The sequence below is a fragment of the Rana temporaria genome, chromosome 1, assembly GCF_905171775.1.
Source record: "Rana temporaria chromosome 1, aRanTem1.1, whole genome shotgun sequence".
Taxonomy (NCBI): Eukaryota; Metazoa; Chordata; class Amphibia; order Anura; family Ranidae; genus Rana; species Rana temporaria.
The window spans coordinates 254,429,865-254,574,043 of NC_053489.1; the positions used below are offsets into that span (position 1 = coordinate 254,429,865).

Sequence of the window (144,179 nt, forward strand, 5' to 3'; positions counted from 1 at the left end):
GTGGACATTACAGTGGGGGAGATGTGGACATTACAGTGGGGAAGATGTGGATATTACAATGGGGGAGATGTGGATGTGGATATTACAATGGCTGAGATGTGGACATTGCAGTGGGGGAGATGTGGACATTACAGTGGGGGAGATGTGGACATTACAGTGGGGAAGATGTGGATATTACAATGGGGGAGATGTGGATGTGGATATTACAATGGCTGAGATGTGGATATTGCAGTGGGGGAGATGTGGACATTACAGTGGGGGAGATGTGGACATTACAGTGGGGAAGATGTGGATATTACAATGGGGGAGATGTGGATGTGGATATTACAATGGCTGAGATGTGGATATTGCAGTGGGGGAGATGTGGACATTACAGTGGGGGAGATGTGGACATTACAGTGGGGAAGATGTGGATATTACAATGGGGGAGATGTGGATGTGGATATTACAATGGCTGAGATGTGGATATTGCAGTGGGGGAGATGTGGACATTACAGTGGGGGAGATGTGGACATTACAGTGGGGGAGATGTGGATATTACAGTGGGGGTTATGACGTGGATATTACAGTGGGGGTTATGACGTGGATATTACAGTGGGGGTTATGACGTGGATATCACAGTGGGGGTTATGACATGGACATTACAGTGGAGGAGTTGTGGATATTACAGTGGTGGAGCCACTCTTCAAAGCTGTCCTCCCCTGTAGGCACTGGTTGTCTTCCAGAGAAAACCTTGAGCTTCCGATACCTAGTTGCCAAGTATGTTGGAGGGTCTCTCTGACATTTTGAAACAAAGTCTCCCAGGGCATCAAAGAGTTTTGGTTAAATCGTGGCCAGAGGTGACGGGGAGGGAACTTCTTCATTTGATTCAGCTTGACTGGAGAAGGTAGGGCCCTATTCTGGAACCTTCAGATGGATTACACAAAGCTCTGTCTCGTTAGCCAATTGTGCACTGGCACCTTTGAAGTTTTTAGGGATTCCTTGTTTCAACTCTAGTAGTGCATAGTTGTGGGAGGTCCTACGGTCTGTTTTGACAGCAATCACCCATGCCTTACTGTCTGGGGATAGTGTCTTCACAGCTTGGCTGATTTTTTCCTCAGCCCAGGCCTTCCCTGGAAACTCAATCACAACGCTTGATTCCGAGTGGGCGCCTTCCTCCTCACACCACTGGACAGCAGCGGCAGGGTCCACCCTGGCACTTGTAGGTGAGTTGATTGCAGAGCATGTGTAGCAAACCCCAGAGGGAGCTGCTATTGTTTGTTCAGTCCATTACTCTGCCTTTCAACCCCAATGAACTGTCCCAGCCCCTCTGGCACACCTAGCAATGTGATTAATGGAATAACTCAGCAGGAATACACAACACAGTTCTTATTGTAGTTTACTTGAAGAAAAATAAAATTCAGGTTAACATTAGTCAGCCAGGACCTGTGTAAGTACCCAGGACTTGGTTGAAACAGTTTAAAGAAAACAGTCAGGAACACTATGCAAACAACGAAAGCAATAGGTAACAATATGTACAGATTAAATAGACTCCCCAATAACTTTTGGTGTGTGTGGGATGCTTTGGCTAAATGGGAATCCCAGGCTGGCCTACGATACCTCTAGTACACACCCAGTGAAATTATATCAATACCTGTGGTGTGTCCCCTTTAAGAGCAACCGCGGTAATGTCCTGAAGGCAAAGCTTTGCGTTTTATTATCTGAATGAATGAATGAATGAAAACTTATAAAGCGCAACACATGCCAACTTAATCGCCTCTGGGCGCTTCACTGGCAATGTAGGAGCTCTGTGGACAATATTTGGATGTGGTATTCTATGAAAAGCATTAAAGGCTCCTGGGCAAAGCCCCCTCACCAAATCCTGTACACAGTCAGCGGTCCTCCCCTGAGCGATCGATCTTAGATGCAGGTGTGTCGCAGTGGCATTCAGTCCTTGAGCTGTTGCAGGGTGTCCTTTAGCATGGACAGTCTGTTCCTCTGGGCTGGAGCTGCATGAACAATCTGTTCCTCTGGGCTGGAGTTGCAGGCTGTGTGTCCCTTGGTAGGCCACGATTCCACACACACACATAGACTGCAGATGCTCTCCTGATGGAGTGCAGGCAAAAAGAGGATCTGGCCTAGTTCCTCTGGCTTTTTATCTCCTCCCCCACAGTCCTTTGCTGCTGTCTCATGATTGGCTCAGGCTCTTCCAGTAGGGAGTTTACAGACAACCTCCAATAGGGAGTTTACAAACAAGCAGTTCTGAGTGTCTGTGTGAAGAGAGAAGGGGGGGGGTGTGAGCAGACAGCTGTCCCCTAATACAGCTCTCAAAATTTCCCTTGCCTACTCGCATTTTGCGAGTGCAAAATTGTTTCTGGCGAGGAGCTGGGAGTGGGGGGGGGGGGGGGGTAGCGCGGATACCGCCGGCATGCGGGGATTGATTGGTAACCGTTCTCCCATCAATCACCCCGGGGAAGAGAAAAGCCGTGGGATTACATAGCTGATAACCCGTTGTTACAGCTGACTTTACATTGCAGCTACCTCCGCTCCGCTCGCGGTTACACACAGCCCCGCCACCTGACCCCGCGCCTGTATCATATAGACAAAACACGTCCCAGCATTGGACTGGCATTCTGTCAATCTGATACAGGCACGGGGTCAGGAGGCAGGGCTGTGTGTAACCGCGAACGGAGCGGAGGGAGCTGCAATGTAAAGGCAGCTGTAACAGCGGGTTATCAGCTATGTAATCCTGCGGCTTTTCTCTTCCCTGGGGTGATCGATGGGAGAACGACTCCCAATCAATCCCTGCATGCTGGCAGTACCCACGCTCCCCCCCCCCCACTCCCAGCTACTCTTCCCCTGGGGCTATCCTCTGCACAGGTGAGCAGAGGCTACAATCGTGGGCACAGTGAGTAAAGGCTGAAATGGTGGGCACAGTGCGTAAAGGCTGCAATGGTGGGCACAGTGCGTAAAGGCTGCAATGGTGGGCACAGTGCGTAAAGGCTGCAATGGTGGACACAGTGGGCAGAGGCTGCAATGGTGGGCACAGTGGGCAGAGGCTGCAATGGTGGGCAGAGGCTGCTATGGTGGGCACAGTGGGCAGAGGCTACAATGGTGGGCACAGTGGGCAGAGGCTGCAATGGTGGGCACAGTGGGCAGAGGCTGCAATGGTGGGCACAGGCTTTGTCTACACTGGAATCGGATCGCATGGGCGTTCAGACCAACACTGTGTTCTGTGAACCGATCTGGGGATGTCATTAACTTTAAATTGACACCTGCAGCAGTTTGCAAAGAGCAGTGTGAACATCCTGCGGGTTCAGATGCAATCCGAGAACCCGCACAGGAATCGCTGTGGTTCCTGCATCGCACCAGTGTGAGCCCAACCTTAGCCTTGGCAGAAAAAAAGAATTCTACTTAACCACTTGACAACCGAGGACGTCATATGACGTCCTCGATTTTGTGCGGTGATATCTGAATGATGCCTGCAGCTATAGGCATCATTCAGATATCACCGTCTTCTGCCAGCGATTCTGTGCACGATAAGAAAGATCAAAGCGTCAGTTCCACTGCTTGATCGTTCTTATAGGCAGCGGGAGGGGACGTCCCCCTCCCGCCGCCATCCGGTGCTTCTCCGGGCTCTCCCGTGCCACCGGGGGCCCGGAGAGCGAAACGGCCGGCGCCGGCTCACAACAATAGAGATGACTGTTGACCAGACGGTCACCAGTCATCTCTATAACTGTCGGAGGCCCGAGCGCGTCGTTGTGACATCACGCCCGGGTACCTGGAAGTAAACAAAGCATCAATCGCACCTGTCGGCATGAGATCGTGGATTTTTTTTCACGATTTCATGCTTGTAAGCCTGGAGGAGAGATGTGGGGTCTTATTGACCCCGCATCTCTCCATAAAGAGGACCTGTCACACTGATTCCTATTACAAGGGATGTTCACATTCCTTGTAATAGGAATGAAAGTGATCAAAAAAAAATTGTAAAAAAAGTGTAAAAATAAAAAATATGTAAGTAAGTAAAATAAAAATAAAATAATTTTTTATTTTTATTTTTAAACGCCCCTGTCCCCAGTAGCTCGCGATCCGAAGCGAACATGCATGTAAGTCCCGCCCACATATGTAAACGCCCTTCAAAACCCATATGTGAGGTATCGTCGCGTGCGTTAGAGCGTGTGCAACAATTCTACCACTAGACCTCCTCTGTAACTTGGAAATAGTAACCTGTAAAAAAAATTAAAGCGTCGCCTATGGAGATTTTTAAGTACCGAAGTTTGGCGCCATTCCATGACTGTATGCAATTTTAAAGTGTGACATGTTAGGTATCTATTTACTCGGCGCAACATCATCTTTCACATTATACAAAATAATTGGGCTAACTTTACTGTTTTGTTATTTTTTAATTCATGAAACCGTTTTATTTCCCAAAAAAAGGCGTTTGAAAAACTATTGCGCAAATGCCGTGCGAGAAAAAAAGTTGCAATGACCGCCATTTTATTCCCTAGGGTGTCTTCGAAAAAAAAATATATAATGTTTGGGGCTTCTGATTAATTTTCTAGCAAATAGCAAAAAAATTGTGATTTTTACATGAAGGAGAGAAGTGGCAAAAAAGGACCGGTGGGCAAAGTCTTTAAAACGTTTTGGGACAGCAGTAAAAAAATTACACCTCTGAATCCCTGAAAAAACATCATTTTCGAGCCAGCCAGGAGTCGAACCTAGAATCTTCTGATCCGTAGTCAGACGCGTTATCCATTGCGCCACTGGCCCATTGACGAAAGCATTTCCCCTAATATGCCTACCAAAGAAGACCTCCTCTGATTCCGATTGGTGCGCTTTCATGTTGCTATGGTTGCTTCAAAGGCGTGGTCCCATGCACACTAAAGCCCTGTTTCTAAAAACGTATACGCCCCTCATTGACTTTCCCTTCATCTAATTGGTTGGCGCCGCTAGCCTCATGCACCGTCGACCAGCGGCAGAGCCGGGTGACGTGATTGGATTTTTCCTTCTGACGCCCATATACGCTTCCTATTGGCCGGCGGTGACAGTTGTCACAAGGAGGGGGCGTGACCCGTGTAACGCGCGTGGAGTGAGTGAAGATGGCGGCTGGCAGTGCTGGAGGCCGGGTGTCTAGCGGACGGGACCTGAGCTGTGTGTCGGAGGTGCCGGACACATTGGGAGCTGTAGCCAAACAAGGGTGAGCATGTGGAGTGCGCTGCAGCGGCGGCGGCCATGTTTGCTGTGATAAGGTGTTGAAGGAGAGACAACGTGGAGAGGAGACATGTGCCGGTGTGAGCAGAGCCTTGTATACACGGGGAGGGATGTGTGTACCGGACTCCCCAGCACTCTATATAGAACATTCATACTGTGGGCTCTGTTCTACGGCGGCCCTGACATCACACAGGGAGAACACGTGTTCTGTATGAGGAGATCTACCACAGCCTTTCATTTTATACCTGCTGATCACATGACTAGCACTGCCCACGGAATACACTACATGCATCAACACTAGGGGCTCTCATACCTGCGCCCCATACTGTCCATGGATGATCATCCCATATCTTCCATTGTATACCTGCTGATTACATCACTAGCACCGCCCATGACCCACACTGCATGCCTCAACACTAGGGGGCTCTCATACCTGCGCCCCATACTGTCCATGGATGATCATCCCATATCTTCCATTGTATACCTGCTGATTACATCACTAGCACTGCCCATGACCCACACTGCATGCCTCAACACTAGGGGGCTCTCATACCTGCGCCCCATACTGTCCATGGATGATCATCCCATATCTTCCATTGTATACCTGCTGATTACATCACTAGCACCGCCCATGACCCACACTGCATGCATCAACACTAGGGGGCTCTCATACCTGCGCCCCATACTGTCCATGGATGATCATCCCATATCTTCCATTGTATACCTGCTGATTACATCACTAGCACTGCCCATGACCCACACTGCATGCCTCAACACTGGGGGGCTCTCATACCTGCGCCCCATACTGTCCATGGATGATCATCCCATATCTTCCATTGTATACCTGCTGATTACATCACTAGCACTGCCCATGACCCACACTGCATGCCTCAACACTAGGGGGCTCTCATACCTGCGCCCCATACTGTCCATGGATGATCATCCCATATCTTCCATTGTATACCTGCTGATTACATCACTAGCACCGCCCATGACCCACACTGCATGCATCAACACTAGGGGGCTCTCATACCTGCGCCCCATACTGTCCATGGATGATCATCCCATATCTTCCATTGTATACCTGCTGATTACATCACTAGCACCGCCCATGACCCACACTGCATGCCTCAACACTGGGGGGCTCTCATACCTGCGCCCCATACTGTCCACGAATCAATGTTTCCCTATGAGAGCCGTCTTAAATGGTCCGACACAAGTCGGTCCGACTTTGCAAACGCTCCATGTACTACTTTGGTCCGACTTCAGCCCATCGAATATCAAAGGTAGGATCCTTGTCTTAACCATTCGACTTGTGACATCCCACATGGTGATTACTGCAGCAGTAAAAGGAATTTGTCACACTGGGATTGTTTTGATGGAAGTAGGACCGATTGATGATGCAGGGCAAAGTAGGATAAGTTGCGTCGTACAGTCTAGGCGGGAAGTGGTTAAAATATTTTATGTTGCGCTGTATTTGCGCAGCGGTCTTTCAAATGTAATATTTTTTTGGAAAAAATACACTTTAATGCATTGGGGTAAAAAAAAACGTAACAGTAAAGTTAGCAATTTCTTTGTATAATGTGAACGATGATTTTATGCCATGAGAATCGTGATCTTTATTCTAAGCATAACAGCTAAATCTTGATTCTTATTTTAGCCAGAATCGTGCAGCTCTAGTGTATTGGTCCAAGCTGGACCAAAGTTGAGCCTGCTATACATTGATATTTGGGCGGTTCAGCCGACACCGGTTGAATTTCAATCCATCTATGGCCGTTCCCATTTAGAAGCAGTCAAGCTAAGGACTTGCTATTCTTGAATGGGCTTGTTAGAAAGCTTTTGCTCGTTCAGCGCTGCTTCCGGAAGTATTCGCAGCGCTTTACTTTTCCATATTTTATGTTGCAGCCTTATTCCAAAATGGAATAAATTATTTTCTTCAAAATTCTACAAACGAAAACCCATAAGAGAGAAAGAGGCTCCTTGCCGTGAGTTTCCACTGATTATGCTTGAGATTTTTTTACAAGTTGGAGTCCACCTGTGGTGCACCAATTTGATTGGACATGATTTGGAAAGGCGCACACACCTGTCTATACAAAGTTACACACGATTAGATTATCGGATGTTTTTTTTTGCATGCTATGCTCAGATTGAATCCGAGTTTACTAAAGTCACAAAGATTTGCGTATGACAGAATTTTTTTTTTGGAAGTGATGTCATGTGTTGTAATGCATTTGTATTGCATTTTCAAATGACAGCTGTACCAATTAAAGAAAATCGACCACTGGCATCGTACGGAAAAAAAAATGTGTGCATGTCCGATCAAATAATCGGACGAACTGTTCTGATTACATCTCGAAAGCTCTGTACCAACGATCAGATTTTCATACAATCGCTCTAAAATCCTGTGGGTTTTTTTTTTTTTTATACGACTTTCTGATCATGTGTAATGGCCATTAACCACTTCCCGACCGCCTCATGTAGATATATGTCGGCAGAATGGCACATCAACGTACCTGTACGTGCCTGCCTTTCCGTGGGTCGGGGGTCCGATCGGGACCCCCCCCCGCTACATGCGGCGGTCGGATCCCCTCGGGAAAATGACAATGGTCCCAAAAATGTGTCAAAAATTAATAAAAATGCAATAAAACTATCCCCTATTTTGTAAACGCTATAAATTTTGCGCAAACCAACCGATAAACGCATATTGCGATTTTTTTTTTTTTTTTTTTTTTTTTTTTTTTTTACCAAAAATAGGTAGAAGAATACGTATCGCCTTAAACTGAGGAGAATTTTTTTTTTTTTTTATATATATGTTTTTGGGGGATATTTATTATAGCAAAAAGTAAAAAATATTGCATTTTTTTTCAAAATTGTCGCTCTATTTTTGTTTATAGCGCAAAAAATAAAAACCGCAGAGGTGATCAAATACCACCAAAAGAAAGCTCTATTTGTGGGGAAAAAAGGACGCCAATTTTGTTTGGGAGCCACGTCGCACGACCGCGCAATTGTCTGTTAAAGCGACGCAGTGCCGAATTGTAAAAACCCCTTGGGTCATGTAGCAGCATATTGGTCCGGTCCTTAAGTGGTTAAAGAGGTTGTAAATCTTGAAGGGGGGAAAAAAAACCTGCAAGACAAAGGTATAATGAGCTAGTATGCAATTCATACTAGCTCATTATGAAATGTATGCCTTGGAAGGATGCCCTGCATCGGCTCTCAGAGTACAGCGTGGACATCTACCACCAGAGTTACTTTCAGGTTCGAGGCTCCTGGTTCGGGCTCCAGGTTCGGGGCAAAAAAAAATTAAATATTATTATTATTATTATTTTTTTTTTGTGAGCTGGCACCATCTGGTGGTGAGCCGTTGGTATTACAAGTTACCACCAGATGTTTAAGCTGGCGCCATCTGGTGGTGGCCGTTGGTATTACAAGTTAAGCATTACAAGTTAAACAGCAATTCTAATGTAATTTTTCACTGCCATCTTCTTCCCTCTAATTAGAACCCCCAAACATTATGTGTGTGTGTGTGTGTGTGTGTGTGTGTGTGTGTGTGTGTGTGTGTGTGTGTGTGTGTGTGTGTGTGTGTGTGTGTGTGTGTGTGTGTGTGTGTGTGTTTAAAAAAAAAAAAAAAAAAAATTATATAACACCCTAGAGCAGGGTTTGACAAATTTGCTTGGAATCTAGGAGCCAGGTAAAAAAGTTAGGAGCCAGAAAACGCGCCCCGTCCCGACGAGCTTGCGCGCAGAAGCGAACACATACGTGAGCAGCGCCCGCATATGTAAACGGTGTTCAAACCACACGTGAGGTATCGCTGCGATTGGTAGAGCGAGAGCAATAATTCTAGCCATAGACCTCCTCTGTAACCCAAAACATGCAACCTGTAGATTTTTTTTTAAACGTCGCCTATGGAGATTTTAAAGGGTAAAAGTTTGTCGGCATTCCACGAGTGGACGCAATTTTGAAGCGTGACATGTTGGGTATGAATTTACTCGGCGTAATATTATCTTTCATAATATAAAAAAAAATGGAGATAACTTTACTGGTGTCTTATTTTTTAATGAAAAAAAGTGTCATTTTTTTCACAAAAAAAGTGCGCTTGTAAGACCGCTGCACAAATACGGCGTGACAGAAAGTATTGCAACGATCGCCATTTTATTCTCTAGGGTGTTAGGATAAAAAATATATATAATGTTTGGGGGTTCTAATTAGAGGGAAGAAGATGGCAGTGAAAATAGTGAAAAACAACATTAGAATTGCTGTTTAACTTGTAATGCTTAACTTGTAATACCAACGGCCACCACCAGATGGCGCCAGCTCACATCTGGTGGTAATAACTTGTAATACCAACGGCTCACCACCAGATGGCCCCAGCTCAAAAAAAAAAAAAAAAAATTTTTTTTTGCCTCCTTCCAATTCAAGTCGCCAGGACCCTATTTCTAGTCGCCATGGCGACCTGGCGCCCGGGATTTGTCGAGCCCTGCCCTAGAGAATAAAATGGCGATCGTTGCAATACTTTCTGTCACGCCGTATTTGCACAGTGGTCTTGCAAGCGCACTTTTTTGGGGAAAAAATTACACTTTTTTTAAATTAAAAAATAAGACAACAATAAAGTTATCCCCATTTTTTTTTTTAATATTATGAAAGATAATGTTACGCCGAGTAAATTGATACACAACATGTCACGCTTCAAAATTACGTCCGCTCGTGGAATGGCGTCAAACTTTTACCCTTTAAAATCTCCATAGACGACGTTTAAAAAACTCTACAGGTTGCATGTTTTTGAGTTAGAGGAGGTCTAGGGCTAGAATTATTGCTCTCGCTCTACCAATCGCGGCGATACCTCACATGTGTGGTTTGAACACCGTTTACATATGCGGTCGCTGCTCACGTATGTGTTCGCTTCTGCGCGCAAGCTCGTCGGGACGGGGCGCGTTTTCTGGCTCCTAACTTTTTTAGCTGGCTCCTAGATTCCAAGCAAATTTGTCAAACCCTGACGTACCTATACTACTTAGGCTGCATTCACACCTGAGCGTTTTGTCGCCTGAAGCTCAAACTCTAGAGGGGGGAAAAAATACATTATTCCCAATGGAGATGGTTCACATCTCCACTCCAAAACGCCTGAAGCTCAAACAAGTTCCGGACCCATTTTTGTCGCGCAAATTGGGCGAATTTGGGCATTTTAGAACATTTGTATTCCCATAGAAAGTAATGGAAACGCTCGATTCAAGCGTCTAGCGCGTCAACAAGCGTTTCTACGGGCGTTTTGTCGCTTTTATCTGTTCTGTGAAATGGAACATTTCACCCAGGCAGAAGATAAAAAAATCTACAAACATAGCAACAAGTGATGAAAGAGATGATAATTTTTCCTATTGGCTAAAATAAAAAAAACTTAAGTTCAAAAACGTCGGACAACGCTGTAGGCAAACGCGTGATAACGACCAAAAACTCTACGCTCAGGTGTGAATGCAGCCTTAGAATCTAGTAATGCTCTCTCACCCTGCTCCACACATGCTCAGTTGCTCTTTTTAGGCAGTGCTGAGTTTGTAGAGGCCGATCTGCTGAAACGTTGCCCATAACAACTTGGTAAAAAAAAATGTTCTTTAGCAAGGAACATAAATTCCACAATAATAATTATGCTATCAAAATTCATGCGTGCTGTAAATTGCCTCCAGCATTGCCTGTTTCTTCTTGCTAGAAACCACCATTTAGCTGAAGCCCAGAGCCCCTGAACAGAAGAAAATCAAATCAATTCTCCAAAAAATCTGTCAAATTATCAAATAGCTGGAGTCATAACTGATCACATCAGTTGCAGATCAAAGAGAAGCAGCTTCCTTGACTGAAGGATAGGAGGGTTTTATTCCGCTTTAATTCTGTCAGCAGATCGACATTGCTTAAAAATATAGTACAAATTAGAGCAGGGCGAGATTTTAAGCAGTATAGGCACTTATTTTTATTGTTTTACAATGCTATACCTGCAAAAGGGGCCAGACTGAAGTGATTGAGCAGTGCTTTTTTTTCCCCTGATTAAAGTTCCTCTTTAACTACTATAAGACCGAGCCTATTTTTCAGGCTTGTTGTTTACAAGTTAAAATCGGTTATTTATTTTGCTAGAAAAAGAACCACCAAACATTACATACAGAGAATAAAGTTGCGGTCGTTGCAATGCTTTTTGTCACACAGTATTTGCACAGCGGTCTTGCAAGCACCCTTTTTTTTCCCCAAAAAAGAATTTTTTGAATTTAAAAAAAAAAAAAGCCCATTTTTTTTTTTTTTTTAATATTGTGAAAGATAATGTTACGCCAAGTAAATTGATACCCAACATGTCACGTTTCAAATTTGTGCCCGCTCGTGGAATGGCGACAACTTTTATTCCTAAAAATCTCCATATGCGATGTTTAAAAAAAAATTCTACAGGTTGCACGTTTTGAGTTGCAGAGGAGATCTAGGGCTATAATTGCTTGTGCTCTAACGATCGCGGCGATATCTCACGTGTGGTTTGAACACTGTTTTCGTATGCGTTTGGTTCTGCACGCAAGCTCGGTGGGACGGGATACATACATACATACATATTGTAGATATAATTATTATACATGTTATACTTGCCTCCACTGTGCAGCTCGTTTTGCAGAGTGGTCCCGAACCTGGTCTTCTGGGGTCCCTCAGCGGCTGTCTCGGCTCATCCCCGCAAGAACTAACCCCCTTCATGGGTGCTCTCTCCCATGGTGGTTGGTTCTTGCGGGCGCGCTCCCATGATAAAGCCAGTGGCTATAGCTGCTCACTGTATCACTTGGGCCCCCCCCCCCTGGCGCGCAGCATCATTAGATGTGATTGACAGCAGCGCGAGCAAAAGGCTGCGCTGCTATCAATCCAGCCACTCTAGCCAATCAACTGCCAGACTGAGCAGAGAAGAGGACATTGGGGGGTGAGCGCAGCAGGTAAACCGGCTCAGGTAAGTAAAACTGGGGGGGGCCGTAACTGTCAGTAGTTTTTTCACTTTAATGCAAGGATGCATTAAGGTGCAAATGCATGAACATTTACAACCCCTTTAAGTGATCTAGCAGGACTTAATTTCTGACTATAGTATAGTCATGGAGTTTAGCTTTAAAGCACAACTAAATAACAACAGCGTGCAGGCTGCTCTTTAGTGCAGAAGAGACATGCAGTGTCGTAGCTCCCTTTACATGCCGGCATGTGTGCTGGGATGACTAGTGCGCATGCACAGTAGTGACATCATCCCACGCCAACCAGTGAAGGCAGCCAAAGCTCAGCACCAGGAAGAAGCCAGATAGAAGTTGCTGGCTCTGGAAAGGGATGTTGGACCATTGAAAGACAAGTAAGTGTCAGAGTTCAGCTTCACTTCTATGTCAATTTGTCCACTAGACATTTAGATGCGCATACCAAATCAAAAATATATGCTTTTGGTGACTTTTTATTAGTCTTGTAGAATTAAAGGATGTAAATTCACCTAATCTTGCTGTAAAGCACAAACCACTAAACACAAATGATTAGAGAAGGATAAAATATGGGAGTGCCAGGGCGAATACCGACAAGTCCTCAAGTGGCTCCTTCAATACACAGACATGGTGGCATCAGGAAAATGCGATGGCGCTATCATTGGAGTGCACATAGTCAGAAAGTGGCCTGCAAAGAGTCTGCTGGAGATCAGCAACACTGAGATGCAGTAAAGACAGGTAAAACAAGTAATTGATCCTCAGTTCTTTGGCAAGCTGTCATTGTTAGGGCATGCATCTATTTTAGATGGCACTCATTTCTAATGCTAGCCATACACATTTTCTTCCATTCGGCCTGTGGATTGAGCAAAAAATAAAATAAAAATAATTCCTTCATCCACACTACATGGCAATGTGGATAAATGTCCCACTGCAGTTATTGTATTCTGATTGGATGCTGGTGCTGAACACACACAAATGCTTGAGTTGAGCGTTTTTGGTCCTATAGATCTCCTATGAGTATGCCTAAAAACTCTCAAATCTGCCTCAAATGTAACTCGTGTATAGTTTCTACAGCATCAGGTATTGAGCTATAGGTGTCCGAGTGCTGATTTGTGAACAGCCACCATTCAAACACATGGGAGTTAGGTTGAGAGTTTTGGAGCTTTGAACTATGAAGCACTCAGGTGTGAAAGGGGTTGTAATGCAAAAAAAAGAGCCTGTTCCCTTATAGCAGGTTAAACGGCACAGTGCTTTTGCTGTAAAATACCTGGTTGATCCAGCCCGTTCTGTGTCCCCCTATGTACGCCGGCCACAATAATCATTGCTGCTGATCCACGATTACCGTGCTCGGGTTACGTGCCTCCGTCGTCCTGCTGCTCTCCTCCCCCCCGCCTGTCGGCTTCTGTGTGTGTGTGCACGCACGCACCGTCTCCTCCGCCCCCCCTCCTGCTGCTATTAGTAGCGGGCACTAAAGTTTAAATAAAGATTACTGCCAGCCCCTCTGTTTTACTAAGCCACCAAAGACCGTGTGCATGGTTTTTATAACATTGTCCCTGTAAATACCTTTTATTTCTGATCGGTTCCGGCCTGTCATGTGACCTCCGGTCATTCTCCGATCTAAGGGCTACAATGGGAAGGGCTAAGCAGAGAGCACAGAGGTCACGTGACCTCCCGGCTGACATCAGAGGGGATCTCGGCTCCTCCCGCTATTGCTCTTGGAACTGGGGAGGAGAGCGGCCGGAGGTTATGTGATTAGCCGGGACTGTTCTCAAAGGTATTTACAGAGGCAATTTTATATAAACATGTACACAGGGAAGGTTTGCTTAGTATAACGGGCTGGCAGTAATGGTCATGACTTTACAACCACTTTAAAGTGATTGTAAGGTTTGTAGGGGCCAGGGGTGTTTGTTTAAAATAAAACCTGTTATACTTGCCTGCTCTGTGCAGGGGTTTTGCAGCCCCAATGCTTCTCTTCTGCGGTGTCTCCTGGCAGTGCTCCTGGTCCCTCAACGGGTACCCCCACGGAGATCCGCTTTCCATGGGGGCACCCATGCGGGAGTGCTCATGACTGGCTGCTGCGTCCATTGACAGAACGCAGGACTCTGCATGCAGATTGTAATTTAGTTGGTCCCTGGGGAACTGGCTGAATTTCCGTTTGTACCCAGAATTAACTCTTAGGACCGGCTTACACCAGAATCTCAGACGGCATTCCTGTGTCTCCCCCCCCCCCCCCCCCCCCTGCAGTGCGATTCAGCAGCCCATTGAATGGGCTGCAGATTGCACAAACAGTAGTGCATGTGTGGAAAAACATGCCACACCAAATCGCATCTGTATTTTGCATTTGGGGTGCGATTTGAAAATAGTGTGGAAAACGGGCACACCTTTCCCGCACAGTGTTCTGCTGCGGACCAGTACTCTTAAAATGTATGGATCGCAAAGACCACAGTAGTGTTGCTTGCACAAGTATAAACAAATAGTCAGGATTTTAGAATTTTCACTGTTTAAACATTTCTTAAAGAAAACTAAGCCAAGCCTTCAAAGGAAAGGTCTAACACCTCTTCGTTAATGTTTTTTTTTTGTACTTCTCTGCAGGTTTGATTTTCTGTGCATGCCAATCTTCCATCCACGATTTAAAAGAGAATTTTACCGAGAACCTGCCAAGTCTCGATGTGGGCCCCAGACTCGCTCAGACCTCCTACTTTCTGGACGAGGTATGGATGTTTTGGGGGGGCAGGGAACATTTCCAGATCCTCTATTGCTAGGCTAGTGTTCTCCTTATAGAGATCAATCCCAGCACCATGGCAATTGTCCAAGGAAATGTATTTAACATGGGACTAAAGTTATAAAATTGCTAGAAGGTAGACTTATTCTAGAAGAGCGTTTCTTCAATTAGTTATTTTCTACTTGTTAGAAGTTTTTCTGATTGCGCATTCTCCGCGTGTCTTGGGTACTGTGATGAAGTGACTGATGTGCTCATGCTTGGGAGTTCAGACCTCCTAGGCTGGCCAGTCAATATAGCTGAAGGTGCAGAGCATGGAGGAAGGCGGGGCAAAGATGACGGGACAGTGAGGGAAAGCACAGATGATGCATCACTGGAGGACAGTACTTTGGGAGGCAAATATGCTGTGCATACAAGCACATTATGGCAAAATTGCCACCCATGAAAGACAAAAACACAGAACTAGAAGCTCCAAAATGCCTGAAGCGTAAATAAGTTCTGGAACTTTTTTTTAAAGGCAGATTTTTTTACATTGGTGACCTTTTTGACCTGTGCAAAAATGTCTTAAATCGTGGGAAAATTATGCAACTTTCTGCCTGAGCACACTATGCTTGGGTGTGAATGGAGCCTTGATCACCACCCAGCCAGTAAACTCAAGTTCTCCTTTAGGATTTATTGCCCAATTAGCCCAGGGGGTGTCCAGTCATTTTCAAGCAGCAAGACCAAGTGACAGTCATCTAATGCCTATGTTCACAAATCTTCACCATAGGAGTATATAATCTTTCATCGGTATCTTCTATGTGGGAGTGGGGTTTTTTTTGTTTAGGCAATAGGAAAGATATTGCTTTGTATACATTCATTCCTAGGCACCAATAAAGAGCTGGAGAACTGTACAGTAACATTCTTTACTTGCTGATAACTTATTATATATTACAGTATTGTCTCAATTGTTGAATTGTATGTAACCTTTTCCCCACAGATTGGAATACACTTATTGTAGGGAAGCTGTCTGAATGGATAAAAGTGGATGCAGAAGTTCCAGAAATCCGCAAAACTTCGGAAGCTGTAAGAACAAGAAAGTTGTGGGGGTTCAGTTTACTTCTGTACCTTGAACATGATATAATACTGGTAACATAACTTAGAAGTATCAGGGGAGGGACAGGCTTCCGTGATATAAATAATGTGTAGGCGGCCGCAATGTCCACCGGGCACCCGCGATTGCCCGCAATCACGGCAGGACCATGGATCTGTGTGTAAAAACACACAGATCCATGTCCTGTCAGAGTTGAGGAGACCGCTATGTGTGTTGCCAGTACAGAGGAACACAGATCGGTCTCCTCCCCTTGTGAGTTCCCTCCCCCCTACAGTTAAAAATCACTCACTAGGGAACATATTTAACCCCTTCATCGCCCCCTAGTGTTAACCACTTCCCTGACAGTCACATTTACACATTTATCGGTGGAGTTTTTATAGCACTAATTGCTGTATAAATGTGAATGGTCCCAAAAACGTGTCAAGTGTCTGGTCTGTCACAATGTCACGGTCACAATAAAAATCGCAGCTCGCCGCCATTACTTTTAAAAAATTAAAAAAGCCATAAATCTATCCCTTATTTTGTAGATGCTATAACTTTTGTGCAAACAAATCAATGAAAGATAGATTTTTTTTTTTTAAACTAAGGGGAAAAAATTGGTTGAATACTAAAAATTGGTCTGGCCAGGAAGGGGGTGAAAACGCCCTGTATTGAAGTGGTTAAAGATGGCAGTTTGTTTTGCGGTTTATTAAGAATAGAACTGTGATCATATAAGCCACACTGCTGCATCCAAACCCACAAATAAAATTTATCTATTTGTGAACTTTTTTTTATTTGGTCTAAAACGCAACATAAATCGGTGGTCAAGAAGAAAACAAAAATGAAGTCAAACTCAACATTTTTGCATGCAAAATGTGGGTGTGTCTATTGCCAAGCATCTATGAAATCATCATAAACTAAAACCACATTTGTAAAACAAATTTTATATTGCTCTTTTGTTTTTATAGGCTTTGCTACAAGAGTTAAATTTTTCAGCATACCTAGGACTTCCTGCATTTCTTATACCTCTTACAAACGAGGATAACAGCAACATGGCTCGCCTTCTAACAAATCACATTCACACTGGTCATCATTCCACAATGGTAAGACTATACTGTCTTTCTTTTTATACAGTGCTTGCTCTTCTTTTTTACAATGGCTTAGACCCTCATTGTCTGCTTACTAGTTCTGGCTGCGAGTACCATTAATGACACCAGATGATCTGCGAGAAGACCTCATAGACAATGAACCATTACCTCAGTCTGAAGGGGAGGATAATGATGGGGAAGAAAGGACTTGGCTTTGGTAAGATGGCATAAATGGCAATGTGGTGACACATTTCAGATAATTGGTGTTTATAAATGTATCATATCTCCTAGGTGGCATCATTTCCGGACCCTATGTGATTACAATAAAAGAGTTGCTTTAGGTGAGATATCCATGCTACATTTTGTATCCAAGTACATTTTGTTGTATATGCATCGTAAAAGGAACCTATAAGGTTAGAAATATGGAGCGTGATCTTGTTGACTTGCTACTTGCTAAGATGTTAAATTGGAATGAGTGTGCAGGTCAGGAGTTTCGACTTTACCTGTTTTTGGCAAGCTGTGAGTTAAAGTATATAGGCAGTGTATCCTTGAACGCAGAGATCTAGGGGCCCTATACCCATTTACATGGAAACCGAAGGCAATGAAGTATCTAGGGATATTCCTGTCAAACACAGAAGGGGATCTATATGAAGACAATTATATCCCCCACTAAATAAAATTAGAATTGAAGGGGTACCCGGCCAGAAAACCAAAAGCTTTGTATATTTGCCAAAAGCTTTGTATATTTTCCAAAAAACGCTCCAGATAAAAATTCCAGATATATATATTTTAACCACTTCTATACAGGGCTCTTATACTACCTCCCGCCCAGACCAATTTTTAGCTTTCAGCACTGTTGCACTTAGAATGACAATTGCGCGGTCATGCTACACTGTACCCAAACTACATTTTTATCATTTTTGTTCACACAAATGGAGCTTTATTTTGATGGTATTTGATCACCTCTGGGATTTTTGTGCTGATAATCGATCAGCACAACCCCCCTGTCAGAGAAGCAGCCGATCGGCTCTCCTCTACTCGGTCTGAAAGAAGCCTTTAGAATATGGGAAAGGGTGTGTAAAATAAAGTGGCATAAATAGTCCGTTTTTCCCCTCACAGGTACGGATTACTTCCTGCCAAGAAGGGGGGGGGGGGGGGTGTTGGTTTATGTACCTGAGGTGGACAACTTCGGACATACTAAAATTAAAAGACGTACTAAAAGGGAACGCTTTGGGCCAGATTCTCAGCAGAGTTACGACGGTGTATCTCAGGAAACACCGTCGTATCTCTGTTTTTGGCCCCGGGTATCTATGCAAGTGATTCCTAGAATCATTTTCGCATAGATACGGCCAAGATCCGACAGGTGTAAGTGACTTACACTGTCGGATCTTAAATGTAATTCGCCGCCGGCAGCTAGGTGGCGTTTACGTTCAGGTCTCATTTGTTTATGCAAATGAGCCTGATACGCTGATTCCCGAACGAATTTGCGTCGCTTACGTAGTTTGCGTAAGGTTACCCCTGCTATATGAGGGGTAACCTTACGCCAGTCCGCCGTATGCCATGTTAAGTATGGTGTCGGGTCCGCGTTGTCTTTTCACGTCGGATACGTCGTTTTCCTAAGTCGTTCTTGAATACGACTTTACGTCAATGACGCACATGTCGGCGTCATTGACGTTTTCCGTCGAACTGGAGCATGCGCAATGGGCTATTTTAAGCCCGGCGCATGCGCAGTTCGATCGGCACGGGGGCGCGCTTAATTTAAATTCAAGCCGCCCCCTTTGAATTTCGCGGGGATACGCGGGGCCTTTTGCACTACGCCGCCGCAAACTACAGAGCAAGTGCTTGAGGAATACGGCACTTGCTCCAGTAAGTTGCGGCGGCGTAGTGTAAATGGCTTGCGCTACGCCCGCCGCAAAAGTACGAGAATCTGGCCCTTTGTGTTCAATCCTAGAATTGCGAGAAAGATATGGATCCACACCTTGGGATATATGGAGGTATAGGCAACTCCAACATTTTGTAAGCACTTTACTGAAATCCCTACAATCTGAGTGAGTTGAACCCATTGGGAAAACAATATTGGTATTGACATCTACAAGGGAATCTGAGTCACCAAAAATACTAGGAAGTTGGGGAAATAGAATTAAAGCAGACTATAACTGAGGAAAAGAAGAGGCGTCTTTGACTATGTCCACTCTACATCAATAGATGTAAAAGAGATGAACTATAAGCTCCTAACTAAATGGTATTATGTTCCAATGAAACTTTATAGCATAAACAAAGACATCACCCTTATGTTGGAGAGAATGTGGGATGGAGGGAACACATGGCCACATATGGTGGCACTGTCCCCTGATACAGGTATACTGGAGGGAGATATTAACCACTTCAGCCCCTGACCATATTGCTGGTCAATGACCGGGCCACTTTTTGCGATTCGGCACTGCATCGCTTTAATTGACAATTGCGCGGTCGTGCGACGTGGCTCCCAAACAAAATTGGCTTTTTATTTTCACAAATGGAGCTTTCTTTTGGTGGTATTTGATCACCTCTGTTTTTATTTTTTATTTTTTTGCGCTTTTCTGCCTAATGTCAGGAGAGGACATGGCCTTCTGGAGTCCCCGAAGGCCATTTTTTTTTTTTTTCGCTTTTATTTGTTTTGTTCCTGCATTTTTGAATCCTGAGATTCTTCCATCAACTGCCGACTGGGTGACAGGCTGGGTCTTGACTCTTGTAGTTTTCCCCCTCCATGTTTGGCCATCGAGTGTGTGCCGGCCCTCAACTCAGCTCTGGGTCATCCACAACAGGCCCCATTGCTCCAGGGGTGGCCGGGGAACTACATGTTCCAGGGCACACATGACCGGTCTCTATGGCCTTGTCACAGTGTGTCTGGCCGACAGCCATGCCATTTAGCGGATGTTGGTTCTGTCCGGGATGCCTCCAGCCGGTGGTCGCAGGACTGTGTGTGCTGGCTGTGTGTTGTCACTGGATTTTTTAAACTGCGTTTGGCCGCCATTTTGCAGCGGACGCGGTTTACATGGTCGGCAGCCATTTTCCTTTAGTCCGCATGGGGCTTTTTACCTCAGACGGCGGCCATCTTGGGAAAAGTCTTGCCCTCTAGTGCCTAAAATAGCGCTGCTAAAGCCCGCGAATCATCCCTGAGGGACAAACGCAGCGCAGCCAGCACTCCTCAGCGTTTTCAGCTCACACTGCAACCGGGTGGGGTGGGGAGTTCCCTGGGGGCCCCTGCCTTCTGTTTTTGCAGCCGGGAGGTGACTGGTGGGTTGTTTCTGCTTTGCAGTACTAGGGTGGCACAGCGGTGGGACATCATGGAGCCTGAACCAGGAGCTTCTGCCCCAGCAATGCTTGAGTTAACCCTTAATGCCCCTGCCGCATCTGAGGCAATGACGGCTGTCCTTGAGACGTTTCTCGCCAGGATTGAAGCGACACGTGGCCGGAAGGGGGGTAAAAAGCGCCCCCTCCCTGAGCCTGCTTCTGGGGATGTCTCTGACACAGAATCATACCCTGCTATTGCTTCTGGCTCTGGTTTTGTCATGTCAGATGATGCAGGCTTAACCTACGCGGACAGTGAGGATGACTCTGCTTCAGGGTCGGTGAATGATAAGGAATTTGGAGCTCTTATTTCTGCGGTGCGTGATACTCAAACTTGAGGATTTGGCGGAGGCATCGGATGTGCCGGTCCCTTTTGGGTTCCGCAAGCCGCACCGCACAAGTGTTTCCTTGTATTCCATATTTGGACAAATTGTTATACAAGGAATGGGATACGCCGCTGAAAGTTTTTGCTGTTCCAAAATACTTTGCGACCCGTTATCCCTTTTTGAGGAGGACTTTTTAGAAATGTGGGTCTCTCCTCCGTCAGTGGACCCTCCCGTGTCCAGATTGAGCAAAGCCACCACATTGCCGGTGAAAGGGGCTCCCGCCTTTAAGGACCCCGCAGACAGGAAAGTGGAGGCTGTGGCCCGCTCCATGTTCACAGTAGTGGATTCGGCAGCAAGACCGGTTTTGGCCAGAGCTTCTGCTGCAGGGGCTGGAGGAACGGGATGCTTCCGAGACCTGTAAGGACCTGGCTGAACAATTGGTTCAGGGTCTGAAGTTCGTCTGTGAGTCGGTCCTGGATACGCTCCCCTTGCTTTCCAGGGCTTCTGCTTATGCGGTTGTATTGCGCTGCCTTGTGTGGTTGAAATGCTGGTCTGCGGACCAGTCCTCAAAAAAGGCCTTGGTGGATTTGCCCTTTAAGGGTGAGCGGCTTTTTGTTTTTTTCATCCTCCAAGCGCTGCGGGAAAAGGTCCGCAAGGTGCTAAGGCCCCTGCTGCGGGCCAGAAGCGCACCTGGTAGCGCAAGCCTGCTTTCCGCATGAAGGTCTGCCCGGGTCTCGGGTGGGTTGGCAGCTCGGTGGAGGTCTCTTCTTTCCGAACGTTGAGTTTGCAAAGTAGTTGCCTCAGGGTACAAGATAGTGTGTGTGTGTGTGTGTGTCCTCTCATCTCTCATCTCTCATCTCTCATCTCTCTCCAAACTTTCCTTCCAACCTCCGGATCGCCGGCAGGGGCTGTCCAGGATCTATTGGGCAGGGGAGTGATTGTGCCAGTTCCCTCGCAGGAGCGGTTTCAGGGGTTTTACTCCAATCTGTTCGTGGTCCCCAAGGAGGACGGGGTCTGCCCAATCCTGGACCTCGAGGCCCTCAACTGTTTTTTGTCAAGGTGCAAAAATTCAGGATGGAGTCGATTCGCTCGGTGATGGCGGCACTCCATCAGGGGGACTTTCTGGCGTCCTTGGATATCATGGACGCGTACCTACATGTCCCCATATGCTCAAAGCACCAGAGATTTCTGCGCTTTGCGATCGGGGAGGACCACTTTCAATTTGTGGCCCTCCCGTTCGGCTTGGCCTCGGCACCGCAGGTTTTCACCAAGGTGCTCGCCCCGATACTAGCCCTGCTGAGACAGCGAGGGATCGCTATCGTGGGATATCTGGACGACCTTCTCCTGCGAGCTTCCTCAGGCTCAGAATTAGGAGGACGTGTCCATCACGTGTCAAACTCTCCAAGAGTTCGGCGGGCTTCTGAATATCCAGAAGTCGGTGTTGGTTCCGTCCCAGGGACTGGAATACCTGGGACTAGTCCTGGATTCCGTGGAAGCGAGGGTTTTTCTCCCGACGGGAAAACTGAAGACCCTGCTATCTGCAGTGAAGCAGTTGTCGACCCAGAAGTGGTCGTCCCTTAGTTTCTGCATGAGAGTTCTGGGTCTGATGGTGGCCTCCTTTGAGGCGGTCCCATATGCCCAATTCCATACCAGGGAGCTACAGAAGGAAGTTCGGTCTCGTTGGGACAAGCTCCCGTCTTCTCTGGATTACCAGATTCAGTTGAGCCATCTGGTCAAGTCTTCCCTGGTGTGGTGGCTGACGTCTCGGTGCTTCGGACCGGGAAGTCTTTTTTTTCTACCGTGCCTCTGGACAGTGGTCACGACGGATGCCAGCCTCTCCGGTTGGGGGGGCATTTGGGGCACCCAGTCAGCCCAAGGGCGTTGGACTCAGGAGTCCCGCCTACCGATCAATATTCTGGAGCTCTGAGCAATCGAGCTGTGCCTTGCCGGATGGTCCCTGGATCTGCAGGGCCGACCGGTCAGGATCCAGTCCGACAACGCCATGGCGTACGTCAATCATCAGGGAGGCACAGGGAGCTCAGCTGCAGCGACGGACGTCGCACACATCCTTCGGTGGGCCCAAAAGGTTTGTACAGAATTGGCAAGCCGACTTTCTAAGTCGCACAACTCTGGATCAAGGGGAGTGGTCTCTCCACCCGGAGGTGTTTCAGGGTCTGTGCCAAAGATGGGGCACTCCAGACGTGGACCTCCTATTGGAAGGTGCCACGGTTCATGGCCAGGTCAAGGGACCAGTGGGCGGACACGTTGGTGACAGCCTTGGGGTCGCTATCGCCTGATTTACGCCTTCCCTCCTCTGAAGCTTCTTCCTCATCCGCTGCGCAGAGTGGAAGCCGAGGGGATTCCAACAATCCTGATCGCCCCAGACTGGCCGCGCCGTTCCTGGTACACGGACCTGGTGCGTCTGGTGGCAGACGCCCCTTGGCGTCTACCCCTGAGACAAGATTTTCTGTCGCAAGGTCCGATCTACCACCCTGCTTTACAGTCACTGGCTTTAACGGCATGGCTGTTGAGAGCCAGCTACTGAAGGACCGAGGCCTATCAGGCTCGGTGGTTTCTACCATGCTGCATGCACAGAAGTCTACCTCACGTAGGATTTACCATCATACGTGGAAGGCCTACATCTCTGTGTGAGGAGATGAAGTGACACCCCCGTACATACGTGGTGTCCCGGATTCTGCTGTTTCTACAGCAGGGAGTGGAACAGGCTCTCGCCTTGAGTACGGTCAAGAGTCAGATTTCTGCTCTGGCTGTTTACTTTTAGAGACCCTTGGCTGCGCACTCCTTGATACGCACATTTGTGCAGGGGGTCCGGCATGTGGCCCCTCCGGTGCACCCTCCACTGCCCCCATGGGACTTGAATTTGGTCCTCTCGGTGCTTCAACAAGCTCCCTTTTGAGGACATTCGGAAGATCCCCTTGTTGACTGTCACAGAAGGTGGTTGTTCTGGTTGCGATTACCTCGATCAGACGTGTATCTGAACTGGCGGCCTTGTCCTGCAAGGCCCCCTACTTGGTCATCCATAAGGATAAGGTGGTGCTGTGTCCGCAGCCTTCTTTTCTCCTGAAGGTTGTTTCGGCTTTTCACATTAATGAGGACATTGTTCTTCCATCCTTATGTCCTCAGCCGAAGAACCCGATGGAGGCCACTTTACATTCCCTGGATGTGGTTCGGGCCCTCCGAGTGTACTTATCGGCAACGGCTCCGTTCCGGAAGTCGGACTCACTGTTCGTGTCGGTGACTGGTCCTAGAAAGGGCCTGGCAGTCTCGTCGGCCACCATTTCTAGGTGGATCCGACAGGTTGTGCTTCAGGCCTATGCCCTGAAGGGGCGGGCGCCTCCTTTTCGGGTCACAGCGCATTCGACAAGGGCGATCGGTGCCTCTTGGGCTTTCCGACATCAAGCCTCTGTGTTGCAGGTGTGTAAGGCAGCGACCTGGTCGTCGGTCCACACGTTTTCAAAGTTTTACAAGGTGGATGTGAGTGCATCTTCTGATGCCTCCTTCGGCCGCAGGGTGTTACAGGCGGCAGTTTAAGGTTGGAGTTCCTCCGTTGAGTAACTCCAGTTTTGTTTGGGGTGAAGTTTTGTTTGCTGTGTTTTCCCACCCCTCGAAATTTTTAGGAGCTACGTCGCACAACCGCTCAATTGTCGGTTAAAGCGGCGCAGTGCCGAATCACAAAAAGTGGCCAAGTCATTGACCAGCAAAATGGTCCGGGGCTGAAGTGATTAATGTAGGCACTTTGGGTGTGGATCCATCTTTCTGGATTTTTACACGGTTTTAAAACTAGGTTTAGGAATATGAAGTTCCAGTGAACCGGTACACTTATACTGTCTTAATAGACATTGCTCACAATGCACCTTCACTTTGGAGGGCATTAATATTAGAATATGTGTACACCTATACACAATACATGAGGGGGAGAGTATGACCATGGTCAGCAGGGTGAATCTGCCTAGTGGGGGAACAGACGGCAATAAAAACCTAATGGGTGTTCTAATTTATTTCTACGCTGTCTAAAAGTGAAAATTTCTTTTAATAGTGAGGATGACATCTTCAAACTATCCATCTTCCAAAACTTGCCAACAGTGACCACGTTAAATATTTTTATATGGACAAGTTTCTTATAATTGTTTAACTGTACGTACATTTTAGTTTTAAACCTTGTCTGACCAGATCTATTATTTCGTTATACCCTTAGCTATTGAAATGGGTGCTGACCTGCCTAGTAGCAGTATTATCGACCGTTGGTTAGGAGAACCCATCAAGGCAGCCATTCTCCCTACCTGCATTTTTCTAACCAACAAGAAAGGATTTCCTGTTCTATCCAAAGTGCACCAGCGCCTTATCTTTCGATTATTTAAGGTAAGACAGTGTACACTTTCGGGAGAGCATGAGTATTAAGCTAGCCATACATTCAGATTCTTTGGTTCAGGCCAGAGGTTGAAACAAGCAAAATCTACACTAGATTCCTCCAATGTTTACCAGCACAGTTGGAGAAATCTCCACTGATGACAATTGTATTTGGACAGCCGGCACTCGCATCTGTCTAAATACCCGAATAATGACTGCATCCTATTGGCCGACAGTGCCAACAGGGCCACCCAAGGCTTGACTTTTGTCTGATTGCCTGAATCGGCCAAATTGTGTGCCATGTATGGTAGGTTTAACTGTTTGCTGCTTATACTGATCCTTTTGTTTCTCTGCTTTACAGCTGGAGGTGCAGTTTGTGATTTCCGGCTCACATCATCACTCGGAGAAAGATTTTTGTTCATATTTACAGTATCTAGAGTATTTAAGTCAAAACCGACCTCCTCCAAATGCTTATGAGATGTTTGCCAAAGGATATGAGGATTATTTGCAGTCCCCGCTACAGGTAATCATTTTATTCAATAAAAGATTGCTGACCTCTCCTAGAAATTCTAGTTAGCAGCGTGTCATGCTAATGTGTTTGGCTGGGGAGCTTGCATTTTCAGAAGCAGGCCAGTAATGGCAGCCTATATATATATATAAACTGTTGTCATTTAATGAAATGTCATTTGACGAATACATTTTATTTTTTAGCCTTTGATGGATAATTTGGAATCTCAGACATATGAAGTATTTGAGAAGGATCCAGTGAAATACTCTCAGTACCAACAGGTACAGTTGCATGTTGCCATAGACATTTTGTTTTGAGTATATTATTAGATATGCTGTTTTTACCATGTATTTCCTAGATAAAATGTTACACTCCACTGAGGCTACAAAATGAGTTTAGGGAACGTGTCCTGCTTGCCAGGGACTTTTTTCATTTAGGCATATCTGCAGTGCACCAGGTAAACCAATAACTTGCATACACTTGCTATGTTGCCTTTATTGTGGTGTTTTTTTCTTCTGTTTAGTAATTCCCATCCCCACGTTTGTAGTTATTGGAGAGGTTGGAAATCGTGTTACATGGATGTTATCGCCTCATCACACAACCTCCTTCCTCAACCAGATTAAAGCCTAGTACAAACGGCCAAATGTCAGGCGCAATTCTATTGAACCAGCCAAAATTTGGCTCATGTGTACGGCAGCCAGGCCAGCTTCTGTCGAGGGTTCATGACCGAAAAAGGTCTGCTGCCAAGCAACCGAACATCACTCTCAGCCAATGTGGCTTGGAGAGCTGACCCGAGTGTTCTGGCTATTACAGCAGGGGAGATTGCTGTACCAACATTGGATTGCTAGTACAGCGGCTCTTATCTGAGCTTTTTTTTTTTTCCAGCTTGCTGGGTTAAACGGGGGGGAAATAAAGTGTGTGTGTGTGTGTGTGAAGCTTTAGTTGCAGCATGACCCTGCTAGAGAGGTTTTCTTGTATTCTAAAAGCAACATCAGGTATCCATCATTTTGTTAACTTTTACCTCCAAGTAAGCCTACAATAAGGCTTATCTGTAGGTTAGGGGAGCTCAACGTTTTGAAGAGCGAGGGCCACTTAGTAACCGGTCACTGGCCACAATAAGCAGAGCGGGTGGATGGGAGGAACGGACATGGACACAGCCCACTATACTCTATATTTTTTTTTTTGCAGATAGGATCAGAGTTAAAAAGAATAAAAAACAAGGCGGTTTGTGTCTGCCACTTCTTAGAGGTGCATGGAGTGTCGAATTGGGTCAGACTGTGAAAGAGGCCCAAGGCTGCTTCCACACATGTGCTGCAGTTTTTTCTGCACAGTGGGTGCAACAGTTTTCCTTTTTGGCTTTCCTGCACTTTGCAATAGACTTCTATTATATTCTGCAAGTTGGTGAGCTTTCTAAAAGTGCACCAAAACTCGCAGGTAGCAGAAGTCTATGGCTCAGTGCAGGTAACCTGCAGATCAGTTTGAAAGAAGCCCTGTAACCACTGTAGAAGTAATATGCCCATATATATACACTGTGATTTTAGTAGTAAAATGACCTTTAATAACCGTATTCTATTCCAGAGCAGGAGGTCGCGGGCCACATTAGAGGGCTCCGTGGACCACATGTGGCCACTGGTTGGGCACCCCTGCTGTAGGAAAAAAAACTCCTTTTACGGTTTAGGAGATATTCCTCTTGCAATGAGCCGCTGAATGCAGCGGCGCAAAGGGGATTCTCGGCTGAAGGCATGACCGACACCGGACCTTGCTGGAAAGAAGTCTCCCGTGCATGCAATGACATTGCGGCTCCAGCCCCTCACAGCGCTGGAGCCGCGATACCCGGAAGACATGCCGAGGCAACATGTCAGCTACCGCTGCGTGGCCCGGGTGAGTTACCGACGCCTCGTTCTAAGGTAAGTATTTTATAATGAGCTAGCTCATTATGCCTTACAGGTTTCATAAAAAAAAAAGTTCAGTGGCTATACAACCGCTTTAGAGATCTCTTCTACTCCTCCTCCTATGTCAATGGGTTCAGTGGCATTTGTGCAACCATGAGCCTTTAATTTTGTGTATAGCGCCATCAATTTAACACGGCGCTATATATAATAGAGATAACATGCAAACTCCAGGCAGGTAGTGCTATGGTTGGGATTTGAACAGACAACCCTAGTGCTGCTAGGCGGAAGTACTAACCACTTGGTAACTAGTGAGCTGTTGGTATGAGGGCGCATCCAAAGTATATACCAATAGGAACCCAATTGAGCATTGAGTTCTCCGGAAAGTGTCACAACCAGCCAACATGCTTTTTTAAATGAGCAATTGCAGCCTATGTATTGTAATAGATTTTCTTTAAAGCCCCACCCTGGGATTAGGAGGGAGAGTACTTATGTGAGTAAATTTGACTTCTAAATGAAACGGCAAAAAATGCATAATATAATGGGTTGGAGGAGGAAAGGAAGAGTAAAAAGAAAATGTTTTAGCCAGAAGTGAAGCTTTAATATGGAAAGTCTGACAGTTTGTTTCCTATTCAGGCTGTATATAAGTGTCTGCTGGACAGAGTCCCAGAGGAAGAAAAGGATACCAACATACAGTAAGTGTGCTTTTGATTGGTATGTATTTATCTGATAATTGTACTGCCTTTGCAATCGGGTCAGTCTTTATATTGTATTTTTGGTGGTAGTGTCGTGGGTTTTGTTTTTTCCTCTGTTTTTAATGTCGGTGTGTTTTTTAAAGTAGTCTTCTTTCCTATACTGACTGTAACGGTCACCACCGTTTACGACCTTCCATCCCATCCAAGACAGCTTATCGACACTCCAATCAACAGGAACCGATCCATAAGAATTCCCCCCCAGACACGAGACGCACAGCTCTGTGCTTCTGGTTTCAAATGTAATGATACTTTAATGGTTTCTTCTCAGTCTTATATACAGTACAACCATGTGACAGTATTCAAAGGGACAATGAGATCTCCACCCCCCTAATCACACACTAAGGCTAATTACTTAACATTCCTTAATCAACAACAAAACACCTTCACCCACTCCGTCTCCTAGGCAGACATTTCGTCTCCGCATACAGCTTGACACCTCTGAGCATCACTAGGCTGTAGACAGTGTTATCACACATAAACAGTTTTTAGCATGCATAATTATAGGTCTGGGAGCAGACCTGGGATTAACACCTGTCCATTACAACACCTTTACACAAGGACAATGGAATGTCTTCCAAGCCCTGATTCAATTAGCGTGTCACTAGAAATGAGTCATAGAATATTCTTTGCAGGCATTTAAGGAATATACTGTAAATCACTATCCACGCCAAAACAATCCAACATCTTGCAGTATCTCAAAATCCTGCAATACGAACTATCTGTGATGTCAAATCTCATGTAATTAGTGGGAATGCTTTAATAAGCATTCCCAGTATTGATATTCGTTTTTTATTCTTAATTTTAATTTTATTATTCCGTACGTTTTTTGGCTCTGCGTAACTTCTGCATACTTTCAGCTATTGAGACCATTCAACTTTTAAAATGTTCATCTCGTTCAGCTAACGATGGGACTTCAAGTTTTTTTGTACTATTTATACTTTTTAAAATATTAAGCTTTTAGACACTTTTTTTTAACATTGAAGTCAATGAGAACATCCTTTTTCCTGCTTCAAAACACACGTTCTGCCAAAAGTTTCAGCTCCTTCATACTTTCACTTACAGACACCAAACAAACTTTAAAGCGGTCACAAAATATTCAGCTATCCAAACATGACTTTTTAGATTGATATCTTATACGGTTTTTGTGAAAACGCAATTTACGTTTAGTGATTTTTTTATCGGTTATAATGTAATCCTATGGAGCAGGTTTAGAGTGTCATGTGACCTTTAGAGTGGAGATCTTTGAAAACAAAAATTATCTTTAAAAAAAGGGCGAACAAATTGCTCTCACGCCCACAAGATCTACTTGTCATACACAATTTATATATCAAAACGTAGGTATGCTTGTCTGGTTTCAGGCAATGTGATCAGTTTTGCGATAGGCATTTGACTTTTAGTTCCAGGAGCTTCTAAAGGACAAGTGCCTCAAACGCCCTCCCATTGACCGTCATGTTAAAAAGTAAAAAAAAAATTCCTGCAAAACACACAAAGACGCTCTTTTCTAAATCGCTGACATGGCCACATTTTTAAGTTTATCAACATAAATTTCATATTGATGCGTTCACAAAAGCCTTGTGTTTCAAATGGTGTAGTCGCTGTATCGATCGCATGTACGGTTGTGGATTTATCACATTTTGTTTGAAGGCTTCGATAACTGATTTTGCGTGTGGATGAAAGCGTTTCTAATGGTATTTTGATTCCCTAAATAGCTTTCCTTACCTCAGTGCAGTCCTCCTCCCCCACCTCATGTGGAGAAAGCCTCTTGAGGGGGGAGGGGCGACCAGGCAAGTCAGGACACTCTCTATATTGCAGATAGAGAAAGGAGCTGTGTGATATTAGGCTTTATAAGTACTGAAGGAACACTGCTTGTATGTCCTAATGATAGTGTAGTGGTTATGGTGAATGGCTTTGGTGCGGGCTCAGCAATTCAGCATTCCCACTCGCATTTTCCTCAGGAAATGCATTGTCTAGTTCATGAATTATGATTCACTTGCCACTCCATGCCCAAAGGGCACAGAGTGGACTCAGACCCAAGAGTTATCAGTGACGATGACACAGGAGTATCCCCCATCCTCACAAAGTCTTTGGGTGTCACGGGTCATTCCGTTACACTGACCCTTGCAAAAAAAAGATGTATATACTTATTTATTCTCAGCCCGTTCCAGTCATGTGCTAGCCAGTGATGGCTGCAGGGGGGAGAGGGCTCTCAACAGCAGCTGGGAATGCCTGGGAGTTCCCAGCATAGTTGGAGAACTGATCAGTGTGTTCTGTTTAGTGTGGTCAGTTATTAACCACTTGAAAACCAGGCTTTTTCTGGCACTTTGTGTACAAGTTTAAATCAGTATTTTTCTCAAATCGCCTTTCAGGACAACCTTGGAGAGAGCGCAGCTCCGCCTCTTCTGTAGGAAACACCCACAGGCTTTAAATCCCTCCTCTTCCACCATGGCTTCAGTTATTGTGTTTCCTCCGCCATGGTGGAAGCATCAGGTTGGAGCCAGGGAGCTGCGTTCTCTCCAAGGCTGGAGACAGGCTTTTCCCTCATTGTTTTCCTTTTTGTACCTTTTAAGGGGGGATGCTCCGGAGTCCTCTGGTCTCGCCTGCTCACGGGAGCTTTGGGATCCATAGGGGATGCGGCGTCTGGTGCCCGGAGTCCGCAGGTTTTGGCCCCGGTGGTCGGGCAGGTACCGTTTCTTTCAAAGAAACATGTCCTGCATGTCGGTTCCGGGTCCTGGTCTGGCGGGTGACGTCACGCCGGCGACGCAGCGTTTCCTGTGGAGGCGTGGCGCTTGTGGCTCCTGGAACGCAGGGACTAGAGGGCGGGTTCTCTGACCGGCGCTTCCGGCTCCTATTGATGACGCGGAGCCCGGGAAACTCAAAAACCCAGCGTTTTCCTCTACAGCTGTCTCTCTGCAATGGAGGAAAGAGTTACAGCGATGGCGGATGCAGGCGCCGTCAGCACCGGTCAGGCCCAGGTAAGAGGGGTACAATGGTGCCTTTATTCTGATCCTTATGGGCTTACTATTGTTGTCTTTGTTGTTTCCTCCCTATGGGAGCCTGCTCTGCTCTGATGGAAGCTTGTGCTGGGCCATCTAGCAGAATCTCTGGTGGTTGCTATGTTTTATCTTTCTTCTTAAAGGGGACATTTTTCACTCTGGTGGTGGTATTAGCACGGTGGTGGTTTCCCTTGCTTAGCTAATAGAGCTTTGATTTAAATCAGTTTAATTTCTTGTTTCAGGAGAAAACTGCTAGTAAAACTAAACCAGCAAATCCACCAAGCCAAAGGAAATGTCCTTCCTGTAAAAACCCTCTGAGAGACTCTTGGCAGAAAGCCATGTGTAGATCGTGTATTAAAGAACTAGTTGAAGAGGAATCTTCTCAACAAATTAAAGAATTATTTTCATCAGTCAGGGAACTTTCGGACTCGCTTAGTTCAGTTAAATCCATGCTAGTACAGAGTTCGGTCCATACTGAGCCCCAGCAACCACCAGCAAGCCCACGAGCTTCCACCTCCAGGCCAGTAGTGGTGGACTCTGGGGATGAAGGGACAAGTACTCTTCCCTCACTTATAGATTCTGAGGAAGAGGAAGAAGAGGATGCTAGCAGAACCTCTAAATATAAATTATCCCTGGAGGATGTGGATGAACTTTTAGGTGCAATCTACACTACCCTTGATATTCAGGAGGAAAGAGTACAACTATCAGTCCATGATAAAATGTACCAGGGTATGGATGACTCCAAACATAGAGTCTTTCCTGTTCATAAAGTGTTATCTGACACAGTTAAGAAAGAATGGAAAGATCCGGAAAAAGGTCCCTTCCTACCTAAATCTCTTAAGAGAAGATTTCCCTTTGAAAATAAAGAAACTGAGGTTTGGAATAAGAAACCCAGAGTGGATGCTGCCTTTTCACAGGTTTCTAGAAGGACAGATCTGGCCTTTCAAGACATGGGGGTCTTGAAAGATGCGATGGACAAAAGAGCAGATGCTCTCCTTAAAAAAGCTTGGGACTCCGCATCCGCCAGCCTTAAACCAGCCATGGCTTCCACGGTGGTAGCAAGAAACCTGGAATGCTGGGTAGAGAAACTGAAGGGCCACATTGAAGCAGGCACCCATAGGAAAGACCTTTTAGACTCCTTTCCTCTAATCCTTAATGCAATTAAGTACATGGCTGATGCATCAGCCGAATCAATTAAAATGGCAGCCAGATCCTCTGCACTTGTCAATTCAGCTAGGCGTGCAGTCTGGCTAAAAACATGGTCAGGGGATACAGCCTCAAAGATTAAACTTTGTGGCATCCCTTTTTCAGGGGATTTTCTTTTTGGGCCAGACCTGGAAACAGTCTTAGATAGAACGGCCGATAAAAAGAAGGCTTTCCCAGCCAAGAAGAAACAGACGTTTTAAAAAGAATTTTCGTGCTGTTCAACAACCCTACAAAAATAGAGAAGATGTCAACAAAAAACGTTGGATTCCTCAAAAGGGTAGGGGAAGAGGTGGGGTTCTCTTCAGATCTCCTCCAGATCAAACCCCTAAAGACAAATGACAAAACTACTCCAGTAGGGGGAAGATTGTCATCCTTTCTCCCTCAGTGGAGTCAAATATCCACAAGCCCTTTCGTAAAGAACATCATTTCACAGGGTTACAAACTGGAATTCTCGGAGTGTCCGCCAAGCAGGTTTTACATTACAGCCCTTCCAAGAGACCAGGAAAAGGCTTCGGCCATGATGAACCTTTTACAGGATCTGATTCAACAAGAAGTCATTGTCCAGGTCCCGAAACAGCAGGAGGGTCGGTTTTATTCCCATATATTTCTTGTAAAAAAACCTTCAGGCAAATACCGGTTGATTCTGAATCTAAAGATCCTGAACAGATCAATTCGGTACAAACACTTCCGTATGGACACAATTTACTCCATCACAAAACTGCTGTCTCCAGGCTGCTTCATGGCATCCCTGGACCTAAGGGATGCCTATTTGCATGTGCCAATAGCACCAGCTTCCCAAAAATTCCTTCGCCTGGCCATCAATCTGGGAACATCAGTATGGCATCTCCAATTCAGGGCCCTACCATTTGGCCTGTCATCTTCCCCCAGAGTTTTCACAAAGATTATGGCGGAAGCCCTGGAGCCTCTAAAACTGAGAGGGATCTCGGTCGTGCCATACCTGGACGACCTATTATTTTTCGCAGATTCCAGGGATCAGCTTGTGACGAACCTCCAAACGTCACAGACTCATCTCAAAAATCTAGGTTGGATTTTGAATTTAGAAAAATCGCATCTAGATCCCTCTCGGGAGATGAGGTTTCTGGGCTACACCCTAAACTCAGTAGTGCAAAAAGTGTTCCTGCCTCAGGAAAAGATAGACAAAATCTTTTCAGCAGTGGGTCAGATCCAGACGAACCTTTCAGTACCAGTCAGAACAGTTATGTCAGTTCTGGGCCTTCTTACAGCTACAATTCCAGCAGTCCAGTGGGCAAGACTGCACTCCAGACCACTCCAGAAAAACATCTTGCAGGTCTGGTCACACCAGGTGCCGTTCGAAAAACGTTTCAAACTATCTGCGAAAGTGAAACGAGCACTATGGTGGTGGAGGGACCCTTCCAATCTAACGAAAGGTCTCCCATGGTTTTTTCCCCTGGACAAGCGTCTAACAACCGATGCAAGCTCCTGGGGTTGGGGAGCCCATCTGGAGGGTCAAACCGCTCAAGGCACGTGGTCAAAAATAGAGGCAAAAAAATCGTCAAATTGGCGAGAATTGAAAGCCATTCATTTGGGTCTGATAGCTTTTCAACAGGAGGTCAAAGGACATCATGTACAGATTCTGTCAGACAATACGACGGCAGTGATCTATGTTAAAGCAAGGGGGAACCAGGAGCAAAGGGCTCATGGACTTAGCCAATCAACTTCTGTCATGGGCGGAAATAAATGTGGCCTCCCTATCGGCAGTCCATCTGAAGGGATCACAAAATCTCCTAGCAGATCTGCTAAGCAGAAAAAGAGTGGTGGAAGCAGAATGGAGTCTGAACCAGGAAGTGTTCGATATGATATCGGAGGAATGGGGACATCCCCAAGTGGACCTGTTTTCAAGTCAACAAAATACGAAGGTCCAGGAATTCTTTTCTATTCACAGAATGGATCAGGCAGTGGGGATAGACGCCCTAGCACACCCATGGAATTACCGGCTGTGTTACGCCTTTCCCCCTTTTCCACTAATTCCTCTGGTCCTAAGGAAATTCAGGGAGGAAAACACCAACTTGCTCCTGATCGCTCCTTTTTGGCCAAAAAGGCCTTGGTTTGCAACTCTTTTGAACCTGGCCTCAAAACCTCCCTGGAAATTACCATACAGGAAGGATCTATTGACACAGGGCTCTGTGTGCCATCCGGAAGCAAGCAGGCTACATCTAAGTGCTTGGTTTCTGAAGAAGACCTTCTAAAATCTAAAGGACTTTCTGATAAAGTAGTTAAAACTCTACTATCAAGTAGAAAAGAGGTAACTAGGTCCATCTACCTCAAAGTATGGAAGAAATGTAACTCTTGGTGTTCTTCCAAAAATTTCGAAATCAAGAGTACTATTTCAGTTCTGGAATTTCTCCATGAAGGAATGGAGAAAGGTCTAGCCGCCAGCACCCTGAAAACACAGGTAGCGGCTCTCTCAGTTTATCTTGAAAGATCTTTATCCAAAGAAACTTTATTTTCTAGATTTTTTAGGGCTCTGGCTCGAAATAGACCGATAGCCCTCAAAGTTTTCCCTTGTTGGGACTTATCTATTGTTTTGCAAGGTCTCACGGGAGCTCCGTTTGAACCTCTACAGAGTGCATCGTTAAAAAATTTAGTTCTCAAAACAATTTTTTTAGTTGCCATTACATCAGCAAGGAGAATCAGTGAGCTCCAAGCTCTAGCAATTAAGGAACCCTTCCTTAGAGTTTTGCCAGACCGAGTGGTCCTTCAAACGGATCCAGCCTTCCTACCGAAAGTAGCCTCAACCTTCCATCGGTCGCAAGAAATAATTCTACCAACATTTTCCTCAGTTCCGGCTAATGCAGGAGAAGAAGCTTTCCATACACTGGATGTAAGGAGATGTCTGTTACAGTTCCTTTCCGTCACCAAGGAGTTCAGGAAATCAAACGCTCTTTTTGTGGTATTCTCCGGTTCCCGAAAAGGGGAAAAAGCTTCTAAGAGTACGCTCGGTAGGTGGCTTAGACAAGCAATTTCTGAAGCCTATCAAGCAAAAGGAGAAGTTCCTCCTTCTGGGATCGCTGCTCACTCTACAAGGTCAACCGCAGTTTCCTGGGCCGAAAGGGCCGGTGCTACGCCTGATCAGATCTGTAAGGCTGCTACTTGGTCCAGTTTTTCAACTTTTATTCGGCACTACAGGTTGGACTTGCTGTCGGCCGCAGATCAAGCCTTCGGCAGGAAGGTACTGCAGGCAGTAGTCCCACCCTAGGGTAAGTTACTTGGTTATCCTCTCCAAGGTTGTCCTGAAAGGCGATTTGAGAAAGGCCTAGTTAGACTTACCGGTGACGGTATTTCTAAGAGCCTTTCAGGACAACCGCTATTTCCCTCCCTAAAATGTATATAAAAAAGTAAAGTATGTATCTATCATGGTGTTGTGGTTCTCTGTGCTTTGTTTTCCAGTGCCGGAGGCCACACAATAACTGAAGCCATGGTGGAAGAGGAGGGATTTAAAGCCTGTGGGTGTTTCCTACAGAAGAGGCGGAGCTGCGCTCTCTCCAAGGTTGTCCTGAAAGGCTCTTAGAAATACCGTCACCGATAAGTCTAACTAGGCCTTTTTGCTAGCAAATTACTTCTAACCCCCAAACATATCATCTATCTTTTTTTTTTTTTTTTTTTCAGAGACCCTAGGAAATAAAAATTGCAGCGATCACCATTTTATGTCGCACTATTTGCACAAATTTTTCAAATGCTATTTTTTTTTTATTTTCCACACACAAAAAAAAAAACCTTCCTACCCAGGCCAATTTTCAGCTTTTAGTGCTAACACAAATGTAGCCTTTTGGTGGTATTTAATCACCATTTATTTTTTTCTTTGCTACACAAATAAAAAAATAAAACTTAATAAAAAAAAATTGCGAATTTTCTCCTTCACTGATGTGCGCTGATTATCTATGTACATTCCCCTGTGACCAGGGCCGCCATCAGGGGGGTACAGGCATTACACCTGTAAGGGGCCCGGAGGTCCCCAGGGGCCCGGATGGCAACCCCCTTTAAAAAAAAAAAATTTTTTTTTTTTTTTTTTTTTTTTTTTTTAGAGGTCCGTAGGTCCCCAGGGGCCCGGAGGCCCCCGGATGGTAACCCCCCCTTTTTTATTTATTTTTTATAAAAAAAATATTTTATTTATATTTTTTTTATTTTTTAATAAAGGGCCATTTTTTTTTTTTAGAGGTCCGGAGGTCCCCATATATATATAATACTATTATTATTATTATTATCAAAGGGCTCAGAGGTCCCCAGGGCCCCATGTGTGGCAAATCCCCCCCTTTTTTTTTTATAAATGTTTATTTTTTTATTTTTGTTTATATATATATATATATATATAATTATTAAAGGGCCCTGAGGTCCCCAGATGGCAACCCCCCTTTTTTTTCCATAAATGTTTATTTTAATTTAAATATATATATATATATATATATATATATATATAATTTTTTTTTATTATTAAAGGGCCCAGAGGTTTCTTTTTTTCATTTTTATTAAAGGGCCCAGAGGTCCCGGATGTCAACCCCCCTTTTTTGTAATTTCTATATATATATATATATATATATATATATATATATATATATATATATTACACATACACGCACACACACACAATCATTTATATATATTATTAAAGGGCCCAGAGGTCCCCAGATGGCTACCCCCTTTTTTTTATATATATATATATATATATATATATATATATATATATATTTTTCTTTCTTCTTTTTTGTGTAAAGGGCCCCCCCGCTTCTCAATCCGCGGCAGCCCCCGCTTCTCAATTTCAGGCGGCAGCACCCCCCCCCCCCCCCGGTTCTCTGCTCCAGGGGGCCCATGCCTGAAGCTGTGTAAGGGGCCCCATAATTCCTGATGGCGGCCCTGCCTGTGACACTTAATTTCCTCATGCTGTGACAGCGCGTGAGATAGGAATTTCCTATAACCGGCAAGTCTGTTTTACATTGTGATCAGCTGTGATGCGATACAGCTGATTACATGGTAAAAGGCCCACTGTGATTGGCCCCTTTACCCTGATCTGTGTCCACAAAGCGCACTAGATGCATGTCCCGGGGGGGCGTGCAGTGTGGCATGGTTCCTGGAGGACATAAGTGAACGCCTTCGTGAAACAGATCTGCAAAGCGATTAAAGGAATTTGAAAACGACAGCGGGATCAGGTTAAAAATTGGGTTACAGGGGTCTTGGAAATCTTAAAGACTGCTTTATGAATGCTAGTGTTTGGACTGCATCATAAATGGAAAATTAGGTCTGGCGAGGAGCTGGGCTGCCTGGGAGTGGGGTGGCAGGCGGGGTTGATCGGGAGCTGTTCTCCCAGCGATCGCCCTGATGGCAGAGAGCACGGAGGAAGAGTCACGGGATCGCAGAGCGGTATAGCCCGCTGTTGGAACTTTCATTTGATATTTCCCTGTTCGTCTTTCAGGACAGGTACTGTAGAGAGACACAGGCTCCTCCCCTCACAGGAAACACCGCCTTCCAATTAGGAATTTAAGCCTCATCCTCCCTCAGCTCCTCAGTTTATGGTGTTTCCTCCGGAGGGGAGACACCGCTTGGGGCCAAGGGCCAGACAGCTGGGGAAGCTGAGGCCAGTATTCCTGAGAGAGGGGACCTGTTCTCCCTGGGCTCAGGGCAATTTTTTTAAGCATGGCGTCCTGGTTGGCTGGGGAAGTCACTTACCCAGGACATCGCCGTGTAGCGTCCCGCGGACATTCCTGGGGTGGATTCAACCGCGGAGGTCTATTTGCTGATCGCACAGGGGTGGCGCTGCAGGCGGGGTGCACGCTCCCTGTGAGAAATCAGTCGGCCAGGAAGCTGGGCCGGACCGGATGACGAGTGACGTCAGTTCCGGGGGGGGCGGGCACTTCCGCCGGATACGCGTCACTGGTCCCAGACGCTGCAGTGTGAAAAGGTCTGACGATGGGCTGGTGCGGCCTCTCTCTTCTCAGCCGTAGGGTCGGCGTTTTTGCAGGCAGTCGCGACCACATTCCTCAGCGAGATGTCGGAAGCAGAGGCTTCCCGTGCACCTCCAGATGACGACAGCACCAGCCACTCTAAGGTAAGGAGAACCCTGGGGTGGTGTTCCCTTATCATGTTGCACAGCTTCACTGGTGATTTTTTTTGTTTTCTTCTCCTGGTGGTCGGGGAGTTTGTTTGTGTAGTGTGTCTGGAACCCTGGTGGTGGTTGGTCCTAGAACACTCCTTGTGGTTACCTGTGTCAAGCGCTGGGCTCTCTCTCATTTAGCCTCCACTTTCTTCTGTGTTTTTCAGAAATCCACAGAAAAATCAGCCCACAGCAAGAAGAAATGCCCTTCCTGCAGATCTTCCCTTAGTGAGAGTTGGAACAAAGCACTTTGCAGGAGATGTATTGAGGGGCTGGTTAAGGAAAGGGAGGCAGAGCAGGCATCTGAATTAGCAGCTTCTATGAAAGAGCTTTCTGGCACCTTTCAATCGTTTAAAGATATTTTTGCTAATTTTCAGTTGCCCCAAAGCAGCCCTTCTGTAGCGCAACAGGTAATTACACCCAATCCTGAGGTTCTTCCCTCTGGGAGTAGAGAGAAACCTGCGGATATCAGAGAGGATGCTGAGGAGGAGCAAGACAGTGCCGCTTCTAGCTCCCAAGAGGAGTCAGATGGTGAGAAGACAGAGGCAGGGCCCTCAAAGGTCTCTCGCTACAAGCTTTCCCTTGAAGAGGTGGAAGAATTATTGGAAACTATCCACACTACTTTAGGGATAGTTGAGGAGAAAAAGACACTGTCACTCCATGACCAAATGTACAGTGGTTTGGGAGAACAAAGGAAAAAGGTTTTTCCAGTCCATGAAGTCCTGGTCAATGCCATCAAAAAAGAGTGGCAGGACCCAGAAAGGAAACCTTTCTTCTCAAACTCTTTGAAGAGAAGGTTTCCTTTTTCTGAAGAGGAGGCTTTAGTGTGGAACAAATCCCCCAAACTAGATGCTGCCTTTTCGCAGGTATCCCGACATACGGACTTGGCGTTTGAGGACATGGGGGTCCTTTCAGACCCCATGGACAGGCGGATGGACTCGCTATTAAAGTCCTGGGAGGCTTCCCAGGGGAACCTTAAGCCAGCTATGGCAGCAACAGTGGTGGCCCGTAATCTAGAGCATTGGCTCTTACAGATCAGGGCACATATTGAGGCCGGAACGCCTAAAGAGACTATACTTTCCTCTTTTCCAACTTTACTGAGTGGCGTGCGATATTTAGCGGACGCCTCAGCAGAGTCAATCCGCATGTCTGCCAGGTCTGCAGCTCTATCTAATTCTGCAAGAAGAGCTCTCTGGCTCAAGACATGGCAGGGGGATAGCGCCTCAAAGGTTAAATTGTGCGGGATCCCCCTTACAGGAGATTTATTATTTGGGCCAGGCTTGGAGGCTGTCTTAGATCGTACAGCCGACAAGAAGAAGGCTTTCCCCTTAAAGAAAAAATTTGGGGGACAGGCAAAGAAAAAATTCTGGACCCAAAAGAAGGTGGAAGTCCCAAAACCTGAGGGAAAGAAAGTTTTGGGGACCAAAAGGGAAAGGCCGTGCCGGGGCGCTTTTTCGTGCTCCTGAACAGCCCCAAAAACCTCAATGACGGAGTCAAGGTGGGAGGAAGGTTGGGGGCCTTTCTCCCACAGTGGGAGATGATCACCAGCAACCAATTTGTGCTGGGGATCATAAGGAGAGGGTACAGACTAGAGTTCTCAAGTCCCCCCCCATCCAGACTCTTAGTCACCAATTTGCCGCAGTGCAAAGAAAAATCTGTGGCTCTGCTCTCCTCTCTTCAGGAGTTGGAGGATCAGGAGGTGGTAGTTCGGGTTCCATCGGAGGAGATAGGAAAGGGCTTCTACTCCCACATATTTGTGGTCCGCAAGCCTTCAGGGAAATTCAGGCTTATACTGAATTTAAAGCCTCTAAACGCCTCGGTCACGTACAAACGGTTTCGGATGGATTCTATCTATTCCGTGAGGACGCTCCTCCTTCCGAACTGCTTCATGGCATCCATAGATCTAAAGGATGCCTACCTACACATCCCAATAGCAGAATGCCATCAGAGATTTCTCAGACTGGCCGTGAGGTCCAGAGAGGGGACGTTTCACCTACAGTTCAAAGCACTCCCCTTCGGGCTCTCCTCTTCCCCCCCGCATATTCACCAAAGTGATGGTGGAGGTACTAGCCTTTCTACGTCTCAAGGGCATCCTGGTGGTGGCATACCTGGACGATCTGCTATTTTTTGCAGACTCCCTGACACGGTTGTCCCAGGACCTCCAGGTAGCAAAGGAGATTCTGGAAAACTTAGGTTGGCTACTCAATCTGGAAAAATCTAGTTTGACGCCCTCCCAAAGAGTCACTTTTCTGGGATATGTACTGGACTCAACCAGACAGATGACTTTTCTCCCAACAGAAAAAGTTCAGAAGGTGGACAATGTAATATCACTTCTTCAGAGAAGCGGCCAGCTTACGATAAGGAAGGTCATGTCAGCTCTGGGGTTATTAACATCTTCTCTTCCTGCAGTGCAGTGGGCAGGTCTGCATTACCGACCCCTGCAACTGTTCATACTGAACATTTGGGATCACAAACCGGACTCCTTGGATTCCCTGATATCCATACCGGTTCACATCAAGAGGTCCCTTTGGTGGTGGAGGAAGGGGGCGAACCTTTTACAGGGCCTGGATTGGATCTCCCCGATCTCCAGAACAGTGACAACAGATGCCAGTGGCTCCGGTTGGGGAGCACACCTGGACTCCCTTCTGACACAGGGTCGCTGGGCAAAAGAGGACTCGCAAAAATCTTCGAATTGGAGAGAACTAAAAGCGATAGAGTTAGCCCTCAAAGCCTTTCAGAAGGAGCTGCAGGGACAGCATGTTCGAGTCAGGACAGACAACTCCTCCGCAGTAGCTTATGTCAACAAGCAGGGGGGCACCAGGAGCAAGTCCTTATGGGATCTGACAAAGTCTATTCTCATATGGGCGGAGGCCAATATCTTGTCCCTCTCAGCCATACATCTGAAGGGAGAATTAAATCAGGTCGCAGACTTCCTCAGCAGGAAGAAACTGAGGGAGAGCGATTGGGTTCTGAATCAAGAAGTCTTCAGAGCGATCACTCAAAGATGGGGTCTCCCGGAGGTGGATTTATTCGCCTCAAGAGAAAATGCCAAGACTCTGCTCTTTTTTTCCCTAAACAGGTGGGATGGAGCTCTGGCGGTGGACGCTCTGGCCCAAACCTGGCAGTTCTCCAGGTGTTATGCTTTCCCCCCTCCGGTTCTAATACCAGCAGTCCTAAGGAAACTGCAGGGGGAGAACACAACACTGATTCTCATCGCACCTCATTGGCCCAGGAGACCATGGTTCTCTATCCTGAAAGGTTTATCGATAGAACCTCCTTGGATTCTACCAATCCGGGAGGATCTCCTTTTACAGGGTCCAGTCTGCTGCCCGCAGGTAGAGAGGTGGAATTTGGCAGCTTGGCTTCTGAGCAAGAGCTGCTGAGGGGCAAAGGGTTTTCAGAACGCCTGGTTGAAACACTCTTAAGCTGTAGAAAGGAGACACAAGCCATTTACCAAAAAGTGTGGAAACGGTTTAACATCTGGTGCGCAGAAAGCTCCTTCAGTGTCAACAGCTCTGTGGCTGTTTTAGAATTTCTACACGCTGGGGCTGATAAAGGGCTGGCAACTAGCACGCTGAAGGGTCAAGTGTCAGCTCTAAGTGTATTTTTTGAAAAACAACTAGCATTTGACCCTTGGGTCTCTAGATTTTTTAAGGCTTTGAGTAGACGGAGACCTGTAAAAACCTCCAACTTCCCAGTTTGGGATCTCTCATTGGTTCTTCAGGCCTTTACAGTAGAACCATTTGAGCCTTTAGACAATTGTAGTTTAAAAGTGATCACTCTCAAAACAGTATTTTTAGTAGCGATCACTACTGCCAGGAGAGTGAGCGAACTCGAGGCCCTATCTATTAGGGCCCCCTTTTTTCAAGTTTTTCCGGATCGCATCATTTTTAAGACGGATCCGGCTTTTCTACCAAAGGTAGCTTCTAAGTTCCACAGAAGTCAAGAAATAACATTGCCTTCTTTTTGTTCAAATCCTGTGAGGGAACAGGAACACAAGTTTCACAACCTAGACGTTAGGAGGTGTGTCCTACAATACACAAATCAGTTCAGGAAAGCTGATTCACTATTTGTTTTGTTTTCTGGGTCCAGGAAAGGGTCTAGGGCTTCTAGACGCACGATAGCCAGGTGGTTAAGGGCAGCCATTGTTCTAGCTTATTCTTCTAGGGGAGTAGAGCCTCCACAGGGTATCAAGGCTCATTCCACCAGGGCAGTAGCAACTTCCCAAGCAGAGTGTGCTGGTGCTTCCCCGGAGCAAATCTGCAAGGCTGCAACATGGTCTAGTTTTTCAACGTTTGTAAAACATTACAGACTGAACCTACTTTCAACCAAAGACCAAGCTTTTGGACGCAAAGTACTGCAAGCAGTTGTCCCACCCTAGGGTAAGGTGCTCGCTTATCCTCTCTACAGTACCTGTCCTGAAAGACGAACAGGGAAAAACGGGGTTACTTACCGGTAACATCCCTTTTCCAGGAGTCTTTCAGGACAGCACTGGTACCCACCCTCTTTGTTGTAGGGGATATTATGGAAACTCATCAGACGAGGCCGTCAGGTAAGATGTAATTTTATACTTTTATGACGTGTTCTTGTGTCTCCCCAGCTGGCCGGAGGTACTCTGGAAAAAACTGAGGAGCTGAGGGAGGATGAGGCTTAAATTCCTAATTGGAAGGCGGTGTTTCCTGTGAGGGGAGGAGCCTGTGTCTCTCTACAGTACCTGTCCTGAAAGACTCCTGGAAAAGGGATGTTACCGGTAAGTAACCCCGTTTTTCCTCCACTCTGCTCGCTCACACAGCCCCGCCGCCTCCTCCTGACCCCGCGTCTGTAGTAGACAGAATGCGTGTCCAATGCTGGAATGTGTTCTCTCAGGCGCGGGGTCAGGAGGAAGTGAGGCTGTGTGAGCGAGCAGAGCGAAGGAAATGTCAATGTAAGTTCTAACAGCGGGCTATATTGCTCTGCGATCTGACTGCTCTCCTCTTCATCCTGTCATGATCTGGCTGCCATTGGGGGCACGGTGAGGCTGTATTGATGGGCACAGTTGAGGCTGTGCTGAGGGGAACTAATAAAGTTGTTAAATGTTTTATGCAGAAGTTACAAAAATATTAAGTGTCATTTCATGAGAGAATTTATGAGGGCGTGATTGGCGGCAGAATTGGGGGTAGGGCGGGGGCAACTGGTGGCGAGTAACCCTTGAGGCCTGGCTAGTGACTTAAGACTTGAAATTTTGAGCCCTGATATGCCATTTATGATTTTGCCTTTGGTACCACTTTAAATATTAAATTTTTGATCATAGGATTTTGATGGTTCTTGGAGCAGGCCGGGGACCTCTGGTAAATGCATCCCTGAGAGCTGCCAAGCAAGCAGAGCGCAAGATTAAAGTATATGCTGTGGAGAAGAATCCTAATGCAGTAATCACGTGAGTTTGAGAAACAGAATTCTACTGATTACTAACATCATGACACCCTCCTATTACTATTTCTGATCTGTTTTGCAGGTTGGAAGGATGGCGCTATGAAGAATGGGGTAGTCAAGTAACTGTTGTGTCCACTGACATGCGAGAGTGGAATCCTCCAGAGAAAGCCGATATCATTGTCAGTGAACTCTTGGGGTCATTTGGAGACAACGAACTGTCCCCTGAGTGTCTGGATGGGGCCCAGCATTTCCTTAAAGGTTTTTTTGACTTTCACTTTTGTTTAGGGCCTGTTCACTTTTATCCATCTATGGCAGGTAGCAAAATCAATGGAAACACACCTCAGTATACATTAATATGTCTAGCCACACATTTTAACAGGCTTTCATATTGCATTAGTGTGCACACTGATTTTTATAGTGTGTGGTGACTTTGTTTTGAGGTTTTCTAATCATTTCAATAGAAAATGCATGTAGCAAAGATGGAAAAGTGACAGTTTTTAGGGTCTTGTATATCAGACGTTCTATGACAGCCATATTTTTTCACGACCCATTCCTGTTGCTTCACTCAGACTTTTCTTGTTTTAACAGAGGGTGGCGTTAGTATTCCTGGAGAATACACTTCTTACCTGGCTCCAATCTCTTCCTCTAAACTTTACAATGAAGTCAGAGCGTGCAGAGAAAAAGACAGAGACCCAGAGGTGAGTGAGAAACAAGTAATTGTCGAAGCTCCTTCTCAGACTGTGATGGCAAAAATTTTTTTTTTTTTTTATTGTATAGAGAAAAAGGTGTCAATTGTTTGTCGACCCTTGTGTTGCTTTCTCGCAAATCTGAGATACACTGGGTAGTGGTGACAATATAAACCTGACTGGTTGATTTTTGTGGTGCCCCTCAATGGACTCCAAGAAAGATTTTAGGGTGGTAGGGCAAGTACAAAAAGCAGGCCAAAGATGTTGCTATTTTTATTGTCTTCCTCCATGGGTTTAGGAACAAAAATAGTTTAGTTTTATTCCCCCATGAACACATTTGCTGAGCTGTTTTCTCCCAAGGAGGGGGAGCCAGGAGCTGTCCCTGCTAGGTGAACACAGTGATTATTGCTAGCAGCTATAGCCACTGGCAATAATTGCGTGCTGCCAATCCAACATGCTGGTTGTACCCAAGTCAATTGAATCTGCCCATATGTGGTTTGACTCTCAGCTGGCCCCTGCTGAACCTGCCAGGATTTAAACTATGGTCGGAATATTTTACCAAGTGAGTGCCTTTTGGGTGCCATTACGATTAATGGCATGTGTGCATTTCCTGTGTTTTTTTTTTTTTTTTTTTTTTTTGTATATTTTTTTTGTGAGGTTAGCTGCGAGAACGGGTGTGAACCGGCAGCAGCAACCACCCACAACCGTGTGAACCAGGCCTAAGGTGTTGTCAAGGGATTGCTGTGATCCATGTGACAATTTTATACTTGTGTTTAGCTGGTCATACTTGGATTGAAACTTAGTTGGTTCAGCAGGGACCAGCCAAGATTTAATCCATCCATGGGCAGGCTGATTGTACCCAACTTCCAGTGATCAACTTGGGTACAACCAGTCCATCCTCTTCTTCTTTTTTTTTTTTTTTTTTTTAACATGCGAATACTTCTGGTATCTATAGCCAATAGCAGTAATCATTGTGTTCTGCTGGCAGGGAAGGTTGCCTGCAATCGCCCCACCCTGGCAGAACACAATAACGTTGCGCGAGCCATTCCCCCCATTAAAGGGGTTGTAAAAGTAAAAAAATGTTTTCCCTAAATAGCTTCCTTTACCTTGGTGAAGTCCTCCTTCACTTAACTCACAGGAGTGTCAGGACGCCCACTAACACGCAGCTCCTTTATCTGCAAAGTAGAGTGTCCTGACTTGCCTGCTCGCCCCCCCCCCCCCCCCCTCAAGAGGCTTTCTGCACACCAGGGAGAAAGCCTCGCATTACTGTGTGGAGTTACACACAGAACAGGATGTGAGGGTTTCTCAGAGGAAATAAGGACATTTAAAAGCAAAATGGAAGGATGAGGTAAGTGAAGGAGGACTGCACTACGGTAAAGGAAGCTATTTAGAGACACTTTTTTTTTTTTTTTTTTTTTTTTTTTTTTTTTTTTTACAACCCCTTTAATACTGAAGGAAGAAAATAAAATGTAATCATCTATTGGGTGTTTTACACGTTGCTTTGCATGCATGTACTGAACATGAAGACAGTTTATCTGATGCTTGGTAATGCACATTTATTGCCTAATCCTGATATATTAGATACACTTTCTTTTCATTGCTGTAAAACTTTCAGTGACCGCTCCGTTTTGTTCGCCCATATAAAATGGGAGTCCTCTTTGGGGAACATTTAACAAGAACAGGTGCTGGAGTGTTGGTGTCAAGCAGCAGGCATCATCCATTTAAGTGCAAAGAAAATGCTTCACTACATGCTTGTACACATGAAATATTTTGAGTTAATATATTATTTAGATCTTACTGAGAACATGTTCTTGGGGGGGGGGGGGGGGGGGCCTAGTGATGGTGTGTGTGTGTGTATATGGAACCTAAGCCATCAATATTTTATCTTGTTTTCTATCTTTCTTCTGTGTAAGCTTAGCTAGCTAGCTACCTAGATACTCACTAGATGCTTTAAAAATATATAATTTGCTAATAGCAGTTATAATATACACTGCTCAAAAAAAAATTAAAGGAACACTTTGAAAACAAATCGGATCTCAACGGCAAAAATCTCATGCTGGATATCCATGCTGATATGGACTGGGTAATGTGTCAGGAATGAAAGGATGGAAGTGAAAAAATTATGCAGCAAGCTAGTCAATTTTGCTGAAATTTCATTGCAACAACTCAAAATGGTCCTCAGTAGTTTGTATGGCCCCCAAGTGCTTGTATGCATGCCTGACAACATCAGGGCATGCTCCTAATGAGACAACGGATGGTGTCCTGGGGTATTTCCTCCCAGATCTGGACCAGAGCATCACTGAGCTCCTGAACGGACTGGGGTGCAACCTGGCGGCACCGGATGCACCAAAACAATGTCCCAGAGGTGTTCTTTTGTATTGAGGTCAGGTGAGTGTGGGGGCCATTCAATGATATCAATTTCTTTATCCTCTACCTGCATGCTCTCGCCACATGAGGCCGGGCATTGTCGTGCACCAGAAGGAACCGAGGACCCACGGCACCAGTGTAGGGTCTGACAATGGGTCCAAGGATTTCATCACGATACCTAATGGCAGTCGGGGTGCCATTGTGTAGTCTGTAGAGGTCTGTGCGTCCCATGGATATGCCTCCTCAGACCATCACTGACCCACCACCAAACTGGTCATGCTGAACGATGTTACAGGCAGCATAAAGTTCTCCGGCATCTCCAGACCCTTTCCGTCTGTCACATATGCTCAGGGTGGACCTGCTCTCATCTGTGAAAAGCATGGGGCAACAGTGGCAGACCTGCCAATTCTGGCGTTCAATGGAAGATGCCAATCAAGCTCCACAGTGAGCACAGAGCACACTAGAGAATGTTGGGCCCTCAGGCCACCCTCATGAAGTCTGTTTCTGAATGTTTGGTCAGACATTCGCACCAGTGGCCTGCTGGAGGTCATTTTGTAGGGCTCTGGCAGTGCTAATCTTGTTCCTCCTTGCACTAATGAGCAGATACCGGTCCTGCTGATGGGTTAAGGACCTTTTACGGCTCTGTCCAGCTCTCCTAGAGTAACTGCCTGTCTCCTGGAATCTCTTCCATGCTCTTGAGACTGTGCTGGGAGACACGGCAAACCTTCTGGCAATGACACGTATTGATGTGGAAGATGGAAGAGTTAGACTGTCTGTGCAACCTTTTATAGAGTCCAAGTATCGCCTCGTGCAACCAGTAGTGACACTAACCCTAGCCAAATGCAAAACTAGTGAAAAACAGTCAAAAGATGATTAGGGAAAAAAAAATTCAGACACCTCCACCTGAAAAAACATTCCTGTTTTGGAGGTCGTCTCATTGTTGCCCATCTAGTGCACCCGTTCCGTTGTTCATCAGTTTTAGCTGCTTTGCTGTTGAAGTTAACAACCCCCTGTATACACTCCTCCCCCCTCTGCTACTTAACTGACCAGATCACTATCCCAGGAGTTCTGATTCAAAAGTGTTCCTTTAATTTTTTTGAGCAGTGTAGATATAGTGGGGTGTGTGGTTTTTGTGGTTTTTATATTTTTTTTTATGCTTTTTCTGCCATCTGAGTTAATCACCTTGTCTCCCTTTTTTATATTGCAGGCCCAGTTTGAGATGCCCTATGTTGTTCGACTGCACAACTTCCACCAGCTTGCAGAACCATTACAGTGTTTCACATTCAAGCATCCAAATACAGGTGAGGGGAAATAAGGTCTACTATACATAGAGTAGCAGATTTAGGTTTCTTGTAATGCATTCAAAATGTGTTTTGATGTATTTAATATCTTTAATGTTTTTATTAAAGTATAAAATGCAATGAAAAGACAAATGAAAAAAACCCCAGGCCATACGAAAAGGAATACAAAATCGTAGAGCAATAACCATAATCTTACACGGTTACAGTTCTAGAACATAATAAGAACCTCTTCCAAAAAGACTCCCTGCCACCTAAACTGTTTTTTTCTGCCACAGAAACATGGTTTGCCTTTCAGTGTATGAAGGACTGCAATTCTGTACTCTGGAGGAAAAAGGGGGGGGGGGAGATAAGGAGGACTTGATGGGGGAGTTATTTTATTTATTTTTTCTTCCCTAGGGAATTTGTTTTATTTTGTACTGGAGTTTTCTTGGTTCAGCTCCAGACAGAGCTGGTTGGCTAGTCAACAAAACACTTCAAGTGATTTTTTTATGAAATCAAAGAAAATATTTGAGCTTTGGAAAATGGACTTGTGTGTTTTGTCATAGTTTCCAGCGTATCTTTTATTAGTATGTAGTATAACTAGTGATGAAGGGTGTGATCATTGGGCACCTCATCCCCAAAGTGGAATCCTATTCTGTCCCTTAGGCTACTTTCACACTGGGACAGGGGTTCGTTAACGGCAAAGCGCCGCTAGTTTAAGCAAGGTTTTACAGTGTTTTTTTTCCGTCTAGCGAGACGCTTTTTAACCCCACTAGCAGTCAAAGAAAGGGGTTAAAAGCACCTGTGTTGTGGCACTGCCAAAGCCCTTTGCAGGTGCTTCAGCAACACTGCCCATTCATATCAATGGGCAGGGCATTTTGGGAGCAGTGTAGAACACCGCTCCTGCACTGCCCCAAAGATGCCGCTCGCAGGACTATTTTTTTTTTTTTTCTTCTTCTTCCCCTGTCCTGCAAGTGCACTGCCCCACTGTCAAAGCACTCATGCTTTCACACTGGGAAGGCATGAGAGGCGCTTTACTGGCACTGTTTTTAGCGCTAAAACTCCTAAAAAGTGCCCCAGTGTGAAAGGGGTCTAAAACGGGGATGAGACTTTATAGGTGAGAATAGGAGCAATCAAAGTCTGTTTAAAATACAATTGTTCTCTTCATTACAACATGAAGTGCATATAAAGATGGTTTTGGGATCATCCTCGTATCAACCATACTGTTGGCGCTTGCTTGCCCCCACCTCCTTTGTTGACCTGCCGAGCTGTGTGCTCGGATAGGGCTCTGTTATTAAAAAAAAAAAAAAAAAAACGCATGGGTTCCCTTTAACAATTCATACCTGACCGAAGGGCCTGGTATGCTCTTGGATGGGGAACCCATGTGTTTGTCTTGGTTTTTTATTTCTTTTTCATTTGTTTTTTTTTCATGTGGAGTTCCACCCTAAAGATTCATAACAGACACAGTGCCTGGTATTGTTGGATCTAAGTCTGATTCCTGTTCGTTGAAATCAGACTTCAAGTTACAGGGCAAAGTCAGATCCAGACTGTCTTGTCGTACCAGTGTAAACCCGGCCTTGGGGCTCATTTACACTTGCTTCGGCTTTAACACACATTAGGGCCTCTTTACACTTGCTTCAAAACATGGCTTCGGACACTTTGTTAAAGCTCTCCCCTGTCGCTAAATAAAATTATTACCTTGCAGTCCTGTTAGCCCTAAGTTTGTGTGTGTGTGTTTTATTTAGGGAGAGGACTGGAAGCAGCTTTGTATAAATATCTGGTCACAAATGCATGGAATTATCCTAATGTGTTTTTTCTTTCTAGATGCTGTGATCGATAATAACCGTTACCGCTGCCTTAAATACTCTGTAAAGCTGAATACAGTGCTGCATGGTTTTGCAGGATATTTCCAGACGGTGCTCTACAAAGATGTTACTCTGAGTTAGTATTGCATTGTTTTTATCTTCATTACATGGCCACACACAATTTTTGACAGCCTCTGTGTCATGACTTTTACGTTTTTACATTACATTTTACTTTTTGCATTTGTCCTCTGCAGGTATTTGCCCTGAGACGCATTCTCCAGGGATGTTTTCATGGTTTCCTATTCTGTTTCCAATCAAGGTAAGTTGTAACATATGTGGGGGAAAAATTGTTTTTTTTTTTTTGTACTCACTGTAAAATCCATTTCTCTGAGTTCATGGACGGACACAGCAGCAATTGACCTTAGGGTATTATCCTCCCTTTTAGGAGATTGACTAGGCAGAAAAACAACATGTTAAGTGTTAAACACAGCACAGTACCTCCCAGGGGGTGGTTCCCCCCGGTAAACCCCCCCCCCATTCTCTGTTCTGCAGCCTCAGTTCGTAAACAAGCAGTACAAACAAAGGAGGGGTGGGTGCTGTGTCCATCCATGAACTCAGAGAAATGGATTTTACGGTGAGTACAAAAATCCTATTTCTCTTCCGTTCATGGACGGACACAGCAGCCTTTGACCTTGGGGTTATATCCGCTTCCTTCCAGGAGAGTTAGGCAGAAAAAGAGAGTTAGGCAGAAAAAGGCACTTTAAGTGTTAACACTTTCCTCCGTGTGGCTCCCCGGGTATAACTCACACCCTGCTCTAGCAGCCTCAGTTTTTCTCTGCTTAACGTCAGAGGACAGGCACTCTGGAGTCCTGTACTCTGGAGGTTTTTTCTTGCTTTTTTTTTTTTTTTCTCGCTTTTTGTTATTTTGTTCCTGCATTTTTGGATCCTGCGATTCTTCTATCAACTGCCGACTGGGTGACAGGCTGGGTCTTGACTCTTGTAGTCCCCCCCCCCCCCATGTTCGGCCATCGAGCGTGTGCCGGCCCTCGGCTCTGGGTCGTCCACGACAGGCCCCATTGCTCCAGGGGCAGCCGGGGAACGTCATGTTCTAGGGCACACATATGACCGGTCTATGGCCTTGTCACAGTGTGTCTGGCCGACAGCCGTGCCATTTAGCGGACTTTGGTTCTGTCTGGGATACCTCCAGCCGGTGGTCGCAGGATGGGTAAGTAGTGGCCCCTTGTTCAGGTAAGGTGGTATGGCTGGAAATTTCCACTGGGAGGTCGACAGGGTTTTCCTGCTTTCCTCTCTCCTTTCATTCCTCTCCCACCTCAACGACTGTGAGGGGGGGGCCTTCTGGGGTCTCTTTATTGCCACCGGGACCTGTGTGTGTGTGTATAGCGGGGGCTGTGTGTGTTTTGCAACAGGTTTTTGTAGCACTGTGTGTACTGGGTGCTGTCACTCTGTGTATTTTAAACTGCGCAACTGCCACCATTTTGCCGTGGTCGCGCTTTCTATGGCTCGGCGGCCATTTTCCTGTGGTGCTTTTTCCTCATACGGTGGCCATCTTGGATTTCGTTTGGCCTCGTGCGGTCGTTTTAGCACTGCTGGAAGACCGCGAATCTCCCTGGGATGACGGACGCTGCGCAGCCAGCTCCAGTGCACACGTAGGACCCTGGCGGCCTCTGTCTCTATTGTGACCGGTGGGTGGTTCTGCCTGGCAGTTCAGGGCAGGGCCGGAGTGGGACTCATTTTCAGCCCTGGAGTTTCATGCCTTAGACCAGCCCACTTTAGTTCACGACTATTAAAATAATGTAATTAAAACCTCAAAATATAAGTTTGCAATGGCGCACTGTTCTCTACAGCCTGTAATTCATAGTATTTTTCAGAAAATATTTCCAATTCAGTGCAAATACAGTAACTAAGCTTCACAGTGAAGATTTATTAGAACAATAAATAACAGGACCGTATCCCATGGGCACAGTGGCGGCGTGTGATGGGCACAGTGAGGCTGCAATTAATGGGGTTTTTTTTTTTAGTCAGAAGGCAAGCTCAAAATAACACAAACATTTTTTTAAACTATTTTTTTATTAAAAAAAATTATGGTCACCTCAGTCCAACCCCCCCCTCCTCCCCAATAGTCATTTCATTACTTTCTTACTTTTTACACAGACTGTGTGTGTCTGACTTCAGTAGTTTTCTTCTTGCAGTAGCACTAGGAACTGTTACTGTAGGCAGGCCAGGCGCAGCAGGCTCCTCATGACTTGTTCCAACTTCTGCTCTGCAAGCGCCGACACTCACAGCTCCCTGCGCGAGTCCTCCCTCTCTCACTTCTCACCTCCGGCCACCGGCGTGACATCACGCGGCGCACGCCGGTGGAATGAACCAACTCAATTCTCCATGGAGGGGGAGGGGGGGGGGAGGAAACGCACAGGAGGAAAGGGAGCCAGGAGCACACTCGGCAGCCAGTGAGTCGGCGGGCACACAGTTTGTAAAGTGTCACTGCGCTGTCTGACACACACTGATTCAACTGGTCTAGTGGCCGTGGCTGATTGCGCCCCCCCCTCCTGAACAAAATGGTAGCGGCCTGCAACCCGACCAGCCCACCGGGAAGTATCCTGGTTCTCCCGATTGGCCAATCCGGGCCTGGTTCAGGGTGACTCAGCGGTGGGGCACTGTGGTGCCTGAACGGGTACTTCTGTCTCTGCGATGCCTGAGTTGACCCTTGGTGCCCCTCCCCCTGCCACATCTGCTGAGGCTATGTCGGCTGTCCTGGTGGCGTTTCTCGCCAGGTTTGAAGCGGCTAGTGGCCAGATGGGGGGTATAAAAGCGCCTGCTTCGGGGGATATCTCTGACATCTGTCTCTGGTCTGTATTGTCAGAGGATGCGGGCTTAACCCATGCGGACAGTGAGGATGACTCTGCTTCAGGGTCGGTTGCTGATAGGAATTGTTGGAGCTATTATTTCTGCGGGCGTGATGCTCAGACACTTAAGGATATGGCGGGGGCACCTGATGTGCCAGTCCCTTTTGGGTCCCGCAAAACCGCCACGCACTGAAAGTGTTTCCTTGTGTTCCTTTTTAGGACAGTTTGTTGTACAAGTAATGGGATACACCGCAGACTGTTTTTGCCTTTGCGGTCCGTTATCCCTTTGAGGAGGACTTTTTTTTAGAAAAGTGGGTCTCTCCTACGTCCAGGTTGAGCAATGCCACCACATTGCCTGTGAATGGGGCTCCTGCCTTTAAAGACCCCGTGGATGGGAGAGTGGAGGCTGTGGCCCGCTCCATCTTCGCAGTAGTGGGTTCGGCTGTGAGACCGGTTTTGGCCGGGGCTCTAATGTCAGACTCTGACTGGTGGGGCGAAGCTTTTTGCTGCAGGATCTTGAGGCGCAGGGTGCTTCCGAGACCGGTAAGGACCTGGCTGAACAATCGGTTCAGGGTCTAGAATTTGTGAGTCTGTCCTGGATACGCTCCCCTTGCTTTCCAGGGCTTCCGCGTATACGGTGGTACTGCGCCGCCTTGTGTGGCTGAAATGCTGGTCTGCGGACCAGTCCTCATAGAAGGCCTTGATGGGTTTACCCTTTAAGGGTGAACTGCCTTTTGGGGCATCCCTGGATGGCATCATTGAGGATGCCATGGGTGGTGGGGGCATACTGCTCCCACAGTCCGGGAAGGGCAAAGAGCCTCGCCGTAAGCGAGGGCCCTCTTTTACTGTCCCCAAGCGTTCGTGCGGCGAGTAAAGTTTGTAAGGTGCTGGGCCCCCGCTGCGGGGCAGAAGCGCACCTGGTACCGCAAGCCTGCTTCCGTGTGAAGGTCTGCCCCCACCCGTGTCTCGGGTGGAGGTCCCTTCTTTCCGACCGTTGGGTTTGCGAAGTAGTTTCCTCAGGGTACAAGATGGTGTTTCTCTCTTGTCCACCAAACAGATTTTTTCCTTCCAACCTCCAGCTTCCTCCGGATCGCCGAAAGGATCTGTCAGGAGCTGTCCAGGATCTACTGGACAGGGGAGTGATTGTGCCGGTTCCCTCGATGGAACGGTTTCAGGGGTTTTACTCCATTCTGTTTGTAGTCCCCAAGAAGGTTGGGGTCCGTCCAATCCTGGACCTAAAGGCCCTCAATTGTTTTGTCAAAGTGAAAAAATTCAGGATGGTGTCGATTTGCTCGGTAATAGCGGCACTCCATCAGGGGGACTTTCTGGCGTCCTTGGATGTCATGGACGCGTACCTGCATGTTCCCATATGCTCAAAGCACCAGAGATTTCTGCGCTTTGCGGTCGGGGAGGACCGTTTTCAATTTGTGGCCCTCCCGTTCAGCTTGGTGTCTGCACCACGGGTTTTTACCAAGGTGCTCGCCCCGATACTGGCCCTGCTGAGACAGCGAGGGATCGCTATCGTGGGATATCTGGACGACCTGCTCCTGAGAGCTTCCTCAGGCTCGGAATTGGAAGAGGACGTGTCTATCACGTGTCAGTCTCCAAGAGTTTGGCTGGCTTCTGAATATCCAGAAGTCAGTGTTGGTTGCGTCTGGAATACCTAGGGCTAGTCCTGGATTCCGCAGAGGCGTGAGTTTTTCTCACAACGGAGAGGCTCCAGACACTGCATTCTGCGGTGCAGCAGTTGTTGACCCAGAAGTGGTCGTCTCTTTGATTTCTGCATGAGGGTTCTGGGTCTGATGGTGGCCTCTTTCGAGGCAGTTCCTTATGCCCAATTCCACACCGGGGAGCTACAGAAGGTAATTCTGTCACGTTGGGACAAGCTCCCATCTTCTCTAGATTACCATATTCGGTTGAGCCATCTGGTCATGTCTTCCCTGGTGTGGTGGCTGACATCTCCGGTGCTTCGGACCGGGAAGTCTTTTCTATCGTGTCGCTGGACAGTGGTCACGACGGATGCCAGCCTCTCCGGCTGGGGGGCGTTTGGGGCATCCAGTCAGCCCAGGGGTGCTGGACTCAGGAGAAGTCCAGCCTGCCGAGCAATATTCTGTAGCTCCGAGCAATCAAGCTGTGCCTTGCCGGGTGGTCCCTGGATCTGCAGGGCCGACCGGTCAGGATCCAGTCCGACAACGCCACGGCCGTGGCGTACGTCAATCATCAGGGAGGCACACAGAGTTCAGCTGTGGCGACTGAGGTCGCACACATCCTTCGGTGGGCCGAATGGTCCGTTCTGGCTCTATCGGCCGTGTACATTCCGGGAGTGTAGAATTGGCAAGCCGACTAACTAAGTCGCCAAACGCTAGACCAAGGAGAATGGTCTCTACTCCCGGAGGTGTTTGAGTCTGTGCCAAAAGTGGGACACTCCAGACGTGGACTTTCCAGCGTCCCGTCTCAATCGGAAGGTGCCATGGTTCGTGGCCAGGTGAGGGACCCGTGGGCGGACGCGTTGGTGGCGCCTTGGGGTCACTATCGCCTGATTCACACCTTCCCTCCTCTGAAGCTTCTTCCTCGCCTGCTGCGCAGAGTGGAAGCCGAAGGGATTCCGACAATCCTGTTAACCCCAGACTGGCCGCGCCGTTCCTGGTACGTGGACCTGGTGCGTCTGGTGGCAGACGCCCCCTGGCGTCTACCCCTGAGAGAAGATCTTCTGTCGCAGGGTCCGATCTTCCATCTTGCTTTACGGTCGGTGGCTTTAACGGCGTGACTGTTGTGAGCCTGGTGTTGAAGGTCAGGGGCCTGTCAGGCTCGGTGGTTTCTACCATCATACGTGGTAGGCCCACATCTCTGTGTGAGGAGATGAAGTGGCACCCCCGTACATACGTGGTGTCCCGGATTCTGCTGTTTTTACAGCAGGGAGTGGATCAGGCTCTCGCCTTGAGTGCGGTTATGAGTCAGATTTCGCTCTGGCTGTTTACTTTCAGCGGCCATTGGCAACGCACCCTTTGGTGCGCTCGTTTGGGCAGGGGGCCCGACATGTGGCCCCTCCTGTGCGCCCTCCACTGCTCCAATGGGACTTGGATTTGGTCCTCTCGGTGCTTCAGGATGCTCCCTTTGGGGACGTTCAGAAGATCCCTTTGTTGACTCTGTCACAATAGGTGTTTTTTCTGGTTGCTCTTACATCGAGCAGACGGGTGTCTGAACTGGTGGCCTTGTCCTGCAAGGCTCCCTACTTGGCCATCCATGAGGATGAGGTGGTGCTGCGACTGCAGCCTTTTCTCCCGAAGGTCGTTTCGGCTTTTCACTTTAATATGGACATTGTTCTTCCATCCTTATGTCCTCGGCCGAAGAACCCAAGGAGACCACTTTACATTTCCTGGATGTGGTTCGGGCTCTTCGATTGTACTTGTCTGCTACGGCTCCGTTCCGGAAGTCGGACTCACTGTTTGTGTCAGTGTCTGGTCCTAAAAGAGGTCTGGCAGTCTCGTCGGCCGCCATTTCTAGGTGGATCCGACAGGTTATGCTTCTGCCGCAAGGTGTTACAGGCGGCAGTTTAAAGTTGGAGTTCCTCCGTTGAGTAACTCCGGCTTTGTTTGGGGTGTAAGCTTGGTTGCTGTGTTTTTCCCACCCCTCGAAATTTTTGACACTGCTTGGGGACGTCCCTAAGGTCAAAGGCTGCTGTGTCCGTCCATGAACGGAAGCGAAAATAGGATTTTTGTACTCACCGTAAAATCCATTTGAGGTCATGGACGGACACGGCACCCACCCCTCCTTTGTACTGCTTGTTACGAACTGAGGCTGCTAGAGCATGGTGTGGGTTATACCCGGGGAGCCACGCCCCCTGGGAGGAGCTGCACCGAGGAAAGTGTTAACACTTATGGCCAGATTCAAGTAGGGCGCCGCATCTTTAAGGCGGCGTAGCATATCGTATTTACGATACGCCGCCTTAAGTCAGAGAGGCAAGTACTGTATTCACAAAGTACTTGCCTCCTAACTTGCGGCGTAGTGTAAATGTGGCCGACGTAAGCGTGCCTAATTCAAATGAGGATGGGGGGCGTGTTTTATGTAAATTACTCGTGACCCAACGTGATTGGCGTTTTTTACGAACTGCGCATGCGCCGTCCGTGTACATATCCCAGTGTGCATTGCTCCAAAGTACGCCGCAAGGATGTATTGGTTTCGACGTGAACGTAAATTACGTCCAGCCCTATTCACGGACGACTTACGCAAACAACGTAAAATTTTCACATTTTTACGCGGTAATGACGGCCATACTTAACATTGACTAGGCCAGCTATTTAATGGAATAACTTTACGCCGGAAAACACCTTACGTAAACGGCGTATCTTTACTGCGACGGGCGCACGTACGTTCGTAAATCGGCGTATCTAGGGATTTACATATTCTACGCCGAACTCAACGGAAGCGCCACCTAGCGGCCAGCCTAAATATTGCACCCTAAGATACGACGGCGCAGGCTGTCGTATCTTGGCTAGGTTTAAGTGTATCTCAGTTTGAGAATACACTTAAACTTACGACGGCGCAGATTCAGAGTTACGTCGGCGTATCTACTGATACGCCGGCGTAAATCTTTCTGAATCCAGCTATTAAAGTGCTTTTTTTTCTGCCTAACTCTCCTGGAAGGAAGCGGATATAACCCTAAGGTCAAAGGCTGCTGTGTCCGTCCATGAACTCGGAGAAATGGATTTTACGTTCATGGACGGACACAGCAGCAATTGACCTTAGGGACGTCCCCAAGCAGTGTCAAAAATCAAGGGGTGGGGAAAACACAGCAAACCAACTTCACGCCAAACCAGAGTTCCTCAACGGAGAAACTTCAACCTTAAACAGCCGCCTGCAAAACCTTGCGGCCAAACGAGGCATCTGAAGATGCACTCGCATCCACCTTGTAAAACTTTGAGAAGGTGTGGACTGACGACCAGGTTGCTGCCTTACACACCTGTAAAACAGACGCTTGATGGTGGAAAGCCCAAGAGTTGCCAATCGCCCTGGTCAAATGCGCCGTAACCGGGAAGGGGGGCGTCCGCCCCTTTAGGGCATAGGCTTTAAGCACGACCTGCCTGATCCACCTAGAAATGGTGGCTGACGAGACCGCCAGACCCTTCTTAGGACCAGTCACCTCTGAAACGGAGCCCTAGCAGACGGGAACACCCGTAGGGCTCGAGCCACGACCAAGGAATGCAACGCAGCCTCTTTTGGGTTCGCCAGCCGAGGACAAAAGGATGGAAGAACAATGTCCTCATTAATGTGAAAGGCCGAAACAACCTTGGGAAGGATTGGCGGCTGCGGCCGCAGCACCACCTTATCCCTGTGGATGACCAAGTAAGGGGCCTTGCAAGACAAGGCCGCTAATTCAGAAACCCGTCTGACCGATGTAATTGCCACCAGAAAAAACACCTTCTGGGAAAGAGTCAATAAAGGGATTTCCCTAATGTCCTCAAACGGAGACTGTTGAAGCACAGAGAGAACTAAATTCAAGTCCCATGGAGGCAGTTGAGGACGCACAGGAGGGGCCACATGTCGAACCCCCTGTACAAACGTACGCACCAGAGAGTGCGCCGCCAAGGGTCGCTGAAAGAAAACGGCCAAGGCCGAAATCTGACCCTTAATCGTACTTAAGGCGAGAGCCTGATCCATTCCACGCAGTAAGAACAGCAGAATACAGGACATCACATATGTACAGGGGTGCCAATTCATCTCCTCACACAGAGATGCAAGCCTTCTACGTACGATGGTAAATCATCAGTGAAGTAGACTTCCGCGGCCGCAGCATGGTAGAGATCAGAGTCCGACAGGCCTCGATCCTTCAGCACCTGGCTTTCAATAGCCACGCCGTTAAAGCCAACGACTGTAAAGCCGGATGAAAGATGGGACCCTGCGACAGAAGATCCTCTCGCAGAGGCAGGCGCCAAGGAACACCAGACGCACCAGATCCGCGTACCAGGGGCGGCGAGGCCAATCCAGAGTGATTAGGATTGTTGGTATCCCCTCGGCTCCCACTCTGCGCAGCAGATGAGGAAGAAGCTTCAGAGGAGGGAAGGTGTAGATTGGGCGATAGTGACCCCACGGAGCCACCAATGCGTCTGATGTGTCCGCACACGGGTCTCTTGACCTGGCCACGAACCGTGGCACCTTCCGATAAAGAAAAGAAAATCCCCCTGATGGAGTGCTGCCACTACAGAGCGAACCGACTCCATCCTGAACTTTTGCACTCTGACAAAACAGTTGAGGGCCTTGAGATCCAGGATTGGACGGACCCCTTCCTTCTTGGACTACAAACATATGGGAGTAAAACCCCTGAAACCGTTCCAGTAAAGGAACCGACACGATAACCCCCCTGACCAGCAGATCCTGAACAGCCCCAAACAGGGCCTCCCGAGGACCCATAGGAAGCTGGAGGTTGGAAGGAAAAAATCTGTTTGGCGGACAAGAGGAACTATATCTTGTACCCCGAGGAAGCTACTTCGCAAACCCAGCGGTCGGAAAGAAGAGACCTCCACCGAGCCGAGAGAGGGGCGGGGGCAGACCTTCATGCGGAAGCACCGGGCGGATGAAAAAAACGCTTGGGGGCGGTAAAGGAGGGCCCCTGCCTACGGCGAGGCTCCTTACCTTTACCAGATTGTGGGAGCAGAGTGCTCTTACCTCCCGTGGTATTTTTTATGATGTCCACCAAGGCCTTTTTAGAAGACTGGTCTGCAGACCAACACTTCAGCCAGACTAGGCGGCAGAACACTACCGCGTAGGCCGAGGCCCTGGAGAGAAAGGGGAAGCGTATCCAGGGCCGACTCGCAGACAAATTTTAGGCCCTGCACCAACTGGTCAGCCAGCGCCACACAGTCCTTGGGGGCATTATGCGCCTCCAACTCCTGAAGCAACAACTTTGCCCGTTCAGTAAGTGTCTGTGACACTAGAGCCCCGGCCAAGACCGGTCTCACCGCCGACCCCACCACTGTGAACATGGAGCGGGCCACAGCCTTGGCTCTCCTATCTGTGGGGTCCTTAAAGCGGGAGCCCCTTCTATAGGCAACGTGGTCGCCTTGTTCAGCCTGGACACAGGGGGGGTCCACTGACAGAGGAGAGGTCCACTTCTTTAGGAAGTCCTCCTTAAAAGGGTAGCGGACCGCAAAGCATTTTGTAACAGAAAACTTTTTGCGGCCGATCCCATTCCTTGTACAAATTTTTTTCCAGATACGGAACACAAGGAAACACTTTCGCAGTGCGGGCGGGCTTACGGAACCCAAAAGGGACCGACATCTCTGTCTCCGCCGAATCCTCAATTTTTTGAGTATCCTGCACCGCAGTGATAAGAGCTCCCACTAGCGCCCTATCATGCGCTGACCCTGAAGCAGAGTCGCCCTCGCTGTCTGTGTGGACTAGGCCTGCATCCTCCGACACCACGGATCCAGGGTCGGAAGCAGTAGCAGGGCCCGATTCGGTGTCGGAGGCATCCCTAGAAGAAGGTGGGGGGAGGGGGTGCTTTTTACCCCCCTCTGGCCACACGCCACTTCAATCCTGGCAACAAACGCCTCAAGGACTGCCGTCATGGCATCCACAGAGGCCGCAGGAACGTGGGTAAGGAGTTAAAGGTAAATACGGAAGTACATACCATGGATTTCTTCTCTGCTATTGGCTCTCTTTTATTTTTTAGTAATATAGGGGTACGAAGTATATGCCTATCTATCAGAAAATAAAAAGAATATTAAGAGGCCGCAGGAACAGGGGCACTGAGGGTTAATTCCGGCATGTCTGGGGTAGAGGCATCCGGTTCGGATGCCGTTCTGAGCCACCCAATAGCCACCCTTGGACTGCAAGGCAAGATCCACAGACCACCCCCCCCCCCCCCGGCCGCAGCAGAGAACAGGGGACCCCCCAGAGGACTCTCCACCCGACCAGGCTGTACTGCTGCTGTCTGCCCCAGATCGCTGTCCGTGCTGTGCCGTCCCTTAGAAAATGTGCTGGAGCCATTCACGCTGTTATTCTGGCCACTAGAGGCAAAAACCCCATCCAAAATGGCCACCGACATGCAAAAACAGCATGCAGGCTTCAAGAAAATGGCCGCCGATCACTAATGAAGGCGCCCGGCGCCGGCAAAATGGCGGCCGCGATGTTGCAGAAAAGACAAAGCAAACACCCGGCAGGCCCCCCCGCACACACGGCAGTAATTACACAGCACCCCAGATAGCAGACACAGCCCCCAGCCACAGGATGGAGCCCCCCAGGCAGACCCCCCACCTCACGGCCGACCACCTAGAACGCGGGGAAGGAGGGGGAGGAAGGAAGAGAGGAAAGCAGGGCAGACCCCCGCTCAACCTCCCCAGGAATGCACCAGCCGCACCACCCTGCCGAAACGAGGGGACTGCTACTTGCCTGTCCTGTGACCACCGGCTGGAGGCATCCTGGACAGAACCAATGTCCGCAGTTACGGCATGGCTGTCGGCCTGGCACACTGTGACAGACATAGAGCCTGGTCATATGTGTGCCCTGGAGCGTATAGCTCAACGGCCACCCCTGGAGCAACGGGGCATGTCGTGGACGGCCCATCGCATAGCTAAGGGCCGGCACACGTTCGATGGCCAAACATGGGGGGACTGCAAGGATCAAGAATCCAGCCTGTCACCCAGTCGGCAGTTGATTGTAGATCTCAGGATCCAAAAATGCAGGAAAAACTAAAAGAAAACCAAGAAAATCGCAAAATTATCTCCAGAGCACATGGGCCCAGAGGAGCCATGTCATCTCCTTGCTAGGCAGAAAAAAACTGAGGCTGCAGAACCGAGAATGGGGGATGTACCCGGGGGAACCGCCCCCTGGGAGGTACTGTGCGGAGTGTTTAACACTTAAAGTGGGGGTTCCGTGGGAAATGTTTTTTTTTTTTTTCAGGTGCATCTACTGCCTTTAACATAGTTGTAAGTGTACTTGCATCTCTGAATTTTAGAGCCATCCGCATGCACATTCGGCCGTGAAGAAATATATTTATAAAAAATTTGTCATGTCATGTTCCATCTTGCTTGTGGGCACTGTGAAGCCCACAAGCAAATACTTCCGGGATTCTATCGTGCGCATGTGCAGTGTTATCAGCACAAGCTCACAAAGCACTGCAGCTGATCACAAAATCCTGCGATATTTACTGATACCGTGTTATACATCGTCTCCTGGGAAGCGAGACACTGTGCTCCCAGGAGACATTGCGATATGGGAATGAAGTGACACGCCCACTCTCGCGGGAGTGATACCCAGAAGTGGCTGCTAATTTCGCCCCAATTAAAGGTATTGAAATGACTTCAAAAATGTTGCATAGCGGTACTGTTTATGCAGTTGTGTGCTGGTCTGAATGAGCTGCAGTTTATTATGAGGGTGAACCTCCGCTTTAACATGCTGTTTTTCTGCCTAGTCAATCTCCTAAAAGGGAGGATAATACCCTAAGGTCAATTGCTGCTGTGTCCTTCCATGAATGGAAGAGAAAAAATATATTGATCTGAATTATCCTTGTTTTGTATGATCTGGTATCCTGCAGCGTTTTTTAAATTGGTTTGATTCCAAAACACATTTGAATCGTTAAGGAATTGCTCATTTCATTCCTGCTCCCAATAGTGCAGTCTCATCCACTTACTAGATTACTGTAGTCTAGGGCCAGTTTTAGAAGGGAGTAAGTTGACTCAACTTTTTTATTTTTTTTCCTCTGATCTGCCAGTCTAACTTTTTAAATTGGTATTTATTTTTTTGCAATATTTTATTAAGACTACGTCACTGCTTGAGCTTGTGTGGGTGTGTGTATAACTATTTTTGTTTGCATTATCTTTGAAGGCCTCTAGGAAGCAGCATTGCAGGAAATGTGCCTTTTTTAACCTTGACCGTTTGGGCTTTGCATTGTGGCACTTTTCATACCTGCGTCTACTGTGTTGGCTGCAGAGCCTGTTCCAGGTCTGGAGCCAAAGCACAGCTCCAGGTGCGACCCTTTCTCTGCAGACTCACTCTGAGTAGGCTAAGAATCAGGAGTCAACTTTTCACCAGGGCTATTCCTGCTTTCTGTTTGTTTTTTCCATGGAAGGCTTGGCACAAAAGTGACTAAACTCTGGTGGGTGGAGTGTCGCATGCGTTCTGCCTGCTGCTCCTGATTGCAAGCAACACATGGTTCCGTCCTCCGTTATTCTCTGACCACCCACATCTACCTGGTCACCTTTGACTACCTGACCCTCTGCTCCTACTAACAGCTGGGTTCAGAAGTACTCAAGGTCTTGTCTTGTACCCTGAATTAAGTGGCCCCCTGTCTTTTTTAGTGTAGTATGTGAGATCCCAACAGATGGGCAACAGTCTTGATGTCCCGTGTGTCTCACAAGCTTACGATCCAGCAAATGTTACTGTGCTGTTTGCAGTTCACACCATGTAGTGCTTATAAATGGTGACCTGGAATTTCAACCTCTGAGTCTTTTCTAGCTCCAGTGGACATGGCCCCCTCCTCTCTATCCTTGGAAGATTTTGCTGCAGTTATGCAGTATTGTATAGGCCAATTGGCAACCTTGATTGATGACTCTGACCGTGGAGGGGTCATATGCTTGCTTCCACACCACCTTCTGCAGAATCCTTATTTGGCCGTGGCGTTAACGGCCTTTGAACTTTGAGATGCCTAGTTTCAAGTCCCTGATGGGCAATCTTAAGACCTGAGGAATCACAGGGCCTCTGCCATTACTTCCTGACTTAAAGTCAGTCTCCACTGTTGACATGGTATGCACCACTTTAAACTTAAGGATCAACCTGTAGCTTCTATCAGTGCTTTCCCCTGTCTTGGTTTCTGTACGTTCCTGAAAACTAATGCCTTTCTGGCACACCTGCTGTTCAGTCACCTTTTTTTTATGGTGTCCAAAAGAACCCTGACCCCTAGCTGTGACCATTTTCTGCCAAATTCTAGCTGATTGGACCAAGGCCATAAGAAGGGATCTGAATTCTATGCAAGATGATCCCTTAATGGTAGAGGGTTTGGAGATCATGCATTGAATTACTACACTTTTCATTAAAGATTCTCTCAGAGCTTTTAATCTATGTATTTTATCACTTATTTATTATTTATGTCAAGATAGTCTTTGCATCTCATGTGTTGTATTATAGCTAAACTCTTTGCTTCTCACTTGTGTTCACATCTGATAATTTTTGTAACCATCACCTGATTTCAATTGAACACATTGGTGATTGGCGAAAAGCAGTAGTCATGTGATAGTCTCTTGTGTATAAATGTTCATGCTTTTCAACATGTATATGTGTGCTGTAAACAAGGCTTATCGCTGAAAATAGTCTGCTGCTGACTGTACTCGCTGTGAAGGCTTTACAATAAATACGCTTTATGTTATGGAGTTGCCAGCTGCTTCTTTTTCTTGAATTACTGCACCGTTAGTTTCCCATCCCATTTTCTGCACAAGTCTTCTTCTGTCGGTGAACATGAGGAGGACCTTTGGGTTAAAGTGTGGGACTGCAGAACATGCTCTGAGGAACATCTCTTCAGAGCTGCAGTGTACACCCTCATTAATGGTACCCATCAGAAGAAGCTTGGGGCTCAATCTAGGAAGGCTTACCCCTGCTTGGAGGCCAAAGAGTTCCTTTTTCTTCCATGCCCCAACCTCAGTCCAAGCCTGGTTCATTGTCCACCTGCAAACCCTGGACTTACAAGCGCCCCAAATTATCTTCAGCATGAGAGGGTGCCCTCTTTCAAAGTAGGTGGGATATGTCTTTTTTTGCAGACATTGGGACAGCCAAAATTTTAGGTGCTTGGTTGTAAGGGGTGGTTTTCAGGGGCTTCAAGTTGGAATTCTGCTTAAAGCTCCTACCTCTGTTCAGGTCTTTTAACTTCCTTGTGCACCACACAGATTAGCAGAATGGTTCCAGTGGTTCTGCTCCCAACTTCTTCAGTTCAAAAACCAAAAGGAGACCCTATCTTGGATCTCAATGCCCTAAAAATCGTAATTTTGTCCCAGAAAGTATACATGGAATCAAGATCGGTCAATAGCCTCTCTCCATGAAGCAAGGCTTTGTGACTTCTGTGGGCACCAGCGATGCATACCTGTGTGTCCGCACTTTTTTCAGTGCATTAGCGGTTTATTTGCTCTTGCTGTGGATTTCCAGCACTTCCAGTTTATGGGCCTGCTATTTGGCCCATCTTCATTTCAGGTATTTGCCAAGGCATTTACTTCTTTATTGGCCTTGCTGTGCTCCCATGGTGTTCCCTTTTTGTGGAATATCTGGGCAACCTCCTGTTGAGTGAAAAAATGGCACAGGGTTTTAATGGACAATGTAACTTGTACCATCCAGACCTTGCAAAGTTTCAGCTGGGTCTTGAACTATTGGTCAGCATTGGAATTGACTCATTGCTTGGCATATCTGATAATCCTGGATACAAAGCTTCCTTCCTAAGTTGGTTTTAGTCAATTATCCCAGCGAGAACATTTGTTCAATCCCTCTGCCTGGCTGCAGTTTATCAGGAGTAGATCTCCCTCCATCTGCTGGCTGTAGCTCATGCAATACATGTCAAGCTACTTCTGTTTGATCAATTCTTTGCTCTTTACAGGGTTTATCAGGAATGACTAATTGTCCACCATTTCTCGGGGATCAAGGCTCATTCAAGCTTATGGTCTTAAAGATCAGGTTACACCCTTTCCTGTCAAAGTACTCTGCTAGCTTTGCGTTTAAAGTTCTTCGAAATCTTTTTGAGCTGCTGTGTGTGTGTGTGTGTGTGTGTGTGTGTGTGTGTGTGTGTGTGTGTGTTGGACTGGTTAGTGTCTTGTTGCTGTTGCCCACCCCTTAGTTTGACTTCATTTGTAGGTTCTGACAGTCTCTGAATTCAGGTGTCCCTCAATAAATGAGAACATTTAGATTAGATTTTTTATTTTATTGTGTTGCCGGTAAATCAATTTCTTGGATGTCATCGAGAAACGGGTTCCACCTCCTGTGATCATTGTTTGTGCTACTGCTTTTCCATAAAACTGAGTATTGCTGGGAGTAGAAGTGTGTTTATACTAGGCTGGCCGATTTTTTATTTTTTTTGTATGGCAAAGGCCAAATGCACCTGTAGGTGGTAGTATAATCCTCAGTCTCTGAATTCCCGTGTCCCTCAACTAGCTCCAAGAAATTTTTATGGTAAGAACATTGATGCCATTATTTTTGTTTTGAGTACTGTGACTTCAGAGAAGTCTTCCAAATCTAGATCAAGCTGTTGGGGAGCACTGAATAATACAGGGAAAAATATGTAGGCTATTTGAAGAAGGAATTTTTTTTTTTTTAATTTAAAATATATATATTTTCCACTCCTTTTTTTAAAATGCTTCTAAAACGCTTCGACAAAAGGCTATTACCAGTGCTTTTTCATCCTGTTTTTTTGTTTTTTCTTCCACTGTTTTTTCTTCCACTGTTTTTTCTTCCACTGTTTTTAGCTTTAAAAAAAGCATTGGTGTGCATGAAGCTTTAGAGTGTGCAGTGCTTTTTTTTTTTTTTTTTTTTTTTTTTTTTTTTTTATGTACAGACTTCTATGTATTAAATTTTCAATGTCCTAAATTGTGTGGTTTGCTACTTTATTAATAATGTGTTCTGTTTATACAGCAACCCATTCCTGTTCGAGAGGGTGACACTGTATGTGTACGGTTCTGGCGTTGTAACAATGGAAAAAAGGTCTGGTATGAGTGGGCGGTGACATCCCCTGTCTGCTCTGCTATTCACAATCCCACTGGCCGTTCATACACCATTGGACTGTAGAAAGCCATCTTGCAAGACTTTTTTTCTTGATCCTATTTATTGCTGCAAAGTAGTTTGAAGCACAGCACATTTCTGCCCATGACATGCTCTGCATCAAACAGCTTACTGTTGAAGACTGTGGAATTTAGACGATACAGCAGTACAGGATAGATGGTTCATTGTTGGCACTGTTTTATATTATTACATGTTAATAGAAGAAATAAACTGAATGCGGTTACTTTTGTCATAAATGCAAATGCGCTTTCCATTTTTTTTTGTTGTGGGTTTTTTTTATTCTCCCTCTCCCCCTGAGAGCTGCAGCACTATAAAACACCAGTGCTGTACATTGATTCTGCACCATATGTCATGTACTCCTTCCGGAGTAAGACCAGCCCTAAACAACCTTGTGAAATGCAGTAGGGTTGTAATTCCAGACTTGACCTGCATGAGAAGTGCATAAGGGCTTTCCTATATATTGGAATTTTGTTCTGCTTTGCTGCCAAAGACAAAACGGCAAAAAAAAAAAAAAAAATGTAAATCTTTTCTAAAATTAAAAAATGTATTTAAAATTTAACATTTATAATTTGAGGTACTAGCTTTGTAATTGTGGCTGAATGGCTTCTATGCTGTTCTGGTGCTCAGAGGCTGGACCAAGCTTAAGGTTTACAGATTTGATTGAAAGTGCCTTGGAGGTAAACGGTCAGTTCCCAGCATTGGCACAAGGAGAGGTGATCGGGAAAGTGAGTGGTTCCTGATATTATGATCACTATGGTTAGGAAAAGGATTACAATAACACTTTCTGCTGCTTGATATCTTTCCTGTGAGGTGATGAGTCTGACACCCAGAAAACACAAATCAATTTTGATGCCTTTTTAAAAATGAATAAAATGTAAACATGCAAAAGACTCACATTTGCTTGTCCTGCTGCCAGCTCCTGGAATGTTTGTTCTTAATTTATTTTGCAACAGTATATCAAAAGATCATCCATTTGTTTTGGATGCCTGCAGCCAATGTGCCATCTGCTGGCCGGAATAAGATTGTCATATTGGGCACATTTTAAAAAAGAGCCATCTAACCAACTACAAAACTTCTCGGTCTGTCGGTTCCCACCTTAATCTTGTATTTGCTACAAAGATTTTTCAGGGTGTTGACCTTTTTTTATTTTTCATAACTGTTCATTTCAAAATGGTTATTGCCCCATTTTTATATTGCTTGGTGTTTTGAACTGCTCATTGCTTTAACCTCTTGCTGACCAGCTGCCGTTGTTATACTGCAACAGTTTGGTTCTATTGCGCTAATCGCTGTAGCTGTACATGGGTTCATGCAATAGATGCAGTGAGAGAGTGCGACCGGCTGTCAATGTAAACAAACAGATCCTGTTCTGACAGGGGAGCAGAGACGGAGAGAGAGAGTGAGTCTGTTCCCAGTGATCAAGAACAGCGATCTCTCTTCCTCCAGTCAGTCCACTCCCCCCCACAGTTTCAAACACCTCCCAGGGAACACATTTAAGCCCCTTGATCACCACTAGTGTTAACCCCTTTCCTGACAGTGTGATTTATACAGTAATAAGTGCATTTATCTTTCGTCCATGGATGGACACGGCTCCTTATAATATTGACTTGTGGGTTATGTTCCTGTTCGATAGAGGACTAGGCAGACATGTTAAGTATTCAAAAAAACATGTGACTTTACAAAGCTGAACAGCCCTGCCCAGGGGGTGGTCCCTCTGGTCATAACCTCTCACACAGCAGCTCAGTTTTTTTTTTTTTTTTTTGCCTAGTAGAGAGGGACCTGGCTCCCTTTTGGGCCCATGGTCCTGAAGAATTTTTGAATACATTTTTTTTTTTGATCCTGAGATCTTCTATCAACTGCCGGCTGGATAATATAGATCCTTGTAGTCTCCCCAGCCCGGCAATCGAGCGTGCGCAGGCCTTTAGCTTCACGCTCGGTCGGCCACAACTTACCCCGTTTGCTCCAGGGGTGGCTGGTGAGCTTATGCTCTAGGGCTCACATATGACTGGACTAGTGCTGTCCTTGTCAGTGAGCCGTGGCCGACAGCCACTCCATACTGCTCGGCTGTGGGTCTGTCATGCGCCAGCGGTTCTCAGGGGACGGGTAAGTAGGTTTCCTCCTGTCTTAGCAGGAGGAACAGCTGGGCAGTCGATGGGGGGGATCTCTTGCCCTCCTTCTCCCCGCCCCCCCTTTCTCTTCGCCCCTTCCCATGCATGCCATGAGCCTGCTGTGTGTACCTGCGGGGGGGGCTGGGTCCTGGTGGGGTGCTGCGGCTATGTCTGGGACCGCTCTCAGTCTGGGTGTTTGCTTTTAACAGGCCTCCACTCAGGGGCCACTGTGTTGTCCGGTCTTCTCGTCCACATCAGCTGGAAAGCACCGCTGCCATTTTCTTTGGGCCGCGCTGCGGTTATTGCAATGCTGGTGGCCGCCATTTTGTTTTGGCCTTGCTGTGACGCATATAATTACAGCGGCCGGCCATTTTCTAGAAGCCATGCTTTTTACATGAGACGGCTGGCAGCAAATTGCGCGGTTTACCTCAGACACTGTTTAGTGTGAGAGTGGACCGCAGAGCTGAGCAATTGCCTTGTCAGGGTGGTGAGTCCCCTGGGTAACCCCTGGTCGGCAGAAGCAAGGAGGGTGTTTTTTTTTTTATTGTGTACCTTGACTTGGTCCCTGAGCCTTGTCAAGTAAGTGGGTCAGCATGGCGTTAGAGGCTGGCGTTTCTTCTCCAGACATTCCGGTGGTAGCAGCTGGGGCCCCTGCGGTTCCTGGGGACGCTTTGTCGACAGTCCTAGAATCAATTTTTGCCAGGGTTGAAGCGGCGTGTGGGCGTACGGGGGGTAAAAAGCGCCCCCTCCCCCACCATCTGGGGAAAGTTCTGACTCAGACTTGGGCCTGGCTGTGGCACGGGACCCCTGTTCTGATGGGTCAGAGTCTAATGACCAGGACCATTCGGACAGCGAGGAAGACTCCATGTACGGGCCAACGCAGGACAAGGCACTCGTTGGCGCACTTATCACTGCAGTGCGGGTAACCCTCAAGCTGGAGGATACTATTGGGGCATCTGCTGAGGCGTCGGTCCCTTTGGTGTCCCATAAGCTGGCCCGCACTGCAAAAGTTTTTCCTTTTTTATGTGACTTATTTTGACAAGTTCATAGACGAGGAATGGGAATGGCCGCAGAGGTCCTTTTCGGTCCCTAAACACACGGCGGTCCGTTACCCTTTTGAGGAGAGCCTTCGGGAAAAAAATGGGCATCTCCCCGCTTGTGGAACCCCCAGTATCTAGGTTGAATATGGTGACCATGATTCCAGTAGAGGGGACCCCTGCTTTTAAGGACCCTGCTGATGGGAGGTCAGAAGCAGTGGGCCACTCTATTTTTGCCATGCTGGGGTTGGCATTGCGGCATAGGTGTCGCAGACCCTTACCGAATGGGTAAAATTGTTGCATCAGGAATTGGAGCAGCAGTATGCTCCCCCTGGCTGCGTGGAACTGGCTGACCAATTGGTGCATGGCCTTAAATATGGCTGCGATGCAGCACCCTTGATTTCTAGAGCCTCAGTATCTGCGGTGGTACTGCAACGCCTGATTTGGCTAAAATGCTGGTCTGCAGACCAGACTTCCAAGAAGGCTCTGGCGGACTTGTCATCCAGGGAGGCTTCAAAAAGCCTCCCTCCCTTGAAGAGCATTATTAAGGATGTCATGGGGGGTAAGGGCATGCTCCTTCCAGAAAAGGGAAGGAGCCGCGCCGTAAGCCAGGGCCTTCCTTTTCCATGCAAAGGTGGTATTTTCGTCGTTCAGGGCCTGCAGGTGGACCTTCCCAGACCGATGAGGGTCCAGCGGGGGGGGGGGGGGGAGAATAGAAGTTTCCCTGGGGCATGGGGCATGGGGTTATCATACCTGTGCTGCTAGAGGAAAGGTTTCAGGGATTCTACTTGAATCTGAAGTCCCAAAGAAGGACGGGGTTCGTCCAATCCTGAACCTCAATGCCTTTTGTGAAGGTTCGGAAGTTCAGGATGGAATCAATTCGCTCTGTGGTCGCTGCACTTCATCTGCAGGATTTTTCTAGCGTCCTTGGACATCAAGGACGCATACTTGCATGTCCCCGTATGCGTCGGGCATCAAAGGTTCCTGCGCTTTGCGATGGGGGAAGACCTCTAACGATTTGTGGCCCTCACCTTTTGGCCTGACATCGGCACCAAGGTGCTTGCCCCGATTCTGGCCTTGCTAAGGCAGCGTGGAATTGCTATCGTGGGCTACTTGAACGATCTTCTGAGAGCCGCTTCAAGCTAGAAATTAGAGGACGTGTCTATAGCCAGTTAGACCCTCTGAGACTTTGGTTGGGGGCTGAACCTCCAGAAATCTGTGTTAGTACTGACTAGAATATCTGGGATTGATCCTGGACTCCTTGAAGGCGAGTTTCTTCCTTTAGAGAAGTTGCGGGCTCTTCGGGCTGTGGTGAAGCTGTTGAAATTCTGCAAATGGTCGTCGCGCCACTTTTGCATGTGAGTCCTGGGTCTCATGGTAGCCTCTTTCGAGGCGGTACCATATGCTCAATTCCACACGAGTATTGCAGAAGGAAATTCTATCCAGATGGGACAAATCCCCATCATCCCTGGATTGTTGGATCCGGGTGAGCCACCTGGTCTGGTAGCTGAAATCCCCAGCCCTTCAGTCCTGAGATTCGTTCCTTCCTTTTCACTGGACGGTGATCATGACGGATGCAAGCTTGATCGGTTGGGGGGGGGGGGGGGGGGGTTCAGTCGACTCGGGGTCACTGGACATGAATCCCTTCTGCCGATCAATGTCCTGGAACTTCAAGCGATCAGGCTGTGCCTCTTCACGGGGTCTCAGGTTACAGGGGCGTCCAATCAGGATCCAGTTGGACAACATCAGGGCAGTGGTATATGTCAACCACCAGGGAGGAACAAGAAGCTCAGCTGCAGCATCGGAGGGCGCTCACATCCTGAGATGGGCAGAAAGGAGCGTGCCAGCTCTATCGGCTGTATACATCCCGGGTGTAGAAAACTGGCAGATGGACTACCGAAGTTGCCAGATGCTGGCCCAAGGAGAATGGTCGCTACACCCGGATGTATTTCACCTCTTCTGCCTGAGATGAGGGCATGCCATGTGGATCTCCTGACTTCTCGACTCCCTCAGAAGGTAATGAGGTTTGTGGCCAAGTGAAAAGATCCTTGGGCAGTCACGATAGATGCGCTGGTGGCTCTGTGGCGTCAGTATCGGCTAATTTATGCTGTTCCCCCCCCCCCCCCCCAAACTTCTTCCTGAGTGGAGGCCGAGGGGATTCCGGTGATTCTAATTGCCCCAGATTGGCCTTGGTGTCCTTGGTATGCCAACCTGGTGGCGGATGTCCCTTAGCGACTGCTGATGTGGGAAGACCTTCTGTCCCAAGGCCCCATACTTCATCCTGCTTTAATGGCATGTGGCTGTTGAAAGCCAGGTGCTAAGGGACCAAGGCCTGTCCGACTCGGTCATTTCCACCATGCTGAGGGCACTTTCTCTCAAAGTTGCTTTTCTGGTGGCCATTACATTTGTTAGAAGGGTGTCTGAGTTGGCGGCCTTGTCTTGCAAGTCCCCATACTTAATCCTCCATAAGGGTAAGGCGGTGTTACGCCCGCAGCCTTCGTTCCGAAGGTATTGTCAGCTTTTCATATAAATGAGGGCATTGTGCTTCCATCCTTATGTCCTCGACCGTCGCATCCTAAGGAGATTGCGTTCCCTAGACGTGGTACGGGGTCTATGGGTGTATCTGTCTGCTACGGCGCTGTTCCGGAGGTCAGACTTGCTGTTTTTTTGTCGGTGACTGGTCCAAAGAAAGGCCTGGCAGTCTCGTCGGCCACCATTTCTCGTGGATCAGACGGTAATTCAGGCCTAGGCCCTTAAATGGCAGGCGCTTCCTTTTCCTGTCTCGGTGCATTCGACCAGGGAAATTGGTGCCTCCTGGGCTTTCCGACATCAAACGTCTGTCTCAAGTGTGTAAGGTGGTGACCTGGTCGTCGGTGAAGATGTGAACAAAGTTTTTTACAAGGTTGATGTGTGTGCATCTTCAGATGCTTGCTTCGGCCGCAAAGTTTTGCAGGTGGTGGTTTAAGGTTGCATCTCCTCCGTTGAGGAGCTCTGGTTTGGGGTGAAGTTTGTTTTACTGCTGTTCCCACCCCTTGTGTGTTTTTTTTTTTTTACACTGCTTGGGGACATCCAACAAATGGAGCGTTCTTTTAATGGTATTTGATCACCTCCTGTGGTGTTTATTTTTTGCACTCTAAACAAGAGCGACCAATTTTGAAAACAGTAAAATGTAGTTTTTGCTATAATTTCCCAATATATTCTACATATTCTTGGTAAAAAAAAATTGCAATAAGTGTATATTGATTGGAGATGCTATAAATTTTACACAAACCAAACTATGGCTTTTTTTTTTTTTTTACTAGTAATAGCAGTGATCTGTGATTTTTAGCGTTATTGTGATAGACAGATCAGGACGTACCTGTACGGGATTTTGTCTAGGGGAGCCAGTCTGCAGCAGTATATCTGTGTGAGCCGGTTAACCACTTCAGTCCCAAAGGGATTTACCCCCTTAATGGCCAGAGCATTTTTATTTATTTTTTAGAGTACTGGCAGGCGCGTTAACTGGTAATTGCAGTCATGCAATTCGAGAATCTTTTGGTGGTATTTGATCATCTCTGCTTTTTTTTTGCAATATAAATGGAAAAGACTGGGAAAAATAAATATATATTTTCTACTTTTTGATATAGATAGATAGATATTCCAAACTTTAGTCATGCATTTAGGCCAAAATGCATTCAGCCACATGTCTTGAATGTAAAAAAAAAATCAATAGGTGTATATTTATTGGTTACAATTGGGGTGCATTTTCTGGAATTTACGCAGATTTTAGTTTGACTCCCGATCTAATTTCTTGAGGTGCTATAATGGAAAGACAGTACAACCCCCCCCCCCCCCATGACTCCATTTTGTAAAGTAGACCCCCCCCAAGGAATTTGCTGAGAGGCTTGTTAAGCACATTGAATATTTATTTTTGTCACAAATATATATATATATATATATATATTTTTTATTATTATTTAAATGACCAAGGTTGTCAGTGGGACTGTTTGGCAGTCTAACCGCATACGGGACCCTGAAAACCAATCACTGCCTTCAGGCTTTCTAAGGGTGTACATTTTTGATTTCACGTCTCACTGCCTATCAGTTTCAGAAGCCGTGAACTGTCCTTGCATTTTATGCAGAATATTAGAAGTTTATGCCACACTCTTCTAACCACTCTAAGTCCTTCCTGACACTTTTTTGTTTGCATGAAAATTTTAATTTTTGCTAGAAAATTACCTTGAACCCCCAAACATATATAATAAGGTCGTACAGATTAAAATGGTGGTTGTTGCAATTTTTTTTTCACACCGTATTTGAATTATAATGTGCAAATGTTTGGTAAAAATATAAATGATTATCTTATGCCAAGTACATAGATACCAAACATGACATGTTTTAAAATTGCGCACAACCGTGCAGTGGCGACAGACTTATCGCAGGGAATGTAAATATCCCCTATGATAACAATATAGATGATTGGAGCCATTTAGGTCTCCGATCAGCTCTGTTTTCAGCTGGTGGAGCCACTGGCTGCTTTCTCGGGTGCCCTCCCATTGCTTGTAAAAGTAGTCCAGCGGCTAATTAGTCGCTGGGGGGGGGGGGGGAGGGAGGAGAATAGCTGGATAGCCTCACTCCAAATAAAAACACCTTTACTGGAAAAATGTAAATCAAGGCATCAAAGGTAGATGCAGACCTACTGCACAGCTGTTAACATGTTTCACACCAGACACCGTGCTCACTAATAGTGTATAGGACTCCGGTCCAATTACATCAACTGGGTAGATGTGACACTTCCACTTGTCCGGCTCATCCGGGAGACTTTCTCCATATGCTATGGAGGTGCCCCAAGCTTGTGAGAGATTGGCATGCTGTGGTTAGAATAATCAACTCTACCCATCAAGTTCAGTTGCCTGTTGATCCACTGGTGTGCTTGCTTGGAGGAGGATTTATGTACTCCTACTTACCGTATGTTGCCCTGCTTAGATTGCTTTATTTGGCAAGAAAGCTGATAGCGAGATATTGGCTATCTAACCGAGTTCCGATGAGCCGGCAGTGGATTCAGGCAGTTAACAAGATTCTTATAATAGAAAAGAATACATACTCCCACAGGAAATAACCACGAAAGTTTGAACAAATCTGGCAGTATTGGTTGGGTTCCCCAGATGTAGCTCCCCCACAACTGGTCCTGAATAGATTATGGCAATGCTGATGATCAGGATAGATGGGCCACCAGGTGCCGACTAGCTCTTATGGTTACAGGATGGATGGGTATTGGGTCAGGTGGATTGAGAGGATATGACAGTGGGCAGTATATACAGGAGAGGAGTTTGTGATACTGAGCAGTATGTACTTGAGATGCGTGTGGAGGGTATGACAGTGGGCACTATGTATAGGAGAGAAGTGTAGAGGGTATGACAGCCGGCACTATGTACAATAAAGGAGTTTATGAATGTGGGCAGTATGTACAGGAGAGGAGTGTGGACGGTGTAATACTGGGCAGTATGTACATGAGATGACTGGAGGGTAATACAATGAGCAGTATGTACAGAAGAAGAGTGTGACAGTGGGCAGTATGTACAGGAGTGTGGAGGGGATGAAAGTGGGCACTATGTATAGGATAGGAGTGTGGAGTAGAGCTGCACGATTAATGGTCAAGAATCGTTATCGTGATCTTTTTCCCGTTGCAATTCTTGATACAGGGTTTCATGATCTTTGACATGAAAAGAATTATCTCTCTGCACTTTGGTATGCAAAGAATTTCCTCTCTACTCTCAGCCAAAAGTCAAAGTCTGGGCAGCCTGCCAAGTTTTGAAAACATTCTTTATCAGTGGAACGTTAAGTCTAAACATTGTACCACATCAAAGGAATAAACTTCTGTATGTAAATTAGGGAACTTAAACACCAAACCTTTTTCTGACGGCTCTTTTCAAGTTAAAATCATTATTATTTTTTTGCTAGAAAATTACTTAGAACCCCCAAACATTATGAATTTTTTTTAGTAGAGATCCTAGAGAATAAAATGGCGGATGTTGCAATATTTTATGTTGCACTGTATTTGCGCAGCAGTCTTTTTAAATGCAATTTTTTAGGAAAAAATTACTTTAATTAATTTAAAAAAAAACTAGCCAGTAAAGTTAGCCCATTTTTTTTTTTTTTTTGTATAAATGTAAAAGATTTTACGCCGTGAGAATCATGGTCTTCATTCTAAGCAAAAAAATAGTGATTCTCATTTTGGCCAGAATCGTGCAGCTCTAGTGTGGAGGGTATGACAGTGGGCAGTATGTACAGGAGAGGAGTGTATGACAGCAGGCACTATGTACAGGAGAGGAGTGTGTAGGGTATGGCAGTGGGCACTATGTATAGGAGAGAAGTGTAGAGGGTATGACAGCTGGCACTATGTACAATAGAGGAGTTTATGAATGTGGGCAGTATGTACAGGCGAGGAGTGTGGACGGTGTAATACTGAGCAGTATGTACATGAGATGACTGGAGGGTAATACAATGAGCAGTATGTACAGAAGAAGAGTAAGGAGGGTATGACAGTGGGCAGTATGTACAGGAGTGTGGAGGGTAAGACAGTGGGCACTGTGTACAGGAGATGAGTGTGTAGCGTATGACAGCAGGCGCTATGTATAGGAGAGAAGTGTGGAGAATATGACAGTGGGCACTATGTACAGGTGAGGAAGATGAAGGAATTTGGGAAGGGAAAATGTACAGGTTTGTGGAAGGATGTTTGGACTGCATAGTGGTTAAGCGAGCCATACATGGATTGAAATTACGCCTATTAGGCAGAGACCAGCCATAGTCGATCTATGTATGGGCTAGCTGGTTTTACACAAGTCAACCTAACTGACTTGAGTACAACCAGCCTGTCAGATTTTTCCCAATACAATCAGTGCTGCCAGCCATAGTTGGCAACACTAATCATTGTATTCACAGGCAGAACACAACACTGCAGGAGTGATCCCCCGTCCACAGGTCAGCAGGTGAGAGGGTGTGTTGGGATAGGCTGGGGAGAGACACTAGTGAGTGGCTGGGTAGGCACTGGCTAGTATCAAAGCAAGATACACACAGGTTACATATGCCACGATCGTTGGAGCGAGAGCAATAATTCTAGCACTAGACCTCCTCTATAACTCTAAACATGTAACCTGTTCCAAAATTGAAAGCATCGCTTGGTAGACAAAAAAATTGTGCTAACTTCAGTGGATTTTTTTTTATGAATGAAACCATTTCTTTCAAAAAAAAAAAAAACACTGTGTAATATAAAAAGTTGCAAAGACCACCCTTTTATTCCATAGGGTGTCTGAATATATATATATATATATATATATATATATATATATATATATATAGTTTGAGGGTTCCGAGTAATTTTCTAGCAAAAGCAATGATGATTTTTACATGTAGGAGAGAAGTGTCAGCATTGGCCTGGGTGGCAAGGGGTTAATTACCATAAGTAATATATAAAAATAATTATTATAAGCACTGTGACCTCATCCTCTCAGTCTGCTGCAGAGTGTGCCAGCTTGTATTTTTTTTTTTAACTGGCCTCTGTGTATGTAGCTTCTGACCAGCTGCGCAAGTAGCCCTGTATCGCCGGAACCATAAATTATAGCAGCCCCATAGGTCTTCATCTACATAGCTACCAAATGTGGGGTCTCTGTAACCCCTGGTTGCTAAGCTACAACCCTCAATGTCGATCTTGAGAAAGGAGCCTGGAGCTGCAGCTCCAATAGCCCCTATGTTAATCCGGCCCTGGGTTCACCACACCCATCTCCTCTGGGCCTCTGCTGCAGAACTGGAACTGTGTGAAGCCTGTAAGGTGAGCAGTCTAAACAGTGTGTGTCAGTGTCATTATGTGCAGAGCCAGAGACTCATACAAACAGGAGGAGTTCACTTTTGGGGAATGTGAACCCCCCCCCCCCCAAAAAGTGAAGGACTACAGGTCCCAGCATGAGCCCTTCAGAGATGAGGATGTGACACCCCCTGCCCCCCTTAACTAGTGAAGGACTACAGGTCCCAGGCATGAACCAATGAAATCTAAGGTGTTCCATTCTTAGATCTCAGGGGTTCATGCTGGGATTTGTAGTCCTTCAATTTTGGTTGTGACCCCTCCAAAAAGTGAAGCACTACAGCTAGGTCCCAGGATGAACCCCTCAGAGCTGAGGACATGACACCCCCCCACCTAGTGAAGGGCTACAAGTCCAAGCATGAACTCCTGGGATCTAAGAATGTAACCCCTTAGATCCCAGGGTTCATTTATGCTTGGATCACATAGCCACCAACAGAGTGGGGGACTCTTACATCAGGGTCCCCTAAGGGGGGACTCTGGGTAGCCTAATGTAAGGGGGTGCTTTCTGGGGACCCTAAAGTAAGGGGACTCTCTGTGGACCCTGATGTAAGGGTGAGGCACTCTGAGGACCCTGATGTAAGGGGGGGCTCTCTGGGGACCCTGGTGTAATGAGGGGGGCTCTTTGGGGACCCTGATGTAAGGAGGGCTCTCTGGGGACCCTGATGTAAGGAGGGCCCTCTGGGGACCCTGATGTAATGAGGGGGGCTGTGGGGACCCTGATGTAAGGGGGGATTTGCACTCGGATATGTAACAATATTTTATTTTTGTATATACATATATATTATAAATACATACATAAATACACACACACACACACACACACACACGTATATTATATACATGTGTATGCCTGCCCAAGCGTATGACTTTCTTTAGTTCCCTGCTATGGGCTCTAGCCCCAGATCTTTTGTAGACCTTGTTGACCTGATGTAAGGGGGGGCTCTCTGGGGACCCTGGTGTAATGAGGGGGGCTCTCTGGGGACCCTGATGTAAGGAGGGCTCTCTGGGGACCCTGATGTAAGGAGGGCTCTCTGGGGACCCTGATGTAAGGAGGGCTCTCTGGGGACCCTGATGTAAGGAGGGCCCTCTGGGGACCCTGATGTAATGAGGGGGGCTCTGGGGACCCTGATGTAAGGAGGGCTCTCTGGGGACCCTGATGTAAGGAGGGCCCTCTGGGGACCCTGATGTAATGAGGGGGGCTCTGGGGACCCTGATGTAAGGGGGGATTTGCACTCGGATATGTAACAATATTTTATTTTTGTATATACATATATATTATAAATACATACACACACACACACATGTATATTATATACATGTGTATGCCTGCCCAAGCGTATGACTTTCTTTAGTTCCCTGCTATGGGCTCTAGCCCCAGATCTTTTGTAGACCTTGTAACGCCCCTGCACATCACTTAAAGGGGTTGTAAAAGATTTTTTTTTTTTCATAATAAGCATCCGTTACCTGCAGACATTCCTCTTTTCACTTCCTCATTGTTCGTTTTTGCTCAGAAGTTGCTCTATTTCAGGGATAAGCAATTAGCGGACCTCCAGCTGTTGCCAAACTACAAGTCCCATCATGCCTCTGCCTCTGGGAGTCATGCTTGATGCTCTCAGAGTCTCGCTATGCCTCATGGGACTTGTAGTTTGGCAACATCTGGAGGTCCGCTAATTGCTTATCCCTGCTCTATTTCTTCTCTGTTCTGTTCACTTCCTGCTTGTCTGATTTTACTCACCACCGTGATGGGAGGCTTTACTGCGGTGGTCAGTAACGTGCTCGCCCCCTCCTGGGAACTACATCTGTGCGGCAGAACGCTCTCTACGTGTTAGAGACTTCAAGGAGGTGTGAATTACTGGGCGTGCCGCAATGCATACTGGGAAATGTAGTTCTTACATGAACGAGCAATGCAAACCAGGAAGTGAATGAGAGAACAGAAACTAGAACACCGGAGGTGATATAGATGAAGGAATTTATTAGGTATTTACTCATTTTTTTAACAGAATCATTACACTATTCTGTCTGTCTACCATGCAGACATTAATTTTAGGAAAAAAAATGTTTTTCTTTAAAACTCATTTAACCATACTCTGAGCAGATACAGCTCAACGGGGGCTAAATTGGAAGCCAGCTGTGATCTGCTATGGCTGCCCTTCATGCTGATCCAGTGGGTTCAAGAAATCCTGTACTGAGGGGAATACATTGGTCCCCCCATTGCTGAACCTATGAATCAGAGTTGCCTGGCTTAAATTTTACACAAATCTGGAACAGGCATGAAGATTTCGAATTCTGAACTCCGCATACTTGCGCCAGATCAATAATTCAAAGTGGGTCAGCCTAACAGCCATGTTACTAGCATTTTCAGGAGGTCAACAAATTTCTGTCAGGAAGGATTTACTTAAAGTTGCACATTATCTTATCTAAAATGTTTTCAGGTGATAAATGACAAGAGGCAGAGGCGGCTCTAGGCTTTGTGAGGCCTAAGGCAAAACTTAGACATGAGGCCCCAATCACGCCCATAATGGGAAAAATAATTTAAGAGATAAAAGAATAACGCCATTTTTACAGAGACCTCCCTGCCCCTCCGCCCCTGCCTCCTGGCGGGTTTAGCAGTGGTCGGCTGCTCCGCCTCCACAATTCGTCTGCAGCAGGCAGCGTTCTATACGAAAGATGGTAATCCTTTACCAGCCCGACCCGTTCACCCTGCCAGCTTGAGGACACTGACCGGGGACATTAGGCTGCCGTGAGGCCCCTTAATGAGCGAGGCCTTAGGCGACCGCCTTCTTTGCCTAATTAGAGAGCCGCCTCTGACAAGGACACTACTGTATATAGTTAGCTGGTAAATGTTTGAGAAAGTAATAGTATGCCCCCTAAAGCAGGGGTCCCCAACCCTCTTGCTGGTGGCCTGTTGATGACCGGACTGCACAGCAGAATGTAAGCGGGGGCCGGACAGGATTATCACAGACTGTGGTTGCCGCTTAAAGGGTCCCTAAAGGAATTTATTTTTTTAGCTAAATAGCTTCCTTTACCTTACTGCAGTCCTGGTTTCATGTCCTCATTGTTCGTTTTTGCTTTGAAGTAGCTGTAATTCTGCTGTGATCTCCACACTTCCTGGTTGCCTGTTTCCTTATAACCATCATACTGGGAGATTTTCACGGTGGTCTAAGCTGTCATTACTGTGTGTCTAAAACTCCTCAGAACCAATCAGATTCATTTTAAAAACAAAACTGCCCTGGATTTGTTTGTTTTTGTTCTGTGAGTCTTCCCGACTCGCCTCTCACCCGGAACTTCATGTATGTACCTTTAAAACCGAAAGTGAAACTAGAGGCAAATTATATGATAGATTAAATTCAATTTTTAATTATTTTTAAAAGGAATCAGTTAACTTTTATGTCTCTATACCCAATAAACAGTCATTTCAGCAAAAAAAAAAAAAATCCTTTAGTGACCCTTTAACTCCTGGGGTAAGGCCATGTCTATGTGTACGCCTAAAAGACACAAAACCTCCTGCGCTCTGGTGTTTCGCCAAACTGGGTACAGCAGTGTGGTCTAACGGCAAAATCAGAAGTCTTGCAGCCCTCCACAGAACAAAGGGTGTTCATATGGCTAAAACGAAAAGAAAGGAGGGCGCACCTACCTTGTGCATTACCACTTAAAATTTTATTAAAAACAGAATAAAAACCAATGGTCCTACTCACAAGACAATCAAGAATAAGCGCTTTTCAGACAGCTGGACTGGACCTCGCGGCACCTGCCACTGGAACATCAGACATCTGAACGGCTGATGCGTTTCTGGGGCGTACCCCCTTCTTCAAAGCCTAGATAGTCCGTGATGTGTACGCCTACCCTGCCGACAATGTCATTCTATTAGGGGGGCAGGAGGAGCTGGTGATCTGCACATAGAGTGGGAGTCTTTTATATTAATAAGCAGGTAATCACCTGCTTGTTAACATGATAAGTTTGCCAGGTTCTGCCCTCCATCCAGATATACAGCTCCTCCCACTCCCCCTGCCTTGCTGATAGGATGACATTGTCAGTGGGGTGGCAGAGCCATTAGAGGACACACAGGCTGAATCCTGCATCTGCAGTGCCAAAGGTGTGACTGTGCTTGGGAGACATAAAGTGAACGTTAGAGTGAAAAGTTGAAGGGGGGGGGTGATTGCTAGGGGTTCTAATATAAAGGGGAGTGCACTGTAATCCTTACAGTGCACACCCCTTTATATCACAGTGCCCCTTTATAGTGCAGTCCCTTTCCCATAACAGCCCCCCTTTACAGTGCAGTCCCCTTACTATCCCATGACAGGGCAGTCTTCATTACACTAATGTAACAGGGACTGCACTGTAAGGCCTGTTTCACACGGACGGCTGTTCTGCCGCAGTTAAAAGCATGTTTTGTTATTTTGAAATTCAGAGAATCCTGGCACAGCATTCACTTGCAGTTGCACATTGTGATTAGCTGTGTTTATGTGCGTTTATATGCGGCTGCGTTGGAACATTCTTGCCATTTCTGATGTGTTTCCTGTTGTTTTTCTTTCCTTGTTGCCGCTGCCATCTGCAGGTGAAATAGTACACTGCGATTACATGCAGTTATGTGCATAGATAGCTGCAAAAAAATCGTTCCTGGACAAATTTATTTTTTCTAACCGCACCAAAACCCCATGTAACAAAATCGTTGCTAAATGCAGTGTGTGAATGGGGATATAGGAAAGCATTGTGTGAGTTTAGCTGCGATAGATAACTTGATCTATCCGCAGCAAAAAGCTGAATTCTATCCACCCGTGTGAAAGGGGCCTAAGGCTGCATTCACACCTGAGCGTTGTTTTTTTGATAATTTTTTCAAGAGTTTGTATCTGGGTTTTTTTACAGAACTTTTCAAGCGTTTTTTGAGCTTTTATTAGCCGATAGAGAAGAATATCATCGATTTTCATCATTTGTTGCTATGTTTTTCAGCTTTTCATCCACTTCTATTTATTATTTATATATATTTTTTTATTTTTTGTAAGGGGTTAGGAGTTAACGTTATGGTCAGGGGTTATTTTATTTATTTACTTATTATTTATCTATTTGGTTAGGTTAGGATTAGGGGTTATAATTAGGCTTAGGGTTTATGATTAGGGGTTATAATTAGGGTTTGGGTTATTTATTTATTTTTTATTATTATTAATTTCTTAATTATTTTTTATTTATTTTTAATTATTGAATTTGAGCAGAGGCATGAGAAAATGCGCCAAAACCCTCAAATCGAGAGTTTCCATGCATTTCTATGGAACAAAAAGCTTAAAAAACACACCAGTCTAGCCAATTTGAGCTTCAAAAAAAGCTCCAGAACTTGTTTGAGCTTCAGGCATTTGGCTTCAGGTGACTTGTAGTGGAGATGTGAACCATCTGAATACAGAATAATTTTATTTTTTTTTCTCCTCCAGTGTTTTGAAGTTTCGAGCTTCAAGCTACAAAATGCTGAGGTCTGAATGGGGCTTAAAAGGGGCACTATAATGTTATGGGGGGCTGTGATGTGAAGGAGAACTGAGGACTGTGGTACTGCTTCAATGGGGGAACTGTGATGAAAAGAGAGACTGTGTTGTGAAGGGTGGCTGAGGAACGACTCCATGAATATCATGTCGTCAACCAACCTGACCTTTGTGAAAGGAGTCAGTTAATAAGGTGAGAGAACACTTAGGCTGGGTTCACACCTTCGCCGCACCTGGCTCACAGCAGGGGTCCAGTGCGTTCTGGTTCACAGTTCCAGGTCCCATTTCAGCCGGAGTTTTGTGCTGAATTGGGACCTGAAACGATCCAAAATACCCACAACGTTTTTGTGCAAATTGCGAATTGGCGTGAACCCAGCCTTAATGGGAGGTAAAGGGTATATGTATGGAGAGCACTTTTTGGACATATCTGCACATGGCAATTGGACTTTTGTTGCATTTTCAGTACTTGAACTATCATTTGTTTGGCTTTACATTTTTTGCTATTGTTATATAGGCGATTACACATTTGTGCTCATTTACGTTATCATACCTTTTTAGCACTAAAAGTTTAGTTATATGGACACAATTTTATGTCTTGTGACCTGATTTTGACCCCCCCCCCCCCCCAATCCGTTTGAACAACTCCCTACATGAGCAAATACAATAAAATCTCTCCAAGTTTGCCTGACAAACTAAAATTTATTTTGACCCACCCTGTGATATTGTTCAACCTTTTGAGATTAGAACCTGATGACCCCCCAGTCAACTTGAAACCATCCCCACATAAGCAAATACAATGAAAACAAAGGTTGCCTGGCAGATTGCATTTCATTTTGACTTGTGATGTTTTCCAGATAGCTTGAGACAATGAGTCTGACCCCACTGTCTGCTCCCCCCTCCAACTTTAGGTGATCCTATGAAATCTCTCACATGTTACCTAGGAGACTGACCCACCCTTTTATTTTCAGCCAACCTAGAAACTTGTCCACTGTGTCACCTTACCCTCCCCCTTCTTAACACATCCTGCCTGGAAAACAAAGGACAGACATCACACTGCATCAGAAGACATTTGGAGCAGTAGATCACCCAAGGACTACCAAAATGCCCAAAGATATTACAGAGACCCAGCTTATTGCAGCTGTCCAACAACATCCACAGCTGTGGGACAAGTCCCATCACCTGCATTCTGTCAGGACTGCCCAAAGGAATTGTTGGGAAGAAATTGCTAAATCTCTTACCCCAAACTGGAATGATCTTTCACAACTTCGGAAGAAAAATCGCTGTAAGCACATATTTTTGCATAGCTTTTTTTTGTTGGTATGTAAATTAGGGTTAACATGTTTATTGATATTTACTCTTGTTCTTTCACAGTTGAATCCTTCCAGACAAGATGGAAGTCCTTGCAGGACAGGATTCAAAAAGATATCCGCAAAGATGAGGATGCACATCAAAGTGGAGCACCAGCAACACATAAGGCACATCCTCTAGCGGCAGAGCTTTCGTTCTTGAAGGATTCTTTTGCTCCCAGAGAGTAAGTGTTTTTTTATATATATTTTAACACTTCTATCTATTTATTTATTTTTATCTTTTTTTTTTTGTTTTGTTTTTTGGGGGGTGTTTTTGATTGGATAATTTTTTTATAATTTTATAAATATAAATATATATATATATATATATATATATATATATATATATATATATATATATATTGTACATTTTTTACAGTAGTTTTAAATTACAATATTGAAAATGTATTGGAAATAATATATTTAGTTTGCGTATATATTTTAATTTGATAATTTCTGCAATATAAAAAACACAATTAAATGTTTTTACAATTTTAATTACATTTTTTTTATTTTATTTTTTATATATATATGTTTTTTTAAGTCCATTGAGGGACACTGCTCCATTCCCTCCTTTATTGTCTTCCCTTTTTGGTTTTCTACAACTAGCAAGGTGGGGAAGAGGGTTATGCCCTTAAGCCCAGGTTCACACTGGGCTGCGGGAGTGAAGTCGTGCGAGTTCAGCTGAAGTCGCACGATTTCACTCCCGCTGGCAGTCCCGATTTCGGCAGCGATTTAAGAGACATCTGTGCAGGTTTCTGCACAGATGTCAATGTAAATCGCGGCCCGAAATCGCAAAAAGTAGTACAGGAATTACTTTTTGAAATCGGTGCGGCGTCGCACCGATTAGGACAGTGCCATTGCCGGCAAATGCCGTCGATTTGAGATGCGATTTGACATGTCAAATCGTACCCAATGTGAACCAGACCTAAAGGATAATTTGTTTTATTTAATTTTTTTAAATAACAAACATGTTATACTTACCTCCACTGTGCAACTCCTTTTGCAGAGTGGCCCCAAACCTGGTCTTCTGGGGTCCCTCGGAGGCTGTCTCGGCTCCTCCGCTGGGGAGCGCTCTCCCATGGGGGTTAGTTCTTGCGGGCACCCTCCCGTGATACAGTGAGCGGCTATAGCCACCGGCTGTATAACTTGGCCCCCCGCGCCCCGCGTCATTGGATGTGATTGACAGCAGCACGAGCCAATGGCTGCGCTGCTATTAATCCATCCACTCTAGCCAATTAACGACCAGACAGAGCGGAGAAGAGGTTGTTGGGGGCGAGCGCAGCAGGTGAACATGCTCAGGTAAGTAAAACGGGGGGCCGTAACTGTCAGATTTTTTTTCACCTAGAGGCCCCTTTCACACGGGGCGGACCGTATGCCCGCTTTTTCATCCATCAGTGTACGGATTAAAAAGGGACATACATTGGTCCCTATGAGATCGCGGGCGTCAGCGGATGAACATCCACTGACACCCGATCTCGTCTGCTTCCGCATTCCTCCGATTCTGCAGACAGAGGAAAACCCTATTTTTCCATTGGTCATCAGATCGGGTTTACATGGAGAGACGGTCCGTGTTCATCCGATCCCCCCCCATAGAGGAGAGCGGAGAAAAGACAGTGTGCGGGGACCGCCCTGTCATCCGCCGTCTCAGCGGGGATCAACGGAGAGATCCCCGCTGAGCAAGCCGAGGTTCACAGGGCATTACTGATCCGCCCTGTGTGAAAGGGCCTTAATGCATAGGATCATGTACACTACAGCTGGTAAACTGAAGTTTAGAAGTAGTTGGGTGGGTTTTTTTCAGCAGCCCCTGAACTCTCCTCAATGTTCTCTTATGTATACATGTACACTCAGTGGTTTAGAGGCAGTTGAGGTTACAGGCATTTTTTGAAAGCAGAAAAATTGCGTTCAGGACTATTGTTTACCAGCATTTCAAACGGCAATTGCTTCTAACTGCGTTTATGCGCATTTGCATTCATAAGTGTTTTTTAAAGGGGGAAAAAAAACTTTTGATAATTCTTGAACATTTAAATTGTTGAATAAACACTTTCACCAGATGCTATTGTCTGCAAGCTTGACACACCGTTTGGACGTTGACCCACCATGTGATATTTCCCCTCATCAGTCAACTATTTAATAAAATATCTGACTAGAAGTTGACTTGTAGATTGACCCTGAAGTTGAATGGGATTTCGATCCACCCTGTGATTTGCTCAACCTTTTGAGATTGTAAACTGATTTTTTACAAAAATTTTTTTTTAGAACATCTAATATTACAGAAGAAGAGGTGTCTTCAGACATAGAGAGGGAACAGTTGGTTGACCGGTTGTCCCAGTTTGAGCCCTTTGTAGAAGACACAATGGAGGAGGGGCCCAATACCTCCGCTCCTACGGCCACTACCACTCCAGTCTCCCTCAGGTCAGAGCTTCCAAGCCAGGTATATAAATTTTACACATTATCCATCTCTCCATAAATCTCCATCTATATCGCCATCTATTATTTCTTTATAGCTGTATTTCAGATGCATCCATCTATCTTTACATCTAACTCCATTCTCAATGGTAATATTGTGTTTTTTATATCTTTGTAGCCTAGTCGTATTGTCAACTCCCCTCCACGCCGTCGCATGCGGGGACGTCGACGGAGGGAAACGGAAATGTCTTTTGCTGAGGAATGCATAATGCAGTTAAGAGCAGAAGAAGAATTACGCCGGGAACGCATACGTAATGATGTGTTCCTGGACATGAACAATAGTAGAACAATCTTCTGCAGAAGCTTGTATTTTCTATTGGAGGAGCTATCAGATGAGCATGAGAGCCAGTGCCGTGAGAATATATACAGCTTTGTTATTGCATGCCTTAAAGCACAAAGAGAGTCGCGTCCCCATGCTGCATAGTCGTTCCTGGTGGAAGCATACAGGACACTGTTCATGAGGATTACAGGCAACCAAGAAGTTCTGCCATTTCACATCATGGTTCCCCAAACGATGTTCCCCTCAACCAGCACTGGACCTGCAGGAACACAGTACCCTCTGGCAGTGACAGTGTCTTCCCCTCTACTACCCCATGTAGTGAATCAGCCCCCTTCTCTAAAAAGGATGGCCCATCCTTATCCAAGTGTTTGATAGTTCACCATCAATATACCCCACTTGCCAGCAACTGTTATGTTAACCACTTGCCTACTGGGCAATTATACCCCCTTCCTAACTAGGCCAATTTTCAGCGCTTTCACATTTTGAATGACAACACGATCCTTATTTTTCACAGATATTTTTCTCAATAGAGCTTTCTTTTGGTGGTAGCTATTCACCACTGGGTTTATTATTTTTTTGCACTATAAATAAAAGCCTGAAAATTTGGTAAAAAAAAACATTTTTGGCCAAATGTTTTGCTGCTTCATATCTTTGGTAAAAATGACCCAAATCGGTGTATATTATTTGGGCTCTGTGAAAGTTATAGAGTCTACAAGTTATGGTGCCAATTGAAAATTGATCACACCTGATGTACTGAAGGTCTCAAGGATTTCTTGAGACCCTAACAAGCCAGGAAAGTACAAATATCCCCCCCCAAATGACCCCTTTTTGGAATGTAGACATTCCAAGGTATTTAGTAAGAGGCATGGTGAGTTTTTTTTTTTTTAAGTTGTAATTTTTTTCCACATTGCTGTGCAAAATAAAGATAAAATTTCTAATATTAACAAGTTATTTCTCTCACGTGACATATGCATACTTGCAACTACACCCCAAAACACATTCTGCTACTTTTGAGTATGGCGATACCACATGTGTGAGACTTTTACACAGCCTGGCCACATACAGAGGACCAACATACAGGGAGCACCGCCAGGTATTCTAGGGACATAAATTACACATCTAATTTCCTGACTACCTATTACACTTTTGTGAGGCACTGTGATGGCACTGATGAGGCATGGATGAGCAATGATGAGGAACGGATGGGCACTGGAATTCCAGCCCACGCACGCTGCTGCAGTCTCCCTTCTCTCCTCACATACAGGACATGACGCCGGTTTGTTGACAAAATGATCGCTCCATCATTGGACAGAGAGATCACATGGTAGAGATTGGCCCTTTACCCCGATCCGTGATGTGCTGGGTCCCGAGGACCCGGCTATCACAAACACTCCTGGCTGTTCACTCCAGGGTGTGCACAAGAAGCCCAAGCATTGGAGGATGTCAATAGACGCCCTCCCAGAACTAGCTGGTCGCGCTGTAGCCATCATTTGGCTATAGCGCGGACGTCAAGTGGGTAAACTAAGTGGTGGTATTGTCAATTTATTTGTTAATATTCAATTTGCAAAGTTTTGACATTGCACTTTTCAAAGGCCAGTTGGTAAGGCCTTTAAGTATTTTACATATGTTTTATTGTTAATTATACAAGTTAATATATTTTTTGATGTGCGGTTTTATAAATAAATCTTTTAAAAAACATTGTTATTTTATTTTAAACTTTTTTGCACCTTAGATTTATGTTCATGTGTGTCTGCTGGTTATTTCAGTTTCCCTATTCCCCCACATACCAGAATACCTAAACGCACATTTCATGTGTGTGTTGGAGAAGTGGCCATCTCTTAAGACGGCCATTTTGCCCCATACGTATGAACAGCGCATCACAAAGGGTCACGTTGTGTGTTCAAATGGTGATTTCAGTTTCCCTCTTCCCCTACACACCAAAAAACCTAAACGCACATTTTATGCGTGTGTTGGAGAAGTGGCCATCTCATAAGACGGTCATTTTGCCCCACACAGATGACAAAACAATGTCGGCATGCTAACATAAAAGAAAACCAATATTTTTTTTAATCATTTAATCAACACTCCTTTATTTGTGAACTATCAGTAAAAAAAAATCAAAAATAACTTGTAAATAGATATTAAAGTGTAAGTAACCCCCCCCCCCCCTTATCGTTTTAAGCCAAGGAAGCTGCCATCTTTGCCTCTGTTTAATCTACATCTGCCATGATGCTGCACATGTGATCTGTTATGACACCAGCCATTGGATGGTTTGACAATTTGGTTGAGAGCACAACCAATGGGAGTGTTACATTTCCGGCACGTGCCAGAAATGAAAATGTTTTATGGATGTGTTTACTTCTGCTTTAAAGAAGATATGTGCATCCTGCCAGGGCAAGCTACCATCTGGGGAAACAAAATAATCGGTAAACTGATTTCTTATGGTCATAACTCAAGCAGTGAAGTGCAGGTTCATGAACTGAATGTTCTGTGCAGGGTTTGGAGGTGCAAGGCTCAATGGATCCTCTCTCTATCAATCACAAAGTTATGTAGAACACAGCAGGCAAGAACTACTTTTATAGTGTTCTCCTCATCCAATTGCATCGCAGATAGGAGTACCCGCCACTTAGCTGCACATATTCCAAATGTGCACTCGACAACTTGTCTTACGCAGCTTAGTCTATAGTTGAATTTTTTTTTCTTGTAACTACAGATTTGGGTGGCTTTTTAACTTGAACATGTTTCCAATCCAGAGCTCCAATGCAATTTGGAAAGTCATTTTTTTCCCCCAAAATTCATCAATCCCTCCTTCCCACATCTGTTCATTGGCACAGGCATTACATCACTATGTAACACCTCCCACATTGCAAAGCAGGTTTCACATACCACTTTTGTAACTGTTGCAACACCCAGCAGAAAGTATTGGTGTAGGAATGCAAAGGATTAACCTGTGGCCAGAAATCTGAAAGGGATATATTATCATTAAATATACAGCAGATAACAATAAATTTGCATTTAAAAGCAAAATAATAAAAAAATGTATGTTGGAAAAGAGGATAATAAAATTTAAAATAAAAATTTAAATAACAAATTGGAACAAAATAAAATAATAAGCAATATAATAAATCAATAATAAGAGAGGGAAATGTACAGTATATATATTTAAATATATACACACGCATACCTGAGAGTCACCAAGAGATGCTCCTCTGGTAACAGCTCTACCTCATAATGGTGTACATGTGAGTTAGACGGGGTCACAGCCTCTCCAGGAGATTATCAAAGGTGCAGGTAGACATCCTTGTAAAGTATCATTTCGCATATTGGAAAAGTATCCCAAATACATGTGCTGAGCCATCAATGGATGAGTCCAGTAGAGACAAACCCTGGTCCTCTCATGCAATTTCCTACATGTTTGGAGCCTCAGCAACATCAGGAGCATTTTCTCACATATGCTCATGATGGGATCCATAGTGAAAACACAGAAGACGGCTATCTAAAAGCACACTGTTCTCTCTGCTGCTGCTCTTTTCTCTCACAAAATGTCTGAAATAGTTAATAATACTTGTTTTTCGTGCATTGTAGGCAATTGGGAGGGTCTCCTGAGGTTATCTTTAAAAACGCTTCTAAACGCAAATGCTCATAACCTCCACTCAACACGGTATGTAAAATCGGCATTAAACACGTTTTTAACCATCGGTTACTAGCTGTCAAGTTTCCAGCATTCAGAAAAGGTTTTCAAATGGCCTGTGTACATGAAGCCTTAAAGTGGTTGTAAAGGCTCAAGTTTTTTTTACCTTTTTATACATTTTTTTTTATTATTATTATTATTTATTCATTTAATTTACAAATTCATTTATTTTTTTCATTATTATTATTTTTTTTTTTACAATGCTTATTGGGGAGGAGGGGGCAGTGGATGGTTTCAGTAGTTTTTTATTTTATTTTTTTACACATTGTTTTTTTTTATTATTATTATTTATTGCAATTCTTTTTTTCTTTTATCAGCCCTGTTGGGGGGCTTTGGTGAGAAATCAGGGGTCTGAACAGACCCCTGACATCTCTCCTTTGAATGAACAGGAGAAAGAATAGGAGACAGGGGCCCCTGTTCATTTATAAACTGAAACATTGTAAACAGTTTACAATGCTTCAGTTATTAATGAACAAAGTCAGTGATTGATTCAGAAAAGGAGGGGGCTGGTAAATGACATGTTTACTGGCCACTTCCTCCCCTCTCCATTTTGACAGTTTGCTGCGGGGGAAGAAGGGGGACAGGAAAAGGACAAAGGGGGACAGTCGGCACGATCGGTGTGGGCAGTCACAGGCACTGTATACCTTTCAATTAAACAGCTGACAGCTGTGGGAATGAGAGGATGAGAAGTGGAGATACCGCAGCTGTTAGCTGCAGTATACAGGGAGATCGGTGCCTGAAACTGCTGCCTCGACCATCAGCTAGGGCCGGCTCATCCATAGGTGCAGGGTGTGTCAGACCATAGTGACCCCCCCTCTTTGGGACCCATGTGCAGTGAAGACCCTGTACCCATGGATGATACACCACTGGCGCTGTCACAAACTGCAAGTAGGGAGGCTCTTTGTTGCAGAAGATGCATGTCTCTTCTGCAATAAAATACACCTACCTGCTTGCTCACAGGACTCTTTGTCATGTAAACTAAGTTGTCCTGGCACACAGGCATGAACAGCTGACTCCTGTACATGCGCAGTAGTGACATCACCCAGAAAAAAAATGCAGGTGCTGGTAAGGGATGGGGACCATTGAAGGTTTAGCTCCCTTTAGTTTTACTTTAAAGTGGATTTAAACGCTCCTATTCTCTACAGCCAATAAAGATGCCATCATAGCCTCTGTTTGATCTGCAGTTGCCATGGTACTGCACATGTGATCAGTTATGACACCAGCCATTTGCTAGCTTGACAGTTCAGTTGAAAGAGCAAGCAGCTGTGACAGTTTTTATTTGTGGCATGCCTTGAATGTAACTGTTTTGAGAAACCATTAAAACCAATGGTTTAGTTTTTCTTTAAACTTTGAAAATGAAAGCTAGAAGCTGATAGGTTGCACAACTGCTCCAGGTGCTGTCTTCTTCGGGCTTAGTAATCTTCCCTCATAATCCATTTATACATACTAAAAGATAGAAGATTGGCAGTGTATGGCCTGGTCTGGCCAATCCAATAAACGAAAAGACAAACCTAGTGCTCAAAGGCACAGTATAACCCCTCAGGATTTTTAGGACAGACAAGGTGAGTATTTAAAAAGTATTGTTTATTGGAAACATTTGATAATCTATACAGTATAAAAAAATCAATTGCAGTAAAAAAATACAGGCAAGAATATAAATGCCCTCTGGTGTGAAGGGCTATTGCACTTAGCTGTAGGAGATGACGCCTGACATGTTTCAGACCCCTAGGTTCTTCTTCATAGGCTGAATGTCATCTAAAGCATACATACGTCTATGGAGTGAACATATATGAACTTTAGTATAAGAGTGCAATTTTAACATTGATCAACCTATTGCATGGAATTGAACATCCATGCAAGTACAAAAAATAGGCATAGAAGGCTGATACGCACTTGCATGAGCCGATCACCAATGAACCATGAGGGGGACCTGGCAGGGGTGGAATTAGCCTGTACTGTAGTTGTTACATAGTGGGGCAGATGGTAAACTCTGAGATAACAAGACACCAAAGGGCAGAAGCTGGATATGCTCAGTGTGACTGCGAGAACACTGTATAGATTATCAAATGTTTCCAATAAACAATACTTTTTAAATACTCACCTGGTCTGTCCTAAAATTCCTGAGGGGTTATGCTGTGCCTATGAGCACTAGGTTTGTCTTTGCTCATAGTCCATTTATGTTGAGAAAATGCTTGCCCACAGTGGATTTACTCAGGGTGGGCGGCACAGACAGGCTGGACAATATACTTTCTGTTTACAAAAACACAGAACAGTGTGTACATTGATGTGTCAGTTTCTTCTCCCTGCAAAACAGGGAGAAAAAACAGCCAGATAGTAAAGTAAAAGCAGCATACATTACACATTTTTAGATACAGGGGAATCTCGGCCCCTCCCACAAGAGCGGTATCACGTGACCCCATAGCTGTGTTGTGAGAAAAGATTTTTAGCCTTTTCATTTAAAAAAAAAAAAACACACACACACACACACTATAGCTATTGACCGTGTAATCTGGAGGGGATACATGTAACAGCACAATGTGACTTTACAAACACTTAAACGCCTTGATTGCCCCTGGAGTTAACCCCCCTTCCTAACCAGTGTCATTAGTACAGTAACAGTATATAGTATTATCACTGATCACTGCATTAGTGTCACTAGCAATGTCAGTGTCAGTTAGTGACCATCCTAGATAGTTTCTGTTAGTGCCAGATTAGCCGCCACCCTATCGTAGTCCCACTATAGGTCGCTGTTCACTGCCATTACAGTATAACTAACGTCTTTAGCTTTCAGTATATTTCCCATTAGGGTTGCAGCAATACTGTCATGGACGCACGCCTCTTAGACCTGTAACAGGGCTCAGGTGCAACCCAACCAGCAGGATTCCAACGATAAACAGACGTGCGCCAATGCGCATGCACCGAAAGCGCACATGCGCGCGCACAGTAGCGGTGCCTTGGAGCCCAGTGGCCTATAAAAGGGGGCTGCTGCTTCTCATCCGTTGCTGTATGATCTGCAGCTTATCCCGAGACCTGACGCTGACCTGTATCCAGCTGACCTGCATCCTCTGCACTCCAACCAACTCCAGCCTCTCTCAGTGGTCATCGTTTCCGGTCTTAGAGTACCCAGCAGGCACTCATACCTCACTGTGCTCCTACGGTCACTGTCCCAACTCCAGTGACCCTGGCCGGCTGTCTTCTGGCGGGTGCCATCCCTGCCTCCTCCTCCCAGTAGCATCACTAGAGAGATGCGTACAGCACTCAGGTGACACCCTGCCATTTTTTAACTGGGGTAAAAGCCTGTACCAGTGGCAGAACTCCCAGCTTGTCCATGTCCCGCCTGTCAAAATGATTGGTTGCTGGGTCCGCCTTGCCAATCAGGTGCATGGAGGCCCCAGGATTTAGAGGAGAAGGATGCAACTTGCTCCGCCTCCACCTAGTGTTGAACTTCTCACTAACAACGGAAGGGCCTGGATTCTGAGGAGACTTTCTATCAGGACTGGGACAGCTGGATGGCCGGAAGTCTGAGGGGACCTGAGTGCAATCTGGACAGGGACACTACTAATGTGAGTGAGCAGAGCTCCAGCGATGGCTGCACACTAAGAAGGGGGAACGGGGCAGAGATCACACAGGTGTATTCTAGAGGGAGTAAGGACAGGCTTCCCCAGAGCTGTGTACACTGACTGCAACGTCATCACACCATCCACAGTACTTATATCATGTCTGCAGTCTGTGACTTTCTCCTGTACCATGCCTGCAGTCTGTGACCGTCTCCTGTACCATGTCTGCAGTCTCTGACCGTCTCCTGTATCATGTCTGCAGTCTCCGAATGTCTCTTGTACTATGTATGCAGTCTCTGACCCTCTCCTGTACCATGCCTGCAGTCTCTAACTGTCTCCTGTACCATGTCTGCAGTCTCTGACCGTCTCCTGTATCATGTCTGCAGTCTCCGACTGTCTCTTGTACTATGTCTGCAGTCTCTTACCCTCTCCTGTATCATGTCTGCAGTCTCTGACCGTCTGATGTACCATGTCTGCAGTCTCTGACCGTCTCCTGTACCATGTCTGCAGTCTGTGACCGTCTCTTGTACCATGTCTGCAGTCTCTGACCGTCTCCTGTACCATGTCTGCAGTCTCTGACCATCTCCTGTACCATGTCTGCTGTCTCTGGCCGTCTCCTGTACCATGTCTGCTGTCTCTGACCATCTCCTGTTATAATGTCTGCAATCTCTGCCTGTCTCCTGTATCATGACTGTCATTCTGCCTGTTGCCTCCTCCTTCCCTCTACCAGCTGTCACCTCTGCCCCCCCATGTCTCCCAATGACCCTCCCATTCTCATCCTCTCCCCCCAGCGATCACAGCCTTTTTCTCTTTCAATAAATTTTTATTAAGTTTCAAAATAAGGTTACAACAGTCACAAATGTCATCCGAAATATTAAAAACTCTAATAATCAATGCACATCTTTTTGCTTTAATCCATGCGCAAATTGTAACCTTGCAAAAGCACATATATTAAAAGATAATAACCCTACAACTGATAGAGATAGGAAGAAAAGAATAGAGAAAAAGGAAACAGAGAGAGAAGGGAGGGAAGGGGAGAAGGGGTAAGGAGGGGAAGCTCAGTGCCTATCCACCCGTTAGATTCCAGTTAAACAAGTGCAGGAACCTGGGTAAGGGGGATATCAATAAAAACAGCCCAAGGAGTCCAAATCTCATGGAACTTAGCAACGGAGTCATTTAATATACTGGATAATTTTTCTTGAACCATGATCCATGAGATTTTTTGTTTAGCAACTGACATGAGTGGCCTAGGCTGTTTCCAGGATTTGGCTATGGATATTTTGGAGCCGAGTAAGATGAAATGAACTAGGTGTTGTGTAGATTTAGGAAGCGAGGGGATAAGGGCATTTAACAAGGCTACGTCAGGGGTCCTAGGGATCTGAAATCCGGTCACTCTGTGAATCATATTGAAGATGAGTCTCCAGAATGAGCGGATCCTAGGGCATTCCCACCAGATGTGGGCCATGGAGCCCCGAAGCTGGCAACCCCTAAAACAAAGAGGATCCGCATCCGAAAACATAGCAGCCAATCTGGAGGGAGTAAGATACCATCTGGTAATGACCTTTACATTCGCCTCTACCAAGGAAATATTCTGAATGCCCTTGAACGATCTAGAGACAGCTTTATGCCAAGACTCCAAGCTAATGGATTTCTGAAAATCAGACTCCCAAGCCGTCATATAAGTTGTTTTATCAATTGGGTGAGTGAGGGCTGAATAGATCACCGAGATGCCTCCCCTCCGCCCCATGGCTTGTCCACACCAAATCTCATAAGCAGTAAAATCTGGGGGTAGGGGTTTGGTTCTCCAGATACTATGCAGGAAATTGGATATTTGTTTAAAGTGGACCATCTCTTCATCGGGTAGCTTCAGTGTGTGGATACAGTAGCTCAGGGAAATGGGACCACTAGAGGTGAAATATTGGCCAATCCGATATAGCCCCTTATCCATCCACCACTTAAAGTTAGAAGTTTGCAGACCATATGGAAAATCGGGATTATTGAAAATATGTGCCAAAGGACGGGAAGTGGACGTTAGGCAGGGATTTCCTTTGAGGCGGTCCCATAAAGCAAAAGATTGTGAGAGTACTGGAGAAAGAATGGAAGGGCGGGACTTGGCAGGGGACCAAAGCAACAAATCCAGGGGAATAGACGGGACTGCTTGTTGTTCAATATCGACCCAATCTGGTCTCTCAAATTTGGAGTAAAGGGTGGAAAATTGAGCCAGTCTAGCTGAGAGGTAGTATTTGTGAAGCTCTGGGCATCCCATACCACCCTTGTGTCTGTGACGAAAGAGTGTATCCTGTGGTATACGATACCCTGAAGAACCCCAGATAAATTTAAGCAGTTTGCCTTGGAAAGATTTTAAATGATTTCTCCTGATCGGGATTGGAAGAGAGCGAAATAGATAAAGCAACCTTGGGAGCAGCGTCATTTTAAGTGAGTTGATCCTCCCCAACCAGGAGAGGTAGAGTTTGGACCACCTGGCCAGATCAGCTTCCAGCTTTTTAAAGATAGGGGGGTAATTAAGGTCGTATAAGGTTTCAGTCTTAGCGGAAAGGGCGATACCCAGATATTGAATCGATGTATCACTCCACTTAAATTTAAAAGATAGTTTCAGTTCCGAAACCACCTCAGGGGGAAGGGATACATTCAGAGCCTCTGACTTAGAAAAATTGACGGATAGGCCCGCTAACGAAGAGAAATCATCAAGAGTGCGGTTCAAGTTGGGAAGAGTGGATAGGGGGAAGGTTAAAAAAAGCAGAATGTCATCCGCAAAGAGGGCGCATTTGTGGTTCCGGCCTCCACACTGAACCCCCGATATATTAGGGTTCTGTCGTATAGCAATCGCCAGGGTTTCAATTGCAATGGCAAAAATAAGTGGGGACAACGGACATCCTTGTCGAGTACCTCGTTTGATTCCGAAAGGGGAGGAGTAATGTCCCTTGATCCTAACTAGAGCTCTAGGGTTTGAGTACAGGGCCTTAATAATACCCATGAATCTTGTACCAAAACCCCACTTCTCTAGAATATCAAAGATATAGGGCCAGGACACGGAGTCAAAGGCCTTCTGAAGGTCCAGAGATAGCAGAAATCCTTTTTGGTGGCTCCCTCCCGCCCAATTGGTTTGCAGAATTGATACCAGATCAATTGCACGTCTAATTTGGTCAGGGCCTTGCCTGCCGGGTATAAATCCCACTTGGTCTTTATGCACATAGTGCCCAATGAATCCAGCCAACCTATTGGCTAAAATTTTAGTTAGGATCTTGAGGTCATTGTTAATAAGGGAAATTGGCCGATAATTAGAGACATCCTCAGGATTCTTGTCTGGCTTTGGTATCACCGTGATAAATGCTGTATTAATTTGGGAGTCAAAGGGGTCTCCTTTGGCTTTAAAATTAAAAAATTTCGTTAATTGAGGCGTCAAAATGTCTATAAATTTTTTGTAATAGGGGACAGAAAGACCATCAGGGCCAGGGGCCGAACCGCTTCGGAGACTCTTAACCACACCCCTTACTTCCTCCTCCGTTATTGGAGAGTCCATTATATCCCTGTGGGTGTCAGACAAGGAAGGGATAGGAAGTCCCTCAAGGAATCGTGAGGATAAGTCAGAGGAGGGAAGGGTAGGAGCTTCATAAAGTTTCGAGTAGAAACCCTGAAAAGCATCTAAGATTTTGGTCGGATTGGTTGTAGGAGGAAGACCACCAATTTTAATCTTGGGCATTGAAAGTAATTTAGGCTTAGGGGTCAATTTGGACGCAAGAAGGGGGCCGAATTTGTCTGCCTGAGTATAAAATTTATGTTTATTCCACCTAATTGCTTTCTCAGCCCGGGTAGTGAGAGCGAGATTAAGAGCCAACCTGGCGTTATCCAGTTGACTTATGGGTGTTCCGGAGGGATCTTGTTTATGCAAAGCTTTAAGGGAAAGAAAATCAGATTCTAATCTTTCAATTTCAGCTTTTCTTCCCTTTTTTACTTGCGAGGAGATCTGTATGAGCCTACCCCTAATGAAAGCTTTGTGAGCAGCCCAAAGTGTTTCAACTGAAACTTCTCCTGTGTCATTAAATGAAAAGTACTCTGTCAGGGCCTTTTCAATCTCCGCGACTCTGACGGGGTCTGAGAGCAAAGATTCATTCAGCCTCCAAAACAAGCGCGACCCTTCCGGAGGACCCAGTGCAAGGGATATAATTACCAAGGAATGGTCGGATAGAGCAGAATCTCTGATCGAGGCGGATAGTACTGTCGGTAGACTGGTAGAAGGAATGAGAATATGGTCTATGCGAGCATACGTAAGGTGAGGGTGGGAAAAATGAGTGTAATCCCTTTTGGAGGGGTTAAGTTCTCTCCATGTGTCAGCTAAACCAAATTCGTGAAGGATTTTAGCGATTTTAAGGCTTTCTTTTGTGGGACGTAATACCCTGGACCCTGGCGGTTTTGATTTGTCCAAACCCTGGTCTAGAGCTGTATTGGAATCTCCCCCAAAGACTATGGTGCCCTCCAATTCGGGGGATAGTGTGTCTAATAACGATTTGAAAAATTTAGCCTGACCTCTATTAGGTGCATAATACGAGACCAAAGAGAAGAGTTGATCTCCTATTTTGCCTTTCACCAGGATAAACCTCCCTTCTGGGTCAACAGTATCAGATATTTTAACAAAAGTGCATTTCTTAGAGATCAGGATTGCAACCCCTTTGGTTTTGTTTTCAGCACTGGCTAGATAAAATTGAGGAAAGTATGAGTGAATAAAAGTGGGGCTATACCGGACAGGAAAGTGAGTTTCCTGAAGCATGATGATGTCTAGATGTAGAGATTTATAGTGGTCCATTACCTTTCTTCGTTTAATTGGAGAGTTAATGCCTTGCACATTATGAGAGGCAATGCGGAGCCTAACATCTAGTGAATCAGCCATGGATCTCAGAATCTGGACCACGTCCAAGGCAGCCCTCACTCACCAGTAGCAGACCCAGGTCCCAAACGAGACCAAGAACAGCAGCTTCCATAACCGCAAAGGTTGAGTCCCTGAGGATAGAGTGTAGGAGTGCATAACCTGTAAATAAAGCATATTTTAGGCACAATCGAGTGTAGCTAGGAATCACTGGGTAAGGTAAGGAAAGACAGAAAAGAAAAGAGAAAAGTAGGTCTCCCTGAAAAGAAAAGTGGAGCTCCGGGTGGGAGAAACCCCGGAAGCTCTGAGAAGTGAAAGTAGAATCAGCTTCCCCTAAACAAGGGAGAGCTGTCCATCCCTCGGAGACCATCAGGTGTCCCAAGGAAGGATTGAGGCGCATTGGAACCAAGCTGGAACCGGGCGCCCAAAATCACACAAATATATTCTAATAAGCATAAGAAAGGTACACAGCATAGAAATAAAAATTCTATTTGCGTAAACTAACCACCCCAACCGATCGCCCCGAGCCCCCGCCCTCCCACCTAGTGAGAAGACGGGGGCCCCAAGGGACCGAATCAGCGCGACAGCGACACAAAAGGCATCACTCCTCCTAGTCGAAAAACAAAAAATGCGCTGATCAGTGGGAAGAAAAAAGGATAGCCCCAAATACTTAACAGGAGCAACAGGAAGGGAGCCCTCCCATTGCCCCAACACAGCTGCTAGGTTTAACAGATAATGAAAAATTCTGACCACACAGCACTAAAGCCATCTGGGATGATCAGATGAGGAAAAATAAGAAATAAAAATAAAAGTCAAAACAGCCAAGAAAGTCAAGAACCAGTATGGGAAGGAACCCCCAAAAGCAGCCAAGTCAAAAGGAGGAGAGAATCACATTGGAATGATCCTCAGATCCATGACCATCCGGCAAGACATTTCCCTGCTGGGAGAGCAGGAAAGATTAATCTTCAGGTTGTTCCATTTTCCCTTGCTTTTTTAGAGTTGCCCCTCTGCCAAAGGGGAGATTGAGGACTGGTAGGGACAGCTCGTTTGTTGGATCCCTGCCCCACAGATGTAGTCTCCATATCAGCTTCTTGTGCGATGAGCTTCAAACGTCGAAGTAAATTTTCTCCTTCATGAAAGGTGGAAAAAGCAAACGGTTTACCATTGACTGCAAATTTGACCGCAAAGGGAAAGGCCCATTTGTACTTGATGGCTTTTTGGGACAAGGCCTGAAGCAGTGGCTTAAGAGATCTTCTTCTTTGGATCGTGGACGGAGAAAGGTCTGCAAAAAGTTGTACCTGATGTCCCTGGCACATTACCGCCTGAGCAGCCCTCGCTTGTCTCATGACCTCCTCCTTAATGTAGTAATGATGGGGTTTGGCAATGATGTCTCTCGGGGAACCATCTTTCCTAGGGGGCCCCAATGCTCTATGAGCCCTATCCAGTTCTAAATGCTGTGGAGATATACTAGGGAGGAGATTTTTAATCAGGTCCTGTACTGCCTCAGGCACATTAAGGATAGTTTCTGGGAGACCGCGAATTCTAATATTAGACCTCCTAGATCTGTTCTCGAGGTCGTCAATGCGGGACATCGCTACGTCCAATTGATCTTGAAGCGAATGAATGTGGTGAAAATTCTGGGTTGTGGCAGCTATAGTTTCCTCCATTTTGTTCTCAATGGTTTCAATCCTAGTGCCCAGGGATTGGAAATCTGCTTTTAAATCATTTGTTATCTTAGCTGCCGTTTGGGCCAGACCCTTATCCAGCAAAACTGAAAATTTAATAAACAGGTCCTCCATGAGGAGAGCAGGATCCATGGGACGTGCGTCACTGATAAGGACACCTTGCTGTAATGGTACAGTTATTCCCCTATATGAAGGGGTTAATTCAGATCCCAACAGATTATTAGTTAGGGAATCCCCTGGGGCAGAGGACAAAGAGGATACCTGAATATGAGATCCCACCGAGTCAGGTATGATGTGTGGTTGAAATAAGGCTGGTTCTGACCTGCATAGCTGCCCTTGTTCAGTCAGGCTATGTGCTAGTGCCTGAAGCAGCGGTGCGGCGGCCATCTTGGATTTACCTCACAGATCTTCAGAGGTCTAAAATGGCTTAAAATCCTCGGTTAAACTCGGGGCAAGCCGTGTAGATATGTGCCCGCTACTCTGAGGAGCTAGTCCGTGCTGTTTTCAGCAATCCCGGACAGCTGTGTACCGGAAAACGGGCGCCGCGGTGACAGCCTGGAGCGGAGCTGACGGCTCAGGCGTCCATCCCCGCAGCCCGCGCATGCGCACCCGATCACAGCCTTTTTCATCCCAACTCTCCCACCTAGGGTGACCACATTTCCAAACTACCATTCAGGGACACCCTCCCTTCCCAAAAATCAGCTCAGTGTCACACGAATCACAGCACAGTGATTGGACACAAGAGGCGGGATTTATGATTTCTCCAATCACAAGCAGGCGGGATTGTGCTCCTCCAGGCATTCCCGGCCAGAACAAGTACTGTCAGTGAGTAAAGCAGTGATGTGGCGCCCTTTTTTGGGGGCATCGGGTTGGCCTGGGGGGTGGCTGTGTCAGCTTAATTCCTGGACACTGTATTGTCCTGGAATGAAGGTGCCCGGGACAGACGTGCAAAATGCGGGACTGTCCCGGGCAATTCGGAACACGTGGTCACCCTACTCCTACCCCACAATTTCTATTTCACCCCACCCTCACTTACCCCTCTACTACCCCCCCAACAACAACCCCCCAATCTCCCAAACCACCCCTCTGCCTGCTCTTCCTAGGAGATACGAATTGGTAATTGGTTTGGGCGAGTACTTAAAAAAAAGTATCGGTACTCTGTGTTAAAAAAAATGTGCATCCATATTTCCCATAGTTTTTAGGCACTAGAATTACTCCAATTAATATACTCCAACTCCAATTAATATACACTTATTTGGATTTTTTATAAAACACATGTAGCAAAATACATTTTGGCATGAACCTTTGAAGACATTTTCTAAATGTTCTGTCTTTTTTCATTTATATCATATATCATTCATATTGCAAACAATTAAAAACCCAGTGATGATCAAATACCACCAAAAGAAAGCTCTATCTGTTTGGAGGGGGGGGATGATAAAAATGTAATTTGCTTACAGTTCTGCATGACTGCGCAATTACCAGTTAAAGCAGCACAGTGCTGAATAGCAACAAATACCCTGGTTGTACAAGGGGGGTAAAACCTTCCAGAGGTCAAGTGGTTAAAGTTGCCACAAAAATACCAAACAGCTACTGGCCAAAGCGCTTTCAGTCCTACGTTATCCAATCACCATTCCTCGGGCTTTTCTATGTGTAACAGGAAATAAAACCAAACCCCGCCTTCCTCACACACTCCTTGTTGTTTTCTTATTGGTCGCCGATTTGTTGACTCCGTGCCTTTATTGGTTTTGTCGTCTTTGTCCCGCCTCATTTCCTGACGGTAACGAAACTCTATTGGTTGGTGTCCCTTGGTTCCGTGAGCGGAAGATTCTGGAACGTAAGGCTCGGTCGCCATTTTGTTGCGTTGCGTACGGAGGGGTTACTGGAGCGGGTGAGTGCTTTAGGCGGATGGGTTTGAGCAGTGGCGGGCCTAAGGACGTTTATTCGTTATGTACAGAGCTTGTTGTATAGGGCGGAAGGAGAAATGTGTGCGCTGAAGAGGAAAGGAGATGGCAGCAGTCGTTGTGAGAGACGTGTGTGCAGGGAGAGGCGTTCATTGTGTGTATAGTCCTGTGTGTGTGCGCGCGCCTCTTCCTTCTTCCACAATACAGATCACTTCATCCCTCCAGGTGTACAGGGCAATGTAATGCCACTGAATGTGTCACTCCTAGACATCACACGGGCTGCAGGCCTTGCTTGGCCTATACAACATATGGAAAAGGTCATGGCAATACACATTGTTTACAAGGCATTGTATTTAAAGCGGAACTAAAGTCTGCAATACTTGCCATTGCTTTAAATGGGTCAAGGCCCTGTTCTTTTAGGTGGCACACAGGGGTTATCCTGGCACACAGGTTCTATGCCGGAATGTAAACTGAGCCGTGTGTGAGCAAATTGGTGTACTTGAGGACTGTGTCTCTTTCCTTTTAACCACTTGCTTACTGGGCACATAAACCCCCTTCGTTCCCAGGCGAAATTCCAGCTTACGGCACTGCATCGCTTTAACTGTCATTTGCGCGGTCATGCGATGTGGCTCCCAAACAAAATGTATGTCCTTTTTTCCCCACAAATAGAGCTTTATTTTGGTGGTATTTGATCACCTCTGCGGTTTTTATTTTTTGCGCTATAAACAAAAAAAGAGCGACCATTTAAAAAAAATATATATATATTTTTTACTTGTTGCTACAATAAATATCCCAGTTTTTTTTAAAAAAAAATATTTTTTTTTCTCAGTTAAGGCCGATACGTATTTTGACGTATTTTTGAAAAAAAAAAATTCGCAATAAGCGACTGGTTTGCGCAAAAGTTATAGCGCCTACAAAATAGGGGACAGAATTATGATTTATTTTATTTTTTTAATAGTAATGGCGGCGATCTGCGATTTTTATTGGGACTGCGACGTTATGGCGGACACATCGGACACTTTTGACACAAATTTGGCGCCATTCACATTTATACAGCGATCAGTGCTATAAAAATGCACTAATTACTGTATAAATGTGACTGGCAGGGAAGGGGTTAACACTAGGGGGTGAGGAAGGGGTTAAATGTGTATCCTAGGGGTGTTCTGTGTGGGGGGAGGGGGGTGACTGGGGGAGGTGACCGATGCTGTGTCCCTATGTACAAGGGACACAGATCGGTCTCCTCTCCTCTGACAGCACATGGAGCTCTGTGTTTACACACAGAGCTCCACGTCCCTGCTGTGTTACCGACGATCGCGTGTACCCGGCGGACATCACGGCCGCCAGGTACACGCATTGGCTCCCGAGCGATGCGCCGGGACAGTGTTTACCCGCTGCGCGCCCCCCAGTGGCGCGCGCAGGTAATGTTTTCAAATGACGTCCAAAGACGTCCAGTTGGCACTTGAGAGCCGCGCTGTTGACGTCTTTTGTCAATAGCGCGGGTCTCAAGTGGTTAAGAAAGAGCCTACTTTAACCACTTCAGCTCTGTAAAGTTTTACCCCCCTTCCTGACCAGGCCAATTTTTGCGGTACGGCACTGCGTCGCTTTAACTGACAATTGCGCAATCGTGCGACACTGTACCCAAATATAATTGCTGTCCGTTTTTTTTTTTTTTTTCATCCCACAAATAGAGCATTCCTTTGGTGGTATTTGATCACCTTTTTATTTATTTTTTTGCACTATAAACAAACAAAAAAAAAGTAATTTGTGAAGTTTTTGCTATAAAACACATCCAATAAAATGTAAAAAAAATCAAATTTCTTCACCAATTTAGGCCAATATGTATTTTGCTACATGTTTTTGGTTGAATTTTTTTTTCCAATAAGTGTATATTGGATTGGGATAGATTCATACACTTTATTTATTTTAACTAGTAATGGTAGCGATCAGCTTTTTTGTTTTTCAGGACTTTGCGGTGGACAAATCTGACACTAAGGGGGTTATTTACAAAAGTAAAATCCACTTTGCACTGCAAGTGCACTTTCAAATGCAGTCGCTGTAGATCTGAGGGGGGCATGCAAGGGAAAAAAAAAGTGTTTTTGCTTGCACATGATTGGATGATAAAATCAGCAGAGCTTCACCTAATTTCAGAGCTTCCCCTCAGATCTACAGCGACTGTACTTTCAAGTGCACTTGTAGTGCAGAGAGGATTTCCCTTCAGTAAATCAACCCCTAAGTGATACTTTTTGGGGCCCATTGACACCAACACAGTGATCAGTGCTTTTAATGAGCTGGGAAGGGGTTTTCAGGGGCAATCAAAGGGTTAAATGTGCTCCTAGGGAGTGCTTTCTTATTGTGGGTGGGGGAATGCTGTGACTAGAGGAAAACGGATCCGTCTTCCTGCTTGGCAGAAACACAAGATCTCCATCTTCCTCCCGCACAGAAAAGCAGTCTGCTTTGTTTACAGAGGCAGATTGCCGGTTTGCCTCTCCTGACTAAAGCCCCGTACACACGATCTGAAAATCGTACGAAAAATGCCGCTTTCAAAGCGGTCGTACGATAATCGGATCGTTGGTACAGAGCTTTCGAGAGCCGATCAGGACAGTTCATCCGATATTCTATCGGACATGCACAGAATTTTTTTTCGTACGATGCCAGATTAAACGAAAATCGTATGATCAGTACAGCTGTCATTCGAAAATGCAATAAAAATGTATTACAACACATGACATCACTTCCGATTTTTATTTTTTCGTATGAGAATTTTCGTGAGTTTAGTAAACTAATCAGATTTGACGGGAGATTAGCATGTAAAAAAAAAAAAATATGGACGATCGTTCGTCCGATAATCGGATCGTGTGTACCGGGCATAAGAGAGGAATCACGCACAGGTACATGATTTTGCGCTTAAGGGCCACCCTGCTGCAGTTAATGTACGCGGGGCGGTCCTTAACCACTTTCCATCTGGCCTATAGCATAATGACTGCAGGGCGGTGGTTCCGTTATCCTGACGTCTTTCAGGATAACAGCCAGCGTGCACTCGCGGCGATCGGTGGTCTGGCATGTCATTCTGACACACTGATCCCGGTAAAGTCTATGATGGAGACTTTACCACGTGATCAGCTGTGTCCAATCACAGCTGATCACGGTGTAAACAGTAAGAGACGGCTTTTCCTCACTTGCATCTGAGACGCGCAAATAGAGGAGAGCCGATCGGTGGGGGGGGGGGGGGGATCTGTGCTGATTTATTACCAGCACAGCCCCCCGAAGATGCCCACCATTGATCAGCGCCCATATGATGCCTATTAGTGCCCATCAGTAATTCCTGCCAGTACCTCCCTATCAGTGATGCCAATTAGGGGTGCACATCTTCACTGGCCTCATGATTCGATTACGATTACCCTGTCCACGATTCGATTCCGTGATGCATCTTGATTGCTGCGCACGGTTTTCATCTGTTATTAAAAAAAACTCTCTGCATGTAGCAAACTGTAAACACAGCAGACAACTTAGAGGAGCTCCAGACTGACCCCAAAATACTACAATAGATGGACAGAGACTGCGGACAATGATACAAGAGATGGATCAGAGACTGCGGACAATGATACTAGAGAGGATCAGAGACTGCGGACATTGTCCCCATAAAGTCCTGCCAAACGACAATGTATGCCGTGTTATAATTTATGGTTTGTATGTCTTATTGTCTTAGTGATTGCTTCACATCACAACTTCATTGATACCTTTTTTTTTGTATGATTTTTAGTTTTGCTCATTACTGCCCCACACATGCAATGCATGGCTGCATGTGTGTGGCTGTGATGAGCAAAAGCAAAAATCATACAAAAAACAATGAAGTTGTGATGTTAATCAATCACCAAGACAATAAGACATGCATAAACCATAATTAATGTTGAAATGGCATAGTCATGCTCAATGGTCACTTTAATGTTTTCATAATTTGGCAAATTTGCAATCCACATAATGGTGCATCAGATATATGATATACAATGTGCCCATCAGTTGCTGCCAGTGTGCCCATCAGTTGAAGCTACTGTGCCATCAATTGCTGCCAGTGTGCATCCCCCAAGATAATGACGACTCTGCTGGTCTCTAACTCCTGTCAGTGATCTGCTGCCTGCGTCTCGGGTCTCCCACAGCAGCCTGTGCAGTGTGAGGTGAGCCAAGGAGGAAGGCTCTGGGAAGTCGGGACCGGGTCATCACTTGTCAGGAATTGGGGGACACTCGCTCCACGTGTCTCTCACATGGTGACAGGCGGCTGGGAATGCCGTCAGCGGTGGGGCCGGAAAGGAGGTGCGGCTAACAACCACGGCTTCTTCAGCTGCATCAGCAGGGGGCAGGAAAAGAGGCGCGGCTAAAGCCCACGGCTCCTTCAGCTGCATTAGCGGGGGCGTGAAAAGAGGCACAGCTAACGCCCATGGCTTCTTTTGACTGCTTTCAGACTCAAAGGGCATATAGCGGTGCGCAGGTGACGTCATAAAATCGATTAATGCAAGTCGTAGCATCGATGCCGCATCGTGGGTGGTCGAATCTCGGTACTACGATCAATTTAAACACCCCTAATGCCCATCAGTGATGCCTACTCATCAGTGCCCATTAGTAGTGCCCATCAATGAAGGCGAAAATTAACTTCTTTACAAAAATGTTATAACCGAAACAGGAAATCTTTTTTTGAAAACAAAAAATTGTCTTTTTTAAATTTGTTTAGCAAAAAATTAATACCCCCGAGGTGATTAAATACCACCAAAAGAAAGCTATATTTGTGGGAACAAAATTATAAAAATTTGATTAGGGTACAGTGTTGCATGACCACGCAATTGTCATTCGAAATGCGGCAGCCCTGAAAGCTGAAAATTGGCTTTGGCAGGAACCGGGAGGGGGGGGGGGGGAGAGTGCCCGAGATTGAAGTGGTTAAGCAGTTAGAGCATCTCGGATCGTGGTAAGGAGCCTCTGACGGAGGCTCTTTACCACAGGATCGGCTGTGAACAATCATGGCTGATCAGAGTGAACCAGGAAGTGCTGATAATTGATTTTCTCGGTTCGCGCTCACAGGGAGAGCCGATCTGTCAGAGGGGGGTGTGCGAGCTGATACTCAGCACGTTGATTATCAGAGCAGCCACCATTGGAGGTGCCCATCATCTGCCAGTTAGTGTCCACCCAAAGTGCCAATCGGTGCCTCATCAGTAACGCCTGTCGGTGCCCTTCAGATTCCTCCTCGTCGGTGCCGCTCATCAGTGGTGCCCATTAGTGCTGCATATCAGTGCCCATCATTTCTCAGTATTAGTGCCTCTTCATCAGTGCCACCTTATCAGTGCCCATTAGTGCAGCCTCATCAGTGCCAGTGTGTGAAGGAGAACATTTTATAACGGAAACAAAGAAACACTTTTTTTTCAAAAATGTAGTTTACCAAGAAAAAAAAACCACCAGTGGTGATCAAATACCAACAAAAGAAAGCCCTATTTGTAGGAAGAAAATGATAACAATTTAGTTTAATTTCATTTAATGGGTACAGTGTTGTATGTATGACCACACAATTGTCATTCAAAGTGCGACGGCTCGAAAAGCTGAAAATTGTCCTAGACAGGGAGGGGGAGTTCCCTGTATTGAAGTGGTTAAAATTGCATGTACTCGTGGAATGGGGTCAAACTACACTACTTAAAAATCTCTTCTTTGCGGAGCTTTAAAAATGTCTACAGTGTACCTGTTTAGAGTTAGAGGAGGTTTAGTGTTAGAATTATTGCTCTTGCTCAGACATTTTGCTGTGATACCTCACGTGTGTTGCAAACACCATTTACATATAAGGGCGTGACCTACGTATTCACTACCGCGCACAGGGGTGCTTTAACCATTTAAGGACCCCTTCACGCCGATATACGTCGGCAGAAGGGCACAGGCACGTACCTGTATGTTGCCTTTAAGAGCCCAGCCGTGGGGTCGCAAACGCGCCACCTGGTCCGAAGCTCCGCAGACCCGATCGCCGCCGGTGTCCTGCGATCGGTCACAGGAGCTGAAGAACGGGGAGAGGTGTATGTAAACCTCTCCTTAGCGCCCCCTAGTGGTTAACCCCTTCACTGCCATTGTCATTTTTACAGTAATTGGTGCATTTTTATAGCACTTTTCGCTGTGAAAATGACAATGGTCCCAAAAATGTGTCTGCCATAATGTCGTCACGAAAAAGATCGCTGCCATTACTAGTAAAAAAATATATATATATTAATAAAAATGCCATAAAACTATCCCCTATTTTGTAAATGCTATAAATTTTGCGCAAACCAATCGATAAACGCTTATTGCATTTTTTTTTTTTTTTTTGGGGGGGATATTTATCATGGGGGGGGGGGGGAGTAAAAAAATATTGAATTTTTTCGATTTTAAAAACACCCGATTCTGCTTCCAAAAATGAGCCTCAATCTAATGTTAAAAATTGATTTTCGGGTGAACTCCCGCTTTAACCTCCCTGGCGGTATGATTCTTTCTGGTTTTAGGTGCTGAAAGCGGTACAATTATTTTGCATGAAAATTTGGTGTTTTACATTGTAGGCCTGTAATTCTTAGGAATAACTCACTTAAATCTGTCCAAACATGAGTCTAGTAGATATCCCGGGTATGATAACGTTTGAAACACAAAATCATAAATTATAATATAACTATAACAAATAATAAAATAATTATAATAAAAATTATTCATTAATGTAATCAAATCAAAAACACTGAAATGTGCTCAGTTGCAGAATTGTCGCTGTCATTACTTTTATTTTTTTATGACGAATTTGCTCACAAATCGCTATCGCTCAATTCTGCAAGTGATTATAATTTATTATCGCTGTTTTCTAGCTGCTCTAAAATCACTTTTGACATAAAGGGACACTTTTGGTTGCTATGGACAATATACAGTTTGCAGGCAGAAAGAACAGTTTTTATTATATAAAAGTACATGTAGGGCACTGGACAGACCACTAGGGACAAGGGGGGTGTGTATTTTTTACATACAGTACTGTAATCTATAAGATTAGTGTACTGTATGTAATGTGTTTATTTACTTTTTTCGAATTTGGCGCCGTTCTCTGCACCTGTGCGTCGTAACGTCGCAGGGAACGGAGATCGGCGGGACACTGTGTGAATCAAGCGAGGACGCCGCTCGCTCACACAGCGGGGATTAATCGCAGGATCCAGGGACAAGGTAAGTAACTTGTGCATGTGGATGCTGCGAGGCGGCCCCGAGTCTGGGTCAGGGATACCGCTTTTGGTATTGAAATCTTACCCCGAGCCAGACTCAGGAATACCGCCAAGGAGGTTAAAGCGACGCTATGCCAAATTGTAAAAAGTGCACTGATCAGCAAGGGGGTAAAATCTTCCGGGGCTGAAGTGGTTAAGAGGAAAATAATGTTTACTTACGTCTCTCCGGTCCTCCAAGGGCATGGAGATGAGTGGTGGCCATCTTGCCATCGCTTCTCTCTAGAGATGGGCTCGGGCGTGTTCGGGATCCCACCTGTCCTATCCGACCAGGAAGCTGACACTACAGACTGCTAATCACAGGCAGTGAGACATTTCCTGATCTGTGCAGCTGCGGACTGGGAAATGTCTCGCTGCCTGTGATTAGCTGTGTACAGTGTTGGCTTCCTACCGGAATCAGACAGGTGGGATCCCGAACATACCAGAGCCCATTCCTATGTCTCTCTATGGGGAAAAGACTGCCGACACTGCATGGTTCCCGGTCTCACTGTTCTGTAACGAAAGTCCGGAAAAGACTAACCCAATTGGACCCTCTATTCTCTTTAATGTGTAGTTTGATGTTAATGGACTTGTGTTCTTTTGCAACCAGCTACCTACGATCTAATCTGGCAGAAAAACATCCATTCCCCTCTGTCTGATGGGATCAGAGGGCAGATGGGTGTAAACAGACATCCGGTCCGTTTTACATCTACCTGCCTGTAGAACAGAGTGGGCTGTGTCCATGTCCGCCCTGCATAAGTGGACCTGTCATCTGGCCGCTCTGCTCCCCTGCTAAAAAACCCCAGCTCTAGCACATGTGTATTTCACCTGTATTTAGGTGCGTCAAAGTGGTGTTCCGGCCGAAATTAAACTTTTTAAATACAAATACCCCTATAATACACAAGCTTAACCACTTCAAAACCGCACGCCGTCATATGACGTCCAAAAAGGGGATCTGTTATCCCGGGTGGATGTCATACGACGTCCTGTACTTTGTGCAGGGATATCTGAATGATGCCTGCACCTAGAGGTCTACAGGATTCTGCTGTTTTTTACAGCGTGGTGTGGACCAAAAACTTGCCTTAAAGGGTCACTAAAGGAATTTTTTTTAGCTAAATAGCTTCCTTTACCTTGCTGCAGTCCTGGTTTCATGTCCTCAGTGTTCGTTTTTGCTTTGATGTTGCTGTAAATCCTCTCTGTTCTGGACACTTCCTGGTTGCCTGTTTCCTGATAACCACAGTACTGGGAGATTTCTCACGGTGGTCACTAATCAAGGAGGTGTGATTACTGTGTGTAAAACGAAACTGGATTGGTGCTGAGGAGTTTTAGACAAAGTATCACTGCTCTCTATTGGCTGACTGCCCTCTAGTGGCTCTCTGTACATCAGAGAACCAGCAAACAACAGCAAAAACGAAACTACACTGCAGGCACATTATATGATTGTTTTTTTATCTATTTTTAATCATTTTTAAAAGGAATCAGTTAACTATTATGTCTCTATGCCCTGTAAACAGTCATTTCAGCTAAAAAAAAAATTTCCTTTAGTGACCCTTTAAGTACTATTCTTGGCGGCGCACCCGCTGGTGAGTACTTTTATACAGGGGGTTCGACATGTGGCTCCCCCGGTGCGTCCACCTCTGCCTCCGTGGGACTTGAATCTGGTCCTCTCGGTGCTTCAGGATCCGCCGTTTGGAAACATTAGGGAGATTCCTCTATTGACGGTCTCTCAGAAGGTGGCCTTTTTGGTGGCTATTACAGGGGTTGACAAATTTGCTTGGAATCTAGGAGCCAGCTAAAAAAGTTAGGAGCCAGAAAACGCGCCCCGTCCCGACGAGCTTGCGCGTAGAAGCGAACACATACGTGAGCAGCGCCCGCATATGTAAACGGTGTTCAAAGCACACATGTGAGGTATCACCGTGATTGGTAGAGCGAGAGCAATAATTCTAGCCCTGGACCTCCTCTGTAACTCAAAACATGCAACCTGTAGAATTTTTTAAACGCCTATGGAGATTTTAAAGGGTAAAAGTTTGTCGCCATTCCACGAGCGGACGTAATTTTGAAGCGTGACATGTTGGGTATCAATTTACTCGGCGTAACATTATCTTTCATAATATAAAAAAAAAATGGGGATAACTTTACTGTTTTATTTAAAAAAAAGTGTAATTTTTTTCCAAAAAAGTGTGCTTGTAAGACCGCTGCGCAAATACGGCGTGACAGAGTATTGCAACGATCGCCATTTTATTCTCTAGGGTGTTAGGATAAAAAATATATATAATGTTTGGGGGTTCTAATTAGAGGGAAGAAGATGGCAGTGAAAATAGTGAAAAATGACATTAGAATTGCTGTTTAACTTGTAATACCAACGGCCACCACCAGATGGCGCCAGCTTACACATCTGGTAGTAATAACTTGTAATACCAACGGCTCACCACCAGATTGCCCACCTTCCAAGCCAAGTCGCCAGGACCCTATTTCTAGTCGCCATGGCGACCGGGATTTGTCGAGCCCTGGGCTATTACATCAGTCAGACAGGTTTCTGCGTTGGCGGCCTTGTCTTGCAAGGCTCCTTATCTGATCATCCATAAGGATAAGGCGGTGCTAAGCCCACTGCCTTCTTTTCTTCCTAAGGTCGTTTTGGCTTTTCATCTCAATGAGGACATTGTACATATGAAAGCAGTGTTCAAACCACACGTGAGGTATCGCCGCGATTGGTAGAGCGAGAGCAATAATTCTAGCCCTAGACATCCTTTGTAGCTCAAAACATGCAATCTGTAGATTTTTTTTTTATTTTTTTTTTAAACGTTGCCTATGGACATTTTAAAGGGTAAAAGTTTGTCACCATTCCACGAGCAGACGCAATTTTGAAGCGTGACATGTTGGGTATCAATTTACTCGCGGTAACATTATCTTTCACAAAGTTTCACGATGTTCTGTCTCTGTACTAGGCGATCGCGGGTCACCAGGCAGATATTGAGTCTGCCCGACGCACGGGCATGCTCCCGCAGTGGAAGTGCGCTGCCAGCAACTGCGAGAACCGCTGCCAACCTGCCGCAGTATATGTGCGTGAGCTGGTCATCAAGTGGTTGAAGTAGCTCAGTGCTGAATAGCAAAAAAATGCTCTGATCCTGAAGAGACTAAAACCTTCCCGAGAGTGAAGTGGTTAACAGAAGAAGAAAAATCATCTCTATTAGAAATGTACTCTGCTCCTAAGTCCTATTGTGGGATGACGGCTCAGCAATTTAACAGACCAAAAAGGAGGAAATAAGAGAATTTCACGGTTAGGCTTCATATACACGGGGGACATTTATACAACCTCTCCTGAACGATTTAAGTTGACAGATAGTAACCCACTTTTAAAACATCCATTTTGCCGCGTTTAGCAGCGTTGTGCTGCGTTTGCGTTTTTAGAAGCATTTAAAAAAATATATATTTTAAATGCCCAAAAACGCTTATAAACGAATCGCTGGTAAACACTGGTTACCGCGTTTAGAAGAGGTTGGCGTTTGAAACGTGGGATACTTCCGCATCTGAACTAATTTTTTTTGCCTTCAAAAAAGGCCTATAAACGCAACTGCCTAAAAAGGACAGTAAACAAACCTGTGTACATGTACACATAATATAACATTGAATGAGTTCAGGGACAGTTGAATAAAGTGTCCAACTGCCTCTGAATGTCCGTTTAGCAAGCAGCAGTGTACATGGGACCTTAGGGTTTACATATAACTGGATGATCAAATAGCTGTATGTCTCACTATGGTGATATTTTTTCTTTTATTCTTTTTTTAGAATATCAACTCATTGGTTAGCAGACATGGCATCAGATGACTTTGATATTGTGATTGAAGCAATGTTGGAGGCGCCTTATAAAAACCAAGAGAGGGAGGTAAGTCTAAGAAGTGATATAAAAAAAAAAAAAGCAAACTTTTTTTTATTTTTTTCTAGGTTAAATACTAGAGGTGCTTTTCTTCTATTGGCATGTGCTGTATGAAAGCAGAATTGTATAGTCTGCTGGCTGAATACAGTTCTTATGTCCGTTTCTTAAAGCCAAGTCCATAACCTGCTGTATATCGAGATAATTTGGTAAAAAAAATGAACACAGCGAAAAATCATTGCAAGTCAGATTCTATTTATGATATTGGTTCAGTTTGGTCATTCTTACTCCATACTAGTCTTTCTGCCTGAAGCTGATGGTGGTTGGCTTATGTACAGAAGTTGTCTGGTTAGATTGTTGCTATTTTTATAGAGTGACCGCATAATTCTGCTGTTGGCCCATTTGCTAGAACAATTTAGGGCTTGTAGATGCATGCAGTATTTCCTGTTTTAGACATGCATTTTAAATACAGGTCAGCAGCTTTTATTTACTTTAATACAGTAGTGCTTTTTTACTTTAATGGCTGCATTTGACCAGAGATGGTATACCTCAGTAGGACCTGCTGTGCATATATAGAAACAAAAAGCAGGTCAACTATAGCCTCAGAACGGTCAACCACAAAGCACCACATCAACAGAGAGGGTCACCAATGCCATTGCATTTGTACTGTGGCAGTGTCTTGGGTAGGAGTTCAGTCACCATTTCTGAAAAAAGTTACATTTTTGCGCATTCAATGAAGTAACATTTTAACTCTGGGGTGCATTCTGATATATTGTGCATAGATATGTTTCTGTGTTGCTGTTTAGTAAAAATGTCTGAGGTTGCAATGACTTGCTTGTGCACTTTAGATCTTGCTCTTTGTTGTGTAGGAACAATTTTTGTATGTAAATCCTCAGTGACTGCTTTTAGAGAGAGAGTGTGTGTGTGTGTGTGTGTGTTTTTTTATTTTTATATAATTTCAATTTTTGCATACAGCCTTTCTAATGGCCTGTTTTTAACAAAGGAACTTAATTCAGTGTATAAAGCAACACTAAAAATGTAACAATTGTTTTTACAAATTAACACAGCACAGTGGGGTGTGTGTAATAAAAAATATATATACCGGTATATAAAAACATATATATTTTTTTTTTCATTTTAGATACAAGTACCTGGATGCTTTATTAGATAAAGTTCCATCCACTTATAAACTAAATATAAGCCACCTTCACTGAAGGCTTTAAAGAAGAGACTAACACTTTGCAGCCTCCGTCTACCTAGAAAGGGGTGCATTTGATTGTGATAGGTTCTCTTAAGCCATGTTTTCTTTGTAGCAGTAGGTTAGGACTTGGTTAATGAGAAACTGCTCTAAATGGGAATGATTCGTTTAGTTATACCAGTTAATGAAATCTGATATAACTATAGTTCTGTTCACTGTAAGAATTGTTAGGGTATGTACATGTTTCAGACATACAGTATACTGTATTTATTGGCGTATAACACTCACTTTTTTACCCTGAAAATAGAGGGTAAACTGCCTGCGTGTTATACGCAGGGGGCTGTGGAAAGTTTTTTTTTTTTCCCCTGAAACTTCCCTCTTAAAGTTAGGGTGCGTGTTATACACCGATTTAAATACGATAACTTATCCAGTTCATGTCCTCGTACCTCTTCAGTTTATCCATGTGGACATCGATAGTGCTGTTCTGATCTCTTGTGTTCTGTCTCTAGTGTTTTCTAAAATACCAGAATCTAAGGCATCCTTGCAAAGAAAAGGGTAAATACATACCCCTTACACTGCTAATCTCTGCTATATTTGCAGGCTCCATGGTATTCAGCAGGTTCTGTAGATTTTACAGACCCTGGATACCTGAGCTGTAGGAGGGGTGTGTGTTAATCCTTTATACTCACCAGATTTATTTGACCCCTAAAGCTTAAAAACAGTTCATATAGGGCTCAACAACAACTACAGATGTCTTTATTTCCTCCTTGTCTGTGCGTCTCCTCTTTCACATCTGCATGGGGGATAGGCTGCATATGGGAGATGGTGCACACAATGAGATTTACACTTTTGGTTATGGCTTTATGCAAGCATCATTTTATATATGATTTAATAGATCAAGTTCATTGTGTTGCATACTACACTGTATAGTTTTATTTTTTGGTTGCACCTGCTAGAGGCTGCATCTGGGAAGTGTAGAGGCACAGACCACAAGGAGGAATTCAAGACATTTGAAGTTGTTCATTGAGGCCTATAATCAGTTTTTATGTGTTGGGTGTGAAAGAAATCTGCCAAGAGTTTGATTATTTTTCTTTTTTTTTATGGGACAGAGAAATATAGTATTACAATGTAGCACATTGTTTTGATTATAAATTACTTTTTTTATGGACATTATATACAGTATCTCACAAAAGTGAGTACACCCCTCACATTTTTGTAAATATATTGCATCTTTTCATGTGACAACACTGAAGAAATTACACTTTACATTGTAGCAAAGTAGTGAGCGTACCGCTTGTATAACAGTGTAAATTTGCTGTCCCCTCAGAAGAACTCCATAATGGTGGCAGCCATTATTCTCCAGCACTGCCTTAACCCTCTTGGGCATGGAGTTCACCAGAGCTTCACAGGTTTCCACTGGAGTCCTCTTCCACTCCTCCATGACGATATGGCTGAGCTAGTGGATGTTGGAGACCTTGCGCTCCTTCACCTCCCGTTTGAGGATGCCCAACAGATGCTCAAAAGGGTTTGGGTCTGGAGACATGCTTGGCCAGCCCATCACCTTTACCCTCAGCTTCTTTAGCAAGACAGTTGTTGTCTTGGAGGCGTGTTAAGGGTCATTATCATGCTCTGCTTCAGTATGTCACAGTACATGTTGGCATTCATGGTTCCCTCAATAAACTGTAGCTCCCCAGTGCCAGCAGCACTCATGCAGCCCCAGACCATGACACCCCCACCACCATGCTTGACTGTAGGCAAGACACACTGTCTTTGTACTTCTCACCTTGTTGACGCCACACACACTTGACACCATCTGTACCAAATACGTTTATCTTGGTCTCATCAGACCAAAGGACATGGTTCCAGTAATCCATGTCCTTAGTCTGCTTGTCTTCAGCAAACTGTGGGCTTTCTTGTGCATCATCTTTAGAAGAGGCTTCCTTCTGCGAAGACAACCATGCAGACCAATTTGATGCAATGTGCGGTGTATGGTCTAAGCACTGACAGGCTGTCTCCCCCCCTCACCCTTCAACCGCTGTAGCAATGCTGGCAGTACCGGTACGTCTATTTCTCAGGCAACCTCTGGATATTGTGCTGAGCATGTGCACTCAACTTATTTGGTCGACCATGACGAGGCCTGTCCTGCTAAACCTCTTTAGTCTTGGCCACCGTGCTGCAGCTCAGTTTCAGGGTCTTGGCAATCTTCTTATAGCCTAGGCCATCTTTATGTAGAGCAACAATTTATTTTTAGATTTGCAGAGTTCTTAGCCATGAGGTGCCATGTTGAACTTCCAGTGACCAGTATGAGAGAGTGAGTGTGAAAATGCCAAATTTAACACACCTACTCCCCACTCACACCTGAGACCTTGTAACACAAGCGAGTCACATGAGACCGGGTAGGGAAAATGGCTAATTGGGCTCAATTTGGACATTTTCACTTGGGTGTACTCACTTTTGTTGCCAGTGGTTTATGCATTGATGGCTGTGTGTTATTTTGAGGGGACAGCAAATTTACACTGTTATACAAGCTGTACACACAATACATTGTTGCATAGGGTCATTTCTTCAGAGTTGTCACATGAAAAGAGTTAATAAAATATTTTCAAAAATGTGAGGTGGTGTACTCACTTTTGTGAGATCCTGTATAAGTGTGGGAATTGATGTATTCATAATCACTCTAAGATGCTAGTCCATTTCTAGAAAAGCAAAAATATATTTTTTTTAATAAAAAAAATCGTATATTTTTTTTAATTAGAGATTGGGAAGTAAGTTGCCCTATAAACAAAGTAACTATATACCTGGATTTTTGGTCTTGCTTTACTATGGGACTAAATTTTACTTTTTTAACCATGTAGCAGAAAAAACAAAATGTAGAAAACCGAGTTACTTTATTCTCTATTTCAATCCTTTTCTATTCAAAGTAATAACTTGTATGTGCAAATACCCAAAGGCTCCATTCACACTTGTGTGATTTGTTGTGCGACTTTGGACATCATAGCCACAGCCCATTTCTTTCAATTGTATCATTAAAGTCGCAGAGACTTTGAAAAAGGTGCCTTCAATACTTTGGTGTGACTTTTGATGTGACTTGGCTAGATTCACTAAGTGTAAAGTCGGATCAAAGTCACGCTGGAAGTGAATGGAGCCTCACACTGATAATTCTGAAACTCTGCAAATAGCATAACCTTTACTACAATATGCCTGTCCAGTAAGTTCATTTTAACAATAATTGAACTTTTGCCCTAAAAAGCATTACAATTTTGATAGATGGATAAACCAAGAACAGTAATTCATTTAATGCTCTTTTTGACCATCTTCACAGATAATTTGGGAAGCTCAAAAATAAAATTGTTACTGTTCGTACTATTGGTAGTTGGTTTCTAAGTTTTCACTGCTGGTGCTCCTCGCCCACTTACCTGTTATAAAGAGAGCCTGTCAATCAATAACACACTGCTCCCTTTCTCTTCATAGAACCTAGTCCTCCTCCCTGCCCTGCTCTTCCGGGGAAGGGCCTTGAACAATGTTTGACGTCAAGACTACCACAGGACCAAAGCAAAGATCTGTTTGTGGGATAGGGGTTTAGCTCCTTCGGCCAGAGGTGGTTCTGCAATACAAGGGGCAACACATTTTATTAACTTAAAAGAGCATGGTTTAAATTGTACAAGTTGTACTTTCTAATATTTACACAGAACTACGGACAATTGCTGCCTTAGCCATAGATGGTTAGAGTCCCGTGTTGAATAATATGTGAATATATAACTACTGCTGAGAAAAGTAAGTGATCTAGCTATCTCCCAATGCTTACCTGTACCCAGTGTTTTATCATATTGTGGTCATTAGTGTTAGCATTGTTGAAAGCATTGTGACAGAATAAAAGCTCCCTCTGTTTCATTGGTGTGTAAGGGACACCCACATGAATGGTGTTTCTATGTGTTTGTCCTTTGCAGTGAATGTAGCATAACTTAAGAATGAGGTCCAAACAGCTGAAATGTGATATTCATATCGCATATATACATCTTTTGTTTGGGAAGAAGTGAAAAAAGTCATGTTTGATAACTGCCACTTATTTATTTCCGGGGGGGGGGTGATTTTATATAGTTAGGTGGCACAGTTAGGACTGCAATTTCACTCGATTTGCTTTTAACCAGAAAAAATTCACGCCATGGGTGCCCCTGTCAACACCAGCCAGCTCAACAAAAGTTAACTGAGTTTTTTCACAGGTGCCAGGTAGAAAATTGTTAGCCGAATAAAATCTGCATCCAATTAGATGCAGGCAACATTTGGGGTGTCAGAATAAAATGGCAGCAGGGTGATTCCTCCATCCACCCTGTATAGCGTGGATAAAGGAATCTGATAGATTTTTATTTAATTCAGCCCAAGGATCCAGTTGTATGACCTGCTTAAGCAGCACCGCTAATGTGTTCTTGGCATAATGCAGATAACAAGGTTAAATATATTGTCCCCTTAAACTGAACTCCAGGTGTGGCTATTTTTGCATAGTTACATTTGTCCAGCTTGGACCAATGTAACCATGTATGTTAAATACCTGGCCAGTCTCTGTGGAAGCTGGAAATTCAAAGCAGGCATCATTACTACAGTGATTGCTGCTGTAGTCTTGCTCCCATGCCAAGTGACTGCCCTGCTGCTTAGTGAGCACGGGAGGTTGCTCGCTAGCTAGGCATGGGTACCATTCAGAAGAACACCTTGCATTTTCTCAGCGAATACAAAGTAATCTCATTTAGATGACGGCAGTCGTGACATCACCGCCCCACCTCTCCACTTTGTGCTATCGGAGAAGGTTTTGCATGCATTAAAAAAATGCAAAGTGTTCTCTGATGGTGCCAATGCAGAGCAAGTGATCACTAAGCAGCAGGTCAACCATGCTGCATGGGACCCGGAAGACAGCGGAAATCCCTGTATTAGCAGTGCCTGTGATCTCCAGCTTTTGCAGGGTTTTTCCGGGTATGGCACATAACATGGTTACATTGGTCCAAGCTAGACCAATTTTATATGTATACATAGTAAAATAGTGATAAAAATAATGATAAAAATCATCAAAAGTCTCTCTCAATAAAATACAGCAGTGCTAGTGATCAGAACACAGTTCAAATCCGATCACTCATTCACATTCAAAGAGATAAATGAAGGTAAAGTTCTCCAGAGATCAGAGGGTGCACAAATATTCCGTGACAGAAAGGGGTGCTCTTCAAGACAATTTCAACTGTCCATGATTGGTGATATCACTCGTGAGCCGAGCAAATCCAGTGACCATGTCCCCTCAAGGATGTCTACTCACCAGATTGATGTTAAAACAGGCTTTGAACAGTAATGTCATCGAATTCCCTCTTCCTCATGGAGATGATATTCCAGCAGCATGCAGTACTCCTAATAACCATCCGGTGTCAGGGCACATAAAAAAAGCTCGATATGGTGTGATATCATTTCTGGCGCTCTCAGAAGAAGTCGGAAGGACGAAACGTCAGGGCGCAATCTCGCGATATTTTGATATACATACGCCTGACGCTGTGGTTCAGCTGCACTCCAACTAGGAGAGTGATCGGGTGTGCTAGCGGTAAACGCTCGCATTCACGAGGTATCCATCACCCTCTGTGAGCTGCTGACCGGCTGAAAGGCATTACACTCTGTATCTGTTACTGCTCTGTGGAGCTTTTTTTGTTGCTGTTTGTATGCATGATTTTTAACAGCATGTTAAAATAAAAGTTTTTTTAAATGGTATCGCACCATATCGAGCTTTTTTTATGTGCCCTGACACCGGGTGGTCATTAGGAGTACTGCATGCTGCTGGAATATCATCTCCATGAGGAAGAGGGAATTAGATGACATTACTGTTCAAAGCCTGTTTTAACATTAATCTGGTGAGTAGACATCCTTGAGGGGACACTGTCACTGGATTTTCGTATGTTTTGCTCGGCTCACGAGTGATATCACCAATCATGGACAGTTGAAATTGTCTTGAAGAGCACCCCTTTCTGTCACGGAATATTTGTGCACCCTCTGATCTCTGGAGAACTTTCTTACCTTCATTTATCTTTTTGAATGTGAATGAGTGATCGGATTTAAACTGTGTTCTGATCACTAGCGCTGCTGTATTTTATTGATAGACTTTTGATGATTTTTATCATTATTTTTATCACTATTTTACTATGTATACATGTTTTGTTTTATTTTGAGCAGCTGCTTTATCCATATCCTAGCCATAGGACATAGATAATTTTATTTGCAGAGTTGTAAATACCTATAGCCCCATAAGCGCCGAGAGTGTGAAATTAGGCCTATTTTCCTACAATTTGTTTTAGACCAATTTTATAGATGCAAAAATAGACATTAGCTGAAATTCAGCTTTAATGTATGTGCTTTTTTTTTTTGTTATTAAAACATTGTATGTGCTTTTTTGCTGGCTACTAAAGCCTAGAACTGAGGGGAAAATTATGGTGCTAAAGGGGATGTCTATACACTATTACATGCTAGTCATTGTGTGTGTATGTGTTTGTAGCTCACATCTATGCTTCATTACTTTGCTCTCAGTGTGTACTTGCTAAAAATCATAAAGAAATATGCCCTCTGTTTGCTCCAGGCCGAGGAATTTGAGACAAGATACAGTGGGAAATAACCCATAATAACTATTTTTTGTATCAGGTAAGGTATATAATTAAAGGTGCACTCTGCTGATCTCTGTTCATCCTCCATGTAAGGTCATGTATTAATGTCAAGAAAATATGTAGGTAGTTTGGAAATTTTGATCCACTGGCTGAGCTTTCAAAATTCCACTCTGTATAGCTGTTATTTTTAATACCTAGCTAATAAGATTTTTTTTCTCTGTGTTCTATCTTTCTGCTCTTTCCCTACTCTGCCGCATTATCTTCCATATAATTCTATGTTGGGACCCCCCTGACCATCTTCTGTCGGTGTGGCATTTTTTGTTGGGCTGAACAGGAAGAAACTCCCAATCCAGAGACCAACAATAATCAGGCAAATGAGACCAACAATAATCAGGCAAAAGAGACCAACAATGAACAGGCGAAAGAGACCAGCAGCAGCCGGTCTGGAAAAGCCAGTAGCAGCAGCAGGTGGGGTATACTTTTGCCATCAGGGATTATTTTTCCTTTGTTATTTTATTTTGTTATCTGTGGTCCCTGTACTGCACAGTATGTAATTGCATATATTCTTTGTTTTTAGGAGAAGTAGAAGTAGGAAAAGGAGCAGGAGCAGAAGTCATGATCGACGTCGAAGGTAGGTGTATACCTCTTTTGAAAGCGAGTTTTAACATAAGTTTCCAGGAATATATAGGCGGTCCCCTAGTTACAAACATCTGATTTACAAACGACTCCTACTTACAAATGGAGGGAGACAACAGGAGAGAGGAAATCTACCCCCTAGGAAGGCAAATTCTCTCCTGTAATGTCGTGTACACCCGATTGAACATTCCGACAACAAAACCATGGATTTTTTTCCGACGGAATGTTGGCTCAAACTTGTCTTGCATACACACGGTCACACAAATGTTGGAAATTCCCATCGCCAAGAACGCGGTCACGTACAACACTACAACGAGCCAAGAAAATTAAGTTCAATGATTCCGAGCATGCGTCGAATTGATTTGAAACATGTGTAGGATTTTTGTGCGTCAGAATTTCATACAGACAATCCGAGTTTTCGATAAGAACTTTTATTGTTGGGAAAAATTGAGAACCAGCTCTCAAACATTTGTTGCCGGGAAATTCCGACAGCAAATGTCCGATGGAGCCTACACACGGTTGAATTTTCTGACAACAAGCTCACATCGAACATTTGTTGTCGGAAATTCCGACCGTGTGTACGCGGCATTAGTTATTATGGGGATAAAGGTGTCTTCACTGATGCTTTATCACCAAGGCTTATTTCCACAACAACCCAAAATTTTCAAAATCAAATTTTCATAGGGACAGAAAGTGAAGTGAAATCTTCTGAACAGGAGCACAGACGGCAAAACAAACGTTACAGGGGTCTTAACTCTTCCCTATGCTATCCAAAAAGCTTAAAAATCGTTTTTTTTTGCCTGCAGCTTCACTTAAAAATTGTACCTGTTCGACTTACAAACCGATTCAACTTAAAAACAAACCTATCTTGTTTGTAACCCAGGGACCGCCTGTACCCTGTTTTCTTTTACTAATTATGATGTTAACCAATCCCTTACTAGTCTACAATGCTGCTCCGCACCACAGTATTGAGAAATTAAATTAAGCGGTCTTTGCTACCTCAAATATGGGGCATCGGCACGTTTGTCTCTTATGATGGATACTCGGGAATGTTTGCTGTTCTTAAAATCCTGAAGTGTCCTTTATTCTTTATGTGGACTCCAGCCTTTGTATTTTTTTTTTCATGGTTGTAAGGGATACTGGAGCCAGGTTTTTGCGGAGGTAGAGTCAATTTCCTTTATGGTGCACATAGGTTTGTTTCCTCCAGTGTGCCATAGGAGTGCTAAGTTATGTCAATAATGGCTAGAACTTGAACGCTCAAGCTCTGGACCCACACATATTGCTATTGGGTATGCAAGTGATCAGCAGCCTCACCATAATTTCCATGATGCAGACTGTTGGGGATTTTCTAAATGGATGTACATTTTAAATCTATCACCTTGTCACTCAGCCGCAGTCGGAGTAGGGACCGGCACAGACGTCGGGGCAGCAGGGATAGACACCGAAGCCGTGAGCACAGGCATAGAAGCCGCAGCCGGGGAAGACGACACAGCTCAAGGAGTCGTGATCGCCGGCGAGATGAACGTTCCAGACACCGTAGTCCCGGGTGAGAAACTTTTACCATGAGGAGTTTGTGTGTGTGTGATTCCTACAGATTTGGACAGCTACATAATTATGTTGACTCTTCTTAAAATTAGACTAGTGTCATTTAAGAAGCTTGCTGATTAGAAATGAAAAATTACATGGTTTGTTCAAGATAGTACTAAAATAGTTTGCTTTAGGGCCAGTTCACACTTGAATCGTACAGAAATGCTGTCTGCGTTTCCTGTGCGATTCAGTGCCGTGTGGTTTTCGTGGGCTGAAATCGCATTGGATTGTACCAAAAGTAGTGCACAAACTACTTTTAAAAACACACCAACTGAATTGCATGATACTGCGGTACCATGCGATCCGGTGCTGCAAATGCACTGCATTTGCATTCTGTAATTGTGTTAGGAGTACATTGACACTCACAGCAGATCGCACACCCAGTACATTTTATATGCAGTGTGGGGAAACTTGCACAGAGTATCCCACGCTGAGTTCTGGTGTGAATGAGCCCTTAGTGTATATTTTTATTACCTAAAAAGTAGTTTAACCCTTTCACGCCTAAGCCCATTTATGACATTTGTTGCTTACTAGGTAAAATCCATATTTTCTCTTCCGTTCATGGACGGACACAGCAGCAATTGACCTTAGGGTTTATTATCCTTCCTTTCAGGAGATGACTAGGCAGAAAAAAAACAGCACTTCAAGTGTTAAAACACTTCTCTCAGTATAGCACCTCCCAGGGGGCAGGGTCCCCCGGGTACATCCCTCTCTCTGCATCATGCAGCCCCAGTTTTTTTCTGCCTAGCGTAAGGAGAAGACATGGCTCCTCTGGGCCCATGTGCTCTGGAGATTTTTTGCGATTTCTTTTGCTTTTATTTTTATTTTTTCCTGCATTTTTGGGTCCTGGGATCTACAATCAACTGCCGACTGGGTGACAGGCTGGATCCTCGATCCTTGTAGTCCCCCCCCATGTTCGGCCATCGAGCGTGTGCCGGCCTTTAGCTACGCGCTGGGCCGTCCACGACATGCCCCGTTGCTCCAGGGGTGGCTGGTGAGCTATTCACTCCAGGGCACACATATGACCGGTCTCTATGGCCGAGTCAGTGTGCCGGGCCGACAGCCATGCCGTAACTACTTTAGACGTTGGGTCTGTCTGGAATGCCTCTAGCCGGTGGTCGCAGGATGGGTGAGTAGTTTCCCCTTGCCTTGGCATAGTGGTCTGGCTGGTGCATTCCCGGGGAGGTCGATCGAGGGTCCGCCCTGCTTTACTCTCTCCCTTCCTCTCCCTCCTTCCCCGCATTCTGGGTGGCGGCCATGAGGTGGGGGCTCCGTCCTACCTGGGGCTGTGACTGCTGTGGGGTGCTGTATGTGTTTTTTTTATGATGCTGTGTGGGGGGGTGGGGGAACCTGCAGGTCTGGTACGTTTGCCGTGTTTTTGCTGTTTTTTTGTCATTTATGTGTCTTTAAAAATGTGTTTGGCCGCCATTTTGCCGGTGACAGGCGCTTTTATTGACGATCAGCTGCCATTTTTCTTGTAGCCTGCATGCTGTTTTTTGCGTGTCGGTGGCCATCTTGGAAGGTTTTTCGGCCTCTAATGACCAGATTAACGGCGCAAAAAAGCTCCCAGCACACTTCCTGAGGGATGGCACAGCACAGGCAGCGTTTCTAGCTTCTCAGCAGCACTACAGCCTGGTCGGGTGGTGAGTCCTCTGGGGGGTCCCCTGCTCTCTGTTGCAGTCGGGAGGGTGGCCTGTGGGTCTTGCCTTGCAGTCCAAGGGTGGCATTTACAGTGGGTCAGCATGGCATCCGAACCGGAGGCTTCTACTCCAGGCATGCCAGAGTTAACCCTTAGTGCCCCTGTTCCTTCGGCCTCAGTGGATGTTATGACGGCAGTCCTTGAGGCGTTTGTTGCCAGGATTGAAGCGGCGAGTGGCCAGAAGGGGGGTAAAAAGCGCCACCCCTCCCTCCGCCTTCTTCTGGGGATGTCTCTGACACGGAATCAGGCCCTGCTACTGCGTCTGGCCCTGGTTCTGTTATGTCAGAAGATGCAGGCCTAGCCCACACGGACAGTGAGGATGACTCTGCTTCAGGATCCGCGCATGATAAGGCGTTTGTTGGAGCTCTTATCACTGCAGTGCGGGATACTCAAAAACTTGAGGATTCGGCGGAGATATCAGAGATGACCGTACCGTTTGGGTTCCGCAAGCCGCCCCGCACTGCGAAAGTGTTCCCTTGTGTTCCTTATCTGAACAAATTGTTGTACAAGGAATGGGATCGGCCGCAGAAAGTTTTTGCTGTTCCAAAATACTTTGAGGTCCATTACCCTTTTGAGGAGGACTTCTTAAAAAAGTGGATCTCTCCTCCGGCAGTGGACCCCCCTGTGTCCAGACTGAACAAGGCTACCACGTTGCCTGTGGAAGGGGCTCCCGCCTTTAAAGGGTTACTAAAGGAAAAAAATCTTTTGCCTAAAATTAATGTCTGCAAGGTAGACGGACAGAATAGTGTAATGATTCTGTTAAAAAACGAGTAAATACCTATTAAATTCCTTCATCTATATCACCTCCGGCATTCTAGTTTCTGTTCTCTCATTCACTTCCTGGTTTGCATCGTTTGTTCATGTAAGAACTACATTTCCCAGTATGAATTGTGTCACGCCCAGTAATTCACACCTCCTTGAAGTCTCTAACACGTAGAGAGCGTCCTGTCGCACAGATGTAGTTCCCAGGAGGGGGTGAGCACGTTACTGACCACCACAGTAAAGCCTCCCTTCACGGTGGTCAGTAAAATCAAACAAGCAGGAAGTGAACAGAACGGAGAAGAAATAGAGCAACTTCTGAGCAAAAACGAACAATAAGGAAGTGAAAAGAGGAATGTCTGCAGGTAAAGGATGCTTTATTATGAATTTTTTTTTTCCCTTTACAACCCCTTTAAGGACCCCGCAGATAGGAGAGCTGAGGCTGTGGCCCGCTCCATGTCCACAGTGGTGGGGTCGGCGGTGAGCCCGGTTTTGGCCGGGGCTCTCCTGTCGCAGACACTTACCGAACAGGCAAAGTCCTTGCTGCAGGAGCTGGGGGCGCAGAATGCTCCTGAGCTCTGTGTGGAACTGGCCGACCAGTTGGTGCAGGGCCTAAAGTTTGTCTGTGAGTCGGCCCTGGATACGCTCCCCTTGCTCTCCAGGGCCTCCGCCTACGTGGTGGTGCTACGCCGCCTTGTGTGGCTGAAGTGTTGGTCTGCGGACCAGTCTTCTAAAAAGGCCTTGTTGGATTTACCCTTTAAGGGTGAACGGCTTTTTGGGGCGTCTCTGGATGACATCATAAAGGATGCCACAGGAGGTAAGAGCATTCTGCTCCCGCAATCTTGAAAGGGTAAGGAGCCTCGCCGTAAGCAAGGGCCCTCCTTTACTACCCCCAAGCGTTTTTTTCGCCCCCCAGGTGTGTTAGGAAAACATTTCCAGGGTGCCAAGGCGCCTGCTGAAGGACAAAAGCGCACCTGGTCCTGCAAGCCCAACAAGCCTGCGGACAAGCCTGCTTCTGCATGAAGGTCTGCCCCCGCCCGTCTCTCGGGTGGGGGGCCGGCTTCGCAAATTCGTGGCTCGGTGGAGGCCTCTTTCCGACCGATGGGTTTACGAAGTAGTTTCCTCGGGGTACAAGATAGTTTCTCTTGTCCACCAAACAGATTTTTTTCCTTCCAACCTCCAGCTTCCCCCGGAACGCCCTGTCAGGGGCTGTTCAAGATCTGCTGGTCAGTGGAGTGATTGTACCAGTTCCCTCAGCGGAACGGTTTCAAGGGTTTTACTCCAATCTGTTTGTAGTCCCCAAGTAGAAAGGGGTCCGTCCAATCCTGGACCTCAAGGCCCTCAACTGTTTTGTCAAAGTACAGAAGTTCAAGATAGTCGGTTCGCTCTGTAGTGGCGGCACTCCATCAGGGGGAATTTCTGGCGTCCTTGGATATCAAGGACGCGCACCTGCATATCCCCATATGCGAAAAACACCAGAGATTTCTGCGTTTTGCGGTCGGGGAGGACCACTTTCAATTTGTGGCCCTCCCGTTCGGCCTGGCCTCGGCACCATGGGTTTTCACCAAGGTGCTCGCTCTGATTCTGGCTCTGCTGAGGTAGCGCGGGATTGCTATCGTAGGATACCTAGACGACCTTCTGAGAGCTTCTTCAAGCTCAGAATTAGAAGAGGACGTGTCTATCACCTGTCAGCCAATTCGGTTGGCTATTGAATGTCCAGAAGTCAGTACTGGTACCGTCTCAGTGGCTGGAATACCTGGGGTTGATTCTGGATTCCTCAGAGGCGAGGGTTTTCCTCCCAAAGGAGAAACTACAGACGCTGCAATCTGCGGTGCAGCGGTTGGCGACCCAGAAGTGGTCGTCGCTTCGCTTTTGCATGGGGGTTCTGGGTCTGATGGTGGCCTCTTTCGAGGCGGTCCCGTATGCTCAATTCCACACGAGTGTTACAGAAAGATTCTGTCACGTTGGGACACGCTCCCTTCGTCTCTGGATTACCAGATTCGGGTGAGTCGCCTGTTCAGGTCCTCCCTTGTGTGGTGGCTGACATCTCCGGTACTTCAGACCGGAAAATCGTTTCTGCCGTGCCATTGGACTGTGGTTTACGACGGAAGCCAGCCTCTCCGGCTGGGGGGGTGTCTGGGGTGTCCAGTCAGCCCAGGGGCGCTGGACTCAGGAGGAGTCCCGCCTGCCAGTCAATGTCCTGGAGCTCTGAGCGATCCGGCTGTGCCTCTCCAAGTGATCTCTGGGTCTGCAGGACCGACCGGTCAGGATCCAGTCTGACAACGCCACGGCCGTGGCGTATGTCAATCATCAGGGGGGCACACGGAGCTCGGCCGCAGCGACGGAAGTCACGCACATTCTCCGGTGGGCCGAAAGATACGTTCTGGCTCTGTCGGCCGTGTACATTCCGGGGGTGCAGAACTGGCAGGCCGACTACTTGAGTCACACACCCGGAAGTGTTTCAGGGTCTGTGCCAAAGATGGGGCACTCCAGACGTGGACCTTCTGGCGTCCCGTCTCAATCGGAAGGTGTCACGGTTCGTGGCCAGGTCAAGAGACCCATGGGCGGACGCGTCAGACGCGTTGGTGACGCCATGGGGTCACTATCGCCTAATCTACACCTTCCCTCCTCTGAAGCTTCTTCCTTGCCTGCTATGCAGAGTGGAAGCGGAGGGGATACCAACGATCCTAATCGCTCCAGATTGGCCGCGCCGTTCCTGGTACGCGGACCTGGTGCGTCTGGTGGCAGACGTCCCTTGGCCTCTACCTCTGAGAGTAGATCTTCTGTCGCAGGGTCCTATCTTTCACCCTGCTTTACAGTCGCTGGCTTTAACAGCGTGGCTGTTGAGAGCCAGGTGCTGAAGGACCAAGGCCTGTCGTACTCGGTGATCTCTACCATGCTACGAGCACGAAAGTCTACGTCGCGAAAGATTTACGATCGTACTTGGAAGGCCTACATCTCTATGTGTGAAGAGATGAAATGGCACCCTCGTACATACGTGATGTCCCGGATTCTGCTGTTCTTACAGCGTGAAGTGGATCAGGCTCTCGCCTTAAGTACGGTTAAGGGTCAGATTTCGGCTCTGGCTGTTTACTTTCAGCGACCATTGGCGGCGCACTCTGTGGTGCGTACGTTTGTGCAGGGGGTTCGGCATGTGGCCCCTCCTGTGCGTCCTCCACTGCCCCCATGGGACTTGACTCTGTCCCAGAAGGTGGTCTTTCTGGTGGCAATTACTTCGGTCAGACAGGTATCTGAACTGGCGGCCTTGTTTTGCAAGGCTCCTTTCTTGGTCATCCACAAGGATAAGGTGGTGCTGCGGCCGCAGCCATCATTCTCTCCAAAGGCTGTTTCGGCCACTTTGCATTCCTTGGACGTGCATTCCTTGGCCCTATGGGTGTACTTGTCTGCTATGGCTCCGTTTCGGAAGTCGGGTTCACTGTTTGTGTCGGTGACTGGTCCTAAGAAAGGTCTGGCGGTCTCGTCGGCCACCATTTCTAGGTGGATCAGACCAGTCGTGCTCCAGGCCTATGCCCTAAAGGGGCGGGCGCCTCCCTTTCAGGTTATGGCGCATTCGACCAGGGCGATTGATGCCTCTTGGGCTTTCCGCCATCAAGCGTCTGTGTTACAGGTCTGTAAGGCAGCGACCTGGTCGTCAATCCACACCTTCTTAAAATTTTACAAGGTGGATGTGAGTGCATCTTCGGATGCCTCCTTTGGCCGCAAGGTTTTACAGGCGGCTGTTTAAGGTTGAAGTTCCTCCGTTGAGGAACTCTGGTTTGTTTAGGGGTGAAGTTTGGTTTTCTGTGATTTTCCCACCCCTCTAAAAAAAAATTGACACTGCTTGGGGACGTCCCTAAGGTCAATTGCTGCTCTGTCCGTCCATGAACGGACGAGAAAATTTTCAAGCAAAAATAAAAAAATACGATTTTTGTACTGACCGTAAAATCCATTTCTCTGAGTTCATAGACGGACACAGCACCCTCCCCTCCTTTGTTTGTACTGCTTACTGCTTTACGAACTGGGGCTGCATGATGCAGAGAGAGGGATGAACCCCCTGGGAGGTGCTATACTGAGAAGTGTTTTAACACTTGAAGTGCTGTTTTTTCTGCCTAGTCATCTCCTGAAAGGAAGAATAATAAACCCTAAGGTCAATTGCTGCTGTGTCCGTCCATGTGTGTGTGTTTGTGAGATATATATAGATGGATATCTCACAAATTATATATTTTTTGCAGAGACCCTAGAGAATAAACTGGCGATCGTCGCAAATTTTTTATGTCGCAATATTTGTACTGCGGTCTTTCAAGAGCAATTTTTAATGTTGAAAAAAATACACGGTCAATAATAAGTTAATTCAATTTTATTTTATTTTTTTCTTGTACAATGTGAAAGATGTTATGCTGAATAAATGGATACCTAACATGTCATGCTTTGAAATGTCTCGTGAAATGGCAACAAACTATGGTACCTAAAAATCGTAGGTGCATATTCGCTTTCTTTCCTGCTCGAGCACGCAGGGACAGAGGGGACACGTATAAAAAAAAAAAGTTATATATATACAGTATTTAGGGCTGTGGAAATTAAAGATTAATTCCTCGATTAATCGTAAAAAAAAAATATTCGGTACTAGTGGTGCAACGGATCGTAAATGATCAGCGGAGCTCCGCTGCTGCCTCGGCCATAGGAAAGGCCGCGGCTTCAGCCTAGCTCCCGGAGCGGCGGCCATCTTGGTCCACCAAGGGGCGGCCTAGGTGAGCCTAGAGCGGCGTGCTGACGTCATCACCCGGCCCTTAACTGCTTGTGTTCGGCCGGCTTCTCTGGTAAGACTAAGAAAGCACTAATCTTCCTATACAGTGGGGGAGATGTCTGTGGATATTACAGTGAGGACTATATATGATGGTGATCCGAAAAATGTATAAACGTTTATAATTGAAATTAGTCGATTTAAAAAAAAAAAAAAACATTAATGGAACACGGAAATTTTAATCAGTAACAGCCCTTATATAAAAATGTTAACATCAGCCCCGGGAGAATTTACCCCTTTCCTTATCAGCCCATTTTTTGCGATACAGCACACAGTATCGCGCCATTGACAGACGAGTAAACCGGAAGTGGTGTCGCTTCCAGGATTTTACATCGGAGACCCGATCAAAGCCGAATCTGGCTTTGTGTGGGATCAAGGTGGCAGGAGGGGGGTGGGGGATGACGTCTCCTCCCCGCTCCTTTTAGGATATCAGCCGAGTGGCTTTTAGTTGCATCGGTTGTTATCACTAAAAAGCCAACCGCTGGCTCCAGCTCCTCCACTGTCCTTTTTAAATATGAAATGTAATCATATACAGTATGTGAACAGAAAAATCTTTGGCAAGAAGATTGCTGTAAGCGATGTTAATAAATATGGAAATGTTTTTTTAACTACAGCCTTTTTTCCCCTCAATAGTAGAGGTTTACATTTTTAAGTAAAAATGTATTTATTGCCCCCCCCCCCCCCCTCTTAAATATTTTTTGATGCGCAGAAGGGCTATTATAACCCACCTACCTTGTATTCGCTTCTGAAAAAAATGCTTGTATAATAACCCTTTATTTAATGTTTTTGTTTGAACAAAAATGAACTGATAATCGAAATAAATACTTAATTTGACAGGCGGCGCCACACACGTAGCAAAAGTCGCAGCCCCCGACATAAGGAAAAAAGTCCCATCAGGTATCTTTTGGTTGCAAAAAGTGTTTTGTTTAAAAATGTTTTATTCTTATTTTGCTGTGCTTTCTATGGGTACAGTGCACCCTGAAAGTATTCACAGCGCTTCACTTTTTATGTTACAGCCTTATTCCAAAACTGATTAAATTATTTTCCTCAAAGTTCTACAAACCATACATAGCCTGTAATAACGTCAAAGAAGTATGTTTGCAGTATTTGCAAATTTATTATCAATAAAAAGAAAAGAAAAATCCCATGTACGCATAATGCTACAATCTTGGCACACCAATTTTGGGCAGTTTCTCCCAGTCTTCTTTGCAGGACCTGTCAAGCTCCATCGGGTTGTTTGGGAGAGCATTGGTGCTCCAGCCATTTTTAGATCTCCAGAGATGTTCAAGTCTGGGCTCATCAAGGACTTTCACAGAGTTGTCCTATAGCCACTCCTTTTTGTTATCTTGGGTCATTGTCCTGTTGGAAGATGAACCTTCGCCCCAGTCTGAGGTCCAGAGCACTCTGGAGCAGGTTTTCATCAAGGATGACTCTGTACATTGCTGCATTCATCTTTCCCTTGGTATTGACTAGTCGCCCAGTTCCTGCTGGTGGAAAACATCTCCACAGCATGATGCTACCACCACAATGCTTCATTATTGGCCAGGTAATGAAGACTGCCTGGTTTCCTCCAGATATGATGCTTGCCAGTCAGACCAGAGAATTTTTCTAATGGTCCGAGTCCTTCAGGTGCCTTTTGGCATACTCCAGGCGGGCTGTCGGGTGGCTTTTGACTGGTCACTCTACAATACAGGCCTGATGGTGGAGTGCTGCTGAGATGGTTGTTCTTCTGGAAGGTTCACCTCTCCACAGAGAAATGCTGGAGCTCTGTCAGAGTGGCAATCTGGTTCTTGGTCACCTCCCTGACTAAGGCCATTCTCCCCATACACTCAGTTTGGCCAGGCAGTCCAACTCTAGGAAGAGTTCGGGTAGTTCCAACTTCTTCTATTTATGGATGATGGAGGGACACGGTGCTCATTGGGACCTTCAATACTGCAGAAATGTTTCTGTTCCCGTTCCCCAGGTCCGTGCCTTCATATAATCCGGCCTCTGAGGTCTACAGACCATCCCTTGGACTTCATGGCTTGGTTTGTGCTCTGACATACTGTTAACTGTGGGACCTTATATAGACAGGTGTGTACCTTTCCAAATAATATCCAATCAACTGAATTTACCATAAGTGGACTCCAATCAAGTTGTAGAAACACATCAAGAATGATCGGTGGAAACAGGATGAGATTGAGGTCAATTTTGAGTGTCACGAATACTTGCACCCCTTTCACACTGAGGTGCTTTTCACTTTTGCACTAAAAAAGCTCACGAAAACCTATTTCCATTAAAATCAATTAATGCTTTCACACTGCGAAGGTGCGCTGGCGGGGCGGTGAAAAAAAATCTTGCAAGCGGCATCTTTTGGACCATGTTTGGAGAGCTAAAAAAAAAGCGCCTCAAACGCCCCTCTCCATTGAAATTAATGGAAAGCTCCTAAAAAATAAATAAAAAAAAACTCTTCAAAAGTGTCCGAAAATCGCTTGGTGTTCTACTGCCAGTTTAGCAATGCCTTGGTATAAAAGTACATGTGATATTATTATTTAATACATTTGCAAAGATTTCAAACAAACTTCTTTCACGTTGTGGGGTATTATTTGTAGAATTTTGAGGAAAATTAGTAATCTAGTAATCTATTTTGAAATAAGGCTGTAACAAAATGTGGAAAAAGTTTTTGAGTGCTGTTAATACTTTCTGAATGCACTGTATATTAACACTTTCAAATGTACCCGCTTTGTGTTAGCGATGGCTGATCATGCCCACTCATATGTAATTGCTCATGTGGTGAGCACGAGCGAGTGATCGGCCCTGGGCGCAGTCAGTCAGCGTCTAGGGCTGATCACTCGAATGCGCTCGCTGCATGAACGATTTACATAAGTAACTGTATGAGATTAGCTGTTTGAGCCGACAGCTTCCCATTGATTTTAATGGGGCTGCCTACTCGAGGGTTGAATTCAAAATGCCAACACCAGACAGGCAAAGCAGGAATACCTTTTTTGTATGTTGAGCATTTTGTTTTTAGTGCTTCTTGAGTACTCTGGAATATTTATGGTAGCTTTTTGGTGATTGCTGTTTCAGTGGTTGGCACATTATAGCTTCAGGGTTATGTTTCGGGACAAGGTACTGTCTTTCGACCTAAGATGTTGTGCTGACATACTATACATTTTATTTCTCTGTTTTAACCCCTTCATGATCGTAAAGCCTGGACACAATTCTTCAACTTTGACATGTGTTAGTAAAACTACATATCATTGCAGCTACTTGTGTGTCCAGGCGGATTATACCCTAATCTTTTTTGGACAAATTGGGCTTTCATTTGGTGGTAAATGGTAACTTTTTAAATTAACAACTCTAAAAAATTTCTTCTGCTCCTGATGATTGCAGCAATACCACATATGTGTATGTTTGTACCTGTAGTAGGACCCAGAAACAATGGTTTACGTTTTTTTCTGCCCTAGCAATCTTTTGCTCCATTCAGAGGAGGAAAAAAAATATGCATGTCCGGGCTTCACAGTGACTGATCACTGAGGAGTCCCGATTCCTGATTTTGTTAGTACAGGACCCTGGTTCTATGCTTGTAGCTCACTGTGCAGCATGCTCCCAGCACAAACGCTGGTACACATATATGTGGCATCACAGAAGACGTCCCACTTAATTGAGGCTACATATGTGTACAGGCGGCGGGAAGAGGTTAACTTTACTGTATGTACAACACTTTATTCATGTCTAAATACATATGAATTTTTGTTTAACACATGTTTTTAAATCCCTACCAGGCAACCAGAACCTATCTTAACTCCAGAAGAACGTGATGCAAGAACAGTATTTTGTATGCAGCTGGCTGCTCGCATTCGTCCACGTGACTTAGAGGACTTTTTCTCTGCTGTAGGAAAAGTAAGATGATCATCATAATAAAGGCTTATGTGTTTGTTAAAAAATCCTGTAACTGACCTGTCGCTTCTTGTGTTTTTTTTTTTTTTAGGTGCGAGATGTGAGAATTATAGCAGACCGAAACTCTCGCAGATCAAAGGGCATTGCATATGTTGAATTTGTAGCTATCCAGTCTGTACCTTTGGCCATTGGCCTAACTGGCCAGAGACTGCTAGGTGTACCAATCATGGTACAGGCTTCACAGGTAGGCATTGTTAATTTCTCACAGATTTGTTTTGTTTTTTGCCCATTTTTGTGCTTTGTAGGACAGAGGAAAAACTAAAATTTTTGATATTTGACCTGCAGTCCTTAAGACTTTGTCGCCTTTGGTTGCATTATTTAAGTGTTCACTGGTCTGGTTCATAGCTATAAACATGAAGCGAATTGCCTGTACATGTGCTAGGTCTCTTTTAGCCTAGGAATGTTTGTGCAGTGTTGTGTCACATTGTACTTACCTTCTTTTACCAAGATTCATACTATTCTACACCACAGTTCGTATTTGGCACTGAAATATAGTGCGGTAGCTTTGTCGGTTGTAAAGAGTGTTGGCACAAGGTAATTTTTTGTTATTGGGTAAATAGGAGAAAGTGTTGTGAAAGAGCGACTGCTGTTAACTTTTTTTTTTTTTTTTTTTTCCTTTCTATAGGCTGAGAAGAACCGTTTGGCCGCTATGGCAAATAATCTGCAGAGAGGAAATGCTGGACCCATGCGTCTCTATGTAGGCTCTCTGCACTTCAATATCACAGAGGACATGCTAAAAGGAATTTTTGAACCTTTTGGAAAGGTTATTTACGCTTTTCATTTGAATGTATAATTTTACTTTTTTGTTTTTAGTTGTGGATTCTGTCAATGCTAAAAGAAGAATCATTTTATTTTTCAGATTGAGAACATTCAGCTTCTTAGAGAACCTGATACAGGGCGATCCAAGGGTTATGGATTTATCACGGTAATCTTTGTTTTTCTGTCAATAATTATCTAGTGCGAATTAGAATATGTAAAGCCATGGTAGAGTCTAATATTTAAACCTTTTGCTGCCAGGGCATTTTTTTTTGCACACAAATCCCCAAAATATTTTCTGAAACCAGATACCCTAGAGCAGGGGGAGGCAACCTTTTGAGAGGTGGAGATCTACCTGAACAACATTGAGATCAGAGATCACCAGGATTTGGCACTTTTTTTTTTTTTTTTTTGCACTGTTTTTCCTCATGGATAAATGCAGGTATCTACAATGACCTACAGAAGACAATAGTTTTCTATGTGTCATGACCATACCAGAACACAGTTTCTCTGTGTTCCAGACGTGTGCATAATATCGTATCTCACTGGATGTCCCTGCATGTCGCCACACAGCAAACGCAATGCACCAGGCTGCTGTGCGGTGACATACAAAGGAAACTGATATGCTTAAATGTGCATCACACTCCCCCCCCCCCCCCACCAGTGGCTCACTGCAGCTGAAATGGACAGATGCCAGCACACTAAACTGTTTTGGGTTTGTGTGCAATCAGTATGAATGGTCTCTTAAATTTGCGTGCGTCTGTAAAATGGCAACAAAATTGACTACCCTATACTTTCCAAAGGCAATGCTTTAGAAGCCTGCTACAGGTAATCGTATTAGCATTACAGAGGTAGTCTGATGCTAGAATTTTTTCCTTTAACTCCGGCATGCATGGTTCAAAGTGATATGTATCTCAATGTTTTAATGCATAGGTGTCCCTGATTTTTTTTTTTCAGCACATTGGGGGACAAAAGGTCCTCCTTATGGTAACTATATGACAGGTTCTCTTTAATGGCTGTTCTGGGAGAGGTGGGAGAAAGCATGTCCGCGCCGCTCTACTTGCTGGAACCCGCCATGCCAGTCCTGGGGGCGCGCGTTACTGGGAAGTTTAGAAGCAATACGGTGGCTGTGGAGGTGCTGGAGTGCTTCCACCTGACCGCCAGAATTTGGCATGTGAGAGATGGGGGGAGGAGAAGAGTTTTATAATTGTACAATAAAAGCATGGCATTGCAAAATTTTCATTTGAAAGGGAGTAGTCGGTCGAAAATGATTAACTAAAATTTAAGTAGCGACAAAGAAAATTTATCGGAAGGAAAGAGGAATCATTCAGGCCGATGTTTAGTCTGTGGCTATTATGCTCAAGCTGAGAATTTATCTTCTCATTACTGCAGCTGTTGGCTCTACCTTAAGACTGTCAACAAGTCTTTCCCCAAAATTTGGAGACTCCACTTTCTATTTGGATTGTACCTTGTCAAATTATGACTAGCTGGTAAAATCCCCTGTAAAGAGAACTCGTCACTACTGCAGCTGATATCTTGCAGGTTTTGAGAGACGGAGGCATATCTAATTCTGTGATTCATCTGATGCTGAAAGCTAGGTAAGCTACTTTCGGCAAGGCCTATCAACGGACATGAAAGGCATACTCTGGGCTTCCACCTTAAGCCTACTTTCACACTGGGGCAGGAGGTGTTAACGGTAAAGCACTACTAATTTTAGTTTTTTTTAGGGGTTTAAGAGTTTCTCTTTGGGACAAATTACCCCCTTCGTACAAGTGGGTCTGGACCAACATTTTGCTCTCTGCGTCTTGTATTCAAAGTCTTTCATTTAGCTCCCTCCATCTGCTCCCCCTAGTTCCCTACTTCAGAAACTATTTGAACCCATTTTCTACTACTCTCACCCATAAGTTCATATTCCTTGTAGCCCAGTTTCTGCAAATGGAGTGTAAGGAATCCTTTCTGGCTTGAATAGTTCAGATCCAGGACTCTTTTTGCCACCTCATCCAGGACATCTTTCATCCTTTTGTCAGGTTTGTTTGTTTTTCTAAAGGAAATTTCGTTCCTGTTGTCTTGATGTTCTGACTGTGAGAATCTGTTACTGCTTCTTCCTAAAGTCTAATTCCTTTTCCGTCTCTGCCTTCTTGTTATACCATCTCTAGGTGTCTCAGGCAGACCATCATCCTAGCCTGTTTTTTCTAGGATCTTGTTCTACTTTTACCCTCTATGTATTCCGAGCGACAACAAAAAAAAATGGGGGGGAGGAGTAGGGAAAAAACATAAACAGTGGTGTCTCACAATAACAAAATCACAATCTTTCTTCAACCTTAAAGATTATTTCAAGCAAAATTAAATATATATGCTCCAACAGCAATACATTTGAAAATTAAAACATTTCTATAAATGTTGATGCATTTTTAAATGTTATCCAGGTCTGACACACCCTATTAAACTTCTGTATAGTATCATTATTTTCAGCTACCAGTATCTCCATATGCATAATACCATTAAGAGTCTCAGTCCACTCCAGAATTGTAGGGACAATAGGGGATTTTCAATATCTTTGTATGCATTGTCTTGCTGTTGACAAAAAAAAAAGATTTTTGAGTAGTTGAGGTGAGAAAGAAAAAAGAGCCAATTCAACAGAATTATTGATTCATCCACAACAATCTTTTATATAAGTTTATTACTTGGTCCCATAGTTTGTAAATAGAGGTACAGGCCCACCAGAGATGGGGATAAGTTATCTGTAGCGACATTACAACGCCAACATCGATCTGATTGTGATGGAAAAAAATTGGGTTTAAATTACCTAGAGTGCAGTACCATCTAGATGGCAATTTCAAATTGCGCTCTTGGGTGTCCCAAGCTACTGAAAATTTATGAGTGTTTAATAACAATTTTATCCCAATCTTCCTTTTGTGTTAACCTGTTTTAATTCCCGCTCCCATTTGGTCGTATATTATGGTAAACCAGGTGAAAAAAAAAAAAAGTTTTAAATAATTTAACGGGTAGGGTTTGAAATAGGTATAAATACTTTGGAGGAATATCCATCTTAATTGAGTTAATACGGCCAAACCATGATAAAGAAAGCTTTGACCATAATAACAATTCAGCTTGCGTTCGTAGTAGAAGTGGAAGATCTGTTGGAATTTTAACTCCTAGATATTCCAACTGTTTGCCCACATAAACTGCAAAAATTGTTTACCCGATTGCAAAGCTACCACCTTGTCTTCTTTTGCCACATTCTCTAATATCAGGTGGATGTTTTGGCCTCAAATTTCAGGCCTAGGTCCTTCTGGCTGCTGATTGAGCTGCAGGCAGGCCCCATTTTTGTCTCCTGAACCTTAGTGTTTTCTGTTTTTCCCACTCCTCTGTTGGGCTGCTTTTAGACTTCCTAACTTCTGTGTTCTTCAGTGAGGGAGGAAACATTTTTATTTATTTTTTCCTTTTGCAAAGTACTAAAATACATTTTTGTAAGTGAATACTGTGTGCAGTTATGGTTAGCAGGAGGAAACTACCATTGGTTGGTAACTTTTTATGCCTGGAGTTGCGCTTTTGAGTGCTCATTTGATTTTTTCCTCTAGTTTTCAGATGCAGAGTGTGCTCGGCGAGCCCTGGATCAGTTGAATGGCTTTGAGTTGGCAGGTCGACCTATGAAAGTTGGTAATGTGACAGATCGTGGTGATGGCAGTACAGATGTTTCGTTCCTCGATAATGAGGATCTTGAACGCAGTGGGTTTGATCTGGGGGCAACTGGAAGATTGCAGCTCATGGCTAAATTGGCAGAGGGTAAGTTTACACAGTAATTAATATTTTGTATTCCACAATTCATGCTGCAATTTATTTTTCTTAGTGGCTGTAGGTAAGTTTTTAGTAAGAATGATTATGTGTGTGTGTGTGTGTGTGTGTGTGTGTGTGTGTGTGTGTGTGTGTGTGTGTCTATAAGATTATATTGCGTGGGTTAAAAGTGCCCTGCTAGCGGCCGATTACCTTCTCAAAAAAGATGTTAAGGCGCTGCTTTACTGCCAACGGCTTCCACGCCCCAGTGTGAATGCAGCCATACTCTCTAAATCTGATCTCTCCTCTGCCCTCAAACACAGATCTTGTTTGATCAGCTGCTTCTCTGGCTGTAATTGCTAGGGAATGATGGCACTGAAACCTTCAGTGACAAAACCCTTGTTGCTTTCATCTTCATGGATGTTCCTCCATCTCCTCTGTAGGCAGGCTGCTTGTCTCGGTCCCTGGCTCCACTGGTGGATCAAGAGAGCCCACGAATGGTTGGTGAAGGGCGGAGGTGGTGGGGCTCCCGAGCGCTATAAAAGTGATTTAGGCAGCTGTAAAGCCTCAGATCGCTTTTACTGGAAAGCCAATTGCCAACTTAAAAAAAAAAAAAGTACAGGGGTCCCCGAGTTACGAACATCCGAGTTGCGAACGACTCCTACTTACGAACTGGGATTTAGCGAGGAGCTCCAAGAATCCTGCACTCCATCCTTAGCCATCCCTGAACATAAATGCTGAAAAACAACCTAATTGCCTGCTCGTTCCTCTCCATACCCTGCTGTGTCCTGTGCCTGTATTGCGGCGATCCTGCACACCCGTGGCTGCCGCCATCTTCCGGGCCTGTGCCTTGCTGAAGTGAGCTGGCCTGGCTGCGAGTTAAGGTGCCCCCCTCGTCATCCTGCCTGCCCATCCACATGCCTGGTACGGTCCAGTGGCCTGCCGGGCTGCTAAAACCGCCTGTCACAGCCGCGGCCTAGTGAAGCCTGCAGATCACCGCTTTTTCCTGCTCCGCTGTTCCGACTTACAAAACAAATTCGACTTGACAAACCTACAGTCCCTTTCATGTTCGTAAACCGGGGACCCCCTGTACCAGAACGATTGCTGCAGCCATGATCCTGGTGTAACTGCTTCCTTCCCAGGATGTTTATATACGTATGCTGGGCAGCAAGCAGTAAAGTGCTAAAGTCACATCTAGCATAGAGCGATATGTAATTTCTAAACCCATCGATGTAGTTTTTGTAGGGTGCAATAGGACCTATATAGAGTTGTAAATATTGGTAAAATCGTTGCCTTGGAATTCCATATGCCTACGTATGATCCGTATACAGCTGATAATTTGTCATGTCTGCACTGCAATCCAAACCTTTAAAATTTCCCAACTTTAGGGTAATTTAGATGACCTTAAATGGGGTATTATCCCTCCATAGTACAATATTGATTTTGCCTTCTGCCATATAGTATCTTGCATCTGTAAAGTGGGTACAGGGGGGAATAGGTCGACCTCTAGGTTGGAAACTAAAGCACCCCGCAGAGTCGATGAAGTAAGTCTCTTCTTCATGTGGTTGGAACAATCAGGGATGCCTCATCCTGCCATATATTGCAGTTGTAATACTGTATAATAAAGCTTGGCGTTGGGGACAGCCAACCCTCCTCAGTCCTTGGGACATTGCAGCTAGTCAAGATTAATCCTAGAGCAACATTGCTTTCAAGTAAGACTCTAAAATAGAGTGTCTATATATTATAGCAACTGTGGGGCCCATGACATTTTTTTTTTTTTTTTTTTTTTAAAGTTCTACCTACAACGATGAGCTAGCTGTAGGTTTGCACCATCTAGTACATTTCTGTTTGAATTTATGTAGCAATGGTGTAAGATTCAATTTTAGAGGTTATTGCCAAGATCTTTATGGCAATTCGGGAGGTTTGGGATGATAAATGATTTGGTGCTTTTATGTGCCGTCTTTGTATTTTATTGTGCCTTTTTGTTTTAAAGCAAGTTTGGTAGTGAACTTGGTATACTGGTATAGCCTTTCCTGCTAAGGTTAACACGCACCAAACCAGTTAGGAGTAGAGGTCGACTGATTATTAGAGTGGCCGATTATTAGGGCTGATATTCACATTTTTCAAATAATTGGTATCGGTCAGAAACTTACCGATATTGGTCAGACCCCCCTGTCCCTGAGGGAGTTCGCAGACCTGTATTGCCAGTCCTTCCCCCTAAGCCTTTGCCACTCTCCTCTTCACTAGACCATGGCCGGTATCGCAGGGCTGGATGGGGCAAGAGTGGGAGCTTCTGGCGTAAAATTTTCACATTAACCACTTCCATACCAGGCACTTGCGCACCTTTTTGCCCAAGCCAATTTTCAGCTTTCAGCGCTGTCGCACTTTGAGTGACAATTGCGCGGTCATGCTACACTGTACCCAAACAATTTTTTTATCATTTTGTTCCCACAAATAGAGATTTCTTTTGGTGGTATTCGATCAGCTTGGGGGTATTAATTTTTTGCTAAACAAACAAAAATGTGGCTCTGGTATGCGGCACTGGTGGGCACTCATAGGCGGCACTGGTGGGCACTGATGGGTGGCACGGATGGGCACTGAGGGGTGGCACTGATGGCATTGCTGGGCATCACTTGTTGATCCCATATTGTGCCAGCCAGTGCCCATTTGTGGGCACTGATTAGCATCTATTCTCCCTTTTTTTTTATTTGTTTTTATTGCCCATTTCCCTGGTGGTCCAGTGTGGGCTTCCCAGGGGGGGCTGCGCTGATAAACAATCAGCGCGAACCCCCCCTTACAAGAGAGCTGCCGATCTCCTCTACTCACGTCTGTCAGACGCGAGTGAGGAAGAGCCGATCAACGGCTCTTCCTGTTTACATCGTGATCAGCCGTGATTGGACACGGCTCATCACGTGGTAAAGAGCCTCCGCCCGAGGCTCTTTACGGAGATGGAGGGTGTCAGACACCCCGCATCACCGATCGCCACGCGGTGCGCCGGCATGTTATCCTGCTGAATGTCAATAGACGTCCAGTCAGGATTTCAGAACCACTTCCCGAACGTCAATTGACTATTGACCGGGCGGGAAGTGGTTAAACAGTAGGTGATTGGTTGCCGGGCGATACTAGCAGGCAATTTCCAGCCTGGTAATGTGAAAAGGTATCTTCGGCAGCTTCTGCGCCCTCCTCCATCCTGTACTGTGATACAGGCCAATCTCTGCTCTGCTGTACACCTTTGTAAGGTAGGCTAGTTCTACATATGTACGTGTGTACAGAGGACACCACGATGGGGTGGGGGTGCAGGGGACATAGGTCACTTCTATAGGGGAGAAGTGGGACAGAGGATATGGTTTTGGGGGGAACAGAATAACGGCACCTGATATCAGCCTCAAAGGCGGGAAGGCGATAGTTGGTATAGACTCCAAAAAATCGGTATCGGTCTGTCCCTAGTTAGGATTGCTTGTCCCATTTTTACAGGAACATGAAACTCAAATACATTTTGTGTCGGGTTCGTAGATGTGGGAGTCTGAGTGCAAATTAAAGTATGTTCAGCTTGATGTTTTGCTGCTAAATCTATTCCCTTGCTGTTTTTATGAGTAAATGAGCATTGTATCTCCTTGTATCAGGTACTGGTCTGCATTTTCCACTTGCTGCTCAAGCTGCTCTGCAGCTAAATGGAGGCATTTCACTGGCTGCCCTGAATCCTGCCCTTTCAGGTATAAGCATTAGGGGGGAAAAAAAAAAATGTTTATAAATTTTTTTTGGATTTATTTCTGATCATAAAAAATGACTTGTATTTTTTCAGCTCTTAACCCGGCTTTGAATTTGGCAACTCAGTCATTTTCCTCACAGTGTTTCCCACTATCGCAACTCTTCAATCCACAGACCATGTAAGTAGGACCGATGTGTAACATTTGTATAATGCAGTGTGGTCTTTTGGAGTTTTAAGGAATGTAAAATGCCTGTTTTGAGCTTAGAAGCATTTCCATTTCTAGATGTCTCCATAGTCGGTGTTTTAATTCTCCATATTGAATTTTACTGTTTGGGGGAGAATATTTTGAAGGACATTTCTCAAGATTTTCAAGAATTATTTAATTAAACAGGAATTTAGAAGCAATGGGGAGAGAGCGCTTCTATAAACTAAAGGATTACCCTGCCTACAATTCAAGAATTGTTAGGTTTAGTTTGTGTCGGATAACTGGTGCCCCCCAACATCCTGACATATTTTGATGTGAAGTCTTTTTGCTGCATAGAAACTTGTGCTGAGAGAATTTGCAAGCTGTCATTCCTGACCTCCATCTGAAAAAGTTGCCCTGTCTTTGAGACACTGACCTAAAACTAGCATGCAGTTGTGTACATCTTTAAAAACAGAAAAGTATACCA

The 144,179-nt window shown here is 45.4% G+C and overlaps 3 protein-coding genes and 1 non-coding gene across 5 annotated transcripts in view; 3 read left to right on the forward strand and 1 right to left on the reverse strand.

Moving 5' to 3' along the window:
• Positions 1-4,676: 4,676 nt before the first annotated feature.
• On the reverse strand, positions 4,677-4,749 carry TRNAR-ACG. The gene has a single exon. It is a non-coding gene; the product is annotated as a tRNA-Arg (tRNA).
• Positions 4,750-5,018: 269 nt separating this feature from the next.
• On the forward strand, positions 5,019-66,917 carry PRMT5 (protein arginine methyltransferase 5). Its single transcript, XM_040354271.1, has 17 exons — positions 5,019-5,176; positions 14,733-14,851; positions 15,839-15,924; positions 16,900-17,034; positions 17,118-17,236; positions 17,311-17,360; positions 24,892-25,055; positions 25,405-25,566; positions 25,755-25,832; positions 28,077-28,135; positions 43,809-43,931; positions 44,010-44,185; positions 44,516-44,625; positions 48,188-48,281; positions 50,085-50,201; positions 50,320-50,384; positions 66,529-66,917. The coding sequence occupies exons 1-17, from the start codon at positions 5,079-5,081 to the stop codon at positions 66,679-66,681; spliced, it is 1,908 nt and encodes a 635-aa protein (XP_040210205.1). The 5' UTR covers positions 5,019-5,078; the 3' UTR covers positions 66,682-66,917.
• A 16,844-nt stretch (positions 66,918-83,761) lies between these two features.
• On the forward strand, positions 83,762-87,805 carry LOC120924912. The gene is made up of 4 exons (XM_040335880.1): positions 83,762-84,401; positions 84,491-84,650; positions 86,725-86,899; positions 87,053-87,805. Exons 1-4 carry the CDS (start codon positions 84,221-84,223, stop codon positions 87,356-87,358), a joined length of 822 nt encoding a protein of 273 aa, XP_040191814.1. The 5' UTR covers positions 83,762-84,220; the 3' UTR covers positions 87,359-87,805.
• A 14,999-nt stretch (positions 87,806-102,804) lies between these two features.
• RBM23 (RNA binding motif protein 23) overlaps positions 102,805-144,179 on the forward strand; it is a 43,795-nt gene continuing 2,420 nt past the window's right edge. Inside the window, exons 1-13 of one of the 2 annotated variants that reach the window (XM_040354286.1) lie at positions 102,805-102,920; positions 113,946-114,042; positions 122,183-122,316; positions 122,426-122,479; positions 123,875-124,030; positions 132,168-132,227; positions 135,095-135,212; positions 135,301-135,453; positions 135,895-136,032; positions 136,129-136,194; positions 139,607-139,811; positions 143,423-143,512; positions 143,602-143,690. In XM_040354286.1, the coding sequence (XP_040210220.1) occupies positions 113,971-114,042; positions 122,183-122,316; positions 122,426-122,479; positions 123,875-124,030; positions 132,168-132,227; positions 135,095-135,212; positions 135,301-135,453; positions 135,895-136,032; positions 136,129-136,194; positions 139,607-139,811; positions 143,423-143,512; positions 143,602-143,690 (1,335 nt within the window). In that variant the 5' untranslated portion in view covers positions 102,805-102,920; positions 113,946-113,970. Of the gene's footprint in view, positions 102,921-113,945; positions 114,043-122,182; positions 122,317-122,425; positions 122,480-123,874; positions 124,031-132,167; positions 132,228-135,094; positions 135,213-135,300; positions 135,454-135,894; positions 136,033-136,128; positions 136,195-139,606; positions 139,812-143,422; positions 143,513-143,601; positions 143,691-144,179 lie in introns of those variants that run through there. The other variant, XM_040354281.1, reaches the window with a different exon arrangement.

Coding starts and splice junctions, on each gene's coding strand:
- PRMT5 (XM_040354271.1), top strand. CDS start 5,079: ATGGCGGCTGGCAGTGCTGGAGGCCGGGTGTCTAGCGGACGGGACCTG. Junction 5,177..14,732: donor GGAGCTGTAGCCAAACAAGG/GTGAGCATGTGG, acceptor ACTTCTCTGCAG/GTTTGATTTTCTGTGCATGC. Junction 14,852..15,838: donor CCTCCTACTTTCTGGACGAG/GTATGGATGTTT, acceptor TTTTCCCCACAG/ATTGGAATACACTTATTGTA.
- LOC120924912 (XM_040335880.1), top strand. CDS start 84,221: ATGCCCAAAGATATTACAGAGACCCAGCTTATTGCAGCTGTCCAACAA. Junction 84,402..84,490: donor ACTTCGGAAGAAAAATCGCT/GTAAGCACATAT, acceptor GTTCTTTCACAG/TTGAATCCTTCCAGACAAGA. Junction 84,651..86,724: donor GATTCTTTTGCTCCCAGAGA/GTAAGTGTTTTT, acceptor ATTTTTTTTTAG/AACATCTAATATTACAGAAG.